This window comes from Populus nigra, chromosome 6, assembly GCF_951802175.1.
Source record: "Populus nigra chromosome 6, ddPopNigr1.1, whole genome shotgun sequence".
NCBI classification, from domain to species: domain Eukaryota; kingdom Viridiplantae; phylum Streptophyta; class Magnoliopsida; order Malpighiales; family Salicaceae; genus Populus; species Populus nigra.
In genome coordinates, this window is record NC_084857.1 from 22,286,119 (window position 1) to 22,413,035 (window position 126,917).

General features: G+C 33.8%; 13 protein-coding genes across 25 annotated transcripts; 7 read left to right on the forward strand and 6 right to left on the reverse strand.

The window, feature by feature from the left end:
• Positions 1-16,867: 16,867 nt before the first annotated feature.
• LOC133696003 (chromatin structure-remodeling complex protein BSH) lies at positions 16,868-19,705 on the forward strand. Its single transcript, XM_062117999.1, has 9 exons — positions 16,868-17,052; positions 17,139-17,322; positions 17,444-17,518; positions 17,624-17,671; positions 17,795-17,878; positions 17,973-18,011; positions 18,117-18,199; positions 18,343-18,405; positions 19,167-19,705. Exons 1-9 carry the CDS (start codon positions 17,003-17,005, stop codon positions 19,273-19,275), a joined length of 735 nt encoding a protein of 244 aa, XP_061973983.1. The 5' UTR covers positions 16,868-17,002; the 3' UTR covers positions 19,276-19,705.
• Positions 19,706-22,792: 3,087 nt separating this feature from the next.
• LOC133696185 (uncharacterized) lies at positions 22,793-23,945 on the reverse strand. Its single transcript, XM_062118290.1, has 2 exons — positions 23,546-23,945; positions 22,793-23,213 (listed from the first exon to the last, which is right to left on the reverse strand). The coding sequence occupies exons 1-2, from the start codon at positions 23,643-23,645 to the stop codon at positions 23,089-23,091; spliced, it is 225 nt and encodes a 74-aa protein (XP_061974274.1). The 5' UTR covers positions 23,646-23,945; the 3' UTR covers positions 22,793-23,088.
• Positions 23,946-46,207: 22,262 nt separating this feature from the next.
• LOC133696051 (1,4-dihydroxy-2-naphthoyl-CoA thioesterase 1-like) lies at positions 46,208-47,256 on the forward strand. The gene is made up of 3 exons (XM_062118072.1): positions 46,208-46,500; positions 46,651-46,842; positions 46,921-47,256. The coding sequence occupies exons 1-3, from the start codon at positions 46,354-46,356 to the stop codon at positions 47,077-47,079; spliced, it is 498 nt and encodes a 165-aa protein (XP_061974056.1). The 5' UTR covers positions 46,208-46,353; the 3' UTR covers positions 47,080-47,256.
• Positions 47,257-47,577: 321 nt separating this feature from the next.
• On the reverse strand, positions 47,578-48,880 carry LOC133696050 (uncharacterized). 4 transcript variants are annotated; one of them, XM_062118068.1, is made up of 4 exons: positions 48,408-48,877; positions 48,263-48,313; positions 48,014-48,147; positions 47,578-47,896 (listed from the first exon to the last, which is right to left on the reverse strand). In XM_062118068.1, the coding sequence occupies exons 1-4, from the start codon at positions 48,717-48,719 to the stop codon at positions 47,839-47,841; spliced, it is 555 nt and encodes a 184-aa protein (XP_061974052.1). In that variant the 5' UTR covers positions 48,720-48,877; the 3' UTR covers positions 47,578-47,838. The 4 variants fall into 4 exon arrangements, with proteins under 4 accessions (XP_061974052.1, XP_061974054.1, XP_061974053.1 ...); XM_062118070.1 differs by having other exon boundaries at positions 47,578-47,921; positions 48,408-48,876; XM_062118069.1 differs by having other exon boundaries at positions 47,578-47,914; positions 48,408-48,875.
• Positions 48,881-60,073: 11,193 nt separating this feature from the next.
• Positions 60,074-61,027, forward strand: LOC133696615 (1,4-dihydroxy-2-naphthoyl-CoA thioesterase 1-like). Its single transcript, XM_062118845.1, has 3 exons — positions 60,074-60,304; positions 60,468-60,659; positions 60,732-61,027. The coding sequence occupies exons 1-3, from the start codon at positions 60,158-60,160 to the stop codon at positions 60,888-60,890; spliced, it is 498 nt and encodes a 165-aa protein (XP_061974829.1). The 5' UTR covers positions 60,074-60,157; the 3' UTR covers positions 60,891-61,027.
• Positions 61,028-62,666: 1,639 nt separating this feature from the next.
• On the forward strand, positions 62,667-64,785 carry LOC133697829 (guanosine deaminase-like). Its single transcript, XM_062120636.1, has 5 exons — positions 62,667-62,920; positions 63,074-63,133; positions 63,213-63,403; positions 64,253-64,357; positions 64,452-64,785. The coding sequence occupies exons 1-5, from the start codon at positions 62,905-62,907 to the stop codon at positions 64,638-64,640; spliced, it is 561 nt and encodes a 186-aa protein (XP_061976620.1). The 5' UTR covers positions 62,667-62,904; the 3' UTR covers positions 64,641-64,785.
• Positions 64,786-64,940: 155 nt separating this feature from the next.
• LOC133697828 (aspartic proteinase-like) lies at positions 64,941-68,224 on the reverse strand. Its single transcript, XM_062120635.1, has 12 exons — positions 67,435-68,224; positions 67,269-67,329; positions 67,071-67,165; positions 66,874-66,986; positions 66,533-66,701; positions 66,397-66,436; positions 66,162-66,226; positions 65,965-66,078; positions 65,645-65,857; positions 65,452-65,571; positions 65,264-65,352; positions 64,941-65,178 (listed from the first exon to the last, which is right to left on the reverse strand). Exons 1-12 carry the CDS (start codon positions 67,756-67,758, stop codon positions 65,094-65,096), a joined length of 1,488 nt encoding a protein of 495 aa, XP_061976619.1. The 5' UTR covers positions 67,759-68,224; the 3' UTR covers positions 64,941-65,093.
• A 249-nt stretch (positions 68,225-68,473) lies between these two features.
• On the forward strand, positions 68,474-78,811 carry LOC133696369 (uncharacterized). Of its 3 annotated transcripts, none has more exons than XM_062118543.1 (24): positions 68,474-69,050; positions 69,251-69,308; positions 69,521-69,609; positions 69,710-69,765; positions 69,895-69,970; positions 70,225-70,291; positions 70,663-70,729; positions 70,971-71,037; positions 71,608-71,691; positions 71,771-71,812; positions 72,022-72,174; positions 72,847-72,924; positions 73,514-73,594; positions 73,689-73,754; positions 73,843-73,971; positions 74,906-74,962; positions 75,104-75,193; positions 75,451-75,516; positions 76,140-76,208; positions 76,280-76,384; positions 76,658-76,783; positions 78,043-78,101; positions 78,217-78,253; positions 78,386-78,811. In XM_062118543.1, exons 1-24 carry the CDS (start codon positions 68,850-68,852, stop codon positions 78,536-78,538), a joined length of 2,076 nt encoding a protein of 691 aa, XP_061974527.1. In that variant the 5' UTR covers positions 68,474-68,849; the 3' UTR covers positions 78,539-78,811. The 3 variants fall into 3 exon arrangements, with proteins under 3 accessions (XP_061974527.1, XP_061974528.1, XP_061974529.1); XM_062118544.1 differs by having other exon boundaries at positions 73,526-73,594; XM_062118545.1 differs by lacking the exon at positions 76,140-76,208.
• Positions 78,812-79,082: 271 nt separating this feature from the next.
• LOC133696371 (diacylglycerol O-acyltransferase 3) lies at positions 79,083-80,821 on the reverse strand. Its single transcript, XM_062118546.1, has 2 exons — positions 80,428-80,821; positions 79,083-79,982 (listed from the first exon to the last, which is right to left on the reverse strand). Exons 1-2 carry the CDS (start codon positions 80,749-80,751, stop codon positions 79,251-79,253), a joined length of 1,056 nt encoding a protein of 351 aa, XP_061974530.1. The 5' UTR covers positions 80,752-80,821; the 3' UTR covers positions 79,083-79,250.
• Positions 80,822-82,511: 1,690 nt separating this feature from the next.
• On the reverse strand, positions 82,512-90,178 carry LOC133695709 (INCREASED PETAL GROWTH ANISOTROPY 1-like protein 1). Of its 3 annotated transcripts, XM_062117635.1 has the most exons (9): positions 89,945-90,178; positions 89,715-89,755; positions 84,993-85,614; positions 84,392-84,820; positions 84,151-84,282; positions 83,668-83,849; positions 83,461-83,572; positions 83,103-83,246; positions 82,512-83,021 (listed from the first exon to the last, which is right to left on the reverse strand). In XM_062117635.1, the coding sequence occupies exons 3-9, from the start codon at positions 85,524-85,526 to the stop codon at positions 82,908-82,910; spliced, it is 1,647 nt and encodes a 548-aa protein (XP_061973619.1). In that variant the 5' UTR covers positions 85,527-85,614; positions 89,715-89,755; positions 89,945-90,178; the 3' UTR covers positions 82,512-82,907. The 3 variants fall into 3 exon arrangements, with proteins under 3 accessions (XP_061973619.1, XP_061973622.1, XP_061973621.1); XM_062117638.1 differs by lacking the exons at positions 89,715-89,755; positions 89,945-90,178 and adding an exon at positions 85,997-86,124; XM_062117637.1 differs by lacking the exons at positions 89,715-89,755; positions 89,945-90,178 and having other exon boundaries at positions 84,993-86,105.
• A 2,571-nt stretch (positions 90,179-92,749) lies between these two features.
• LOC133697639 (ABC transporter B family member 4-like) lies at positions 92,750-99,859 on the reverse strand. 4 transcript variants are annotated; one of them, XM_062120339.1, is made up of 13 exons: positions 99,397-99,859; positions 98,264-98,681; positions 97,834-97,888; positions 97,553-97,728; positions 97,253-97,474; positions 96,935-97,173; positions 96,297-96,822; positions 95,839-96,112; positions 94,746-95,632; positions 94,400-94,666; positions 94,013-94,276; positions 93,580-93,873; positions 92,750-93,440 (listed from the first exon to the last, which is right to left on the reverse strand). In XM_062120339.1, the coding sequence occupies exons 2-13, from the start codon at positions 98,609-98,611 to the stop codon at positions 93,084-93,086; spliced, it is 3,909 nt and encodes a 1,302-aa protein (XP_061976323.1). In that variant the 5' UTR covers positions 98,612-98,681; positions 99,397-99,859; the 3' UTR covers positions 92,750-93,083. The 4 variants fall into 4 exon arrangements, with proteins under 4 accessions (XP_061976323.1, XP_061976321.1, XP_061976322.1 ...); XM_062120337.1 differs by having other exon boundaries at positions 99,468-99,858; XM_062120338.1 differs by lacking the exon at positions 99,397-99,859 and adding an exon at positions 98,988-99,162.
• Positions 99,860-104,201: 4,342 nt separating this feature from the next.
• Positions 104,202-110,624, forward strand: LOC133697993 (uncharacterized). 3 transcript variants are annotated; one of them, XM_062120842.1, is made up of 17 exons: positions 104,202-104,340; positions 104,459-104,796; positions 104,939-105,036; positions 105,367-105,486; positions 105,639-105,844; positions 106,193-106,292; positions 107,271-107,342; positions 107,431-107,478; positions 107,564-107,641; positions 107,724-107,843; positions 108,190-108,295; positions 108,737-108,900; positions 109,136-109,270; positions 109,719-109,849; positions 110,067-110,129; positions 110,238-110,316; positions 110,408-110,624. In XM_062120842.1, exons 2-17 carry the CDS (start codon positions 104,529-104,531, stop codon positions 110,477-110,479), a joined length of 1,860 nt encoding a protein of 619 aa, XP_061976826.1. In that variant the 5' UTR covers positions 104,202-104,340; positions 104,459-104,528; the 3' UTR covers positions 110,480-110,624. The 3 variants fall into 3 exon arrangements, 2 of the variants coding, with proteins under 2 accessions (XP_061976826.1, XP_061976827.1); XM_062120843.1 differs by lacking the exons at positions 104,202-104,340; positions 105,367-105,486 and having other exon boundaries at positions 104,354-104,796; XR_009842972.1 differs by lacking the exons at positions 104,202-104,340; positions 110,238-110,316; positions 110,408-110,624 and having other exon boundaries at positions 104,353-104,796; positions 109,719-109,937; positions 110,067-110,122.
• A 2,107-nt stretch (positions 110,625-112,731) lies between these two features.
• Positions 112,732-115,437, forward strand: LOC133695919 (protein TRIGALACTOSYLDIACYLGLYCEROL 4, chloroplastic-like). The gene is made up of 5 exons (XM_062117896.1): positions 112,732-113,109; positions 113,228-113,471; positions 113,561-113,915; positions 114,297-114,634; positions 114,986-115,437. The coding sequence occupies exons 1-5, from the start codon at positions 112,850-112,852 to the stop codon at positions 115,181-115,183; spliced, it is 1,395 nt and encodes a 464-aa protein (XP_061973880.1). The 5' UTR covers positions 112,732-112,849; the 3' UTR covers positions 115,184-115,437.
• Positions 115,438-126,917: the final 11,480 nt, after the last annotated feature.

Here is a 126,917-nt window from a genome sequence, read left to right on the forward strand (position 1 = left end):
AAAGCAGGCGCCGTCTCCAGCTCCTCCCCCACGCACGGCTGCACCTGCAGCTCCGGCCTCCAGCGCTCCTTCCTCAGCCGCCAGGTCTGCCATCTGAAGAAGGACATAACAGAAAACTAAAGGGGAAAAAGAAGACCGGGAGCAGATTCGAGAAGGAGAAAATGAAATAAAAATCATTGCATGTTGTGTTTTCTTGGCTTTGCAGGTGGCGTTACTTCCCACAGCCGGTGTAGAAGGGGAGAGGAGGAGAAAACTACTCAGATCCACCATCTCTGAGGCTGTTGTGCCCGCGGCGGCGCGTGGACCCACGCGCCGCTACTGTTCCTGCACACCATTCCTGCATTTTCAGGGGTTCCCTTGCAATTTCTGGAGTTTTGAGGACTGTTTTGTAAAATTATAAATTATTTGATGTAATTTTTTATTTAATTTTGAATTTTATAATTTGTATTGTGGATGTAAAAAAGGGAGAAAAAGAAAAAAGAAGAAAAAGAAGAAGAAAAAAAACAACAACAAAAAAAGAAAAGAAAAAAATATAGTAAAAAATGTGTGTGTGTGTTTGAATATTTTTTTTATGGATATATTTTTTTAAGATAAAATTGCAAGGAATAAAGAAGGATTTAATATTTTGATTGGATCACGGTGTAGAAGTACAAACTTGTACGGAAGTTGTATTTCTAAATTCCGATGAAAAGACAAAATTTTTAAAACCTCTTTAACACATCACATCCACGAAGTAGCTTATCTCAGGTAGGGTGCGTTAGGGGTGCTAATACCTTCCCTAACCACAATCAGTCCCTTACCCGCAAATCTCTGACAAGACCAGTCAACTTGGGTTTCCTAGTAACCCTCAATTAAATACTAGGTGGCGACTCCCAAAAAAATCAATTTCAATAACAGAGAGAAAAACCGCCATCGTCAGGCCGGGGGCCGATGCCGCGTGGATTTTGACGTGCGACAGAATGGCGACTCCACTGGGGAGGTACTGTTTCTAACAATATTGGACTAAGCTTTGTGCATTTGATGTGTTTAAGTTTTTGCATTTTTGTCTTGTTTTATCCATGTATTTTTTAGAATTGCTTCATGCATCACTTGTATTTATTTTTAAAAAGCACACACAAACCTCTAAGTTAGGTGGGAAGTAGCGGTCTGCCTCATGACTTTCAGTCGGGGTTCAGATTTGTGAAACATCCAACTATGAGCTGAGTGTTTACTCGGTAATGGCGGTCACAGGGTGCCCCAACCATTCCTTGTAAACCCCTATACTGCCTTCACGAGAGGTGGTCACTAGGCAGTTCGTAGACCCTTTTGAGACCAGGTAGAAAACCTACCCATGTTCACATAATCAATAGAACCTGTCCTTAGGTTGTATGTGCTATCATTTATCTGCATTGGGGCGAACCCTTCTTAAAACATCTTGAATTCAAGACTTGTGGGTGACAGAATGATCGTCACTCCGAAAATTTTCATTGTAGAGTTTGGGCAAGAATCAAGATTCTTGTTTCATCATACAAAAGTGACGATCATATGTCACCCCTCGAAGGGCAAGTTCCATCATATAGATTGCATGTTCATACATTTTTTCATGCATGCACCAGAATAAAAAGTGGGTCCCCTACGAGTCTGCAACACCTAATTTTGAGCGAAAAACATTAGAGATGAAGAACGTGCTTGCCGCAGCACCCATTTTCAAAAAGAGCTGGAGTCTCTGAACAAAAGCTTGACTTACCTCTAGCTTACTCGAGCAAATATCAAAAAATATCTCTAGGGAAATTCCTTCCAGTCGACCTATCATCTTTGTTCAAACCCCAACAACAACTCAACCCAAAAAAAACTAGGGGGGGCAAACATGGTCAGAAGCCTCAACACAATCCGAAGGGGAATTGCACCGCATAATGGAGCTAGTTCTTGTTCTGCTAAAAAAAAAAAGCTACCCCTGCTTGATCATGCTTGCAAAAAAAAACTCCTTGATTTTTGTTTTAACCTATTCCAGTTTTTATCGATAATTTGGCTCAAAATTCCACAAGACTTTCCCTGTTCACTAAGCCTTTCTTGTTAATAAGATCAGGTGTTTTCCTGTGTTCATGACATGCCTTCATTTTTTGTTGTTTCGTGCAAATAACACCTTGAACATACCATTTAAACATGAAACCATTGCGCCAAGAATCTTTGGGCGTGTTTCCCTTTTTTTCCAAAACAACAAGCATAACCCCATGTTTTCACAACGATTTTTGGGAAATCAAAGTTTAGTACAAAAAACAGAAATCATGTTGGTGTTTGTTCAAACAAACAAGTTTTGGAAATTCAGGTGATTCCTTAGAGAGGTAACCATACACCTAAAAAACCCAAAAAAAAACACATTGAAGTGACTCTAAAGCTGAGTTTTGGTTGCATGAATAATGAGAAATCACTTTGCATATTTGCATGAAAGCAAGGCTTACCGATCCTAAATGCATGCATTTGAGATGAAGAAAGGCCATCTTTGATAACCTTTTCACAAGGCTGAAATATATCCTTTGCAGTCCCCTTTTGAGCCTAATGCATTTTTCTTGAAATAACCTTGGCTAGGATCACACCCTACACTGGGGGGCAAGTGCCAAAAAAATCCTTAATGATTGAAAGTGCCCAAATAACTCTTGGGGGCATGAAAAACCTCAACGATTGAAAGTGCTCGAACAATACTGGGGGGCATAAAAGAAAATTCTCAATCAATCGAAGGTGCCCGTACAAAGTTGGGGGGCCTAAAGAAAAATCCAAAGGATCCAAAAATTTTGAGCAAAAAAAAAAGCCAATGCAATGATGCTCAAAATCAAATGAAGAAAACAAAAACAAAGAGAAAGAGGCCAAACCCAACACTGGGGGGCACCGTGGACCATTTTACAAATCAAATCCAAGGTCCAGAAATCTATGAACAAAAGAGTTTGGGATATAAGCACTAGTGATCCTTAGTCTTAGAGTCCCTTAAACACCTTTTGAGCCTACAAATATCCTTTTCTTCATAGCCAAGAGCCCAAGCCTACATTACGTGCCTAATCAAGCCCTTTCTGATCAAAAGCAAGCAATCTGGATCGGTAGGCAGTGTTTTCTCATGCGAACTGAATCATTATTCATGCAAATAAAATGAATGCTTTGAAAAATGGTTCTCAATAACCCTTAAATTGAAATTTCAACCTTTTGTGACCAACCAAATGTCACTTCATATTTTTCATCAAAATAAAAACAAAAGGTTTCCATCATTTCTGAAAGCCTCTCCATAGGAATCACTTGAATTTTGTCAGAATGAGTTCTGTTTTGAATCGATGTCAAAATGATTTCTGTATCTGGAATAGCTTTGAAATTCCAAAAATTCATCATGGAAACAATTCCTTGTAAATAACCAGACCTTCCTTCACCTAGCCTCATCCTCAAACCTGATTTGAATACTTGAGGGCATGATCAAGCTAGGGGCAATAAAAAACATCTGGCAGAGCTAGCTCCACGATTTCCTTTCTAAGAAACTATTGGGCAAAATTGGCAACCCTCAAGATAAAGGGGTGGTGGACAAAGAAGTATGATGACATCAAGTCTTTTCTAGGGGTCAAGATCACAAGATATGACTCGAGTAAGCAAGAGCGAGAGGAGCCATCAAAGCTTACTATCAGAGACTCAAACTTTTGAGAAAATCAGAACTCCATGAAGAAAAGAGGACACCATGAAGAAAAGGGGACCTACATTTCTCAGGTAAGTATACATGCATATTGATCATGATGCATAACCTTCATCTTGACAGATTAGTGTCTCACAATCGCCTCCATTTTCGAGTGGGCCTTCGAGCCCTCACCTCTTAGGTAGTGTGTTCTCTAACCCTACCTCCTCTTTTGAGTGGGCTTTCGAGCCCTCAACCCTTGTGTAGTGTGTTTTCTAACCCTACTTCCTTTTTCGACTGGGCTTTCGAGCCCTCACATCTTAGGTAGTGTGCTTTCTAGCCCTATCCACCTCTTTTTGAGTGGGCTTTCGAGCCCTCACCTCTTAGGTAGTGTGGTCTCTAACCCTACCTCCTCTTTTAAGTGGGCTTTCGAGCCCTACTTCCTTTTTTGAATGGGCTTTTGAGCCCTCACCTCTTAGGTAGTGTGTTCTCTAACCCTACCTCCTCTTTTGAGTGGGCTTTCGAGCCCTCACCCTTTAGGTAGTGTTTTTTCTAACCCTACCTCCTTTTTCAAATAGGCCTTCGAGCCTTCACATCTTAGGTAGTGTGTTTTCTAACCCTGCCTCCATTTTTGAGTGGGCTTTCGAGCCCTCACCTCTTAGGTAGTGTGTTCTCTAACCCTACCTCCTCTTTTGAGTGGGCTTTCGAGCCCTCACACCTTAGGTAGTGTTTTTTCTAACCCTGCCTCCATTTTTAAGTGGGCCTTCGTGCCCTCACACCTTAGGTAGTGTGTTTTCTAACCCTGCCTCCATTTTTGAGTGGGCTTTCTAGCCCTTACATCTTAGATAGTGTGTTTTCAAACCATACCTCCTTTAGTGCGCCTTAGAGCCACCAACCACTTTAAGTAGTGTGTTTTCTAACCATACCTCCTTTTGAGTGCGCCTTAGGGCCATCCACCACCTTGGGTAGTGTGTTTTCCAACCATACCTCCTTTTTAATGCGCCTTAGGTCCATCAACCATCTTAGGTAGTGTGTTTTCCAACCCTGCCTCTTCTTTAGTGCGCCTTAGAGCCACCAACCATTTTAGGTAGTGTGTTTTCTAACCATACCTCCTTTTGAGTGCGCCTTAGGGCCATCCACCACCTTGGGTAGTGTGTTTTCCAACCATACCTCCTTTTTAATGCGCCTTAGGGCCATCAACCATCTTAGGTAGTGTGTTTTCCAACCCTGCCTCTTCTTTAGTGCGCCTTAGAGCCACCAACCACTTTAAGTAGTGTGTTTTCTAACCATACCTCCTTTTGAGTGCGCCTTAGAGCCTTCAACCACCTTAGGTAGTGTGTTTTCCAACCATACCTCTTTTTTAATGCACCTTAGGGTCAACAACCATCTTAGGTAGTGTGTTTTCCAACCCTGCCTCTTCTTTAGTGCGCCTTAGAGCCACCAACCACTTTAGGTAGTGTGTTTTCTAACCATACCTCCTTTTTAATGCACCTTAGAGCCTTTAACCACCTTAGGTAGTGTGTTTTCTAACCATACCTCCTTTTTAGTGCACCTTAGAGCCCTTACCTCTTAGGTAGTGTGTTTTCCAACCATGCCTCTTTTTTTTAGTGCGCCTTAGAGCCCTTACCTCTTAGGTAGTGTGTTTTCCAACCCTACCTCCCTTTGAATGCGCCTTAGAGCCATCAACCATCTTAGGTAGTGCGTTGTCCAACCCTGCCTCTTTTTAAAAGCTCCCTCGAGTCCTAACCTTTTAAGTAGTGTGTTTTTTCTAACCCTACCTCCTTTCGAGTGCGCTTTCTAACCCTCAAGAGGATTCATCATTCCTCAACAAGATGAGTCAATCATATCTCATCCTTTTTTTTCTTCTTTACAACGCTTACTATTTAAAGTCTCTTACGAGACTTTCTACCATAAGCATTGTAAAGAGGGGGGCAACTGTCATCACCCAATTTTGGGTGATTCCCCAAAATTCATTTTTTTCCAAAAAAATCAAAAAATAAAAATAAAAAAAATAAAAAAAATAAAATAAAAGGCTGGCAATGCGAAGAAAGCCGACCAAGAAAGGCTGCAAAAATAGGTGAAAATCAAGCTGCAATTTTCGGAAGAATTTCAAGGCCCAAGTGTACGCTGTTATGCCCAAAAATAGAAAAATGCAAATTCAAAGGTCAAATTAAATGATTATTGGACGAATTTGCATAAAAATTAAGTCCAATGACATAATTAAATTTTTAATGGGCCAATTTGATTTAATCATGGGTCAAATTAAATTTTAATTATGTTTAAGAATTAATTTAGGTCCAATTGAAGGAGTTAATTAAGTGCAAGGACTTAATTATACTTTAAGCGGGTCAAATTAATTTGAGGGCTTAATTGGCGAAAAATTAAGTTTGGGAGCTTAATTTGGACTTAATTGAAAAGATTGAAATCTTAAGAGACCAAATTCAATTTTTACCAAGTTAATTGATTGAAATTAGGGGGCAAACATAAAAATTAAGGGACCAATTTTGAGGACCGAAAAAATACTCTGCCTATAAATAGCAACCTACAACTCAGAACAAAGGGGGGCAATTTTGACAACATCAGAAAAAAATACAAAAAAACCCTAAACCAAAAAAAACCTAAACCCATCACTTAATCTTCTTCTTCCTGCAGCCGCCGCCCCCCGGTTGAGAATTTTCTGCCCCCTTCACAGCAGCTGCACACAAACCAGCCTCTCCCTCTCAGCCGGTTTCACAACTCCCCTTTCCTTAGCCAAGCATAGCCTCGAACCCTTCCTTGTTGGTTCCCCTCTTCAGCCTTCCACAGGTCTTCTCTCCCTTCACCAGAAAACTAAGCCACAACAGCGTCTCCCTTCACTGCCTCCACACCTCACCCTCTCGCTCTCAGCCAACAAGCCGCTGCCCTCTGCCAAACAGATGAAAACCAAGCTCTCTCTCGCGCTTCCTTGGCCGAGAGCCAGCTCCTTCCCTCATCTTCCCTTCCCCAGCGTCTTCAACCTTCAACGAACGGAGCCCACCACAGGAGCAGCCGATCTCCTTCTCCCTTTGAAACCAAAAGCCAGCACCCACCGAACAGCAGCAGCGGCGTCCCTCTCCATCCCAGCTGTTCCCTTCCATCGGCCATCTCACAGATCTTTAACCAGCCGGCCAGCAGCAGCGTCTCCTTCCCCATCAGCAGCCTTTGTTCTCACTTTCGGTCTCAGCTGTAGCGACCAAAGCAGGCGCCGTCTCCAGCTCCTCCCCCACGCACGGCTGCACCTGCAGCTCCGGCCTCCAGCGCTCCTTCCTCAGCCGCAAGGTCTGCCATCTGAAGAAGGACATAACAGAAAACTAAAGGGGAAAAAGAAGACCGGGAGCAGATCCGAGAAGGAGAAAATGAAATAAAAATCATTGCATGTTGTGTTTTCTTGGCTTTGCAGGTGGCGTTACTTCCCACAGCCGGTGTAGAAGGGGAGAGGAGGAGAAAACTACTCAGATCCACCATCTCTGAGGCTGTTGTGCCCGCGGCGGCGCGTGGACCCACGCGCCGCTACTGTTCCTGCACACCATTCCTGCATTTTCAGGGGTTCCCTTGCAATTTCTGGAGTTTTGAGGACTGTTTTGTAAAATTATAAATTATTTGATGTAATTTTTTATTTAATTTTGAATTTTATAATTTGTATTGTGGATGTAAAAAAGGGAGAAAAAGAAAAAAGAAGAAAAATCAAAAAAAAGGAAAAAGAAGAAGAAAAAAAAACAACAAGAAAAAAAGAAAAGAAAAAAATATAGTAAAAAATATGTGTGTGTGTTTGAATATTTTTTTATGGATATATTTTTTTAAGATAAAATTGCAAGGAATAAAGAAGGATTTAATATTTTGATTGGATCACGGTGTAGAAGTACAAACTTGTACGGAAGTTGTATTTCTAAATTCCAATGAAAAGACAAAATTTTTAAAACCTCTTTAACACATCACATCCACGAAGCAGCTTATCTCAGGTAGGGTGCGTTAGGGGTGCTAATACCTTCCCTAACCACAATCAGTCCCTTACCCGCAAATCTCTGACAAGACCAGTCAACTTGGGTTTCCTAGTAACCCTCAATTAAATACTAGGTGGCGACTCCCAACAAAATCAATTTCAATAACAGAGAGAAAAACCGCCATCGCCAGGCCGGGGGCCGATGCCGCGCGGATTTTGACGTGCGACATATATTATTCTTTAATAGATACATATATTACCGACAAGCTCACGGAAAGAGAAAAATCATTAGAAAAACTCTCGTTAGTAATTTATGGTCCGTTGAAAATAAATTTACTGATGGATTTACAAACAGACAAAAAAATTACCCGTTTCATTTCGTTGGTATCTCATCATTAAATTTAACTTATCACCGACAAGTAAATCATATGTAATGCCATCAATGTCTGAGCAAACTAGCCATTATATCCTTGATATTACGCACATCCTCTCGAATGTAATGCACCTTACCCTCAATATGCTCTAGTCAACCTTCCATCATTGATTGCTAAAAGCTTGTACCAACATCTTTAGAGGAGGAAGTTGTAGGTGGTGTCGCAAATACATTAACAAACTCATCATCACCGCTAATATGTTTTTCCTCTTCCTCATCATGAGCTTCAACTTGGTCTTTGAGAGCCCAAACACCTTCCTCATTTCATACAAGTTTCATCTTAGTTAGGGTTTGATGATCTATCTCTAAATGTTTAAAATACAATGTTCTATCTGTATTTGTTAACTCAATATCAAAAGGTTCAAAGATTGTAGATGTTGACCATAAAGTAATGACTTTTGTTTTTGGTTGTTTGTCACAATAAGTTTTTCATCATTATGTATGGAAAATTAATATGCATTTTCCTAAGCATATAATCAATAAGGCACAAATCCATAAATGTAATCTCATCAAAATACCCCTTTTGGGGCAAGATATTATGTGTTATGATCCTATGTAGCAATCTAGATCTTCGCAGCAAGTCTTGACTTTTAATTTTTACACTTGGTCAAAATCATGTCTATTAGTATGCATTATCACAGCATCATCATACACAAATCCCTCAATGGCAGGGATAATCTTCATTTCAAAGACATGAGATCCTTTATTTCTAATACCCAAAATATTTGCTAACATAACATAATTAAACTTTATTGGTTTATTTTAAAGGCTACCTATGATTCTAGGCTCTATGGTTTTTCTTATATTAGCAAAGAACATCCTAATAAGAGTAGGACATATGGGATTTTTCATGTTATAAATGTCACTCTAGCCCATTTCATCAAACAATGTATCTATCCCAAAAACATTTATATCATCTCTTATTCCTCTTTCAATTACAATAACTCTATTTGAGAAATTGTTCATATACCTTTTAATGTTACTTGGAATAAATTGAAGGTCATTGACCCTATTGCTCTTTGATTCACTTGTTCTAGTACACTTCTTAGGTGCCATTGAGCTTTAAACTTAAGGAAATGTACTTGAGAATGTTGGATTTTGATGGGAATTGAGAGATTTTTAGAAAGGGTTCCGAGATAGGATTTTAAAAATTGATTTGGGGGTTTTTCTTCTTTGCTGGAAAAAGACAGTAGTATATATATCATCAAACAACTGATCAATCGATTGCCTAGAATTAGTTAAACCGGTAGATCGGTTTAACTCAACCTTAAAATTTTCCAAATTTCTCTTTTGATCCTTCTTATACACTTAAAAGGGGTCCTTTTGATATAAAAATATTATCCAAAATGCAAAGAAATAAGGGGGTCAAAATCTAAAAATTTAGGCATTAGCAAAACTATTTGTCCTGATGTCCTAACCGGTTGGCTAGTTATTTCAGATGTATAAACCAGTTGACCGATTCATATGAAAACCATATTTTTCCAGTTTTGATCAAATTGGATGTTTTATGAGACTAAGTATTATTTTATCCAACTTATTGTCTCAAAATCTAAACTTAATTAAAACTTTAAAAAGTTATTGTTCATCTAGTAATTAACCATTTATTTCTTTGATTCTACCGGTTGGTCAAATGAATTGGTATGACGAACTGGTTGACTGATTCGTCCTCGATTTGTCAGATTTTTCACACAAATGGGGTATACATTTCATCACATAAACATGTTCAACTTATTTTCAATAATGTATACACATAAAGATAAGCCTTAAATGTCATTAGCATGAATAAACATAAATTCCTTTGTATTTTGTAAAAAAGATCCTTACCTAAAGGCTTTGTAAAAATACCTGCAAGTTGATGTTCAGTGCTAACAAATTCAAGTGCAATGTGTCCTTTCAACATGTGATCTTTTATAAATTGATATCTTACTTTAATATGTTTTGTATATGAGTGTTGTACAGGATTTTTAGATAGATTTATAGCACTTGTGTTATCACGTATAATAGGAACATGATTAAAATTTAGTCCAGAGTTTTTTTAGGTTTGTTTCATCCATAAAATCAAAGCACAACAACTATCCACTACAATATATTCTACTTTAGTTTTCTTCATAGATGTGTCAGCTTTCTTGACTTATTCCATCACAAATCTCTTTAGTAGATCCTTGAAGTACTTGCTTTGGTTGATAAAATATCATTTCTAGTTTGCTTGATTTGCAACCCAAGGAAGAAATTCAATTTTCTCATCATACTCATTTCGAATTCATCATGCATGCACTTTGTAGATTCCATAAAAAGAGATTTGTTATTAGCACCAAATATAATATCATCAACATATATTTATACAAGTAAGATATCTTTACCTTTTCTCTTTGTGAAGAGGGTGGTGTTAAGTTTGCTAATGTTGAAATCATTTTCAAAGAGAAAAGCCTTTAATTTATCATACCAAGCTCTAAGTGCTTGTTTTAAACCATATAAAACCTTTTTAAGTTTGAAAACATGATCAAGTAAATGAAAGTTTTCAAAACCTTAAGGCTGCTCAACATACACATTTTTCATTATAAAAAACCATTTAAAAGTGCACTTTTAACATCCATTTGAAAAGGTTTAAAGTTAGTATGACATACAAGATCTAAAAGCATTCTAATTGATTCTAATCTAATCACTGGTGCAAAGGTTTCTTCATAATCAATACCTTTTTCTTGATTATAACCTTTGACAACTAATCTAGCTTTATTTCTAATTATGGTCTAATACTCATCAACTTTGTTTCAAAAACCCATTTTGTTCCTATAATGGATTGATTTTTAGGTGTAGAGACTAGTTTCCAAACATCATTCCTTTCTAATTAGTTTAGCTCGTCTTGCATGGTTAAGATCCAATTTGCATCCTTTTCGGCTACTAGGAAGGATTTGGGCTCTATATGCAAAACAAATACACAATGCTCCTTAATGTTTCTTAGAGATATTTTAGTCTTAGTTCCTTCAAATAGATTACCAATGATTAAATCGGGAAAATGAGAGCTTACATACCTTAGCTCTTTTGGTGGCACAAATGAGTTACTTATCATCTCTTTTTTATTACTTGTGCTTGGTTATTCTTTATTCATTTCTTCATTGTTAGTCTCTATAAGAGTCTTATCAGTAAGACTTAAATGTTGAACACTTTCATTAATATCATCTAGAATCTCAACAATTTTATTGTTTTAGGTTTCCTCAAATATGACATGCATAGATTCCTCAAAATAAAGAGTTATATTATTATATACTTTATAAGCCTTGTTAAAGGAGGAATAACCTTGAAAGATACCAATATCGAATTTTGAATCAAACTTATCCAAATTATCTTTAGAGTTAAGAATAAAAAATTTTGAATAAAAAATTTTGAAATATGAGATGTTCGGTTTCCTACCTCTCATAAGGAGTCTTTTTTAACTCTAATTTTAAGATAACATGATTTAAAACATAGCAAAATGTGTTTACGACTTCTACCCCAAAGCATTTAGGAATATCAAATTCATTTAACATTGTTCTTGCCATTTATTGAAGAGACCGATTTTTCCTTTCTACAACCCCATTTTATTGGAGAGTTCTAAGTGTTGAAAAGTTATGGTGATATCATTTTTTTTCACAAAACTTTTCAAATAAATCACTTATAAATTCACCATCATAATTGCTCTTTATGTTTATAATTAAAAAAACCTTTTTTTTCATTTTGAACTTTTTTTGAAAACTTTACAAATTTATAAATAGTTTTATCTTTTGATTTTAAAAACAAAACTCATGTATATCTTGTAAAGTCATCCACAGTCACAAACACATTTTTATTACCACTTATGCTTCTAGCTCTAGTTGGTCCAAATAGATCTATGAGTAACAATTCTAAAGGTCTTTTGGTAAAAATGTGATTCTTGCTCTTAAAAGATGTTTTTACTTGTTCATCCATTTGGCAAATATCACATAACTTTTTCTTTTTGAAATCAATATGGAGTCCTTTAACAAGTTCATTTTTGACAAGTTTAAAAAGAATATTTATGCATATATGAACTACTTTTCTATACTAAAGAAAATTATCATTAATGCTAGCAATAAGATAACTTTCTATCCTCATGCATGCATCAATATTAATTTTATAAACATTTTCTTTTCTATTACCAATAAATAGAACTTTATCATTTTCAAGGATTAAGCAACATGCATGGTCAAACATAATCTTGTAGCTTTTATCACACAATTAACTAATACTTAGCAAATTATGTTTTAGACTATTTATAAGAAACATTTTTTTTTTATTGAGAGAGAAGACTTACCTTCAATACGCCAACTCCAATGATCTTTTTGTTTGAGTTGTCTTCAAAGGTAACTTTCCACCAATGATGGTGGTAATGCTTGAGAACAATGAATCATCCCCGGTTATGTGTCTTGAGCAAGCACTATCTAAGAATCACTCCTTATATTTCCTTGATTCCTACATACAGAAAATAAAGATGAGGTTTTTAGTACTCATACCTTCTTAGGTCTTTTGTGGTTAGTGGTGATTTCTTTCGGAACCCAAGTCATATTGCTAAGTTTTTCCTTCTTTATACTACATGCATATAAATCAAGTGACCAATGCTTCTATAAGAATTACATGTTTGGTTTGGGTCATGTGATTATTTGGCTTTAACGAAGTAATTTTTTAAATATTTTTTTATTCTTCTTAGGTTAATAGCGTAAACCTTTTTTTGTTGAAAACACGTCTTTGACTAAAAAGTATGGTTTCTAAGATCTTAGAACCTTGAGTGAATTTAGCTAGTGTAGAGTTCAACTTATCAACCTTTTCTTTTAAAACCTTGTTTCCCTTTTCAAATTGGTTCATCTTATTGCAATCATTAATTACAATGCATGCTTTCTTTCCTAAAGTATTTTTCTTAACAAGTAAACACGCATGGTTTTTTTTAATAAGTTATACTTAAAACCTAAATTCTTGTATTCATTATAGAATATCTCAAATACATCACACAATTCATTATAAGAGAGATCAAATTCATTATCCAAAAACATTACCTCATTATCACTTTTAATTTTCATGAAACACATGTTTGTAACATGCTCTTTATCATCACTTGAGCTAGAGTATAAGTCATCATTTCATATTGCTTTCATTGCTTGTTTGTGATGATGGTTCTTCTTTTTTTTTTAAAGAAGGGGGAAACCAACCTTTATGTATCCTGTCTTATTACACTTGTAACCTTTAAGTCTTTTATTGCTATATTCTTTCTTATTTCCATCATTCTTGAAGTTTGAAAACTTTTTGTTCTCTTGCTTCTTTCTTAGGAAATTTTAAAATTATCTTGTGATAAGTGCAATATTCTCCTTCACTTCATCATCATCATCATCACTATTAATATGGTGTACAGTTTTGAATACCAAATTCTTCTTTGGCTTCTCTTCTAGTTTTTTATTTTCCATAGTGATTTCAAGAGTCATAAGTGATCCAATGAGTTCTTCCAATGAAAGTTTGGTGAGATCTTTAATTTCTCGGATTGCCATCACCTTTGCTTCCTAAATCTTTGGTAAGGACCTAAGAATTTTGCTCATGGTATCGGCATTAGTATAAGTCCTACCAAAGAACATCTAAATTATTAGTGATAGTTGTCAATATAGTAAGCATACTAGTTATGGATTTATTTGGAAGCATTTTAAGTAACTCATATTAATGTACTAACATGTTAATTTTTTATTCTTTTACTTGATTCATTTTTTCATGTGTTATTGCTAATGCATTTCATCTATCTTTAGCATTTCTGCATGATATGACCCTATTGGATTCACTTCTACTAAATGCACAATATAAAGTATTCATAGCTTTAGCATCCATAGATAACAACTTCCTATCACCATCGCTATACTTGCTTCTAGGTTTAGGAACCGTTATATCATTTTTAATTTTAGTAGGCTTGTGAGGTCTATTTTCAATAGATAGCCATAAATCATAATCAATAGATTGAAGATATATAATAATCATATCTTTTCAATAGGCATAGTCATTATAATCAAATAAAGGTGGACTAGAGGTTGATAATCCTTCATTTTGAACATTAAAACTAGTAATTTTCATTCTACTCAAAGTCTGAGAAGACTTATACAAATGAGAACTTAGCTCTAATACGAATTATTGTTTTAGGATTAAGACAACAATAACACCTAAGGATGGTGGATTAGGTATTTCACTAATAATAAATATTGCAATTAACTTAATTAAACACAATTAACCAATAATATAATTAAAGTGCTTAAGGTAAAGAGTATAGTGATAGAAATTGAAAACTTGGTTTTTAACGTGGTCTAGCAAGCATACATTCACACCTTAAGCACCAAACTGATCTTGAGTATCGTATTCTTTACTAATCCAAGGCAAAGATTACAATGCCCTTGATGAATCCTCACCAGGCCCTTTTTTCATCATTTGAAGAAATACTTTCTTCAAGATTTTTCATCTTGATGATATACCTCACCACATTACCAAGAGTTTTTCAATTAAACTCTTGAAGGATTAAAATTTTGTTTGAAATATAACACACTATCTCAAATAGTAGATAATACAATGGAAGGTTATATCTTTATAGCTCACTCAATAGCACTTAGAATATATGAAAGTGTTTAAGTGTAGTGAATGTGAGGATTTATACTCTTATGCAAGAATATGAAGGTTTTAATGCACAAGTATGAGTATGATTTAGGATTGATAATTTGAAGTTGTTTTTTCTCTTAATATATATATATATATATATATATATATATATATATATATATATATATATATATATATATATTCTGCAATTAGACAAGCTATATATATGTTTCTAGTAAAAACTAGTCGTTCTATAGCCATTATTGTTCCTCTGACAGATGAAACGGTCAATCAGTTCGGATTGGTCATGTCAATCGATTGACTGGTTCCATTAAATTCCCAGGTAATCATCTCTGATGAACACGCAATCGATCAGTTCACTTGGTATGGCTAAATGGTCGATTCATTGAACTTAAAACCCAGTTTTTATAGTTTTAAGCCTAGTAAATCTTGAACCGATTAAATACATATCAATCCTTTAATACATGCAATGTGAAGTGTGTGAATTCACTTTAATTTATGCTATAAAGTTAGATATAAGGATTTACATAATTTGCACTAAATTAAATCCTTAAGAACTAAGTCTTCACTTGCTTTGTATCTTGAACTTGTTGATTAATTTCTTCATTTAATTCTTGATGCTTATTGATGATCTTCATATAAACTTGTTTAAACTTATTCTCAACCAAGCAAATTATTAATCAATTTTTATTTAATTGTTATCATCAAAATATATAAAGTATTCATGTGACCCAAAGGTCAACATGTCCATTGGAAGGCGCCATATGCACGGGCACGTCTTCCGCACGTGCCAACAACTTTTTAGAATTAACTATTAATTTATCAAGCAAAAAAAACTAAAATGCCCTTAATGGTTTTGGAATTTAAAAAAAAAAACATGAAGGAACTAAGACACCCCTAGGCATATGGCCAAATGTTTTATGATTTTAAGAAATGAAATGAAATGATAAAAGAAACGCCTTTGGTCAACCATTGTATTTTTTTAAAAAAAAAATTGGCTTTTAAGATAAATTAGTCATTTAAATATTCTAAAAAAAATTAAAAGAATTTGTATCTCTAGATAATTTTTCAATGACTAATGAACTACTGAGAAAGATCGAATTACCTTCAGGCTAAAAGCATCAATTTTTTTCAATGAAAGATAAAAAAAATAGCTTCATTGTTAATTAACTTTATGAAATTTATCAGGACGAATTTATCTTCTTTCTTTCTTTTCTCTATCATTATATTCATATCCAATTCTTTATAGTTTCACATTTTACTCTCTTTTTTTCACCATTATTGTAATTTTATTTCTTAATTTTATGGGATTTTTTTAAATAAAGATTTGATAATTACATTGAAAAAATACTTTATGGTTTTTCATCATTGAAAAAAAAATAAGGTGGCACTATAGAGAAGGCCTCTCCTCCACCCTTGATTCGGGCTTTACTCGAGGGCCTATCAAATAATGAATTAAAATGTAGTTATACTAAAAAGCTAAACAATGATATAGAGGTAGTGAAAAGATAAAAAAAATAATTATTATTATAGTTTATTAAAAGTTAATATAATATTGTAATTATTTTTTTCATGACCAATAACATAAAAAAAAATAGTTGGAAACATATAATAAAATACATAAGCATGACTTGTGGTTTTTAAAAAATCCTAAAAAAAGAGAGAGGAGAAATAGACTATTGTATTAATAGAAAATAAATATATGATGAGTTTAAAAAACCTGTTTAAAAAACAAAGGGAGTTTTTGCTACTTAAAAATATAAAAAGATGGAAAAGTGTGTTTTCTATAGAAAACATGGAAAAAAAATAATGGGAGAAACTTGAAATACATGAAAAATATTTTCCGAAAGAGAATTGGAAAGCTGTTTTTGAATTATTTTTTTCTTACTCATTTTCTAATTATTTGAATGGAAAAAATTAATTATTTAACACAAAACCCTATTTTTAATTTTCTGTGGAGATACTTTTCTAAAAATCAGAGTTATTTTCTACGTCTGGAAATTTTCAATTAAGTACTTACATCCCTTTTCAAGGCATTTCATCCATATTTTAATCTAAATTATATTTTTTTTATATAAGAAGAAATGTTATTTTATAATAAATCTATAGTTTTTTCTATTAAAAGATTATAACGAGAGTTCTAATTGATTCGAGGGTAAAATTGAAAATAAATATAGTGATACTCCTCAAATAGTTCTAGAGCTATATTTGAGGTTGGCCCAAGTTATTATTAAATGTAACATAAACAGGACGGGAGTAGTTTCTGTCTTGTTGATCTGGGAGTTTACAGTACAGCTTACAAGGGTGTTTTGCTTTGTCGCTTTGATTGCGGACTTCAAACTCAAACTGTAGAAGAAAGATGAAAGCGCTGCCTTCATCGTCTTCAAAAGGGCCTGTCAAGTTCAGGATGTAAGTTTTTTCTTTTCCCTTTTCTTTTTCTTTAGGGTTTCTTTCAAGATTTCTTGATATAACTAGAAACTGAGAGGAAGAAGCAGGCCAACAAGGGAGAACTTGGTGCCAATTCGTCTGGACATAGAATTAGAGGAGCAGCGTTACAAAGATGCCTTTACATGGAATCCCACGGATCCAGACTCTGAGATTACCATCTTCGCTAAAAGAACTGTCAAAGACTTGAAGCTTCCTCCTCCTTTTATTATGCACATTGTTCAATCCATACAGGTCCTGCCCAGCTCCTCTTCACCTTTTTTTTCTTTCCCTGTTAATTGATAAGAGCATAAGCATGCATTTAAGATTACCCTTAATTTATCTCTATTGTTATTGTTATTATTATTTGGATCAGACACAATTGGCCGAGTTTCGATCCTATGAAGGTCAAGATATGCTGTACACTGGAGACAAGATTGTGCCTATTAAGGTTTTTCTTTCTTGCACCGAGTATTGTTCGCTGTCTTACTGTTCTATTTGATTTCGGTTGCTTGCTATAATATGGAAGGATTTTGCTTTGTTTCTTCAATCTCAGCTTGATCTTCGCGTGAATAACACTCTTATAAAGGATCAGTTTTTGTGGGTAAGATAGCACTTGCTAATAATTAACCTTCATTTCACTCGTATTCGTTCATATGCTCTATATTCTTCCACCAGTTTTTATGGATCTGTTTCTTTTAATGCTTTTATTGATTGTCAATTTCAGGACATGAACAACTTTGACAGTGATCCCGAAGACTTTGCTAAAACCTTTTGCGACGATTTGGGCATTCAAGACCCTGAAGTTGGAGTAAGCAAGGCTACTACTCTATTCAGTACTTCCCCTCTATCTCATTCGTCTAAATGTTGATTCCTCAAGACCAACATTACCTTATTCTTTGCAGCCTGCAGTTGCCTTTGCTATTAGGGAACAGCTTTATGAGGTGACAACCTTTACTGCATTCTTAACGTTTTTGCTTCATTTTTTTTTTTTGTTAGAGTTGGATGCATTTCGATTTACCATATCTATATGCTACTTGTTGTGCCAGACTGCAGTTCAAAGTGTAGCTGCTGCAAGAGAAATCAGAATGAGTAAAAAGGGACGTCGTGGTGCCGAATATGTTCCTGCAAGGTTTCTTTCACAAGTCTTATCTTATTCTTGTTACTAAACATTTGTTTCATTGTGGAAGAGGGTGTATGTTGAGATGATTTTAATGTGAAACATTGTCAGAACTTGAATCTCACTGACTCCCTCTCTCTCTTTATCGCTCATAGTAAAGCAGGTGGTACTTCATTGGATTTGATGAAGTTGTTCAACAACAAATACAGTGTGGTTCGGTATGTGGTTTCTATTTCTGCCAAGTTTAATAAACTATAAGTTTGCTGAGACTTGAAGAATATACATATTGTATTGTAACGTTAATTTGCAGTAATTGTAATGCTTCAAGGCAAGGGAACAAGTTCTTAATAACTGTAGTTTCCTACTCTGCATCATTATAATGATCAATGCATGTTTTGTCTTAAATTAAATGTAGCATATACCTTGTATCTCCTTTCTCATACCCCTAATAGAACACCTTTTGTAACTTCGTTATTCCTCTTTCTTTTCTTTGAAACTGAATTTCGCATAAGCTTCCCCCAGTAGTTCTTGAGAGTAACTTGCTGATATTGCCCCAAGAATGGTAAAGAGAAGGAAAGGAGAAAAAATGGATTCAGTTATTGTTAAGAACTGGAGGACTCCGTTCCATCATTTCTTGATACCAGTAATCTAAAATCAAGTTGTGATGTGGGGAGGGATATTTAAGAAAACGAGTGTCACCCTTATTTTCTTTCATCATTATATATTCTACCCCCTGGCCACTCAAGTGCACATTTCCCTGTCTAAAGTTTACGCAGACATCTCCAGCTGCGTGTTGTTCTATCCATAAATCTTTCTTTGAATTATGCAGCATATATTTTTCTTTGCAATGCGCCATCTTTGAAATGTTATATTTTCATTCATTGTTTTTCATGTCCGGTATGCATTGAAGATTCCATTATCATGAAATTTTATTGGCAGGAAGCTTACGAGTGTTTTTTTATTTTCTCGTACGCCTTAGGAAAAGAAAGGATTGGGATGTGTATGGGCCTATGGTTGATCTCTTATCAAATGAGGAAGTAGATGCCCTTGAAGCGCGGGAAGAGAGGAATGCTCGATCTATGATTTGACAATATCAGCTGGGAGCATATGTATTGATTGCCAAGAGAATTGGGAACCCAGTTCTACGAGATAGGCTATGTTGCTGCCACCTGCTTCTTGTTTCAAATGCCAGGAGCTTCAGCTGTATGCGAATGACACTTGCCATTATTAAGCACCAGTGAAAATAGGAGTATTCAAGCCAGTAAATCCTGGAGGGGCAACACAAGGGAACGCGGCTCTTTGCCTTTTCTATGTATTTGAATTAATCAAAAACTCTCAAACAGATGGCTTGGAAGTGGAGAGGCATGTGCTTGTCAAGAGTCAAGTATCTCATGCGATGCTTAAAGATTTCCTTGTAAGAATTCTTTGGCATTATGATGGGCATGTAACAAATAATACTGCTATTAGAGACTGGGATATCAATTCTCTCAACAAGCTGTGTATATTATTACATTTCAACTTGAGCTCTGTGAGGGACTGCTGCATTAGTTTCCATCATCGGCAGCCTTTGGAGCTCGAAGAACTTCAAACGCTAAAGGTAACGGGTTGGTAATCATGAGTTTGAGAATGGACTATGCTTACGGCCCGCATTCGAACGCACAAGACCCAGCTCCATTTTGGACTTGTCTTTCCAATAATCCCTATGATTTACGCATGGCAAATCTAAAAATAAAAAGCCCTATATAAGCAGCATCAATTTTAATTTCTTAATAAATATTTGAATCAATTCTCTCCTAATTGTATTTTTTTTCTCAAGAAAACAACATTTTATTCCTATCTAGAAATAAAAGCTATTAAGTATGGTTATAAAACTCGAATCGATGACCTGGGTTTTTGATCGGAATTGATTTTACGGCCATGTTTGTTTTTCAGAAAGTAGTTTTCAAGAAATTATTTTCCAAACTTTCTGTGTTTGTTTGCCATTAGAAAAGGTGGTCAACGGAAAATATTTTTCAGTCAACAGAAAACACTTTCCAATCAAAGAAAAATACTTTCCGGTCAACGGAAAATTTTACTTGGTTTTCAAGAAAGTGTATTGCCTTTTGGCTGTGTTTGTTTTTTGAAAAGTGGTTTTCGGGAAAACACTTTCCAAACTTTCATGTGTTTGTTTACCATTAGAAAAGTTGGTTAACGGAAAACACTTTCCAATCAAAGAAAAATTTGGCTTGGTTTTCATAAAAGTGTTTTCTTGAAAAATTTGGGTGGATAACACTTTTCAAAAGTTATAAAAAATTTTAAAATGTCATTATTTGCTGATTATATCAAATTTGATCCTCAAATTTTTTATTGTTATAAATATTTTGTTTTGAATATTTATTTTTTAATTTCATCTTTTAAAATTTAATTTTTATATTAACTATGGTCCTTATTTTTATAATTGTTATTTGCTTTTTCCTTATTATTTTTTTATTGAAATTTTTTATCTATCAAATTTGGTCCTCATTCTTTTGATTGTTACTTATTTTATTTGAAATAATTTATGAAATGTTTATTATTATTATTTTAATTTCTTCATCTTTTAATTTTTTAATTTTTTATTTGATCTCTATTATTTTGATTATTATTTATTTTATCTGAGATAATTTATAAAATTATATTTTTTTCAATTTCATTCCCATTCAACTTTTTAATTTGTAAGATTTGTTTCTCATTATTTTAATAAACTTAAAAAAAATAAAAACATTAATAAGTTATTTTCCAGTTCATTTCCATAACATAACTAAACAATGAAAAGTGTTTTCCAACTTATTTTCTATTATACTACCAAACATCGAAAAATATTTTTCTGGAATTCACTTTTCCGGAATTCACTTTTTTCAAAATTCACTTTTCAAAAAAAAACTACTTTTCAGCTGTTAAAATTTTATATTTATAATATCATGAATTTAATTTTAAATGGAAATTGGTTCTAAGTAACGTGTTAAAAAAATTTATTAATTGTTTTTAATGACTCATTATTTGAATTTAAAAAATAATAAAATAATATTTTTTTCTTAACCACAAAAACAATATATTGAGAGGCCGTTTGTTTGCGTGGTTGTTTCTGCGTTTGAAGCAACCACAGCAAACATAATGTTTGGTAATGTCAAAAACGCTAAAAATGACTGGTGGGACCCATGCCAATTCACGTTTTGAACGCGACATTGGCGAAGCAGCTCCAGGCTGCTTTTTTAAATTTTGTATTCGCGTGCACAGTGCAATTCACTTGCACTGTTCGGGTGAATTTTTTTTTTTTTAGTGTGTATAGTTTTTGTATATTTTTTTTAAAAAAAAACTAGTTTTACATTCTCATGTAAACAATATTTTTTTTCCTGAAAAACTAGTATAGAGCGAATTAAATTCACTCGCACTGTAATATCAAATTAATTTTATTCCTGATAATATTTTATCTAATTTTATTGCACGCTCAAAAAATTATAGAAACTGTAGTTCTTGTCGAATGAATTTTGTACGTAATGGAATTGTAGATGGTTTAATGGTATAATAAAAAATATTTTATATAAAGTATTATTTATTTCATGAAGTAATAGTAATAATTAAATTTACAATATTTAAATTAAAAATCATCAATTTTAATATATATTTTTAAAAATTATTTTATAACTTTAATTTCAAAAGCATTTTTAACCAAACACATTAAACTACTTTTTATTCAACCACAGTTTTAACCAAACACCTATTTTTTCAAACCAACCTCAATTAAAAATACTTTTTATAAAACAATTTTTTTCAAACCAAAACCACAACAGCTACAACAAAACCAGACACACTCTGAATACACACTCTGAATTATATCTTATTAATTATGATGTTGAATTCGTTGACATTTCGAAGCTGATTTGAACTTGGATCTTTAGACCCTAATTATAACTCAAGAAACAGGACGATAAGATTATTTCGTGATTAAATGACATTTAATTACTATTTTAGGAAGTGAATTGCTCCACCTTTTGTAAAGAGATTGTTTTACTTTCTATTTTTGTTTACCCTAAAACAATCGTCGTCTTGTTAAGATATATATTAAGCTCTGCATTTTACTAAAATACTCCCAATTAAATCTCATTTAATAAAACACCGACATTTAAGAAGCCATATTTTATAATAAATGTAAGGTTTAAAAATTGTGACTATCATTTCAAGCAATCAGAACATGTTTGAAATTATAATTATAGTTGTTTTTTAACATATTTTTCATATTAAAATATATTTAAAGATGTTATTTTTTTTTATCAAAGCATCTAAAATATATATATATATATATATATATATATATATATATATATATATTTGCAGCTTTTTATTTTTTCAAAACACAATAACGGTAAAATAGATGGACAAAATTTATGGGGGAAAACAACGTCCGAAATCAAGAAGTGGGGCATGGCGTAATCTGTTCTTCCAATAGGAAGAGCATATCCATATCGAAATCCAACGACAGATAAGGCTCATTGCTCCTTGGCATGGAGCCACTTAAGATGTCATATGCATGCGCATGCATGCGTCTATCATGTGTTATATTATATATCCAAGAACAAAATACGAAAATAAAATAAAAATAAAGCGATCTAAATTGATTTCCATTAAATCTCACCGTGATTTCCAATGATCACAGGGATTCCCTATTACATACTGAGATCTCCCACCACCTCCAGCATCACCGATTCCTAATCCAACAATGGGCATTCTAAAAATCTGCCTACTCCCAATTCCCTATCATGATGAGACAATATCTACAGACATGTATGCATGCATGTATACCACATCCATGCATATGCACACACCATGACATTATCCTGGGCTGGTACATGCATGAACATGTACTATGATGTATAGCTAGGGGATCAAGAGGTGGTCATGTCGCAGGTGGCGGATTTGGACTTGTCAAGAATCGACCACATCACTTGAACATCTTCATAACCACATGCCATGACTTCACCATGAAGGTCCAGCCCCCTTTTCTCCTCCCCTGCAATCGATGCTAAATATCAATAACAAGTAATTACTGGATAATTAAGCTAAATATCAATAGGTTGTGTTTGGCAACGCATTTGCGCCATGTTTGAGCTACAAATTGATGCTAAGTATCTAAAACATATTTCCAACCTAAAAGCAATTACCAAACAAGCAAACACTTAGCCCTTTTGATTATGCTGTGAATATTACGGTTCGGGTTAAGAAAAGAGACGTGAAAATTAAATGTTTTTTTTCCTTAATTTGATGAATCGTAGTTTAAAACGCAGCAAATCGGAAAGGCAATATTAGAGGACTTGGGGAAATGAAAAATGCCAGGAACTGTACCTGGCTGGGACTTCTTGTCCCTGCTGACGGGTTGCTGCTGGTTGAAGAAAGTACAAGCTTTCCTGAAAGGGGATGTAATGGTTTTTTTCCAAGAAGCCATTAACCGATACCTGGTCCTTGCGTGCGTAGAGTAGAGGTGTGTGTCGTCGTCGGAGGAGGAGGAGGTGGAGGTCTCTTTGTTTTGATGCGTCAACGGAGGAACCAGTACTCTCTTCTCTTGTTTATTCTATAGGCGCCCTTGTCTGTGCGTGTATATATAGAGCAAGTACTAGAGGATAAAATAAGAGGAGGAGGAGGATCAGAGGAGAGGAGAGGAGTGGAGAGGCAAGATCCGTGAGATGAGCATAGAAGGGGAAGCAAGCATCCTTCTTCTCTCTTTCTCTCTCTTATCTATCATAAATTAATTAAATTAAATAAAAATAAATAAAATAAAAAACTTTGTAAGAGGCCGACTGTACCTCAGCACATGGATCGTGCTCCCATACAGACCTGTACACGTGAATGCCTTTACTTTTCTCTCTTTTTTTCCTTGGATGTGACTGAGCTTCGTCAACCCTTACAAAATTAATTAATTACAAAAAACTCAAAATTTCCCACCTATCAATTATCACCACACATTCACCGACCACGCTAGGATCTAAAAAAAAAAATATCTGCTCAAGGCTCTGGTACAGTAACTCAGCCTCAAAAAATATCTGAAGATTAATATAGTTTTAACACAAATTACACAAGGTTAAGAGATGGGATTTAAGACGAAACAAAAAGGGATAAACGATGTGACAGGCGATAGAAATAAAAATAAAAGTAAAAGTAAAAGAATGAATGTATCATAAAAAAACATATCATACCACACTATTCTAACTATACCTTAAAAAAAAATCAAAAAAAATTATATGTAATTTTAAATTAACCCTAGACAGAACCCATAACAAATTACAATTATATTAGATGATTTTTTAAGATGTGAATAGAATTATTTAATCGAATGTTTTCTAATGAGATTAGATGTGTCGAAAATAGAGCTTCAGTGCATCCCTCCTAACTCATTCTTTTCTTTTCTAACCATTGGATTTTAAATTTTATTTACTCTCCATTAGATGATTTTCATGCTTTTTTAACATGTTATTCTCCCAAAACTTTTATCACATTGTATTATAAATCCAAAATACCCTCTGCTCTACCATAATATATATGATCATCATCATCAAATCAAACAATCCTCTGTGTTTTTGTTTTAAACAAGGGAAGGCGGGTCTGAATGAAAGTTGAAACACATACAAACAGCACTGTGTCCTGCTCAGTTGTGTTGATTATTGCACGTAGACAAAATGGATGGAGCATGTGTTCTTCACATGCGCTAATGTGAAAGGGAACACTCCATGTCCATGTGGGGACTTCGTGTTTTTTAATTAATATATAATCATCATCATTGAATATTGATCCTGCCATTTAACGTTAAACTAATTTTCCCTCGATTAAAAAAAATAAAAAATCAATGATTTTGGACCTTAGATTTTATGATCCTTTTGAATCTACTCCTAGATAATTGAATTGACAGAAAATCTCATAAAAATCTTCCTAATTTACTCCAAGCAACTCCGCAAAAGAAGAAGAAAAAATCTCCATCATCTCTTTTCAACCTTTGAATATTCTAAGCTTGTATGCCATAATTAATTTAAAAAAAATCAAAGAAAGTCCCATGAAATTCTAAAAATGCCTAATTTGGAAATTCTAATTAAATCTATCTTTAAAAACCCTTCATTGAAAAATATTTCTTCTTCTTATTTGATTTTGTGTTTTGAATGATGATGTGGGCTTTTATTTTTAAAAAAATATAGTTTGATTTTTTATTTTGTTTGAATGGTTCTAGGTGGTTGATGTTGATGATTATATTTAAATAAAATAAGAGATTTCATATAAACATACACATGCGTGGGCAAGTATATATTCATCACAAGAGAAAGGGAGGAATTAAAAGGATATTATAGACTTTTTTCATTATTTTCTTAATAAAATCCTAACAAACTAAGTAAGTTCTACGATTATATAATTTTGGATAAAAATTAAAAATGAAAACATTAATTAGATAAATACTTTATAATTTAGCCTAAGGTTAGTAATCTAAGCCATCTCATGGGTTAAAAATGTGTTTTTCTTTCATTTTTCAAGTTTAAATCTTGAAATTATCATAAATTTATTTGGACATAGAGTGTATTCATAGAATCAATGGAAGAGAAAAAATAATCTCAATTCATACAAGTTCATATATTAAAAGAAATAATAATAATTAATGAGACACATCGTTCGAAAAAAAACCCTACAATGATGATGACAATGTCGTCGACTCTAATCATGGGGTTGACATCCTTGGAAGAAGTGACATATGCTCTGCATTAATCCTCCTAATCCTAATCCTAATCCTAATCCTAACCCTAATTATAATTAATTTTAGCTTCTCGGTACAATACCAAACGCTTGTTTAATCCTCATTTTCTATCACATTACAAAACAAATTTGCAGTCAAGGCACTGCCTTCCTCGAACTCCTAAAAAATTCAGTACTGTGTGTTCATACCATTCATATTCAATGTAAAACCTAATCCGGGCTTGATACGGGGTTGGATGGATTACGGATCTGAAAAACTGATTTTTTAATTTTTTTTAGAAGATGATAATATTTTTTAAAAAATAGATAGATTTAGAGTTAAGTTTTGATCTGGTCAGATCCGAATCGATCGAATTGGCAGAATTTTACTTCTTATTTTATTTTATTTTTTTAAATTTAGACCGGTCTAGATTTAAAATTAAAAGGGTCTTGGATCAATATATCGGCCTGATTTGAAAAGACAAAGTTATTTTAAAAAAAATCAATAGATTGAGGGTTGGATTTCGAGCTGGTCAGACCCGAGGCAATCAAGTTGGCCGAGTTTTTCTTCTTCTTCTAATTGTTTTTTAAAATTTGAATGAGCCTAGGTTTAAAATTGAAAGGGTTTTAGATGCATACTCTGGTCTATCCAGGTTTTACAACAATAATTAAATAAACGAGGAATATCTTACACTTTGGGTGATTGAGTATTCATCTCGTATGATCAGTGCAGTTTTGCTCCGAAGATAAGTTTGTCTAATTATGTCAGACGAGCAGTGATGAAGGAATACATCCCCCCACCCTGCCTGCTAGTGTAGATATCCTTAACCAGTGCAGTCGAAACCTTCATTTCTGCCGAGGAGTAGCAGCCCTCTTCTGTTTTGTTTATTACAGCAGGTCACATGCTGCCCGAGAAACCAGACAACGGTAGTGGCTTTCACATGTACGCACGCAGGTTTATTATTGATTGATTAGGGACAGGATATATATTGGGGAAATCAAGTTTTAGAGCTTATCTTATAATTACTTCATCATTGTCAACTGAGGCTTTAAACTTTTGATCTTATCACTTTTGTCCTGTGAGTAATGATCTCCCATGTCCCTCCACCAAAGCTACGTCGATTTACCCGGGTCGAACCGGTTAATACTTTGGATCAATCGAGTCTCGAATTGTATCACCGAGCCAATTGGTCTTGTGGGCTGTGATTAGTTAAGAGGTAAAAAGTTATGTTGATTAATAATAATAATAATAATAATAATAATAAATTAAAAATATAACAGGCACTCCTCTCTCCGTGGATAACCGATGATGGTCGGTTTGACTTGTTAGTTTCGAACCAGTGCAATTTTTCTCTTAATACTCTTTTTTCTTCTTTCGAGTTGACTGCTCTGCCCAATGAAATCTCCTCCAGTATTAAAAATAAATAAATAAATAGAATAAAAGAATAGAGGTAGCAGCCACTTGCTAGATAATTATTTTTTGTTTTCAATTTTCAAGAAAGGCTGCTTCCTTTTCTTCCTCTGTTGAACTTTTATGCTTGGCTACAGTGCACAGTCCACAGACATGCAGAAAATGTTGTTATTATAAGCATGTATATCCTCAATTATTTTGATTATTATAATTTCCATTACAAGAGACCGCTTGCTACCATTTTCTGTTTTTAGAAAATTAAAAAAATACTTTATGTTTATTGATTTTTTGTTCTTTTAACAAATATTTTTAAATAAAAAAAATTGGCATGATTTAAAAATATAATAATACATTATTAATTAAAAATATATGTAAAATAAATAATATTACATAATTTAATCATTATAATTAGATGGTATTACCGTGGCAACAACATACATGATGGTGGTCGTTGTAATCATAACAACAACATGATAATAGCTAATTAAGAAGTACTCTAAAAGACATAAGTAAAACGTTGTCCATCTCGTCACTATTTATCAAGAAACAAATCATTAAGGATTGTTACAATGATTTTTTTTTGTCCCTCTTTTTTTATTGATAACATCCTTATAGTTCCAAATTGATGGCCAATTAAAGCACATTTATCAAGGAAGAAAAATATTAAAAGATAGGGGACTAAAATGAAAAACATGATGAAAAGAGATGGTTTTTTCTAAACTTGACGTTAAACATACAATTTGGTCATTTAAATTTTCAAATTATAAACTTTCAGTCCCTCACAATTTATGAAATTCCATTCTGGTTCCAAACTTCATTTTTCTTATTTTTTGATCCCTGGCTTGAGAGATAAAAAAACAAGTGATGGAATTCTAATGGTAGAGAGAGAAAGTATCAGTTGAGACCAATTCCAACCACGGAAACGAGTGATTTTAATGTCAATAGGTTTCTTTTGATGGGAAAAGTTTATACAATGTGTTTTTTTACTCATGAAACTTGTCTAAAATGGTAGATCTAAACCCAAAAAGAATTTTAGTTTTGGGTTGATTGTGAGTTTTGGAGCTAATTTAAGAGCTTTTAGGAGTTATAAATATGTTTTACAAGGTGTTTGGGTTTTTTTTTGTTTTTTTGAGTCGAAATACGGTTGGAAATGAGTTTTTCTTGGTGTAAAACAGATTAGCCTGATTTTTAGTTTTCAAAGCTCTATGGGAACCTTCTAATGAATTTTGGACTTTCACAACTGATAATAGACTTGAATGCTTCTCTTATGTACTTGTAAAACAAAGTCCTCTCTTTATGATTCAGGGACCTTTTAATGGCTAAGGTTTTTTTTTTTTGTTCAAGGATAAGAAGGTAAAAGAAAATAAAAGTTGCGATCTTTCTTGTGTGGTGCTCTGCTCTATGTTATCTCCTAATGGAATTCTTATAAAAAAAACTAGTTAGTTTTCCTAGGAAAAAGTTATAGAGAGTTGGCAATCATCTTCGTAGCTCATTCTTAAAGTGGTGGCTATATAATGAAAAGATTTTTGCCTTGACAAAAAAAAAAAAAAAAGTTTAAAATGTGTTTTTTTTTACCAGCTTCTGCTTTTAAAATGGACCATAAAAACAAATTGTTCAGTTAATATTAAACCATAGTTTTGTGAATATGGGACCCATTAAAAGTGGCAATTCAACCATAGGTTCAAAAGAAGCAAATGTAAGTTGCTTTTGCTAAGTTTCAACCTTAATTTTTTCTCTATTGGCAACTTGTATCCCTAGAGAAAAGAATCGTTGTTCTTACATTGACCACAATACCCCCATCATCTTCTTCGTATTTTTCCTCTATATAACCTTTACCCGTCTTTGATCCTTCTCATCGATAATTGTTTTGAACTGAAACTACTTAAAATCCTCTTTTTAGAGTAACAAACTGAAGGAAAATTTGATACTTCAAAACTTTTAGTATTGGAATTAGTTTTTCCCAAACAATTATCAAGATTTTTCAACATTTTAGTTCTCTTATGGCATTCAAATGTCATAAAGTGAATAACTAACCTAATAAAAAACACAAGAGAGCTAACTAACTAAAGACCTTGATTCCAAAACCTAAAATAACCAAAACTTAGATACAATTTCAATCTAAAATTCAAAAATTAACAAGAATTCATTGGCAACCCAACAAAAACTTGAAACCAAACCCTAAAAGTCCAAACAGAATTTAGCAACAAACACACGAAACTAAAGAAAAATAATGATAACTCAAATTTCCAACATATCAGAACTTGATGAATGTAAATAAATAATAATAAAAGGAAATCAAATTTTATGATCTCAAATAATTCAAAAGTTAAATGCTTAATAAATAAAGATAAAGTCTTTAACAATACCTATTTAAAAAGATATTAAAGAGAATATCTTTGAAGCAAAAAACTATAAATAGTTTTGTTGGGATGGAGAATTTCTTGTCAAATATGATCATATCAAAAATCTACAATAAGAGAAAAATGAGATGTTTTGTGGCTTTTTCATGACGAGATTGAAGGTTTATATATATATAATTTTACTTATCATCGTTCAGTTGCTAAGGATTTGGATGATGGAGGTTAAAAGATTGAGTGTTGTATGATTATAAAAACCACAAGATGTTAAGTGTTGTCAGGATAAAATATTCAATTGTATTCATTATTTAATACGTTGTATAATAGAACACATGTTTGGAGAGTATAAAAAATTGTAGAGAATTTTACAGCACATGCATGTGTTTCTTTACAAAATATAAGTTCATATTATTATCGCATCCATGACACTATATAATTATATAAGAAGGAAGTTTCAACAAGATATTATATTTACTGAGTTTGATCGGCATCCTAATTTTATTCATGAGGATATATTAACCGATGTCGTTCCATGTTCACAAACACATTCATCTTAGTGGCCTTCACATATAGATTACGTATGTAATGATATTGCAGCAAATTTAATAGGGCAATAAAATCAATGTCTTTCTTTTCTATTGTTGTTATTCCAATGTATTAAAAACACAGTACAAAATAAGTATTTACTTTGTGTCTTTTTTTGTCATTTCATTTATAATGTCAATTTGAACCACAGTTTTAACCAAACACTTTTTAACATGTTTTTGGTTGAACAACAATTTCAACCATAATTTTAACCAAATACTTATTTAAATCAAACTAACCAGAACTTAAAGTGATTTTTCTAAACCTATTTTTTTTCAAACCTCAACCACAAAAACACACACACTCTAAGCATTGGTGAAGAAAATGGTGTCTTATTGACCGTGTTACGTACAATAAAAAATATGAGTATAAATACTTGAAAAAAATAATATAACAAAGTACATGAAAAGATTGGGGTGTCTCTCAAGCTGGCTTGGGTTATGCCAAAGGCGCGCCTAGCTTGCCTGGGTTCGTCTCAAGCAAGTTGGTGCTTTTGCTCCCTTGGGCTTGGCATGAGCTGGGCCTTTCAGTCCAAGAGTTTTTATTTATTTATTTAATATGTGGGATTATACATGTTTTTTTTTTGTAGAATACATGGACAAGAAGTTTGTACCATGCTACTTCCAACAAGGTATTATAATATAAAATAGTTTTTAAATTTTCTTTGATATTGCAGTAATGATTGTTTTTCAAAATATTTTTTACTTCTAAATACATTGAAATAATATATATTTAAAATTTTATTTTTGATATCGGTACATTAAAACAATTTGAAAACAAAACAAATAATTTGAAAAAAAAATTCAATTTTGTTTTTAAATACTTTTGAAGGGATCTTAATCCAGCTAAGTACTGTGAATCGTTCGTTATTATTGATAAATATCATATTCTTTTATTTTACGTAAGCAAGAGATTCTCTAAAAAAATAATGATAACTCAAATTTCCAACATATCAGAACTTGATGAATGTAAATAAAAAATAATAAAAGGAAATCAAATTTTATGATCTCAAATAATTCAAAAGCTAAATGCTTAATAAATAAAGATAGAGTCTTTAACAGTACCTATTTAAAAAGATATTAAAGAGAATATCTTTGAAGCATAAACTATAAATAGTTTTGTTGGGATGGAGAATTTCTTATCAAATATGATCATATTAAAAATCTACAATAAGAGAAAAATGAGATATTTTGTGGCTTTTTCATGGCGAGATTGAAGGTTTATATATATATATATATATATATATATATATATATATATATATATATTCAGTTGCTAAGGATTTGAATGATGGAGATTAAAAGATTGAGTGTCGTAGGATTATAAGAACCATAAGATGTTAAGTGTTGTCAAGATAAAATATTCAATTGTGTTCATTATTTAATACGTTGTATAATAGAACACATGTTTGGAGAGTATAAAAAATTATAGAGAATTTTACAGCACATGCATGTGTTTTCTTACAAAATATAAGTTCATATTATTATCACATCCTGACACTATATAATTATATAAGAAGGAAGTTTCAACAAGATATGGTATTTACTGAGTTTGATCGACATTTTAATTTTGTTCATGAGGATATATTAACCGATGTCGTTTCATGTTCACAAACACATTCATCTTAATGGCCTTCACGTATAGATTACGTATGTAATGACATTGCAGCAAGTTTAATGGGGCAATAAAATCAATGTCTTTCTTTTCTATTGTTGTTATTCCAATGTATTAAAAATGCAGTACAAAATAAGTATTTATTTTGTGTCCTTTTTTGTCATTTCATTTACAATGTCAATTTGAACCACAGTTTTAACCAAACATTTTTTAACATGTTTTTGGTTGAACAACAATTTCAACTATAATTTTAACCAAATACTTATTTAAATCAAACTAACCAGAACTTAAAGTGATTTTTCTAAACTTATTTTTTTCCAAACCCCAACCACAAAAACAAACACACTCTAAGCATTGGTGAAGAAAATGGTGTCTTATTGATCGTGTTATGTACAATAAAAAAATATGAGTATAAATACTTGAAAAAAATAATATAACAAAGTACATGAAAAGACTGGGTTGTCTCTCAAGCTGGCTCGGGTTATGCCAAAGGCACGCCCAGCTCGCCTGGATTCGTCCCAAGCAAGTTGGTGCTTTTGCTCACCTGGGCTTGGCATGAGTTAGGCCTTTCAGCCCGAAAGTTTTTATTTATTTATTTAATATGTGGGATTATACGTGTTTTTTATTTTTTTTTGCAGAATACATGGACAAGAAGTTTGTACCATGCTACTTCCAACAAAGTATTATAATATAAAATATTTCTTAAATTTTTTTTGATATTACAGTAATGATTGCTTTTTAAAGTGTTTTTTACTTCTAAATATATTGAAATAATATATATTTAAAATTTTATTTTTGATATCGACACATTAAAACAATTTAAAAACATAAAAAAATAATTTTAAAAAAAATCATTTTTGTTTTTAAATACTTTTGAAGGGATCTTAATCCAGCTAAGCAGTGTGAATCGTTCGTTATTATTGATAAATATCATATTTTTTTATTTTACGTAAGCAAGAGATTCTCTAAAAAAAAATATATAAAAAAATTCTATTTCTATATAATAAAATATACTAAGCTTTTGTATATATTAAATAATTGCGAGAAGAGAGGCACAAGTAATATATAGTAGCGAATCAAGTTGAGCTGGGTCGTGGGCCCCCACTTCCTTCAGTTCCAATATCATCGCTTCGCTTTCTTCATCTTTTTTTAATCATTATTTTGATGGCCATTGGTGCTGTAGCACTCTAACATTTCCCTCTTGGCGTGAGAGATTATTAGCCCTCCATTTTCACTTTAATCCAATTCCAAGCAACCACATTAAAATAAAAGCCGTAGCTATAAAACTTGATCGGGTTTAAAGTATTAGATGGGTAAATCTGAATTAATTTAAAATATTAAATTGGGCTTCTAACTTGAGGCTTACATGGACCGGCCGGAATTAAATGTTATGAGCCACCTGATACTAAATGGGCCTATGGAGCTTCCATGGCCGCAGTGATCGGTTATCATCTTAGGATAAAGAAAACAGAGTGAATTAAGATGGAGGAGATGTGCCCTTTAAGAAAACAGTGATCGTCAAAAAAAGAAGGAAAAGAAGTCTCGCGGAGGAGTGGTTACTCCAGAGCACCGTAACATGGGTGGTGGACCCTTTTTAACCAGGATTCCCGGCCATGTTATCGTCAGATTGTGGCCAATATTGAATAGGCGGCGAGGCTATCATCAAAGGGAGGAGGAGATGTTTTTCCTCCTCCACTCTCTTTCTGTGGTTTCTATTTGTCATGGCCATCACGTGACATGTTGAATCTATTCCAAAGAGAAGTAGTTTTCATATGACATATTATTGAACCAAACATAAGTAATTTTCATATATTTTCTTATGAAAAAACTCATATCTGGCCAGCCACATCTAACATATGGCAGGCAAAGTATTTAATAAAAACTAATTTAGTGTGAATTATCACTTTTACCCTCCTTGCAAGGTAGTGTTTATTAGAACAATATTTTTTCTTAAAAAAATTTAAATTTAATGTTTAATTACTGAATTTATTGAAAACTAAACTTTGTGGTTTACTTTGATTTACTTTCTATGAAGTTATTTTAGTCTCATGATTTAGGTTACGAGTATTACAGGTTAATCCGAACCACTCAAGTTAACTTGAGTTCTTTTTGTAATTGATTTTTTTTCGATTTCATCTCTTAACATTTGAGTTGATTGAGAATTAAATTTCATAATTTATTTTCAATTTACTTTCTATAAGGTTATCACATTCTCATAACTCGAGTTAAGGGTTGAACGAGTTAATCTGAGTTGACTCGAGTCTTTTTTTCTTGTCATTTTTTAACTGATTTTTCTTTTAATCTCATCATTCAACACTGGATTGATTGAGAATTGAACTTCATAATTTGTTTTGATTTGCTTTCTATTAAATTATTATGGTCTCATGATTCAGGTTTAGTAAGTTAACCCGGATTGACTCATGTTTTTTATTTTTCAACTTTATTCTTCAACATTTGGTTGATTAAGTATTGAGATTCAATATGTTTTTTTATTTGCTTTCCTATAATATTATCATGGTTTCATGACTTGAATCATAAATTATACATATTAACCTAGGGTAATCTAGGTCTATTCAATATATTATCACCTCAATATTAAAAAAAAAAACAACGTTTTGAAAATCTTAAAGTCAAACTATGTTTTATTCCAGTTGCCTAGGTTATATTTGGATTTGCAAAGTTGATGACAAAGTCACTTCAACCTAATCCCTTCATGGTTTTTTTTTTAAAAAAAAAATTAACAATGCTTAGATATTTTTTTAAAAAATTGATCCCAACCAACAACGTGGAGCTAGCGGGTTAATGATTCAATCTAAAATATATAAGAAAAAAAATAAAAAAGTATATTTAATTAATTTATATTAATTAAAAAATTAGTCATTTTAAGTGATAACTATTTTCCTATTTTATATTAGAATTTTCTATAAACACTTTTTAATATTATCGAATATTTTTAAATCACCTTGCACATTAACTAAGATTAAATTAATTCCCGAATGATATTAAGGGCCCATCCTTTCTTCCACATAAACAGTGTTTGAGAGTGAGTGTTTGATAATGAGGTAGGAATTGTTTTTTTAAGGAGTTTTTAGCTTAAAAATACATCAAAATAATATTTTATTTTTATTTTTAAAAAATTATTTTTGATATGAACACATCAAAATAATCTGAAAATACAAAAAAAATATTAATTTAAAACAAAGAAAAATTTTAAAAAAATTAATCTTTTTCAAAAACACTTTTAAAGTAATTTAAATATATTTAATGGGCTCCAAAATTCGAATTCAAGAGATGAACAAGGGAATAAACCTCCTAAACCATGACGTCAACTCCTTGAAAGAACACACATGAAATTGTTTTGGTCACGGAGTGCAGAGCTGAATCCTATATAAAATAAAATATGAGTAGGGGGAGGTAAAGATGGAGTCTGGTGCGCACAAATGAGTCCAAGATGCCCTGCGTTTCCAGATTAAAAAAAGAGTATCATTCATTTGGATGGTAAGTTGCTCAAGGTTCTTGGTCAGAACACTTGACCAGATTCTTATCAGCGCTGAAAACCCTTTAATTTGGTGTGAGGTGAAGAATCTTCCTCTATAAAATATACAAAGCCAAGCTAGCTAGCTTCACCATGCAGGGCTCCTCTCCTTGAATTATTATTATTATTATTATTATTTTCATGTTGCAGAGCACTGAAAAAGCCGAGTTTTATGACCTCAGATAAATGGTCATTATTGATTCTTTGACCTCGAGTAGTAAAACTAAGTAGACTGAAGGGATTGAAGACCAATAACAATGCTTGAATAGATGGTTGATTAGTTTTTACTAATAAAAATACCCAAATCAAAATCTTATAAAATACAAAAAATTAAATCAAAATCAATTCCAACCGACTGGTTTTAATTAGTTCGGTTATTTTATATTAAAAATCAAAACCTAACCCATCGATTTCGGTTTGATTCAGATTCAGTTTTAGTTTGGTTATTTTATATTAAAAACCAAAACATGTATTATTTTTTGGGTTTTTTTTAACTTTCTAATGGGTGTTATGATGGGCTTGGTCTCGGTTTTGTTTGGTTTTTTAAGTTCGGTTATTTTATATTTTTTTAACTAAATCGGTATGGTTCGGTTAATATTTTTCAATTTCAAGTTTATAAAACTGAAATTAAACTGAATTAAATATTTTTAATCAATTTTTCAGTTTATTTATTCTCGTCGATCACCTTTAATTTATCATCCTCACTGTCTTATTATCTTAATGCACATAAAAATATCTTACATCCAACTTTAAAAATCAGTTTACTTTTTAAGAACGTTTTATCTTATTACGTTTGGTTTTACAAAGTAATTTATTAATGATATCACCTACCATATATAGTAAACATCACCGTCACCTTTAATTTATCATCCTCACCGTCTTATTATCACCGCCACCACTGCCACTCTCGCCTCCTCCTCCAACGCCACTGTCATTACATACTATCATAATCATCATTTCACAAGCACGATACATTATCATTATTTTCAGTGGCGGAGGCAGGGCTGACAAAACTCATTAATTAATATTACGCACACATGAAAGAAATATTTTAAATCTTAGAGACAAATTAAACTATTAAAATTTAAGTTCTTTCACGTGGAAGATTTTTTCTAATCTTGCCCCCAAAGAAATTTCTCTGGCTCCGCCCTGAATATTATTCTATCATCATCATATATAATCTTTATATTATATGAAGCACTGTAAAGTGTTTTACAAACATTTAAATAATTCCCATTAATTAATTGTTTTAATTTTCACTTTATACAAAACAAACACTCCCTTAGATATAGAATATAATCTAGCTCCACAAAGAGAGAGCGTGCACGCCTAGGCTAACCCATTCATTTCTTTTGAGTAAAGGGGATCGAAGCTTAGCTAGCTACCTAAGAAATATCGTGGATCATAACTCGTTGCGAAATACTGGAAAGGAAGGGAGGAAATTTAGACCATCACTCGATCGTGTACGATCGAGGCAGCACATGCAAGAGCTATGTATATATAAAAAGAAGTCTGTAAATTAAAAGGAGGTCGAAGGGTGGATGGCCCTCCTTCCATGCAGCTGCCAAAGGAGAAGCAGAATCTCAGGGAGAGGGTAACTTTTAGCCTGGCATGCACCTGCGGTGGAAAGTCCATTGTGTTTAATCCGGACGAATGTAATATAATTAGTTACATCTTGAATTTTTTTTTTAAATTACTAATTTAAGTATTATAAATATTAAGTTTATTAAAGATTTACATGAAAGCTTAACAAATTAGTTAAAATATATATAAACTAATCCACACAACCATGGTTTGAGAAGAAAAAAAAAGTGCTCGCTGCTGTCTCACTTGACTCAAAATTATTTCATCGAAGGGCATATATTCATTTGAGGCATGCTTCCATAATAGACTGCCAAGGGCCACTTTTTTTTAAAAAGGTGGTGGCTTTTCTTTGAGCTCCATCGGCATGAGTTGGATGCCGGAGGCATTGGGTTCTGATTTTGCCATTTTAAACGTTGGCAGAAGAAAGAATAATTAACCCCAAAGGATTTTGACTCAACACTATTAATAGAATCTGAATAGGAAATTAATTATTTTGAAATTAAAAAGACAAGAAAATGAAATTGATCCACTCTTTTAAAAAGATGAGAAACAAAGGATTTCTTGGAGCAATCTCTCGGAGCCACCTTTTCCATATTTGTAATTGTATGAGTATGCCACGTAAGTGCATATATATAGGTAAATAATTGGCTCGGAATTAATATATATGTTCAAGTTGTAACTATCAATATTTATATAAAAAAATATAAACATAAAAATAAGAAGAAGAAAAAAGATTTTTTTTAGATTAGATGTAATTTTTTCTCCAACACATTTCTATCTTCTCTTTATATCTATTTCTATTCTTTTTATATCTATTTCTCTACTAATATTGTAAATATTAAAAGTTTTTCTATGTCAAATATTAGCAAGGATATTATAATTCCATAGATTACTAGCTAGCGGGAGAGCATGTAAAATGCCAAATCTTTTGATGTTTACTAATTCAAAGTAACGGATTTTTTATAATTAACATTTTCTAATGATGAAAAAATAAAAGAAAAATACACTAATAAATTGTACGTGTGCTCAACTAATATCAAAATTTGTATAAATTAATATCTTTTTGTTTATAATAATAAAAAATGTCAATCATTCAAAATGATATGTTGATAAAACCCCCGCATTGCAGTCCAATCGTATTTTTGAATTTACCTAATATAATAATCATATTAATTACCTCTGACTTGAGAAGACTCAATCCTCCATGAATGGATGGTATGAGAATTGAGAACATGCATGAGCACTGCACGTCTGAATGTATATAGAGTGAATAAAAACTAAAGACGACAATGCTATATAGATTTTTGAAATTATTAATTGTTCTTAATCATTATTTGTAACTTACAGCACAGTACCGCAGGACGCAGGCTGGAAGTGATGAGATTAATACAAATTAAGAGAAGCTGCAGGAAATTGAGAGGTGACAAAACAATACACTAATGGAAGCTTAAATGGTCAGCTGATGATGCAATAATATTCCTGATGGATGGATGGAGCCATGATCCTCAGAGAGCAAGAGTTTGGCGTTCTGGGTCTGAAACCCTAGTTGCATAGAACCTTGCTATGAAGGCTGAGGCCTTCCCATCAATCCCTGGTTCTCCTACCCACCGTCTTCCATCTTCATCACTTGGACATGCTCTCCTTACATAATACCCATCTTCACTCATGTCATCGCTGCCACTTGAGTAACAGCAAGACTTGAATATGCTGAATATAGAGAATAAGCACGATGAAGATTTCCTCTGCCTGCTGTACCCTCCCATGATTAATTATATACCTGTCCTAATTACTTAACTTGTAGTAATTAAGCTTACTGTGTACTAGCTAGCTAGCTAGCTAGCTCGCTCGTTTTCTAAACAGCAAGCAACAGCAATGGTGGAGGTGGCTGTTTTGTGCTTGCACGATCGGTTTGATCTGAAGAACTAAAAGATGATGCAATGGCAGCAAACCTCCCCCCTGCATTTATAGTACTAATTAACAGGAGGATGGGGACTCCACCCTGTTTTTGTGTAGTTAACTGGACGGTCTAGATTCGTTGAAAAGAGAGGCTAAAGCGTGCTCTAATTGGTTGTTTAACTAAGATAAAGCATAAGTGTTAGTGTCCTCTGCTTTTGATTTGACCCAACATGCAGCAGTAGGTCTGCATGCACTACTACCCACTCTTTCTTTTGTGCCTAATCTCTCGCTTTACCTTCCTTTCTTTTGCCTTCGAAATATCCCGTCTTAATTAATTAATTAATAACTCATCTTTAAATTAAAATATTAATGCCTGCGGGCCAAGTCGGCTTCTGCTCCTAATTGCTGTTCTTTACGGTGATCGTTCGATGGACAGGATGGGTAATAAACACGCAAAAATAAAATAAATTGTGAATTATTTACTTAGTAACAACCATCGGTGAAGTTCTCTTAACTATTTTATAAATCAGAATTAATAATTATATAAATTTATAATAATTTTAAAATTTATAAAACTTGAATTAGTAATTTTTAAAAAACAAATCTAAAATCTAACTAATTAAATTATATCTTTTAGAATTAACAATATTGTTTTACTTGAAAACAAGGGTTGTGCAAATCATTTCCAAGCCAGTCCTAAAAACTAGAGGATATAAATTTCTTTTTCTCAAAGTTATTAAATTCCAGCCACCAAGGATAATAGTTTAATTAGAGCAATTAGCTGATCATGTAACATGCTTACAATTACACTAATTAAGAGCATTTCGCTCACCATTTTTTTTCCATCAAATTAATTAATGTACCGTCTTTTTAATGCTATATTATTATTATTAATGCTATATATTCTGGATATATTCGCTCATATCCAGCTCAAGCTGCTCACATTCCTTTTTGTATCTGGTATATATGGAGATGCTGTGGGTGTACTGATATGCTTGCTATATATAACTAGTAATTAATTAAACGCAAACAGCTCAATGTAAACTCACATTCGATCCTTCTGATCTCAGGACAGCTTTTGGCTTTTGCTTTTATTAATTTCTCCATGGGAATGATTAAACAACATTACAAAGAGAGAGATTATGTACGTATTATTACATAATCAAGTATTCAATACACTACGGGCCGGAATGATTAAACAAGGAGATTTAGGCTAAGATTCTTGAGATTTGGTTGCTGTGTGTACACATGTACGTATATATATATATCTTTGATTAGGAAGTATAAAGTTGCACCGCGTACGTTGTACTTGACAAGTCTCTTTAAAAAGAAAAGGGCCATTACAGGATTTGTGGGGTTAGGGCAACGTTTTTTTATTATTATTATTTATGGGATTTTTTTTATTTATAGATTCTGTCATTTTACAAGAGGTTTCCTTAATTAGGAATTTTCACCCTTTTATAATTTAGTCATGTTATATTGGATCTCTCATGTCAATTAAAACTCTACACATCAAGGTATAAGAAAATTAATTGACAGTGAAGATTTAATAAATGGACAAAAAGATAGAGAAAAATCCCAAATTTGAACATCATAGAAATTAAATTCGATTCGAATAATTAATTAATAGGAGTAACTGAATCTACATACCATTTATTTGATATTAATACGATTTATAATATGATCAAAAGCAAGCTTTATAGCTCTCTAGTCTAGGTGCATGGTAATGAAGTGGTCTTAATTCGTAATGCTTTTGGAGAAAGCAATGGCTGTGACGGGCCATTCTGATCAGAAAGTCGCCATAGATGCTGCTGTGCTGCCCTTCCCCTGCTGCTGATCTCTCCCATCTTGCAGTGCATTCAAGCTGTCTACCTTTTAGGCTACTAAGAATATCTGTTCTGTACTGTACACCGCGCATCTCCTCTTTAATTTAAACCACCACAATTCTCATCGTTAATTAATATTTGCAATTGCATCCTTTCTGCTCTTTTTTGTTGGATCGCATAGAAAAGGAGAGATACTGCAGCTAGATCAACCCCTATATATAGAATTATATTTTAAGAGCCAAACTTTGACACGTGTCGGCCTATATACACATATAATGCAATGAACGGTTTGGTAAGCTGCCACGAACCTAGCTTAATTGTGAGGCTTTGCATCAATCAATAATTATAGCTAGCTGTATTCCTTCCTTCCATCGTAAGGTAGCAAATACAGAAGTCCGTTTCACACTGGGTTTAGCTTTTATGGGCCTGTCAGGTTTCTGTGTACGTCAGATCTTACGTAGACTACCGGACACTTGTTAAGTACAAACAAAAATGGAGATAACATTTTTCTGTCTGTTTTTTATTATAACATTTAGTGACATTCAATCACTATTTTGATGTATATGGAGAGAATTATAATTAAAAAATAAAAAATTAAATAATACAATGACATGTAATTTTTATAGATGACATTACCAACAGAATTAACCAGACAGTAAATTACATCCATAAATATGTTGAAGAAAAAATTCCTTCGGTATACATCAAGGGAATTACAGATAATATTACAGTGGGATTCAAAGAAAGCAAATTGTACAATGACGTGATATTTTTACCGACAGGATGACTGACAGAGTTACTAGCAGAATGTGTCCGTTGGTATATTCCAGTGACTATGACAATTGTTCCCTTTCTTTCTAGCATTGTTTATAGTGTTCATTATATATGGATATAGCAATGAAATGTGTCAATCGGTATATTCTAGTGACTATGAGAACTCTGCACTTCTCAATGCGTGGATAATTAACATTCTTTTTACCGTTTATTTTTTCCCAACAACATCACAGATGAAATGAAAAGTCATCAGTAATATTTAGAGGGCTTTCTAAAAATTTTCGTGCAAGTTAAAAATTTTCATTTAACTTTACAAACGGAATCATCAAAGAACGATAATTTCATTAGTAAAACTAAATTAAATGACTAGAATAAGAACAAACAAGCTTCATCTTCTTCTTCTTTTTTTCTCTTCTCTCTTCTTCTCTCACGTAGCTTTTTCTCTTCTCTCTCTCATTCTCAACCGAAATCAAGCATTCTCTTATCTTCTCTTCCCATCCCCAGGGATTTTTTTTCTTCATTTTTCTTTTTATTTTATTTTTTTGGTTTATTAACAAACTCTTTTCTTTTATTTTATTTTTCTTTTTTTAATTATCAGCTGAAATTAAACACGCCATTAAGGTAAGAATTTTCCATTCTTTTTTCTTCATTTTTTTTGTCATTATTTTTCTTCAATTCTGTGTTCTTTATAATTTTATGAATTAATAAACGTGTGATAAATGAAAATAAAAAAATATGTTTGAGGTTTTAATATCTCACATGTAGAACTTAAGAAACAATCGATATGGATATAGGCTATAAAAAATAAATGTGAGACATGAAGTGTAGTATAGTTATCACACATCGAAAAGTTAATAAACAATTCATATGGATATATGTTATATATAGTTGTAAATTTAGAAAAAAAAATTATAAATTTAGGATTAAAAATATTATCACGTAGAAAATTTTCATTTGATTTGTTACATATATGTTGTTTATTTATAGGTTTAAAAACTTTTGGTAATCTTTCATATAGGGGAGGTGTTGCCGAATTTTTTTAAAGAGTAAGAATAATTTAATTTGTGTAGATACTTGGGGAAAAGCTATTGCACATCGCGAGGACATGATCGTTGTTAGTTCTTATAACAGCGATGCTAACGACCACAAGTCATTAGGTGTCGACCAAGAACAGACATTTGAGGCACATGCATTTACTTACAATGCGGGCTTGTCAAGCGTGATGCCACAACATTGATTGAGTTTTGCTTTTTCATGGTTAAACTTGATTGAGTTAGCAAAGGGTTTGAAATTGTAGCATGCTGAATTTTTTTCTAGCCAATTTAGGTTTTGAACAGGGTGGTCGAGTTGTGATTGGGCTCCCTTTTCAAATGGCACACATTGAGCCAACTCTAACACAATTAGATTTAGAACTCAGGCTATCTAAGGGCCTATGACATAGGTCAACATTAGACAAATAAAAAGCAAATGAACTATATTAGCAAATTATTTTGTTCTCGAATCAAATTTTATATTTTGCTCGCAAAACAAAATAACAAATAATTAAATAAATATTATGAATAACATGTCATGTCATGAGATTGTATTTCCTTATCAATCCATCACTTGATGTTTCAATTCAATTTTTATATGTTATTAACGACTCCTTTTAGCATTTTATGTACATATAATTTTCAATTAGTTTTATTTAACATATTGATCAAGCTTTCAATATGTATTTTAGATTTTTTATCATCAACTTAAAATTTAATATCATCCACATTTTTTTATGATTGAACCAACTTTTGATTCAACCCATAGCATTGCACGGGCACCTAGACTATTAGTTTCTATTGCATGTTAAATTAGACAATCTATTTACCCCTAAACCTCCACCATTACTATAAAAGAAGCCCTGTGGTTGCTCATATGATGGCCACTGGAGACTTACATGGTCGTTAACTTTAGGGTCCGTGGGATTAGTCGAGGTGCGCACAAGCTGGCCCGAACACCTACGTTAAACTATATATATATAAAAAAGAAGCTCACATGCCAGCTATTATTGGGCCATGAAGATTTGGTACATAAGTGGACTTTAATATTTACACAATCCTTATTATAGTGTGGGTATAGTTATTAAACCTAGCCCAGATGTTAACCTGACCAAGGAGCCGAGTCTCGGGTCAACCCGAGAAAATAAAAAAAATGTGTTTGAGGTTTTAACATCTCACAAGCAGAACTTATGAAACAATCGACATGGTTATAAGCTATAAAAAATAAATGTGAGACATGAAGTGTAGTATATTTATCACACATCAAAAAGTTAACAAACAATTCATGTGGATGTATGTTATATATAGTTGTTCCACATCAAAAAGTTAAGAAACAATCAATGTGGATATAAGTTATAAAAAAAAGATATGTAAGGCTAAGTATTCATAAATTAATTTTATATTTTTTGGGTTTATTAAAAAATATAAGAAAATAAAAAGTTAGGTCTCACCCGGGTTACGCTGGGTCACTCAGGTTTGACCCTACTATTTGCACCTTTGGTTTTTGTTGTTTGAGACCCAACCAAAACCCGAAAGTCGCCTTGGTCCTTGGTCAACCCACTGGTCGAGGTCAAGTTTTATAACTATGAGTATGGGTCCAATTGGGACACAAAGAGGGCTTTGTTTGGCCTTACATGTGAAAGACATGATGAAGATATGGTTTCAACTACATCATTATCCAGCGCTACGTTTCAGTTTTAATTAATTTTTTCTTTAATGTAAAAAAATATTATATATTCAAGCATTGCTAATGTATTTTTTAGTGGAAAAAAAATTAAATCATGTGAAGGTTGACCCGATGTAACCTGGTCGACTTGGCAAGTCCAAAAGCAACTTAGATTAAAAGTAAAAACATAGTTTAACTTAAAAAAAAACATTTCAAAACAATATTTTTTTTTAAAAAAATTATTAAGATTACACCATATTGGATTGACATGAGCTAACTTATTAAATTTGCTATTTAGATCATAAGACCATAATAACTCCATAAAAAGCATTTTAAAATAAATCATGAAGTCCAATTTTTAAACAATTCAATGTTAAAAGTTAAAATTAAAAAAAGAATCAAAGTCAACTAGGATTAACTTGCCTAACCCGTAACTTTGATCATGAGATGAGATAACCTCATATAAAACAAATAAAATAAAATGATGAAACTCAATTCTCAATTAATCTAATGTTGAAGAATGAAATTGAAAAAAAAATTAATTTAAAAAATGATGCAAAAGAGGATCAAAGTTTACTAATCAAACTTACAACCTAATCATGAAATTGGGATAATCTCACAAAACACAAATCAAAATAAATCATAAGACTATGATAATCTTGTAAAATACAAATTAAAACAAACTATGATACTCAAATTTTAGTAATTTTAATATTAAAAGATAAATAATTTTTAAAAAATAAATTTAGAAAAATATTTTTATTGTTTTGATAAACAGTATTTTTACGAAGAGGAGAATAATGAATTCAACTTTTGTTTTTAAGTTTTTGTTAATATAGAATAATTGAAAAATATACATACTGGCACGTGTAAAGAAAGTCCCGAGAGCAATGAAAGTGGGTTAGTTGGGCACCGAAACATAGGGATAGGGGTCCAAGATGGGAGTGTCGCTGTCTTTTATTTTCAGGGCCCCACCAACCAAAGAATACATAGCCACGAGGGGAAAAAAAGTACCCTTCGGTATCTATAAAAACAGAACACCCAATTAGTTACGACAAAGGATACCTGCCCGTCGGATTTTTTAATATTTTTTTTATTTATTATAAAAAAAATTATATACCAATAAGCTATTCATCAAGATTTATCTATTATTATTTATTAATTAATAAATAATAAAATAATTAATATATATTTAAAATATGCATATGTATAAATAAAATGATATATATATATATATATATATATATATATTAAATGAGGTTGAAGCAGACTTCAAATTATATTTAAGAATATACCGAATCTACTAATTATTAATATTTTTAATATAATCACCCAACACAGCAGTTCTTACCTACCCAAAACCATCTATCCATCTGCCCTTCTCCTCATTCTATTTGCATTGCTTCAAGTAAGTTCTTTTGTAAACATGGTCGTGGTTATATTTTAAATAATTTTTTATATTAAAATATATTAAAATAATATTTTTTATTTTTAAAAAATTATTTTTAAAATCAATATATTAAAACAATTTAAAATATATAAAAAAATTACCTTTTAAAAAAAATTAAATTTTATGGGTTCCAAACAAGTGCTATGATGTCTTTAATGTTTCATTAAAAACATTATATCTTTTTAATATTTAAAATAATTTATTAATTTTTATAAAATAAAACTAAGCATAAATAGCTAAAATAACTAAAATAATTCATTTTTTTAGTTATTATATATTTAGGGTGTGTCTGGTAGTATGGTTGAACCGTGCTACTAAATTTTTTTAATTTTTTTATATATTTGAATTATTTTGATGTTCTAATATAAAAATTAAATTTTAAAAAATTAAAAATATATATTATTTTAATATATTTCTAAAAATATATATTTTAAAACACAATATTTTCAAAACAGTTAATTACTCGTATCATCGTGAGGTGAAATTTAATTCTATTAAAATAATAATAAAAAAAAAAACTAAAAATACATCGCATCACAGCAGAAGAGGAAAATCTACCTTTGAGAACAAAAACGTCACATAAGTCAAAATCAGCAGTGAGCAGAGTGGTCTGTCTACTCCATCCTCCCACTATCCTAATTCCTCCATCCTTTTTATCTTCCGGTCTCAAAAGCGACGGGCAAGTGTATTTGCTTTTGTACTGTTATAGATTTTGATGGAGCAATCTTCATCTTCCTCTTCCTCCTCCTCCTCCAAAAAAGAAAGTCTTGACGTTCCCCTGCATTCCTTTGGGTTCCAAATTGAAGAATTGTCCCCTCAAAAGGTCACTGGTCGCCTGCTTGTTACTCCCAAGTGCGTTCAGGTCCGTCCCTCTCTCCCTCTCTCCCTCTCTCTCTCTCTCTTTATAATACATTTATAAGAGGAATTTTATTTGATTTCAATATATTAAAATTGCTCGAATGGAGGGCTCATAATTTTCTTCTTGGAAATGGGCTGGCCGGCCATCGAGCAGCCGTTCAAGGTATTACACGGCGGAGTATCGGCGTTGATTTCGGAAGCGATGGCTAGCATGGGGGCCCACATGGCATCGGGATTGCAAAGAGTGGCTGGGATTCACCTGAGCATCAATCATGTGAAAAGCGCCCGCCTTGGAGACCTTGTCCTCGCCGAAGCCACTCCCTTCAGTATAGGCAAAACCATTCAGGTACATAATCCCCCCTCCCTTCCCTTCACTTCCTTCAGCGTTAGCAAGGGAAAACCATTAAGATACGCACTGATACAGGTGTGGGAGGTGCGAATCTGGAAATTAGCGGATCCTTCAAACGCAGAGTCCTCCAAATCATTGGTATCATCGTCAAGGGTTACTCTCATGTGCAACTTGCCTGTGCCTGCCCATGCTAAAGAAGCCACGGAAAATCTCAGAAGCCATGCTAAATTATGAACGCTCTTTTATTGCCTGCCTACCACCACGACTTGGTCGTACGTAGTCATTACTCCTGATATTTTAGATAATAATAATACAATTGTACTACTGTAATTCAGTGACTTCAAGTTCTTGCTGTATGATTCTCAAATTTCAGTCCGAAGAGTATGAATAAATTCATCTAATTTACTCCCAGTTAGTTGATGATTGCTTCCCAATTGATGGTACTGTTAATCGTTCAAAAACTAAAAAAGAAGAATTTTACTCAGCTTAGCAGACAGTCAACGCTGTTCTTAGACACCAACCTCGTGTTTTTTAGCCGTAACTACCAAACCTACTACTTCAATTCCATGGCGTCACATCCAAACTCGTCATTTTGTTTGTGTTTGATAATGCGGTAATAGGAAATTGATAGTCGAATTAAGCTGTTAAGTATGATTGTAAGAGATAAACGCAATCTTCAGGGATACAATTAGAGCATGGAGATCAAGAGTTAGATATCGGTACAAATGAAGGTAACTGAAGAGGAATGAGAGCTAGAGTCTTAATTATGAAATAATGGGTGCTGGGCTTACATAATTTATCACGTTTTGTGGTACTACAGAGTAAACAGCAGCTTTTCCCATATATTTTATATTTATGACGTTCTATATGTGTGATTTACAAGTTAGATCCAAGTAATATATATAAAATACAAGACAAAGCAATCCATCGGATTCTGCACAAGGCCAGTTGCAGCCGCTTCCAAAAGAAGTGGGCTAGCTCATGGCTTTTTATTTATTGATTTAGGCTTTGTTTCCACTTACCATGCTGATCAGTTGCAGAGATCTTTTGCCTTCAAAAATGTAAAATCCTGTTAACTACTAAAGTGCATAAGCAAGCAAGTGGGATTCTCAGATGGAAACGTGGAGAATTGAGCAGGAGAGCTAGGAAAGTAAAATGTATAGCTAACCTGAGATTGGTAAGTTGTCGAGTGAGTTCATTAATCTCACGGGCAGAGAGCTTGAGAGAAGACAAGGTTCCTGGCACCTCTTCAGAGACGACTTGGGACAATTTGTGGACAGAAGCTCCCAATCTTCTAAAAGCCTGCATCATTTGTTCTTATCATTGCATAGGATCCTATACGCTTAATTAAGAATGCAGAGCACCAGTGGGATTGTTATATTAATTATCCAGGAAGAATAAATTATCAAGAGCTTACAGCTATGGTTGGAAGGCAAATGACAGCCAAAGAGAAAATTGCTCCAATAGCCTGCGAGGAGGACGAGTACACTTGTATGTTACTTACTCGGAGAAAACTGGACAGTAGCAAGGAAGAAAAAGAAAGAAGAGGTCGAAAAACTAACCATAGAAAGAAGAAACAAGAGAGAGAGGAGGGCCAACTGAGGAGGGGAGGGCTTGAACCCTAGAGATTTGAGATGGCTGGGAGTGAAAGGCAATCGAGTAGAAGAGAGGAGCTTGGATTGCGGAGCATCAGCAACGTTACTGGAAACTCGATTTATGAGAAGAGCTGCAGTACCTGATGTTGTCCCTCTTGTCCCGCCGAGCATCGATGTGTAAGGAGGAACAGAACAACAAGAACAAGGTTGGAGTCTCCCCACAGACATGGAAGGGTACAGACACAATGGGGTCGGTCCAAGAAGAAGAAGGAGATGCATGCTACTATCACCTCAGAGCTGAAAGAGAGAGTTGCTGGACAATCTTCTGGAGGAGGAGCAGCCCTTGCTGTCCGTTTCGTGACACTTGCAAGGATAATGGTTTTCTTCAGCCTCCATGTCCATCGGGCTTTCCTTTTTATCTTCTAATAATACTTGGGCTCAAACATGGCCTCTGCTTTCCTTTCCTTCGCATTCAGGATATAAAAATGCAAGGCGAAATCTTCTTTGAATGGCTTTAAATTTTATTTTTTAGCCTCCATTAGAATAATAATTGATAAATCAATGTACTGCTCTTACAGTTTGTTATTCATTGGGACTCCATTACTGCTCTTACAGTTTGTTATTCATTAGGACTCCATTACTGCAACATGTATTCCTAAAGGATTAGTCTTCTTGCAACGTAGAGAACCCTGTTAGGTTTGTATTTATATAAATGTCGTCTATTAATAATATAACAAGCAGTTCTCTTCCAAAAGCTTCAGCTCTATTCTGATCCTTTATTTTATTTTTATTTTTTTCTTCTCTTTTTCTTTTCATTCCTCTTCGGTTCTGTTTCTTCCTTCTTCCCATCACCATGTCAACTTCCATTCCTTAAAACACCGAAAACCATCTTATCACCATAAACACAGTTGCTCAAGCCCCTCTCAAACTCACCTCTTCCAACTATGCTTCTTGGAAAATTCAATTTGAAACACTATTTATTGGCTACGATCTCCTTGGTTACATCGATAGCTCCAAGCCGTGTCCCTCACCAACCCTTATAACAGATGATATCACTGTTCCTAATCCTACCTATAGTTTCTGGGTAAGGCAAGATCAACTTCTCTTGAATGCCATTGTTGGCAGCCTTTCTCCTTCGCTTATTTTCTTTGTAGCCCGCACCACTTCTTCTCATGATGCTTGGCATGTTCTTGCCACAACATATGCCAAACCATCACGTGAACGTATTCGCCAGGTGAAAAACCAGTTAAAGAATCTCACAAAAGGTTCTCTGAGTATCACAGATTTTGTCTACTTCATTAAAGCAAAATCTGACGAACTTGTTGTTCTTGGTGCTCCTATGGATACTGATGATCTTACTGAACAGATCCTTGATGGTTTAGATGAAGATTACACAGAACTTGTTCGGGCTGTCCAAGCTCGTGAAGCTGCTATCTCCTTTGATGAACTCCATGAGAAACTTCTCTTGTTTGAAGCATCACTTCACACACGGTCACAATCCTCTCGTCTTGGTCCTATTACTGCCAACTCTTTCACCAAGAACTCAAGCAACAATAATTGGCGACCCTCAAGAACCAACTGGTGACCATTTTCTTCTCCTATTGGGAACAATCTTCGTTCCACATCCACTGCCTATTTTCGCCCTGTTATGTTTCCCAATTAGGTTCACAATAATCGTTCGCCTGCACGTCCTTATTTGGGCCATTGCCAGATGTGTGGCACTCAAGGGCACACCGCTAAACGCTGTCCTTCTTTTCAATTAGTTCCTGTTCATGGTTTTAACTCTGCCAGCTCCTCTAATGGTATGCCATCCCCCTGGAATCCTCAAGCCAATTTTTCTTATTCATCACCATCCCCCGCTGCGTCATGGTTACTGGATAGTGGTGCTTCCCATCATGTTACTGCCGACCTCAATAATCTTTCCCTCCATACACCGTATATTGGTCATGATGATGTTATGCTAGGCGATGGTACCAACCTTCCCATAAGTCACACTAGTTCAGTATCCCTTCCCACATCTAAATCTTCTTTCCACTTACAAGATGTTTTGTGTGTTCCAAAAATGCAAAAAAATTTAATATCTATTGCATTATTTTGTATCACCAACAATATGTCGATTTACGGGGGACATTCTTCTGCAGGGCGGCACTAAGGATGGTATTTATGAATGGCCAGTTGCGACTTCTTCTACTCCTCCCATTCTAGCCTTCTCTGCTGTCAAAACAACAATGTCCATTTGGCACCAGCGCCTTGGTCATCCAGCCTCCACAATTCTTAAACATATCATGTTCGTCTATCATTTAAATTTTTCTTCTCAAAAGAATTTTTGCTGTGATGCTTGCTTAAGTAATAAAAGTCACAAACAACCATTTTCTGTGTCTACTTTGCACACTACACGTCCTCTTCAAGTTGTATTTTCAGATGTTTGGACTTCTCCTATTATTTCACACGATGGTTATAAATACTATGTTATTTTTGTTGATCATTTTACAAAATACATTTGGTTTTATCCATTAAAACGCAAATCTGATGTCCAAATAGTGTTTCGACGCTACAAAGCAATTGTTGAAAAATATTTTCAACAAACCATTATTTCTCTTTATTCTGATAATGGTGGTGAATACATTGCTCTCAAACCATTTTTTTCCGAACAAGGAATTAGTCATCTCACGTCCCCACCACGTACACCTGAACATAATGGTTATTCTGAACGGCGACATCTTCACATTGTCGAAACTGGACTTGCCCTTCTTTCTCATGCCTCAATCCCTACTACTTTTTGGACTTATGCCTTCACCACTGCTGTTTACCTAATTAACAGGATGCCTACTCCCACATTAAACATGTCTTCACCATATGAGTCAATTTTTCACAAGAGTCCTAATTTTTCTAAACTTAAAGTGTTTGACTGTTTATGTTATCCTTTGTTGGGTCCATATGCATCTCATAAACTTGAGTCGAAATCTAAACCCTGTGTTTTTCTTGGATACTCCCTTTCTCAAAGTGCATATCTATGCCTTGACAAATCCAATAACAAACTACATGTTTCACGGCATGTACAATTTGTTGAGTCAGTTTTTCCTTATAAATCTTCTCCTACTGCACCTTCAAATCTTCCTTCCCCCGTTTCTGACTGGATGCCTCCCCCTATTTCTGTCTCATCTCAAACCCCACAGCAACTGGCTCTTTCTGCTCCTTCCTCACAATGCCACGCAGATGCATCTCCTCCAATGGTCTCTTCATCAAGTCCTTCAACACATGCCAGAGCAATCCCTTCCATCATATCTACTTCACAAGTAACTGCTTCATCCTCTCACCATAATCCTTCACTTCAAGATCCATCTCTACCTGTTCCACCACCACCACAACACCCCATGATCACTTGGTCCCGGAATAATATCCACAAACCAATCCAGAAACTTAGTCTTCACACTACTAAACCGGTCATCTCTCCAACAGAACCTTCCACCTTTTCTCAGGCACTTAAAGATCCAAACTGGCGAGCTGCCATGTCTAAGGAATATGATGCTTTAGTCTGCAATGGCACATGGAAACTTGTTCCTCCTGATGGTATCACTAACGTTGTTGGTTGCAGATGGGTTTACCGCATTAAAAGACTTTCTGATGGATCCATAAACAGATTTAAAGCACGGCTTGTTGCAAAAGGTTTCCAACAGCGTCCCGGTGTAGACTATCATGAGACTTTCAGCCCCGTTGTGAAGCCAACCACTGTCCGCTTGGTACTCAGTCTTGCTGTCAGCAGCGGATGGTCACTTAAACAGCTGGATATCAACAATGCTTTCCTTCAAGGTCATCTCTTTGAAACCGTTTACATGGTGCAACCTCCTAGATTTGTTGATTGTGACAAACCGTCATTTATCTGCAAACTTCACAAGGCCATTTATGGACTCAAACAGGCACCCCGGGCTTGGTATCATGAATTGCGCACATTTCTGTTGGCTTCTGGTTTCTGCAATTCCCACTCTGATCCTTCTTTGTTCACATTTCACAGTGCTCAGCATGTTCTGTTTTTGCTAGTTTACGTGGATGACATTATTGTCACAGGCAGCAGTGACACAATTCTATCAGTTTTTGTTTCCAGCCTTGCCAAACGTTTTTCTCTTAAGGATCTTGGCAATTTGTCCTACTTCTTGGGTGTTGAAGTTCTTACTCACAAACATGGTATTCTACTCTCTCAACGCAGGTACATTACTGACCTGCTAACTCGTCTCAATATGTTGGACGCAAAACCAGTGCTCACTCCGATTCCAAGCTCTGCCTCTGCTATTTCATTGCTGTCTGGTTCACCGTTATAGAATCCCACAATTTATCTTGAAGTGGTAGGGTGTCTTCAGTATCTTTCCCTTCAAGACCAGATGTGTCCTTTGCTGTGAACAAACTGTCTCAATTCATGCACAACCCAACCGATGATCACTGGATACTTGTTAAACGAATTCTGCGATACCTTATTGGTACACTAAACAAAGGCCTTCTTCTGCACCATGACTCGCCCTCCAATCTTCATGCCTTCACCGATCAACTTCATGCCTTTTCAGATGCCGATTGGGCTGGCAATAAAGATGATTATTCATCCACTAGTGCTTATCTAGTTTATCTTGGAAGTAATTTAATTTCTTGGAGTTCAAATAAACAAAAGACCATTGCCAGGTCTTCAACAGAGGCTGAGTATCGCTCCGTTGCTGCCACTGCTGCTGAACTCTGTTGGGTACAATCTCTACTTCATGAACTTGGTGTTGCTCTGTCTTCCTCACCTGTGATATACTGTGATAACATAGGAGCAACTCAATTAAGTTCCAATCCTATTTTTCATTCTCGCATGAAACATGTTGCAGTCGACTACCATTTCATTCGTGATCAAGTTCAATCTGGTCAGTTACGTGTAACTCACGTTTCATCTGCTGATCAACTTGCGAACCTTCTGACCAAACCCCTTTCAACGTCTACATTTCAATTGTTTCGTGACAAGATTGGCCTCTCCGATCGTGGTCCATCTTGAGGGGGCATGATAAATCAATGTATAGCTCTTACAGTTTGTTATTCATTAGGACTCCATTACTGCTCTTACAGTTTGTTATTCATTAGGACTCCATTACTGCAACAACTTGTATTCCTAAAGGATTAGTCTTCCTGCAACGTAGAGAACTCTGTTAGGTTTGTATCTATATAAATGCCGTCTATTAATAATATAATAAGCAGTTCTCTTCCAAAAGCTTCAGCTCTATCAATAATAATATAAAGAGCAAATCTTAAGAACATCATCCGAATAATTTTAATTTTACCGCTAAATAGTTTTTATATCAATTTTATCTTTAAATTCTTTAAAATCCTCAATTAAAGACTTCTAAGGCTTTCCATCCATGTTTTCATTCAAATTATACCTTTTTTTATATAAAAAAAACATTATTTTATTGAGAATTTAATGCACGAAAATTCTAATTGAGATATCGAAATAATTTGATTGCAAAATTGATACTATTATATTTGATATTTGTACATATTATATCTCTCTCTCACACGCATATCTCACAAAAAAAGTCTAGTGTTTTTCTTTCTTTTATTTTTTATTTTAATTTTATAAATAAAATCCCAACCAAACTTTCCATTGCATTCAAGCTTATATTGAAACTTGTATATGGTTACTTTTTAAAATGGTTTTTTTACTTAGAAATACATTAAAATAATATTTTTTTTATTTTTTAAAAATTATTTTTGATATCAGTATATTAAAATGATATAAAAACAAAACAAAAAATATTAAATTAAAGTAAAGAAAAAATAAAAAAATTTTAATTTTTTTTAAAATATTTTTAAAATATAAAAACAAATACTACAACAATTATACAGAAAAAAAACCAATAATGGCATATGCTTTCTCTTTTTTTTTTCTCTCTCTTAATTCATCGACCTACTTGGTAGATTCTATCATGGAGAACCTCTCTCATTATTCTTTCTTCGTTTTAGATTTCTGATTTTCTATTTATTGATTGAAGTTCTTGACGTGATTTTATGCAATTTACATCCCGAGAGAGAGCTCTACAAAGTGGACTAGTAAGTGTGTGTGTATATATATATATATATATATATATATATATATATATATATATAGTTGTGGAAATATATTCATGGAATTCAAGTAGGAAAACACATATTTATAAGAAAAGAGGTAAGATGAATACCAAATAAAGTTTTCATAGACTTGTAAGAATTAAAAATATTAATTTTCTCTAGAAAATGTTTTTTTTAATGTCAAAGGAAAAAAGAATAATATTCTTTGAAAAATATAAAATTCAAGAATTCCCAGCAATAAAATTTCTTTACAATAATCAATCAATCATTAATTTTTTTAAAAAAATATATTCAAGAAAAAGATTAATTTCTTAAGAAAAATAAACTTTTTAAAATGTTTAAGAGGTTAAAATAAATCTAACTTTTAAGAAAATATTGGACATAGTCATCCATCAAAGTATTCGAATTTAAAAAATATATAAAGATTTCAAAAACAATCTCATGAGACATTTTAATGACTATTTCCAAAAGTTTAATTGATAGTAATCTTATAATATTGTTTTGTTATGCAATTTGGTCTATTTGGGTTGATAAGACTAAATTTTACAAACACAGTAAATTTTAATCAAATTTTCTTCACAAAAAGCTTATTTACCGAATTGATATATAAATAAAAGGGTAGTTACGGGGGAATTTTCTAATTTTATTTTCTCTAACAAAATTTGTAAGCTTTCAACCATAGATTTTCACTAAATATATGCAATATTCAATATCAAATTATTATATTATTTGTTATCATATTCATACTTTAATGTACAATTATATTTATTTTATTATTGAGAGAGTGTGAAGAATAACAAAATTTGTTATAAGTCAAAAGTTTCAAAGATAAAAAATACAATAATTATATAAAGATTATAAAAATATTTAATTTTATTTATTCATGTTTTATTTGTTAAAAGACTATTATAAGCCTATAGAAGAAACTAGAAAACATTATTAGTACTAAATAGAAAAACTATTATCTTTAAATAGAAAAAATGAATTAGAAAAAAAATCTAAACTAAAAAGAAAGAAAGAAAAATATTTGTTTTGCAAAAAAACTCATGCATCACTTTTCTTGGATTAGAAGGAACTCATCTTCGAGTTCAAATTATTCTTTGCGCAGAACTTTCTTAGTTAGAAACTGTCATCCACCATGCAAACATCTAGCATAACCTACATCATCCTATCGTGGATTTCATCACCAAAATTCTCAATAACAATACATAACAACTAACTATTAAGAATCGTTGAGCTCTAATATATGTTCTATATGACCTCTAACCATGATAATTCAACATTACACAACAAAATCATTAAGAATTGTTGGACTTTGATACTAATTAATATAGCTAGGAGCAAAGGATAAAAAAGCTTGTTACAATTTTTACAAGTCAGAATCCATGAAGACCAAGAACACCATAACTATATGAAGACTTTCAAAATATTTAATTATATTCATTCATGTCTTAATTTTCAAAATGTTATTACAATCCTTTATATAGAAAAAACTGGAAAACCTGAGTAATAATGAATAAAATAGAAACAATTCCTTTCAAATAGAAAAACCTAGAAAAGCATAATGATACAAAATAGAAAAATAAAATAAAATAAAATTTCTAAAATAAAAAGAAAGAAATACAAATAATAAAAGAAAACATTTATTACCCTAAAAAGCTTTTGCATTGATCTTCTTGGGTTGTAAGGAACTCATTTTCAAATACAAATTGTTTGTTGGAGTTAAACCTCCTTAGTTGGAAATTGCCATTCATCATGAAAATGTCCAACATAATATTATTTAAGCAAAACCTTCTTAGATAATAAATAAATAAATAAATGATTTTTTTGTGTGTGACCTGCCCTATCACGGGTCCTTAATACATGTGCCTAGATCATTCCATCGTGGATTTTATCATAAAGATTTTCAATAATAGTACAAAACAACTTACCACTAATAATTATTAGGCTTTGATGTATGTTCTCTATGACCTTTAAACTTGGTAACATCTTACAACAAAATCATAAAGAATCGTTGGATTCTGATACCAACTGACATAATTGCTAGATTGTGATACCAGCTGACACAATTGAGAGTGAAGGATAACATGATTTATTACAAATCAAAATCTTTAAAGATCATGAACATCATATATTATACTTAATTTTATTCTATGACATTATGACACCGAATCCAAGAGCCTTGGGCTAAGCAGAGTTACAAGATCCAAGAGCCTTAAGTGTGGTTGCAACGTCGGACCCATGAACTTGAGGTCTAATTGCTCCGCCTAACCTGGGTGTCTAGGGTATGACAATCATGTCTAACCCTAGTGTCAGGTGTTTGACAGTCATGTTATGCCCTAGCGCTTGGGGTGTGATAACCTTACTATACCCTAACAAAACCTGAACTGACCATTTTATCCCCAATTATTCTTTTAATGTAGAATGCATCTCATGAAAAAGATAGTCTTAACAAGTTTTTTTTTTGGTAAAGATAATTTTATTATTACACTGATCCAATCTATAGTAATATGTGTTTAGTTAAACCGTGAAAACAACACCAAGTTCTTTTAGGATATTATATAATAGTAGAACAAGATAAAAAAGAAAAGAAAAGACAAGAAAAAAAGGCAGGCACCAAGATATTTGTATAATATATCCATGCATGGGTTTTGACTTAGTAAACATAGCAAGGCAAGGCGACAACTTGTATAGCTTAATGAATTAGATCCTGTTTATTTTTGTGTTTTAAAAGTATTTTTGAAAAAATTTAAAATTTTTTTATATTTTTTTACTTCAAATTAATATTTTTAAATTATTTTAATATTAAAAAATGAATTTTTCAAATAAACATTTAATAGGGGATGGCATTCTTTGGTAGAATCTTCAACTCTTTTAAGAATACGTGACAAGACTTTATTTAGCTATAACTTACCTAACAAAAACCAAACCATGATTAATAATACGTGGGATGTGCGAATCTGGAAATTAGCGGATCTCCGTTTATGAGTTGTTGAAGTGGGACACCTTTCTTCTCCATCATCACCATCTTCTTCTTCTTCTTCTTCTTCTTCTTCTTCTTCTTCTTCCAACAGGGAACGTCTTGATGTAGCTTTGCATTCATTTGGCTTCGAATTTGGAGAGATGTCACCTCAAAGGGTAACATGTATATCTACAAAAGGAATGAATCTGATTTGATTTCATTAAGTTAAAATTGCCTGCCTTATCGAATACTTGTTCTTGTTTTGAAATAATGAATGGAAATAGGCTGGCGATCTATCAGCCGTTCTAGGTCTTCGAATATGTTTGGGAACGCAGTGCAAACCGTGTTCTTAAAAAATTTTAAATGATGTTAAAAATGATTTAAAAAAATAAAAAAAATATTATTGGTATGCATTTCAGTACAAAAAGTTATTTGAAAAGCAACCGCTACTACACTGTCAAGCACCCTCTTACACGGTGGAATATGTGCGCTGGGTTTGGCTGTAATATCAATCCAAAAATAATATTTATAATATTAATTATAATATTTATAATATAAATAATAATATTTTTATTAATAATAATAATATTAAATTTATTTAACACAAGTTTTCTTATTTTTTATCTATTAAAATCAAATTTATAATTTTTTTAATAATAATAATTTTTTTAAAAAATATTTAATAATAATAATAATAATAATCTTAGATTTGACAATCCGACTAGACCCACATTACCTAGATTTGACACCCCAACCAGACCTAATAATAATAACAACAACAACAACAACAACAACAATAATAAATGATTTTATTTTTCAAATCAAATCTATTTTTTTATATAGTAATAATAATTATTTTCAAATTTAATAATATTAATGAATATAATAATAATATTAAACTTATCTGATCCAAATTTTTATGGTTTTTAATCTCTTTAAATAAAATTTATGGTTTTTCTTCGATAATGATAATATTTTTTTCAAATATAATAATAATAATAATAATAATAATAATAATAATAATATTTAAACCAAGTTCTTATAGTTTTTAATCCCTTTAAATTAAATTTATGGTTTTTCTTCAATAGTAATAATATTTTTTTTCAAATTTATTAATGATGATGATGATAATAATAATAATTTTTAATTTTACCCTTCAAACAAAACATATAGTTGCTTTTCAATATTAATAATATTTTTTAGAATTTATTATAATATTTTTAATATTAATAATAATATTAAACTTGTCTGACCCAAGTTCAAGTGGGTCTATCTGCAACGCCAAACCCAAGAGCTTTGGGCTCGCCAAATCTAAGAGCCTTGGGCTCGCCAAATCCAAGAGCTTTGGGTTTGGATACAATGTTGGACTCAAGATTCTTAGGTCTGGACGTCAAACCCTAGAGATTTGGGTTGTAACTTTAGGGCTGTAAGACCCAGGAGCTTTGAACCAGACGAGGCTGCAAGATCCAATTGACTGGGTCTCGCGCCGTTGTCAGACCCAAGCAACTTGGATCTTGTGCCCCTTTCCAGCCTCAAGTTACCTGGGTCTGGAAGGGCATGCCAAACTCAAGTTAATAACAATAACAACAACAATTAATTTTACCCTTCAAATCAAATCTATATTTTCTTTTCTATTGTAATAATATGTATTTGAAATTTAATAATATTAATGAATTTAATTATATTAATAATAATATTAAACTTGTCTAGCCCAAGTTTTTATGTTTTCTTCAAATAAAATTTATGATTTTTCTTTGATAGTAATAATATTTTTTAAAAACTTTACTAATGATGATGATGATGATGATATTATTATTATTAACAATATTAAACTTGCTTGATCTAACTTGAAGTGAATTTAACTGCAACGTCAGACACAAGAGCTTTAGACCCATCTTAAACGTAAGAACCAAGAAATAAGAACCTTGGGTCTGGATGCCCGACTCAAGAGCTGTGAGTTTGGACACCAAACTCTAGAGTCTTGAATCCTGACGCTGGATTCAAGAGCCTTTTGTCACGCGAGGCTACAAGACCCAAGAGCCGTGAGTTTAACTGCAACATTGGACCTAAGAGCCTAAGATTTAGCTACTCTGGGTGCCTAAAGTATAACAACCATGCCTAACCTCAGTGTTAGGTGTCTGGCAGGGATATCATGCCCCAATGCTTAGGGCTTGATAGCCCTATCATACCCTAACAAAAATAGAATTGATTATTTTGTTTCTAATTATTTTTTCAGTAGCAAATACATTCCATAAAAAAGACAATCTCATCCCAACTACATGCTTAGTAATTTTTTTTTAGGAAGAATAACTCAGTTATTATATGCTCCAATTCACAATAATATATATTTAGGTAACTGAGCCCTTTTAATATATTTTAAAATAGTAGCAGAACAAGAAAAAGAAAGAAAGAAAGAGAGGCAGGCATCAAGATATTTGTATAATATATCCATGCATGGGTTTTGACTCGGTAAACATAGCAAGCAAGGCGACACCGTGTAAAGCTCAAAGAATTACTGGGGATGGCTTTCTTTGGTCGAATCTTCAACTCTTCTCTAATAAATACGTAACAAGACATTTATTTAATTATACCTAATTATATACCTAACAAAAACCAAACCATTATTAATTGATTGATTCCATTCCATCTTCCAAACAATTCTTTCTTCATGGATCGATCATCATCATCTTCTTCTTCTTCTTCTTCCAACAAGGAAGTTGTTGATGCAGCTTTGCATTCATTTGGCTTCGAATTTGGAGAGATGTCACCTCAAAGGGTAACTGGCCGCCTTCTTGTGAACCCCATGTGCGTTCAGGTCTCTCTCTCTCTCTCTCTCTCTCTCTCTCTCATGTACAAAACATGTATATCTACAAAAGGAATGCATCTGATTTGATTTCATTAAGTTAAAATTGCCTGCCTTATCGAATACTTGTTCTTGTTTTGAAATAATGAATGGAAATGGGCCGGCGATCGATCAGCCGTTCAAGGTCTTACACGGTGGAATATCGGCGCTGATTTCGGAATCGATGGCTAGCCTGGGAGCTCACTTGGCATCGGGGCTGCAAAGAGTGGCCGGGATTCAGCTGAGCATCAATCATGTGAAAAGCGCCCACCTTGGAGACCTCATCCTCGCCGAAGCCACTCCCTCCAGTATTGGAAAAACCATTCAGGTACTTCCCCTACACCTCGTTTCTCTGATCCAACGTAGAAATAAACGACGAAATTATTGATGGCTGATGCAGGTGTGGGATGTGCGAATCTGGAAATTATCGGATCCTTCAAACACAGAGTCCTCCAAATCATTGGTGTCATCGTCAAGGGTTACTCTCATGTGCAACTTGCCTGTGCCTGACCATGCCAAAGAAGCCGTGGAAAATCTCAGACGCCAGGCTAAATTATGAACCCTTTTCAGCTTTCTTTTCTTTTGCGACCCACAGCCTGTGTAATTGTACTAATTTCATTCTGTTATTCTCAATTTCGTACTGTATGGTTCGCAAGTTTTAATTAATACGAAGAAGATAAATAACTTCAATAATCATCAGCTGTTTTTGGACATCAACCTTCACTCTTTAGCCCTAGCTACCTACCTCCTCCCACCTACTTCTGTGGCATAGCTATCTCGAAAGGTTCGTTTTATATGCTCTATGCTATGCCAAGTCGTGGCGATCTATACCGATGTCCGAGAACAATGAGTTAATTGTCGTTTTTTAAAGTATTTTTTTTAATATATAAAAATAATATTTTTTATTTTTTAAAATTTATTTCCAACCTAACCCATCAAAATAATATAAAAATATAAAAAAATTAATTATAATAAAAAAATTGAAATTTTAACAAATCACCGTTTAGTCAGTAGTAACAACACAGAAGGGCTTAGTCTTCAAAATTACAAATCACCGTGAAGTGGGCCAACTTTCTGTAGTACTACTTGTAATTGGTTCCACAAAATCAGAGTAACAGCAGCAAGCGAGACAATTTCTTTTTTTTCTTTTTTAATATATATATATATATATATATATATATATTAAAAAAAAGATTTTAAACACTTTTAAAACATAGACGACACACAATCATGTGCATAGTAATTCAGCCAGTCTGGCTCGGTATAAGATCCAGGTCGATCGGGTCTCAAATTAACTCGCAAGCTCGGTTTAATAACAGTGGGCATTGAAGGATGTCCATGAGCTATGTTAAACTTTAAGGATGATGGTTTTCAGCCATTTGGTGAATTCTGATGTGAGGTGCATCCCAAAGTATTAGCACTGTGTCAATGCAGCCTCCTTTTCCCTTGGAATCATGCTTGGTCAGTTGGCCTTATTGTTTAAAAGATCTTTAATTCAAATGTTTTTTAAATAAACAGAAAACAATATTCACCATTTTTTTTTTAATAAGTTAAATTATTATAAATAAATATTAATAATACAACTATTTATCTTCCGATAAATACCATGGATTTCTTAGCAATGAACCATTTATATTAATAAAAACAGGTTGGAAATTTGAAAGAGATAAGTATACGTATTTCCCCGTCATCATTCTCATCTCATCCATATTATTCTTTGCCAACTAAATTATATTGTAATTATATTGACAAACTAAATTAAAAAAATAAAAATGATAAACAACCACAAGTTGAATTACTTGTTATCATAATCATCTTTATATAGTTAAGAAAATCAAATAAAAAAAAATAAATATTAAAAATTATAGCTGTAAAACCTGAAACGACAATACATACAATAACCTTATCAAAACCTGACTTTCAATTAATTAATTTTATTTTTATTAAGACAATGTTATTTTATGTTTTTGTATATTTTTTTAAAATCAATATAAATTAATCTAAATTGACTTTTTTGATCCATAAACCAATTCTTGTGATAGATCGGGTTTTGAGCATGTTTGTTTTCGAGTTTTAAAAATGTTTATTTTAATTATTTATTATTTTTTTAATTAATATTTTTTTATGTTTATAGATTATTTTAATATGGTAATATGAAAATGAACTTTTTAAAAATAAAATTTTTTTTAATATATTTTTAAATAAAAAATACTTTAACAAATAATAATTAATTTACATTGAGGTGTCAGTTTGATAACGTGGTGTTAGGAAATAAATTAAAAATTAAAAATTAAAAATTAAAATAAATGCTAGTGGATGAGATGGATTTCTCTCCACCCCCACATCTCTCACACTTTTTTTTTTTTTTTTCACATCACATCGCATCGCATCGCGCAAAAGAATTGACGAAGAGAGTCAGTCCTGTCTTTCTATCTTCTCCCCCCTTTATTTTATTTTATAAATACATAAGAATTGCTACCAAATCTACCCATTTCCATTCCATTCAAGCTTAATTTGGAAGATTTATTAGAAAAAAAATCATCTTCAATCACATCAATATCAGCCCATCAAACATGGAGGAAGCCGATGGTATATCTATTCTCTTTTCCCTTTCTCTTTAGGCTCAGTACTGATCTGCTTGCTTGCCATGTTCTATTCTTGAGGATCTCTCTCTCCCTCTTTTGTGAATTTTTTTTTTTAATTTTCTTTGTTTTGGATGCATTGGATTGGATTGGATTGCAGTGGTTGAAACTAAGAAGGGAACAATCTCAGTGGCTTCTGCATTTCCTGTTCATCAGGAAGGTATGGTATCGCTTGATTTTTGTTATAACTACTGCTTGTTCTGGTAATTGAATTATTGTTTTGGATGGCTCTTGATCAGCTGTACAGGACAGAGATCACAAGTTCCTAACAAAAGCAGTTGAAGAAGCTTATAAAGGGGTTGAAAGTGGAGATGGAGGTCCTTTCGGTGCTGTTGTTGTCCTCAACGATGAGGTTGTTGTCGCTTGTCATAACATGGTCTTAAAACATACTGATCCTACTGCCCATGCCGAGGTCACTGCCATTAGAGAGGTTTCTTTCTTCTTCTTCTGCTCTTTCTACATTTAACTTCGCCTTAGATTATTATATTGCATACCTTCATGGAATGAACGGATCTGTTTGGGTGCACACCCTTTTGTAAGGGCCAGCTTGAAAACTGCGTTACAAGCCATAAGGCATAGAAAATTGATGTTTTCTGGCTTGAAACGCAGCAAACCGTGTAGAAAAACAGGCTCCCAACGTGTTTGAGAGTTGTTTTTGAAAGTGTTTTTTTAATTTTTTAAAATTTGTTCAATCTCAATGACAAACACCCCTAACAGGTCCATGTGCATTTAGTACTGTGTAACATATACTGTTCAGAAGTGTTTTTTTATTTTAAAATGTATTAAAATGATTTGTTTTAGATTTTTTTTATTTTTAATATTAACCCATTAAAACCATCTAAAAATACTAAATAAAATAAAATTATTTTAATATATTTTCAATTAAAATATATTTTTAAAATGCACCCGAAACACAAAAACAAATAGCTAGAATATGTGGCCCCTAAAAGAAGGTTTAAACGTTACAAGTTGCTAAGCTATTACCAAGTCATTGAAAAGTTCGATGCCCTATTAGGGACTTAACCGGGTTCCAGCATGACTCAGCTGGGCTGTGAGCAGACACAATGGCAATTTGAGACCTTAAATATCTGCTCATATAAATAAAATCCATGAGAGTAGGCTCTTTTGCACTTCTTTTATTTATTTTTTAACCAAAAAGATTATTATGACCTTTTATTTTCCTTGAGATGGAATGGATGGTGTTATGTTCATCGAAACTCAAATATAAAGGCTTAGAAAGTTGCTTCCCCTCATCTCTTAATGACCTTGTTTTTACCAGGCATGTAAAAAGCTCAATCAGATTGAGCTTTCTGACTGTGAAATATATGCTTCTTGTGAGCCCTGCCCCATGTGCTTTGGCGCGATCCACCTTTCACGAATTAAGGTATTTTCTGCTCCCTACACTGTCTCAATTCTTTCCTGTCCCTGTGGTTCAGGGTGTATGACATATAATGGATCTTGTGGTGTGTTGATGTCAGAGGTTGGTTTATGGAGCCAAGGCTGAAGCAGCTATTGCTATTGGCTTTGATGATTTTATTGCTGATGCATTGCGGGGGACTAGCTTCTATCAGAAGTCCCAGCTGGAGATCAAGAGGGCAGATGGCACCCAGGCCATCATTGCAGAACAAGTCTTTGAGAAAACAAAGGAGAAGTTTCAGATGTATTAAGCGTTTTCATTTGTTCGTTATGCTAGTTGGGACTGGCTTTACTTCTATTCTGAACGATAAGCTTCGCCTTCAATGCAATTGTTCAATAATGACTTCCATTCAATGGAGCTTGAAATGCTGATATGCTTTATCATGTTGAACTTCAGATTTACTGTGTTGAATCGTGCTAGCATCTACCCCAGCATTTTAATCTTTGATGTTGCACCCTATGTGATACCTTTATCAACCTTTCATTTCAATGCTAGAATCCTGCCTTGGATTTTCTCCCTCTTCAAAGTATGGAAACAGAACCGCCGAGAGTGAGACGGAAAAGGAGCCAATTCAGATTATTGTTTATATTCTACATGACAGTGTCCTAAAATGCTTTAAAAGTACGCCCTATAGCTGCTAGTAAAGATAAAATGCACACCCGATCCAGAAATGCATTTTAGCTTACATACTATACAGTGGAGACTAAGCAGCTTTTGCAAATCCTATCCGGTGATTACCAAAATCAAACACCGTGTGGTATGCTCCCAAAAACACATCTCCAAGAATCCTGCATTACATTAGACATCAATCAATGTTACATTTATGGATCTGTATGTTCATTACATTAAAAAAATGAGGGAGTAATGACATACCAGAGGGGACCTTGTGGTTGAGGCATGTCTAAAGCTGCAAATCCACTCAAGCAAATTGTAGCATAGCTTTCTTCAACTCTAACAATATACTAAACCAATTGCAAAACAAATTAAAAAAAAAAAAACAACTCCCACTATTATATGAACCATCAATGTTCAAGAAATCACTTGAAAGTTAAAACCCACACCTGCTCTGGAGACAGAGGAAAGGATCTGTTTCCTATGGTGAAGGAAACATATGGCATTGCTGTGATTTCATCGCAGTTGATAAATGATTTTCCTAGAGGATTGGGGAGCCTCTCGCAGAGCTTTAACATAAAGATACATTTTAAGTGTAATTCCACAGAAAAAGAATAGGGATGAGCTCGAAAAAGTGATCACCTCATCAACATAATGAAATATCTTTTCCTTTGCTTTCTTCTCTTTAAGCTGTACTTGAATCCAGAAAACAATCATCTCGCAGAAAGTACATAAAGCACCACCCTCATCCACTGATAATCTATCTGTAGCTTCACCATCGACCACAGTCTCAATAACAGTGTTGTTGTTGTATAGACATAGTCCAACATCAACGCATATAATTTCAGGCCTTAACTGCAGACATGGGGGGTAGTTTGTAAGGAAGAATGCCCTAGATACTTTTCTTGAGAGTAATCCATTGTGCAATAAAAAGAAGGTTAGAAGTATAAAAAGTGACTGACTCCAGATATTATCGAATCCCATATTGAATTCCAGTACTTGGACACAACTTCTTTACATTCCAAACTCACAATGCCTCTAGCTCCAATGGCATGGTTAATTTGTGCCACTATACGCTGTAAATGAGAACTGGTAAGAGTAGCATTTTGATAACTAAGAGTAGCTTAAGAATAAGAATCAATGAGACATGAACAGTTACAGTTGGACCGGCAAGAAATGATGTCCCTGAGTCCACAATGGCAGTACAGCCACCAGCACACAATCCTGAAAATCTCAAACATTGATTTAGAGATGGTTTGCCTATATATCTAGGGATAAGATTAGAACAATCATTTTCCAATAACCAAATGTAAGTGTTCATTGAAAAAAAACCCGTCAAGATAGCACTGCAGCACCGCTTGAACATCATGTATGTGTTAATGTTATTGGATTACCTGTTGAATTGTTTGCAATAAAAATATCCCCCACCTGAATCTGTAATGAAGAATCGAGTTAAGAAGATAAACATCAGTAATTTTGATGGGAGGAAGAAGCTAAAAGAGATTCTCCATATTATTAACTTCATCAGACCTGCCAGTAACCTCTTCCAGTGACTGGGACATATGTATGGTCACCTTTGAAGTGCCTCCAATCTAGACCTCCAAAGACAATTTCCCCTCCCAATTCTGACGATGGATTGCGATTTAGCCAGAGAGAGAAAACTTTCTGGCTTACATGACCTTGTTCAGCCATATTATACCTGTACACAGATCACCAATCTACGAGTTAGATGCATCATGATCTAAGACAAAAAAATGAAACAAACACATAAGCATGCATTAAAATTTCCTCTCCTTTATCCCTTATGAAGAGAAGACAGACACTTTCCGTTTCCGATCATTTAAGATTGAGCTAGAAGCCTAGAACTATACCATACTGGTGTAGCTTTTCCAACGGCAATATCCTGAAATGCAAGTCCAAGGATGCCATCGAACTGCACACCCAAGAGTGCTAAAAGTCCTTCTCTTGTTACCTCAGCAAACTCCTAAATGACGGGAAATTAAGGTCATTATTGCTTCAGAAACATAAACAAGTCTCAAGCATAAGACTTTGATGAAGCAGAACTCACTTGATCTATAATGATATCATCCCCAACTTTGACATGATCTTGGCTTAAGAACCCAGAAACAGACCCAGAACCATATTGAATTTTGCATGGTATACCTGAATAAGAATCCAACAAACCTGTTACCTGTAAGGCTCAGTAGACATGTATAATTCTGGAAATTAATGAAAACATATAGGGTTAGATCAAAGGTTAATTTACCGATCTTAGTATAAGTTCTGGATAGCCTTGCAATGAATTTGGAATGGAAATAGCAAGTAATCTGCATGGTAGTGGTGTTTAGCAACATATAACCCTATTGAATGGTAGAAGACCAGAAAAGTAGCTAATTACTTGACTGATACTCAACTATAAATCCACTACTTACTGATAAAAGGCATTTTGAAGATGGAACCCAAAGATTGGAGCTGCCAGTATCAAACACAACAGTGAAAATTTGTGGGGGTGATCCAATGCCAATCTCTCCATAATATTGGGTATCAAGATAATTCTTTAAGTATACTATTTCTGCATTTGAAGTTACTCTGGCAAAGGAAGAAGCCTGAGGTCTGGTGATCCTGGCTGCATGTATGCTGTTAAGGTCTAAATTCCTTTTCTTTAGACCAACTCTCGCTAACCCATCAGAAGACAAGGAACCACCCAACCAAGCTCCCATGCAGATTGAAATTAGAAGAAATCTGATCGACTCCATGCTCGATCACAAAAGTTTCTTTCAAGTTTCAATATTTGCGGTAAATCAAAACAAATGGTAAGGCAAGCACTTTATAGAATGCTAAAAATGGGAATGGGAAGAGATTTCGAACCAACTAGTCCTGATCATAAAGCAGGGGCTTGTTTTGTCCACAACTCTGGAGACGCCTCCGTACTCTCATAATCTCATCAATGGAAACCACCGCGTAATTTCCTGATCATCTGTATGGCCGATGGCCTGAATTACATGGCTTCACAAATACATAAATGGAGATCATTGGTAGGAGGGAAGGGATACAGTCTCTTACTTAAGTTGCTGTTGTTGATATACATATATGTACATATACATGTCTTCTCCAGTACAAAATACTGTTCCTCAGTTCATCAAACCCATCTTCAAATCCAATTTTTTTGATCATATCCTAGCCATGTAGATAACCTATGGAACCATGTGATGTCAAGAAAAGGAACACATTAATTTGAATGAGCCTTTGTCTATTTTGCTAATGGTGAAATGCCACAAAGTAACTGACAACTATGTTCTGCTAATAGTATATCAATCAAATTAACATATGTCTACGTCAAGATGAGAACCAATTAATCTTTAAACTTTGAACTTAAGAAATCGCTTCCTGCAGTAAAATCAAGAGAATTATATATATATATATATATATATATATATATATATATATATATATATATATATATATACTGGTAATATCCCATTTTCCTTTCTTGTTTTTCTCTAGCTAGGGTGTCACATTCTTGAGAATGCTACATTGTATCTGCCCTAAGCCCCTAGATGAATCCCAAGTTGCTAAAGCTTGAAGAGGATGCCCATATTATGATGGCATGACAGTATATATACAAGTGGCTATTTTTTTCAGGGAAGAAAAGGGAAGGAGAGGGTTTTGTTATTTTGGTTTCTTGATTCTAAAAAGAGCGGGCTCAAACTTGAACTAAAAAGACTCTCAAATCCTTTTTTTTTTTTTTAAAAGAAAGAAAGAGAAAAACCCTCTTCTCTTGTTGTCAAAATATCAAAATCATCAGCTCTTGAGTCTTAGAATTTGAAAACAAAAAAGAGAAAAGAAAATGGAATTGGATGACGACGACTGGGGTTTAAGCGCTGAAGAATTTGATTCCCTTGAAAGAGACGCTCTCCTGAAGATAGCATCTCAACAACAGCAACAGCAACCGCAACCGCAACCTTCTGCTTCTTCTTCTTTTAATCAACAACAAAGCCAGCAATTACATTTTAGCAACAAACCCATCTTTAATTCTCCTTCAAAAAAGGTAAAGTCCTCGCCTTTTTTCTCCTTTCTTCACAAATTTTGTACCTCTTTACCTTTCCTTACTTTACTACTCACCAGTATTTCAACAACCCATTTCATGGTTTCTCCTTTAATTCAAATTTTCCTGGAATTCTAAGGGTTTTCTGTTTCTTCATTGTATAAAGATTTAACCTTTTTTTAAAAAAAATAATCGTAATTCAGGTTGATCCTTTGCCTGATGGCTTGCCCAAATCATCGCCGGTATCAAAACCAAAGCCTGGTCTGTTCTTGATTCTCTGCTCTGATTAATTATCTGCTTTTTACTGGTTTCTTTAATTATGGTTTAGGGTTGCTGTTTCTATATTCAACTTTATTTCAAATTATGGATTAAAATGTTGTAAGTTTAAATTTTTATGTTATATACTATACTACGTGGCTGATCAGTTTGCTACTATCCTATCTGCATACAATGTGGTGGTTGTGCTCAAAAAGTTGAAAGTTCCAAGGCATTACCAAAGCTCTCTGTCAAGTTTATTCTTCACGCTACTGGAAACATTGCCGCTAAATTTTTATACGACCCTGTAATGATTTCCCACATGCCTTTGTACTATTTTCCCCCCATTTTGATTGCTTGTGAAAGTCCGTTCTTTTTCTCACACATTATGCTTTATATCATGCCAGGTACTAGTGGGGGCTCTCCGCAAGGTCCCCAAAGCCAATTGGAATGCAAAAGAAAGGTCTCTCTTTTTACATATATGTATATGCATACATGTGTGTTTGTCATTATTCAAAGTACTCTAGACCAGCATGAGCGTGTTGTGGAATTTTTCTTAAGTGCAGCCTTATCTTGGTCATTGAACCTGCAGGTTGTGGATTTTCCCAGTATCTTCTTTGTTGTCAGCAGAAAAAGTTCTTAGTGAAATATCTGGCTTTAATGTTGAGGTGATTATTGATCCTTCTTGTTCCTCTTCATGATTTTGAATTTGATTGTTAGAGTGGTGGTTAGTTGAACCATCACTGGTTCCTTTTCATGTTTCACTTCACACATTGCATGATGAGCTCTGTTCTTTTTGCAGCACAGTTCCTAGCTAATCTTAAAATCATGCTTAGTGCTTATTAATTGACCATGCATGTGTTTACACTTTTGTTGTTTAATTGTTATATGACTTCACTCCGTGATATCATAATGTTTCAAGGTAGAAAAGTTAGACACCTTGGTGCAACGTGCTATTGCTGCTGCTTCTGTTGCTCCAGATCTTCGAGGTAAAGTCTAGATTTGCAAATACAAATCTATCTTATATTGATAAATGCATTTATAAGTTGCCTTTCCATTGATGATTTTCTTTTTTAACTTCATCATAACAGTAAATCTCTTGTTTTAGAACATTGAATTGGTGTAAACTGTAAAGTTCTTATGGTAATATAAATTTTGGGATGTGATAATCAAAGGTGCTCTGAATTTTTCTTGTGATCCTATAAATTGCATTTTAAATACAGAGAAAGAAGAGAACTTTGGGGACTTTGTATGGTTTTACTGGATTCTGGTTTTTGCTTTCTCCTAGAGTAACTTTGTTTATATCTTCAGCTTTCTTTTGTTTTTCTTCACTCTGCTGAGTTTTTCTTCCCTTTATAAGACTGGTATGACAGGATACCAGACCATATTGAATCAAAGCTTATGCCTTTTCAGCGGGATGGTGTTAGGTATGGGATGTTTCCACGTTTTTCATTTTTACTTGTTCTGCGTGGCAAGTTCCCCACATTATTCATTTTTACTTGATCTGCGTGGCGAGTTCCCCACATTATTCATTTTTACTTGATCTATTATCTCTTTCAAATGACTAAATTAAGTTCTGTTCCTTGTTTATTTTGTAATATATGAGATAGTACACAGTTTAATTATGACTCTTTTGCATTTCTCTTATCTCTTTCTTTTCCTCTTTAGGTTTGTTTTACAACATGGTGGGCGTGCACTCCTAGCAGATGAAATGGGACTGGGAAAGACTTTACAGGCAATTTATCTACTCATTTCTATTTCTATCCTTTCAATATCGTTATGAAAGCTACATGCTGCTTCCATAAGAGTATGTTACTGTGGTAATGCTCTTGGTAATAGCTTCACAGAAGTAGCTGCTTACCTGTCGTGCAAGCATTGTATGAGTTATATGAGGGTATATAGGCTGTGTATCTAGCCGAACCTAGGTTCTAATTATTAATCCCTGTTTGTTGTGATATCTTGCCATTGTATCAAATTAACTTTCTGCAATGCCCATTGTCCACTACATGATGATATCCATGTTTTTCTATGCTCTATAACTGTAATATGCACTGATTTTTCTATTTGATTCTTATTATAGTGAAGCTAACTGGAGGATGTTAGTTTTAATTTATTTTTTGAAGATTTATCTACCCTCCTTTTGTTCTTGCAGTTGGATAATGAGTTTCAAGCAGCTTATGTTCAGTAGATACCTTGATCGTTTTTTTTTAGCATTTGATATTAGAATGGAAAAGCAATACAACAACCAAGCAATACAAATTCTAATTACTATCATGCAAAATGGAATTTATCGTGTTTTTTCCAGGCTATTGCTGTAGCAGCATGTGTTCGTAATTCCTGGCCTGTTCTAATACTTGCACCCTCTTCCTTGCGTTTGCATTGGGCTTCAGTAAGTGTGTAACTATATGCTTGTTGCAGTTTCTAACAAGGCATTTTCCCAGTTGCCTAATACATATGCTATATTGCAGACGATTCACCAATGGCTTGATATTCCTTCATCAGATATACTTGTATGTTTTTATTTAGTCCTTTTTGAAATTTTGTGGTTACTTTTCCTTTTTCCATAGTCAGAGCTATAACTCTGAGCATATTCTCATTGCTCTTCTGCCTCTGTTTCTTTCCCTTTTCATTTCCTTCTCAACACCTGGAAACTTGATTCTCATTTTATTTTGTTCTGTACAGTTGTTTTCTTTTTTCCTTAACAACTGAATTTTAATAGGTTGTTTTATCGCAATCGAGTGGATCTAACAGAGCTGGATTCAATATTGTATCAAGTTCTAGGAGCACTATTCGCCTTGATGGCTTATTTAACATCATCTCTTATGATGCAGTCCCTAAGTTGCAGAACAAATTAATGACATCAGAGTTTAAGGTAAGTCCAATAAGTCGTTTATTGAGTTGGGCTATACATTCACCTTCATTAGACTAGTCCAATTTTCTTAGATCAATTATCTGTAAGGTGAAATTATGAAGTGTTTATCAGGATGAAGAGGAAAGTTAATGTTATTGGAAATGGGGACATTGAGCATGATACAAGAAAATGCTGGAACATTCTTTTGCTTTTTGTTAATAATTTTCAGCAAAATGTGTTTGAAAATTCACAATGCAAGGATGAATTTGATAGTATTATTAGCTTAAGATTAAATTTACTTCTTGAATAGACGGTGTTACTACTCAAATGTGAGCTCAAAATAACTATTGTTTGACTATCCTAATCTCATCTATGTACATCTTTACTTAAGGCAATAAATCAAACATTGAACAATGTTTTCTTTTCATTTTCTCCCTGCAAAATTTAGTAAATAGCATGGCAAGGATGGTGCTCTGTATCAGTGTAGTGTAGATAACTAAATTTCTTAAAGGTCTTTGATGTATTGTGCCAAAAAAATTGAACTTGATTAATTAATGAGAAAATCTAGATGTCTATATCTGTGTTTATTCACTTACAGGTGTCCGTTAATTATAGAGCTTAACAAACTTGTATTCTGTATATTTATGACTTTGCTACATTTGGTCCTTGTATCAAATTTTTTTTTTGGTTCAGGTTGTGATTGCAGACGAGTCACACTTCCTGAAAAATGCTCAAGCGAAGAGGACAACTGCCTCGCTTCCAGTTATAAAGGTTGTCCTCTTTGGACAAATGAATACATGCTTGCATCTCTTAGTTAGGTTATTGGATTGCAAAATGCAAGAATATGTGCTGCTGTGCAGCTCACCCAAAGTCATTCTCCGTAATTGCTTACAATAAGTTTTGCAATCATATTGTATATGAACTCACTTCTCCAAAATATTTATAGTTCTCCCAGCTTTCTCTTGTATTACAGAAGCAGGCATGCATAGCATGTGCTGCACGCACTGACACACTTATGTATTTATGAACAAGTTCTCAACAAAGGATGAGTTGTCATAGTCACTGAAGTGATATGCTATGATTTTGTACTAAGCTGAAACATACATATTGAACCATGAGCATGGAGGTTTAAAGCAATTAGCAAATAAGAATATGATTTAACATCGTTGTCGATGTCAAAGAATTGACTGGTCATAAGAAATTGTATTTGAACATAGAAAGCATTCAATTATTTACTAATATTATTTGAAATACTTTCTGGTTAGCTACGTCAGTCACCAGCATCTCTCTCCTCTCTTTCTCTCTTTCTCTCTCACACACACACAAACACAAAAATCTCGGTGACTGAAATTAACAACAGTTTCAATTTCAGAAAGCTCAATATGCAATATTGCTCAGTGGAACCCCTGCTTTATCCAGACCAATAGAGCTTTTTAAGCAGGTACTTTGAATGATGCTTGGATAGCCTGTTGCATTTAAGATTTTCAGGATTTTTTTTTATATTGATTTTGTATGAAATTAACCACACTTTGTAGTTGGAAGCCTTGTATCCTGATGTATACAAGAATGTTCATGAATATGGTAACCGGTATTGCAAGGGGGTAAGTAAATATTTCATGGTTTTCAAGGTTTATTATATTGTTAAGCCTTTTGATAATCAACAGTTGTTGCTTTGTATTATTCTTCTAGGGAATATTCGGAGTTTACCAAGGTGCAAGTAACCATGAAGAATTGCACAACTTAATGAAGGCAACAGTGATGATACGCAGGCTTAAAAAGGATGTCCTTTCTGAGCTTCCTGTGAAACGACGGCAACAGGTATGTTGTTTGTTCATTTTTCCTTTGCTTCTGATATGACTCATAACCTTTTGCTAGGGAAGTTTGCACCGGTTTTTGCTCCATGCAAAAAATATATGTTTTGATTGTTTTATATTCCATGATTGTAATGGCTTGGAAGCATTAGGCATTAACTAAGATTTTTTAATGCAAGAAAAATGGTTTTTAAGTCCAATTTAGCTCTTAACCTGTTGCTAGGAGAATTTGCACCAGTTTTTGCTCCTAGCAAAAAATCTATTTTTTGATTGATTCTTGTTCCATGATCAAAATATCTTGGAAGCATTAGCATCAATTAAGATTTTTTAATGCAAGAAAAATGGTTTTTAAGTCCAATTAAGCTTCTAACCTGTTGCTAGGAGAATTTAAACCTGTTTTTGCTCCTTGCAAAAAATCTCTTTTTTGATTGGTTTTTATTCCATGATCGAAACGGCTTGGAAGTATTAGCATCGATTAAGATTTTTTAACGCAAGAATTTTTTTTAAAGTCCAACAAAGCAAAGGATTTTCATCTGGTTTGAGAGTTTTGGTCAGTGGCTTGTTGAAACTTTTTGGGATTAAAAAGCTATACTGTGGGAGAAATTCTTATCAGTGATGGAAATTAAACATTGTTTGACTTTTACTCTTGGGAGTTTGTTGGACTTTTGCTACGTTAGATTGCATTATTGTTAATTATTATCACTAAATTGACATTGAATTAATACATTCACACTTGTCCACGACTCTCCAATTTAATTATCAGTATCAATTTGATGCAGAAGAAATGCCATATTATGCTTGTCCGTGGCTCTCTCAGCCTTTCATGTTTGTTCCTCTGCTTGCTTGTCCATGGACACATTGTTTAACTATTTGTATCAGATGAATATGTAGAATATGGTTTTTTATGTGGTTCCTTCACAAATTTTGCAACTGATTTACAGGTATTCCTTGATTTGCCTGAAAAGGACATGAAACAAATCAATGCTTTATTCCGTGAGGTAATTCAACTCACTGGTGGTTGTCTCTTGTGCTTGCTCTATAAAGTCAATTGAGTATCTTGGAGTTGGAGGCACAGTTTCTATCCAAAAGTGGAAAGGAAAGGAAAAAAAATATAATGGTATTGTTGTTCTGTTTTGTAGTTGGAGGTGGTAAAAGGAAAAATTAAGGCTTGTGCATCAGATGAGGAGGTTGAATCACTGAAATTCACAGAGAAGAATCTTATTAACAAGGTATCTACTTAGAAATGGTATGCATGATATGATTGCATGGTCATCATTGCCTACTTCATCTTCATCATTTAAGTGTAATATGTGCACGTTCCCTGTTTGTACATGTACTATCAAATCAGAATGACATATCTCTGTTCTTGTTCTTTTTTTTTTTTTCACTTCATTAAATACCAAGGACATAATTTTTTTGCCACAAATGTCCTCGTTACCCATCTTGCACAACTTCATTATCCTGTCACTACTTTATTGAATTGCAGATATATACTGATTCTGCTGAAGCCAAGATATCTGGAGTTCTAGATTATCTGGGAACTGTCATTGAGGTGATTTCATTCTCTTTATCTTTCTTTAATGCATGCTTCTTTACTCTCCAGGGGTGTTCTTCTATTGCTTATGAGCAAGAGAAGGTAGGTTTATGGTCCTACCTCGTGCTTTCATCTTGATGATAATCATGCTGAAGTCAGATTCACTATAATGTCTGCTTCTTTGTAATGCTAGTTTCTGTTGCTAAAAGCTTAAATATTCTAGGTGTCAAATCTCGTTGTAATTTGTTACAATTCTAGGACCTTTATTAGATTCTGGAGCATGTGTGAAAGATCTATAACCTGTATGGAGTACACTTAAATTCTATTTCCTATTGAAGCCCATCCAAGTAGCAGCCTTGGCTTTGGTAGTGTGAGTTGATTAATCAATTGTTTTGTCCTTATGAAATACTAACTAAAAGCAGATTTCTGATCCATGGTGCAATCTTATGTGAAAGTAAAAGCAGATCGGCTCAATTTACACCACACCCCTTATCTTTACTCCAAGTGAGCTTGGATGTAGTTATAATTACTGTTTTCAATATTTTTCCATCTGCCCTGAGGTTTATTTACCTTTTGAAATTGCTTTCCACTTTGTCCACTTTTTAATGGTTAAATCACTGTTCTTGCTTTGTTCCTTGCAGGCAGGATGCAAGTTTCTGATTTTTGCTCACCATCAATCCATGATTGATTCAATACATGAGTTTCTTCTTGTAATACAACTTTCATATGACTGAAATTTTCCTTGCATCGATTTATTCTTATGAGATCTTCCAAATTCCAGAAAAAGAAAGTGGGTTGCATCCGAATTGATGGCAAAACTGCTGCAGCTTCAAGGCAAGCATTGGTTACTGATTTTCAGGAAAAGGATGCTATCAAGGCAGCAGTGGTATGCCAATTTGTTTCATTTATTTACTTGCCTTTTATTTTTGTACCTTAATATTGATGCTATATTGTGATGCTATTCTTCCCAAAATCACTTCCCATAAAATTTCAACCATTGGATTAATGGGATCCATTCCCTTCAATGCATTAGATTTTTTCGGAAGAGTATTGGGTAAGATTAGCATTACTCTTGATACTATGTTTCAAATTTACTGAATTTTGGTGCAAGTTGTGCGTTGAGTCGTTATGGTTTATTTGTGAAAATGTATTTGTGAAGCTATCTATTAGAGCTGGAGGTGTTGGGTTAACTTTAACAGCTGCAAGCACTGTTATTTTTGCGGAATTGTCTTGGACACCAGGTGACCTAATTCAAGCGGAAGACCGTGCTCACAGGATTGGTCAGGTAAACTACAGTCAACCATGAATGTTATTTCTAGATTTATATAAAACCATTAATATAAATTGTTATCAATTCTGTTAAGGGTATAATTTGGTGCTGGTTCACTTTGCAATAGGCTGATTTGTTTGATTAAGAATCAGAACACTGCATTTAGTATGGTGAGATTTTGTTTGGCCTGGTAGTCAATCATAAAACAATTGGAAGCCTTGTATTAGCTTGCTTAGGCTTTAACCTAATACTAGGGATTGGATGTATGATTTTCCAATTTACTGTAATTCCACATTAGTTTTCTTACTGAGCTCTCTCAAAATATGCTGCTTAGTGTTCTGTGCTAAATGGTGGTAACGAGTAAGAGCTTGCACATGCATTACATTGCTGTAGATAGTTGCTTGTGCAACTGAATTAGTTGTGGAGGCACATTGATAAGTTTTCTGATTTGGAACTTTTCAAAGGCATGGTGGTGGAATTTTTGGATTGTAGGTGGTGCCCTTAGCATCGGTAGATGAATAAATGAAAGAGTACTGGTTATGTGTATGATCTGCAGGCAATCTAGAATTCTGAAATTTATACAATCTCCCTCTGGAAAGATGATTTTGATTTTCTGCTGCACTAATGATTTGGGGTTGGTGTAGTTTCCTTTAGATGGTTCATTAAATCTTTCATGGTCTGATGCTTTTGATGACATGTTAGTAATGATCATGAATGTTTTGGTCCAAATGATTCAGGAACCAATAAGCTTGAGTTCCATTCTCTGAATACGTGCACTATGCCAGGACTTGATCCCAAGACCCTCCTATATGCTTACAGTGCAACCAGAGCAATAGAGCTAGTCTCTTCCAGCATTTTTATTTGGTGAATCAATTCATTGGAGTTCCATTAGGATGCCTCTTTGTAAAGTTAAATGCACTCACACACACCCTTCAGAACTGCAATCTGCTTTTCCTGTTTTACTAGGGCACCCGTGTTTGCCTATATGTGTCACAACTTACTAGATAGATGAAACTGCAGTAAATATCTAGATAACCCTTGCTTGAGTTTTTTTTTTTATAATGGATTTCACATGTATCTTTTAATCCTAGCATGTTTGAGTATTGTATGAGATCATAGTTCGAGAGGTAATCGAGTTCTGAGAAATGAAGTTATGTTATGGGGCTTACTTTCTCTGGAGTTTCTCATTTACTCAAATTTTGTTTAAAGTTTTTACAGGCAACTACCTGTATGCGCGCCCAATGTTTTGACATGATTTGGTTCTTGCTTTCTAGGTTTCTTCAGTCAATATATACTACTTGCTAGCAAATGACACAGTTGATGACATCATTTGGTATGTTCACTTCGGTCACACTTGGCACGAGACTTAACTAAACTCAGATGTTTGAGCATTGCTTATGATCTCGCTCTATCAATGCTTGTTAGTTTGACATGATATTTTTCTTCAGGGATGTTGTTCAAAGCAAATTGGAAAATTTGGGACAGGTGATTTTACAAGCGCTGGGCATTTCTTTAGTGTTAGTTTGTAGCAGGGTATCTGTAGTGATTTAGTGCAGTGGGGTATCCGTAGTGATTTAGTGCCTTCATGCAATTGAATTCTATTTATTGATCAATTAGATGCTCGATGGGCAAGAGAAAACCTTGGAAGTTTCAGCCAGCCAGCAGAGAAGCAGCCCTGCGAAGCAGAGAACACTAGACACTTATATGAAGCGATGTAGCAATTTGGATGACTCTGAACATCAGCCTAAGCTCAAATACCCCAGGCATTGAATGACTTGCAATGCAGAATGGAAGTGTATTTATACATGCACATGCGTTGTTTGCCGTGTGCAATGGTGTTGCTATCATATTGCTGGTTGTTTCCCCAGTCCTCTCTGCGCCAGTGGGATTATTAGTCAATTGGTGCATGTCAGCACTCATACGAGAACGACCCTTGAATTAAAACAATCAAATTGCAGACTGCTACACTGATATAGGCTTGTAAATGGTTGTGTAATGATATTCATTTGTATAGCAGCCACTGCTGGAAATCGCTGTTTTTTTTACCAGTTTTTGGAAGAGATGATGCATCAACTGTAGCATGTGAAAACAGTCTAACAGGCCTTGAACTGTACATCAGGAATTGTTAAAATAGCATTCTGCAAAAATATATGGTGGTGTTACAGTAAAATCTTAAATGGAAAACATTGAGGTAAGTGTGCTAAGACAGTTAAAACTCTTTCTAACATAAGCTTCCAAGTTTTGCCATAAGCTATTTGAATATGACGGCAGTATGTCTCTTAGACTACTTGTGGATTACCAGAGAAGGGCGACCTTCAGAAAAACGATGACTTTGCCATTAAAATATTTATATTTACATAGTCAAAAGAGAGTTTCATCTGGCCATGCCAATAACAATGCAAGCCATAAGCAGGAAAAACACCATTTCAAGCCACAAGTGATGCAAAAAGCTACGTTGGATATCAGCAGTGAGGTGATGATGCTAAGTTGCAAGAGCAACACTCAACTCTTTCCCAAAGAAATTCGCGACGATAACATCTACATCCTCTAAACCAACCCCAATGCAGAGAGGATTAGCAGCCGGAATCCTTACAGAATCATTCACTCCCTCATTACCAGATTTCAAAATCCTCACATTAGGACCATCCCTGCACTTCCCCATACACTTGCATCCAACAACAGTACCCCCTATACCAACAGCCCTCTCAAATTCTTCCAACAACGCTACACCTCCAGACTTCTTGCACTTGTTACCCATACAAACCTCAATTCTTTTATCAGATGTTCCTGACATCATTGAGGAACTTGTGGGATTACAACTAACCCTAATAGCATTGCTACAACTGGTGCTTTGAGCACCGCCGCATTCTTCTCCATGAATTCCCAAACCATGATCATGATACCCATTAATCTCTGTAACGCTCGATTCTTGAGTCAGCAATGCCGGGAGGATTGAAGTTGGTTCTTCTTGAGCAACTGATTGCAATTCCTCAATAATTGGCTCTGCAACTGCTTCATTCCTCAAACGCTTCATATCAATCACCTCCCCACATTCGCTGTCGCTCGATTCAGACGATGAGGATGATTCACAGTCAAGCATGGTTTTCATCCTTGCAGCTTTCAGCTTCGCCTTCTCTTCTTTCTTCTTCCTCTTTAACTCCTTCTCCTCAGCTCTTAACTGTTCCAACTGTTTCATCAGTAATTGTGTTGCTTCCTGCATACAGAGTTCGATAACGAAAAACACTCAGAAACAGATTTGTTCTGATCTAAATGCACAGGCTATTCAGCATTCATCACCAACATCTTCCCAGATAAAAACGGGAAATAAATAAATAAAAAAAAGGCAAATCCTGATTGAATTTTGATTAATCCCAATAAAATCTTGATTAATCCCCATCTAAACTACTAATCAAACAATCAATATTGGTTTTCAGATCATGCTAAATCACTATCTCCATAAATTCCAATAAGCAGACAGCTTCAATTCGACCTTTTGATAACTTAAGCAAACAAAAGTTGTCAACTTTCAGCTTCTTGAAGATCAAACACCACCACCAAGCAACTAATCAGAAGCACAACTTATGACACAAACTTAATCTTGGAATTAGTAAATCTCAGACATGCATCTAAAAGACAAAACAAGAAAAGGAAAAACATACAGCGATAAGGTTGGCCTGAACATCATCGACAGAACCATTATGAGGAACCACTGACAATTCTTTTAACAATTTCAACTTCTTCTTTGTTGATGTTTCCTTGTCTTTCTTTTTCCCTCCACATCTCACAACTAATCCTTCTGATCCATAGTAGTACTTCAAATGCCCTTTATCTCTAAACCCAGTATGAACCTTGCTTACAACTCCAAATCCATTCACAATTCTTCTGGATCTCGAAAAAGCTTCACAACGAGTCTGATGATTGCCAAATCCACTGCCGCTAGAGAAACAGGGTGGCTGACGGGAAATAAGACGTGAGACCTCCATAACTTCTGGCAAGGTTAGCTAGATTGGATTAACTTTATTTCTCAATACTTTCTGTTTGGCTTCCTTATGCAAGCAGGGGAGGGGTGGAAGAGGTGGCTGGGTTTCCACCGTTTCTTTCCACGTGGAAGCAAATGATTGGACATAGATGACGTGGCGTTTGGTTTTGGCGGGCTCGTGACCGTTTTCGGTTGCCACGCTTTGTCTTTCTTCAGACACGATTATGAGTTCTGTATCAGCTGTTGGATTATTTTGTTGGAGATCGTACGGCCTCAATTGAAGACAAGCATGACACGTGTATTGCCACGTAGAGACACAATCGACACATGTGTTCGATTTAAGACACTCATGACCACGTGTATTGCCACGTTGAAACAAAATTAACACGTGGGAATTCGAGGTCAGCTTTTTTACATATAAATATATGAAATCCCAGAATTAACCTTGAGTGCATTGTTATTTCTCCTGTGAGTGTGTTCAATCCATGTGTGAAATGACGTGTTATCCTGTTGATAATCTCCTAATCTAAGCTCTTGCATTTATTTATTTTGAAAAAAACTTTACACACCTTCATTGCAACATTAAATGTATAATAAATCCTTTTGATCAAGTTTTTTGCAACTATTAATATTTAGATTGTTAGATCGACAAAAAATAAAAAAGAATTCAATCTACTTTGATTTTAAATTGGAATCCTTGAAGATAAGAGTAAGAATAAAAGATAAAGTGTATTCTATTATTATTATTATTATTATGTAAAAGGGGTTTTAACCATAGTTTTCAGACCCAACCCGGTATAAGGTTTGGGTTCAGGTTTTGACCGGGTTATTGAATTGTTCAGGTTAATTTTTTTTTAAATCAAAACGATGTTATTTTAATGAAAAAAATCAAAAGTCAATGTGTTCCAACCAAGTTTTTAACCGACTCTTGCCTAGTCAATCGGGTCACCGAATCAACTCGCTGGGTCAATCGAGTCACATTAAGTGTTTTGGCCGGGTCCAGGGTTTACCTGCCGAGTCAGGCCGGGTTTTATGGTTTTAACTTAAATATTTTGAAAAAAGAGAGAGATTAATATGAGTTTGAACTAATTTAATAAGCTTCACTGGTCATTAGTATATTATAATAGAAGATATATTTAAGATGAAGACAAGTCAATGTCTAAGTGAAAGATCGAGTGACTTGACCAAGAACAATCAATTTTTTTAAAAATAAAAAAAAATAAAAAACTCTAAATAATGTGTTAAAAAAAAATAAAAAATTTCAAGTTAGATTCCCCATCCACCGCCAATCTAGGTTTTGGAACAAGGTTCAAAAGTCTAAATATATGGTCAAAGAATGGAGTCCATTAATTCTTCAAACAAACGCTTCACACCGAATTTGACCAAAATAGAAATCATCCTTCATTCATTCAATAGCATCTTGGATTATATTATATTTAGCTAACATACCTAATTAACCAATTTGACAAGAGAAGAGTTTTTTCAATAGATTGTATAGTTTTAAAACTCCATACAAGATTATAATATAGTAGAATTTGAGTCGTAGTTTAAAAAGATATTAACATAAAAATAATAATTTTTTTAAATTAAAACTACTTTAAACAATTTTTCTTTTGAAAAAATTGATATGTTGATAGCTAAATTTTAATCGGATCAAATCCAGATCAATAAAATATTAACCGAGTTTTTTTTTTAAATTTCAAAACGGATTAATTTAGATTTGAAAACAAAGATAAATAGGTGAAAATAAAGCAACAAAATAGATAAATTCCAAATAAAAAGTATCATTCAATGGCACCTTACTAACAATATATCCTTTCTCAGTGAATTATTACATGAAAACTCACTCTGGTTGGAAAACAACTAGTTAATATTATACACTAATTTATTTCTTGTTGCTTGTGTGCTCATCCACCATATCTGTTCCAAATATCTGCCTAATATAAGGTACAATTTCTTCTCAATTTAAAGTTCATAACACAAGTTCCGTATAAGCGTAATCTTCATCTCTTTATCCTACCAGATGATCAGGGTTTTACTTCCAGCTGCTAAAGATATTTTGATAAACATAGCATAGGGAAGAAAGAAGACAAATGCTCGAGCTCAACCATTGATTCTTACAAAAACCTAAGCTGGCTTCAAAAGGTGTTGTCTATCTTCTCATGATGATGGTATGGCAGCTAGTAATTCTCGAGATCCTCCTAGGTGTCCCGGAACCCGCTGTCTTATCTCTTCAAAAGCACACATTGTTTCTGAATCAAGACATCCAGCAAACTGCAGGTATACACAGCAGAAAACATGAAAATTGCCCACAACAAGGATTAAAACCGCAGGAGTAGCTGGCTCGAGAATTACCTGGTGAGCCCTATATGCAAAATGCAAACCTTGAAGCAGGAGAGCTTCTTGATTGCATTCTCTCTCAGAATTACGGGCCAATTCAAGTTCTGTTATCACTCTCTTCATGTACATCTTTGCCAGCCTCATAGAAGCCTGCTTTATCTGCAATGATATTACAACTTTACAGTTCACGGGAAACGTAAAACAGATCCATGCACTGACAAATCAGCAGCAGTTATTTGAGCACATGCAGACAAGTCCTCATCATTTACCAACACAAGTATATTGGCTGGCATAGCATGAGAAAAAGTTTCACCTCTGTAATACTCTGCATGTAAAAGTAAACAAGAAAGAAGATACAGAAAGAAAGGCATACCTTGCTTACAATTCCCGAATCAAGCATCCAATCAGTTGGAATCTTCCAAGCCTGATAAGAGTTCATAACGGAGTTTCTAAGTTTAATCAGCTTTTGAATGCTTCGCTCTGACCTGCGTAACCGGGAAACACACCAGTTGGTGAATAATAATATTACACTTCAAATGGCATAATTTTAGTTAGGCAACCAAAAACATATAATCCTTACTTGTCATGTAAGACAGCCATCTTTTTCAAGGCAGTTCCACATGGATTATTAGAGTCATCCTTAAAGGAAGATATCTCACTTTCTAATAGTTTAAGGCCACGATATTCTATAGCCGCTTCTCTGATTGCATCTGCTTTCTTCTCCGGCCACTTGAAATGCTTTAACACAGCTCGTTCATCAGCCTGTACAAGACAGGGTACAGGCAGAAAGATTAGAAATAAATGCGAAGATGAATGCAGTAGAGGAAACTGATCTAAGTTTTGTAGAGACACCAATCTCATTGATGATTTCAGGTTTCCTAATAATACACAGATTGCCTGTTTCTACCTTCTCTCATTTGTCGTTGGGTGACTATTCATGTCCGCAACATATATACAGCAGCAGCAGTAAATTATAGAACAACTAATGACAACTCTAAACATCTACCGAGTAACTCAGCCACGTACTGGCTAATGAATGACTTTCAAAGGCTTTGAAACTCACCAAAGATGAGAGTTCACCGTCAAGCCAATCCACGAATTTTAAGACATCCTCAATATCTGTATAAGCTGCAGCTAGCACTTTCTGAATAAGACCATTGATGAAATCACCCTTTGTTTCAATGTCCGCTTTTATCTACAAAAATTCAGCAGTTGACAATTGCTCAAACAAAAATATGGGGCAGAACCAACAGCAACAAAACAAGCAGTTACAGGTTGAAAACTCAAAATCTCAAAATGCTTACAGCTAATAGATGTGTGGAGCGATTTTGGATCTCTCCAACTATGCTGCTGTGTGCACTAGTTTTCTCTGGTTTATACTGACTCCGCAGTCCTGGAGAATCTCTCTTACCCTCTTGCTTTCTTATTGAATTATAGAATTCTACAATTGCTGGAGTTTTAGGAGCAGTAGTTGCTCTTGCTAGAGGCCGCATTGGGGGTAGGGGTGGTGGAGGTGGAGGTGGCATCAAGGATGGACAAGTTGGAGCCTTCCTTTCTGCAACATCAGCTTTGGATATGAAACGTGGTACTGGTGGTGGTGGTGGTGACTGTGGGGTTTTAACTTTATTTGGCCCATTGATTGCTTCCTTCTTAACTGGTGAGTTTTCCAATTTGATGGCAATAAGTTTCTGAATGTCCTTAAATCTTGGCCTCTGGTGCTCTCCAACAGACTCCTTCGATTGAAAATTAAATAGTAACAATTCAAAAAAAGATCATATCAATGAGCATAAGAATGTTTCCTAAAACTGCTGCTCTTTTGTAAAAGCAACTCAATCAAATACATTTGTTCTCCCCTGCAACACAATCAAGTCATCAAAGAAGGGGAAAATAAGTTTATATCCTCACCTGGTGACGAGTGTTAAGAGCTGAAACCTTAGCTTCAGCAGCAGCAAGATCCTCAGTGAGCTTCTTGTTCTGCAACTCGAGCTCTTGGTTCAAGCCATTCGCTTTATCCAATTCTACCTTTAAAGCCAAAACCTCAGACTGCAAATCGTTAATCAAAGTCTCAGACAATTCAAGTTTCTCGTGCAACCCCTTTTTATAGCTCTCTTCTTCATTTCTTCTACTAGCATTAATAGGATCCAACACGGGCCTTTGCCTCCTTGGCCTAGCAAATTGCTCGCTACCTGGTCGGTTCACGGAGCGACCCACCACTGTTACATCCTGAGATCCCACAACCAGCTCTCCAGATTTTGGCTTGTTGTTCCCCACCAGCGACTTCCTTACCTTGGTGTCTTTCTTCACATCTGGAGGCACGGATTTTGCTCTTGTTTTGTTGGCTGGTGATGGTACCGGTGACCCATTATTAGCAACCTCGGCTGGTTTTGGTGTCTTAAAATTGACTCTGTGTCGAGATGGGGTTGTGGAATGTTGTGACATGGCTGGCCCCTTTTGTGAGTTTTGCAAGAATCTTGACTACGAAATGTTTGCTAAGGATAACAAGGGGTGCCAAATAAACAGTGCTACACTGAAACAAGAAGAAGAAAAACACAACTCAGTACAAAAATGAAAAGGGACAGAGATGGGAAACTTGGCATGTCTTGTGCTAGGGTTGCTTTGGAGGAAAAAGGTTGTGAAGGGGGAACCCTGTGAGCCGGAGGTCAATGTTTCTGGGGCAGTGAATTGATGCATTGACCACCAACTATTTCAAGAACACAACATGATAAAAAAGAATCCCACAAAAGACTCAAACTTTATGGTTGTTCTTATACTGCCAATCAGTCAAAAGAAGCTGCATGCGACTCAGCACTCACTGCTCTCATCACTGATCTTTAATTACTAGTTATGAGAGATATTTAGGTGGAAATGGAATGTTTAGGAGTAACTGAAACTTCTCTGGATTGATTTACCTTGAACAATCGATTAGATTATTTGAACGTAAAGATGCAAGTAGAGAATAGTGAAAAGTCCAGCTCTTTCAGTTTCAGACAAGGAAGCGTCCGGCAGCGGTTAGAAAGTGCATTAATAACTAATTAATCACTACCATCTTCTTTTCAGTTACGTTTCGTGTCTCATTGGTACGGGGGGGCCCTGTTTGTGGATTTTTATGTTTTTAAAGTTTTTTTTAAAATTAGAAAATTTTTTTATTTTAAATAATTTTTTATATATTTTTAAATTATTTTGATATGGTAATATTAAAAATATATTATAAAAAGCTATTATTTTAATATTTTTTAACCTCAGATACAAACAAAATGGACGAGTCAGAGATTCACTTTCAAGCAGTGGTGGGACGGCTCGAGAGATGGGTCCTTGATGTAAACGGGAGAAGCACACGTTTTGGAATATGAGGAATAACAAGGAAGGACACCCTCCCTCCCTCCCTCCCTTGGTGGAGAATCTTAAAATTGATACGCGTGGATGATTGAAAGGGATACCTTAAAGCTTACAATTTAATCATCGGCCAAATATACATTTAATTTGTCGCTAGTACCTAAGCTCAATTAGACCACTCCCCTAATTTGTAAGGTCATTTTGTAGCCGTCTAGGGTTGGTCCACAACTAAAACCTACAATTTCGTTGAAGTAGAAGATCCATGCTTAACATTAGGGATGGTACGATATCGTTTCAGTTTTTTGTTTCTAGGAATCAAATTTGAAAACAGAAACCACATACAACCCTCGATTATTTAAGTTGGAATTAGCATAAGAATAAGGCTAATTATAGAGAAAATGGAAGTAAGTTGTGGGTTGAAATTAGGGAAAAAAAATTAAAAATAAAAACATATTTGATTGAAGAGACAGAAATTTCTAGAAAAATTTTAAAGTAAATTTTTATACTCTTAAAATAAAATATATAAAAAGACATGTTCTTTCCATTCTCATTGTCTCCATCTTTTATTTTCTAAGATGATAATCAAACTAAACACTAACTTAATAAAAATATATTTGATTAAAAAGATAAAGATAAAATTTTTATAACAATACTTTTAAAAATAAATTTTTATATTTTTAAAACACAGAATATATAAAAATATATTTTCATTATTTTTATTGTCCCGAGACATTAATCAAACCAAATATTATCTTAATGATAACACGAGAAATAAGAAATAACCTAAAACACCATTACTACTACTCTATCTTTTGATGCAACGTCTCAACTAACAAAGAGAAATTAAACGATAACCCTTGTCGTATTTCATTTTCAAATCAACAAGAAGCTAGCTAGTGTTACTTGAATTAAAGGAAATCTCTCCACCTTTGATCCTCATGCTAAATAAAGAAAAGTATTTGATTGAGTTGCTTTGAAGTAATTAATACTAGCAAAGAACTTAAGAGAACAGAATTATATTTATAAACAGGTGAAATACTTTAATTAATGTAGTTGTCAATAATGTTTAGGAAATAGTTTTGGGTTTTTTTTTATTATTATATATAGGAAATCTTAAATAATGTTTAAATTGTTTTGGGTTTTTATCATTTTTATATATTCATAGTTTTTTCTTAAATTTAGAAAGGAAACGTGAATAATTAATGTACGTAGGAGTGGTGATGGCTGGCTGTGCCACCATTACATGGAAACATTAACAAGGAGGAAAGCAAGCACAAGGATAAAGAAAGGATGTGGTTGCTGATGATCCATGCCGTTCGTATTAACACTAATTAATCACCGTTTTAATTAATAATTAAAGCACCCAACAATCTAAGTAATTAATCAATACTTCATGAGCAATTAATCTAAATGTCAGATTATTAATCAAGTTTGATAATGGATTTAACATATACTTTGTCGTATAGCTTAAGGGAATATAAGCAATTAAGCTTGATAGTGGTTTGCATAATTTGGAATGATAATCAGAGATTAGCAAAGCATTAGTAAACAAAAGCAAATGAGCAAAATATTCCTTATCATAGCTCTGAAATAATGGATGATTTTCGGTTATGGGATTCTGTCGTCATACCAAACATTTTGACAAAAATTTATTGGGTTTGTTAAGTGACGTGACAATTATTCTAATAGTAATTAATTATATCAAATTAAATTGTGGACAACGTTTTCCCTGTCGTGTTCTTACAGTCAATGAGTAGTAAATTCATGATATTAATAAACTATGCAATATTTAATGACACTATTATTAAACATGGCCAGACTTTACGCGTTCATCCGAGATCTAGATTCAGGTTTTACAAAAATTATGGGAGTTGAACTGTTATTATCTTATTAAAAATCTAAATTAACTTATAATTGAATAAAAAATATATGATTTTTTTATTTTAAAAGGGTTTATTTTTTTCAAAAGCAAGATTATTTTGTTTTTTTTTAAAAAAAAATTATTGTAAACCTGTCCAACCCCTAAACCTGGAACTTGTAACAGGTTAACCTTAAACCATGTTTAATAACTATGGAGTAGGACAAACAAATTGAGGTTTAATAATTAGAAGAAACTAAATTAATTAAGGGATTCAATGTAAATTAAAACTGAAAAATTAGTAAAAGTTAATTATATTCCCTTTCTGGCTTTGGTGGGGTTAGGCTCCATCAAAGCAAAAGGCGACCATTATTTTTCAGTCATTTTCTCGAAATTTCATATATATATATATATATATATATATATATATATATATATATATATATATATATATATATATATATATATATATATAGCATGTGATCACCAACTATAATATTTTGCTGGTGGTATGTATCTGCAAATAACTGGTGAAAAATATTGGTTATGATCTGTCGTTGTAATCATAATAAGACACCGTTTTATTAGGGGAAAAAAAAAAAACTTTGGTGGCTGAAACGCACGGCTCTCTATTTTGTATTTCGTTCTGTCATGGGCCAATTCATCATCTGTAGTGTATAGGAAGGACTGATTTGAGATGGATAAAAAAGATACTGTACTTGTTTAGGAATAAATATTGTAATTAATTAGCAATTTCTAATAGTTAAGATTCAATTAATGGATATCTATTAATTAAATTAATTACTAAACCAGCTCTAAAGAGGTAATCGAAGGCATTAATTAATGGGATGTTCTGGATCCAACTTAAATGAAGTGATAATGATCATCACTTTAATATAGAGCGTAATATTGTTTTTTATTTGATAGTAATAATATTTTCTCACTTATTTATATAAATTAATTAAGACTGAATTTCAAAGAAATAATAAATAATAAAAGAATTACTCCTAATTAATTGTTTTATGCAAATTGCCATACCTAAAGGCTTTCCCTCATCGAAAATATCATTTTATTCAAGAAATATTTGAAAGCGGATATAAAGAATATTATTGATGCAATTAACCCTCAACATTTTCTATGAACATAAACCTGCTCTTAATTATTGAAAGATTTCAAACTTGAAACCATTTTTGAAGGAAAAAAAACTTCAATCATTAATTATATTTATGGAATCCACTTATTCAACATATTATATATATTTTCCGTAAATTAATATTATTAATTACTGTATTTTCATCCATAAGAAAGACCGTGGATGGTTCAATTTTCTTCACGAATGGACCGATTTTATGACAAGGGAAAAAGGAAAAGAAAAGAAAAAAGAAGGGAACTGGTAAACAAAGAAAGAAAGAAAGAAAGAAGATTGGAGGGCGTACCTGATGAACACTGAGAATCCAAATTGTTACTAGTACTACTCCTGATGATAACGAGTATTAAGTATCAATTAATTACTTCAAAGTATTTGCAATATATATGGAATTAATATATATTAACAGAGAGAAGTAATTAAAGATCTGTAGTAATTGTACTTGCAGGGATGGATCGATATATATGCATGCATGGAGGTACTGATGATCGAGAAATTAAATGGTATACACAAATATACCTTGAGTTAAAGCATTTCTTGGAGCTAGGAATTGTTCTCGAGATTTATGACCACGACGACAGCCTTGTGTGCCTGTGCTAGCTAGCTAAGGAGAGCTGTTGAACAAATGATCAATAATATTCAGCAAGATCAGAGAGGAAAGGTAGAAGATTTCCTTTGAAGTAACACTAGCTTCTTGGTGATTTGAAAATGAAATATGAGAAGCTGGGTAAACGTTTCTGTTTGTTTGTTGCACCTTCGCATCAAATGACAAGAGAGTAGAAGCAAGTGTCTCCGCACACACAAATATATAAGTGCCGTTGTGGTTGTGATTTAGTGCTTGTGTGTGAACACGGAGTGATTGCGGTATTACCTGTATTTTCAATGTTAGAGAATAATATAAATTATATTTTGAGAATCTTATTTAATAGTTAAAGTTGTTTTTGGTTGAGATGATTCTTTTACATGGTATCAAAGCCTTGATAACCATGCGGTCACGAGTTCGAATCTCACCATCCTTATTTATTTGATAAAAATTAAGCAACATAGACTTGTGCAAATTTCAAGCTTAAAAAAATTTTACTTAAACAGATGCGTTAGAAAATAATATAAACCATATCTTAAAATCTTGTTTTAATTAAGTTTTTGAGTTAAAATAATTTTTTAACATTCAAATCAAAAGCATAATAGATGCAACTAGAGCCGCACTCACGTTTTTAAACAAAGTCTTAGGGTTATTTCCTCTTTCATAATTAATCTCTCCCTGCACTAATTTTAAGATAATGTTTTGTTATTGTCTTTAGATAGAATAAATAAATAAAATTAATGAAATGACATGTCTCGATGAACAACAAAATTGTCTTAGAGATTTTGTTGGTAATGTCTTTTTAACTAAAATTGGAATTGGAAGTTTTTTAAGAATTCAATATTTGTTTTTTTTTAAAATAGTATATTGAATTAACTCTTTCGAGCTAGCTAGCTAGCTCGCAGATTGAATAAAAAAGAGTAATTATAATCTTGAGTAAGCTAGCTGCTATAATAAAATCGGTATACTCGCTAGGTGTTGTTGGGTCGAAATTAATTGTGGGAATTATTCTAGTACTGATTTTCTTAATTACCTATTTTGAGCTTCTCTTCTGTTAATTAATTAATTAATGGACGGGATCATCGATCGATCATCAAGTGAGAATCGTGTTGTCCCTTCACAATTAGGCAACACAATTGTAGTCATGATCCTTTATGATGGCATTATTTAATTAATTAGGAGTGAAATCCAGTCAAGATCATCACTTCCTAAATATTAATTAATGACATTAACAAACAAACACAAATCTTAATTATGGTCAGATTCCATGAACAACAAATCCAAAATAAGTAGTAGTGGTTGGGAGGTCGGGGAAAGGAGAGCAAATGAATTATCCATTTTCTGTCACTCCAAAGACGTGTCCAAGGCTATGATATATATATCATTAATTAGTTCTTGTTCTTGGACATTAATTTCGCCTTACATGCATTTTGTAAGTTAGTTAGTTAATTAATTTCCTTTTTTAACTTACGTTTAGAGAGTTTGTGAGTACAATTAACCTACTAGCTGAAAGCTGCTTCATTGCTGAAGACTTTAAGCTCTCCCCTTGTTTCTTTTTTTTTTTTCCTTTCAATTTTATTTTTAAAAATTTTTAATTTTTTATTTGGGTTGTTTTTATACAGATAAAATCAACTGGATCGTATCAAAACAATCCTTATATAATTTAATTTTATACTCGTTATAGATAAGGAATTGAGTTGAGAGTTTTTTCTTCTTTTAACATCGTCACTTTTTTCTTGATTTTAATTATAGATTTTTTAACTAGTTATCTAGGTTTTTTTTTTATCGATGAAATCAACTAAATTATATCAATAATCATCCGAGAACCTGTATGTATTTTTATTTTATTATATTTAGAAGATTTTTTATATCCGAGCCGCAAATTAACACATGACTCTATCATGCCTTCAAAACTGAAGTTGGGATTTTGAAATTACCACAGAGATGATATGGGCGTGTAAAACTCGTGTCTTTGGTCACTTTACAAGAAAACTCATGTACTTGATGATCACTCGTATCTTGTAAGGTTTTTGCCCTCTGTTGTCGTCTCCCTTTGACAAAGATACGCAAAATATATGTGAAGTACAAAAAACAGCGGTTGTTGAAACGGTATTTTCAGATGTTAATGTGCCATCTTTAATTGATTTGCTTGTTATTATATAATATTCCGATTTTATATATAATAATAATAATAATAATAATAAAGGACGACATGCTTGATTATGAATAGAAGCAACACATTTTGCAAACTTCATAAATGGGATTGAGTGAAATATTGAATGAATTTTCAAACTTCATATTTTTAACAAAAATAGACATTATTTTCTTGTCTATTTTAGACAATCATTATCTTTTTAAGGGTTATTTGATTATCTTATAACAATTTGACCAAAAATCAACTCAGTTTCTACTAATCAACTAATATTTTTAATGAATGGTTAAAAGTGCAATCACAAAAAAAAAAAAAGAAAAAAAAAAGAGTTGAGAAGTGCAACGTTTACAAAAGTATACTCACACTCAAAATAGAGGGTGGCAAAGGTAAATTAACCCTATAAAAAAACTAAAAACTCACAAAGGTAAAAGAAAAAAAAAACAAAAAGACTTGTTATCACTTACTAGAGCTAATAGAACTATGAAGTCTTCGCTTCATAACCTCATAAAAATCTTGAGGGAAAAAACTCAGTGGGTATGATAAAGAACATGGGAGAGAGATTGAAGAAGAAAGAAAGGAAAGAAAGGGATTGAAACATGAAAAGGCAATATAAACTTAATTAAAAAGTGTTTCATTAAGACAATATTTTAGGTAGAATTCTTCTCTTTCTTCTACCTTCGCCACTACCTTGTCATATATACATCAATCGGTGACCTCGTGACTTGAAGAAATCAATGGATATTAATCGCAGCAACACACAGAATTACTCTTTAATTTATGGTGAAAAGATAATATTTATACGTAGATCGAATCCTCTACTCTCATCATACCCTGCAGAAAATAGTACTACTTCCAAACCATCAACCATGCACGCATATATATATATATATATATATGATCAACATAGGCCTCCAATGTTTGATTCAGGACGATGAAGCACTTGTATGTAATGATACCAAGGAAGCGTAGACACCATCCTTGATATTCATCAAAGTGTCATGCTTTCCCTTCTCTGCAATCACACCATTCTTAACCACTGCTATAACATCAGCATTCTTGATCGTGGATAACCGATGGGCCACTATCACAGTGGTTCTATTCACCATAACTTTTTCCAATGCATCTTGAACTACTCGTTCAGATTCTGCATCCAGAGCACTGGTTGCTTCATCTAGCAGTAATATTTTCGGAGCCTTTATGATCGCACGTGCTATTGCCACTCGTTGCTTCTGTCCACCTGATAATTGGATGCCTCGGTCACCTACAACTGTGTCGTAACCCTGCGCAATATTTTCTGAAAACAATCACTCCCGCAAGCATTTATGATCATGATTGTTATTATTCCAGTTGTTATCATATAGTAAGTAATTTGTTATCATATGCTGACAAAAGCTTATTATGACAGGTCTTCTTACGAACCTGTTGTAAGCTACTGATGAACTTGTGGGCATTTGCCAATTCTGACGCAGCTAAAATCTCTGCCTCCGTTGCGATTCCTTCCTTTCCATATGCAATGTTGGCTCGGATAGTGTCGTTAAATAACAAAGGCTCCTGGCTGACTAGGCCCATTTGCTGTCTTAACCACTTGATTTGTAGCTTCTGGATTTCAACTCCGTCTAATGTTATGTAACCTGAATCAGGATCATAAAATCTCTGCAGCAATGAGATCACTGTTGATTTCCCACTGCCACTTTCTCCAACTAGAGCAACTGTCTGAAAAATGAAATTTATACAATTAAATACAGAAGAGATTATGGTACCATGTGTAGTTCTGGTTCTAGTCTTAACCGCGCACGCTTGGTCTAGAAATGATTGCACTAAAAAACATTGAAGGAAACTGACATAGAGTTACCTTGCCAGAACGAATTTTTAAGCATAGATCTCTGAAAATTTGGACATCAGGTCTTGTGGGGTATATGAAACTGACATGTTGAAACTCAATATCTCCTTTAAAATTTTCTATTGCTGTCCCAGAATCATCAGTAGAGTCTATTTTTGAGTTTCGGTCAAGAATTGCAAATACAGAAGCTGCAGCAGACTTTGCTTTCATGATATCAGGACCGAGGGAACTTGTTTGAGAAATCCCAAATGATGCCATAGTGAGAGCAAAAAATACCTGCAAACCAACAATAGTTTATAATTGGTAACCTTAAGGAATCATTTTACTTCTCATGTGCTCAGTTAGTGAATGTTGCAAATGGAAACTTGTAAATCCTGTTAAGGCAGAGAAGAGACTTACGCGAAAAACCTCAGAAAATGTTGTGACGCCAGCATTGACAAGACGGGATCCAGCATAGAAACAGGCAGCATAGACTGCGTAGAGCAAGAAGAAAGATAGTCCAAATCCTATCCCACTTACCAACCCTTGCCTCATACCTGTCTTCAAGGGACCTTTACAAGCCTGTTGGTAAAGTCCGGTCACTTTCGCTTCCGAACAGAAAGATGCAACCGTTCTAATGTTCCGTACTGCATCATTTGCAACTTGACTTGCTTCCTCATACATTTTCTGTAAGCATCTAAACTTAATTACTGATATTGCGTGTCTATTTGCATGATATGTAGAATAATCTTACAGATTGACTAACCTTTGCATCTGCGCTGAAACCTTTCATGAATTTTTGTTGAATAAATCCATTAACTCCTAGAAGAGGTAGCAAGGCAAGCATGATGAAAGCCAGTTGCCAACATGCTTGAAAGGCGATAAACAAAGCAACAACTGCAGTTCCAAGATTTTGAACTAGCATACCAAGTGCGTCTCCAACCAGACCTTTCACCATAGCTGCATCTGCGGAAAGTCTTGCACCAATTGCACCACTTGAATGTTCAGGTTGATCAAACCAGCCTACTTCCATATAAATCACTTTCTCAAAGCACATTGATCGAATCCTTTTTATCAATTTACAACCAGCCACTGCAAAAAGAGAGTGCTTTACGGGCTGAATAAATAAAGATATCGCGCCGATACCAACGAACATTAATGCCCAAAATGCTGAATCCTTTTTGAGTTTATTTGGTGGCTCAAAAAATGTTTTGATCATAGAAGAGACCAGTATTCCGAAAACAGGTAATATTGCACCAGCCACTATTGCAGCCAATGCAGCTAGCACTAACACTGGGATCTCTGGTTTGTTAAGATAGGCTAGGCGAAAAAGTGGGACTTCTGGAAGTGGTTCGGATGGCTCTGAATCAAGAATATAGGGCTCTGCTGTTGCTGTATCTGGAAGATCAATTCCAGTGGGCACACCAAATGCAGCTGAGAATGAGTGACGACTACTGTGTCCAAGGGATGAGCCTCGACTTATTGATCGTCGGAAAGATGAGCGTTTACTTAAATGTCTATCAGAATCTGCTAAGCTTTCTGGCCCATCTGGATTATTTAGAACATCATTGTTTTTTGCTGTCCTCATTTCCTGCAATCTTATAAGCTGATAATATGCTCCCTCAGGATCTTTGGTCAGCTCCTTGTGGGAACCTGGTCAGTTAATGTGAATCAGGATGCAGTAATCTATGAGTGTGAGAGACAGAGAGGGAGGGAAACACTTTTTTGTCATTCTAAAATAAGGAATACTTATTAATCAACAAAGTGAAATAATCAAGAACAATTTGTTTTCCACTACATTATACATTAATCAAATTTGGTAACCAATTAAGAGAGAGGAATGTGAGCAAAAGCAGTACCTTTTTCAACAATTTTCCCATGGTGAAGAACGGCAATTGCATCAGCATTCCTTACTGTACTCAAGCGATGAGCTACAACAACTGTGGTTCGGTTGATCATAATCCTGTCTAATGCGTCTTGCACAATTCTTTCAGATTCTGTATCAAGAGCACTTGTGGCTTCATCTAGAAGGAGTATTCTTGGATCTTTTAGAATTGCTCTAGCAATAGCAATTCTCTGTTTTTGGCCGCCAGATAGCTGAGTGCCATTCTCCCCAACCATCGTGTCAAGTCCCTGAAAGCATCTACTCTTGTTAGTTAACAATGATAAATCACCCAAGCACCCAGGTTTGTTGTCTTATTAAGTCTGAAAGCCACACACACAATGGCTCTACTGATATTATATTAACTTAAAAGCTTTCTTGGAATAAAAATTCCAAATAAAAGAAAACAAATTTTAATTGCATCTCTATTTAAACCTGAGGAAGTTTATCTATGAACTTGGCAGCATTGGCAAGTTCAGCAGCAGTTTTGATTTCTTCACTAGTTGCACCATCCTTCCCATAGGCAATATTATCTTTAATGCTACAAGCAAACAACACAGGTTCTTGGCTGACCAGGCCAATTTTCTGTCTAATCCATTTGAGCTGGAACTCTTTGAGGTTAACGCCGTCTATTAGAACTTCGCCGGCGTGCGGGTCGTAAAACCTCTCAATCAAACCAATAATTGTAGATTTCCCACTTCCACTCTTTCCAACCAAAGCTGCAGTTGTACCGGGAGGTATTGCGAGAGAGAAGCCATTGAATATTTGCTCATCGGGTCTTGCTGGATAACTGAAATGAATATCCTTCAGTTCTATATCTCCCTGAATATCATCTAGTGTCCGTCCGTTGCTGTTGTAAGAATCTATTTGTGACTTTCTATCAATTACCTCGAACAACTTAAACGCTGCAGCTCTCCCAGCAGAAAATGCACTTAAGCAAGAAGATGACTGTCCTAGAGACCTGACAAACAAATAAATCAAAATGATTTAAGAAATAAAGTAAAATGTTCTTAACACAACTCAAGAGAGATTGATCTTTCAGAAAAATGAAAAAGAGGCAGACTGCAACTTACATGGAGCCGGTCAACACTGCAAAATTTACATTTACAACATCTCCTCCATTATATCCATCATTCAGAATCATTTTAGCACCAAACCATACAGCCAAAGCGTAAGTGGAGAATACAATAAGTGCAACCACACCAAAACCGACTCCTATAGCCAAGCCCTCTTGCACCCCAGTTTTGACAGCTTCGGTCAAAGACTTGTTGTATTGAACCACAGCTTGCTTCTCCCCTGTAAATGATACAACCTGCGTTGGAAATGGCCATCATGATCATGATTCTGAAATGAAGTGGCAAAGAAACTATTTCTTATCCAATTGCGCATACCGTTCTGATGGAACCAATTGACTGGTCCACGATATTTGCTGCATGTGAATAAGCAGTTTGCCCACGGGATGCCATCTTTGACACAGTAATGGCCATGACGGCACCAGATAGGACGAGAAGGGGAATGGAAGATGCCATGACAAGAGTAAGTTTCCATCCCTTAATAAAGGCTATGACAAAACCTGCAGTGAATGTTGTAAATAGCTGCAAGAACTTTCCCACCTGCAACAAAAATTAACAAGTAAGATGATACAGCAGATTCTATTTACTAGCATTTTCTAAGAAAATATATGTCAATACCTTCTCACCCATGGCATCTTGAATTAGAATAGTGTCACCCGACATCCTCCCAATAATTTCTCCTGTGTGAGTTTCGTTATCGAAAAAGCCGATTTCTTGCCTGAGAATGGCTCCCAAGTACAAATTTCTTATTCGCGCAGCCTGCCTCTCCCCGGTGACCATCCAACAAGATACCTCTGGTACAAATCAAACTCAGGTATTTCAGTTCTCAATTTAGCTCTAAGCCTCTAACAATTTTTTAAGGATTAAGCCATGACTGGTGAATAATAATGTGGACTTACGAAGGAATGCTGCAACCATGGCACCCAGTCCCAAGTAAACAAACTTCAGAGCTACCTGAGGATATGGAAAATATGGATGAGTTACAACTAATAATGGGTTCCATAACAGGATAGGATTACATAGCGATCATCTTCCTTGAGGAGATTACCAGGCGGGTAAAGTTGGGTAGTATTACCAGGCAACAGGTAAATGCAGATAGTATTAGCAAGAGCAAGTTCCTTGAAAATCCAACCAATCCAAATCACAAGTAGTGGTTAATATACCTTGCAACAAAATTTTCTACACAGAATACTCACCCTCATGTTGCAGAATGTTAGTGTGGAAGTAAGTTCAAGTTAAAGAACTTAAATATATACTGCAATTTCATATGTATCAGATGATGCATCGATATGGATGAGTTGTGTTGTTAGCAGAATATAGTTGCTATACCTGGGAAACTTCATGAGTCACTTCTTCAATGTTCGTACTAGTACTTCCAAATGCATTTACTACTTGCCCAAATAGTATCGTCATGATGGGCATGCAGGTTCCATTTCCAATTGCAGCAATGGTGCCGACAAACATTAATAGATAATCTGTGGGGTCAGCAAAGGAGAAAAGCTTGTAATATGGCACTACATTAGTGCTTTCCTTTTTGTCCTTGCTCTTTTCTGATTCTTGTTGGTTGTCATTCTTTTCTACGGCTTGGATCTCTGACTCCACAATTTCTGAATGGCTCGTTGTTGCTCCAGCCTGCTCAAGCTTTCTATCTCCTTGCAAACCATTTTCATCAGCCATGTTGTCTCCAATGATTCTTTGTTATAGTTGACGCGGGGTGCTTTGGGGAACCTTTATGGTCGGATTACAGCTGCAAGAGAAACAATATCAACTGCCTCAATTGCCAAATTCTTGATAAGAGCTAAAAGATGGATTCATTGCAACAATGCTTTGACAAATCTTTATTTTCTGGAAGCCTATGTCTTCCGAAGCACTATTGAATTTATTGAAAAGAAATGATTTTGATTTGGAAACAAAACGCTGCTGCTTAAATCCTAAAAGTCAGAAAGGGGAATTCCGTGAAGGTTGCCGCTGCTTAAAGCTTAAGCAGACAGGTATTATGAGAGCGGTAAAATAGAATGGAACCAAGCTGATTCTAAATGCCAGAGAACCTCACCTGCCAAAAGATTCAAAGGACAACTTTGAGGAAAGGTTTTCAAACGGAACCAAGAGGCAAACCCAAGTAAGAGAAAAGAAAACAACAGTCAAGACCAGGTCGGGTTGCCACAGTCATGATTGATCGGTACAAATTAGTACAATCGCAATTCAACAAATTAGCTAGAATTCATAACCCATGTTGAAGAAGAGAACCTTATTAAGGACTATAAAATGGCAAGGCTATAAAAACTCCTTGCAGACCTCGAGGCATATATACTGATTCCTGACATGTCAGAAGAACGGAATGAATGACCTCAATTCCCCACTCCCCCCATTAACGACTAGCTAGTAAAGACTAAACTTGGATGCCATACAGCTTGTAGAGAAAACATTAATTCACTAAGAGATGGAACAGAAGAACAACTAACATTGGTGCTAAGGTGTATGAGATCAAAATTGAAAACACGTATCAGAAGTGGAATTTGATGTCATCAATTACCACTTGTTCAACCGATTAAGGAGTGTGAGCTGCGTTGACACTGCATTTGTGCTTGTCCCCTGCCGTTATATGTGTCAACCCCATTAATGTCATCCTTCACTGACTCCACTTTACAAGCAACATGGGCTCTATCAGAATATATATGCCAGGTCTGAGACTACATGGTTAAATTTTAGCCTGCTAGGTTTTCAAGATTGAATGAGTCATTTTCAGTTTTAAGAGTAATATATTCAAAGTGTAATATCAGAATTCGATCACATCCTGTGTCACTAGCCATTCTATTCCAGCTTGCTCCATATTTTTTGTAAATGCTTCCGACTACATTCGAAAAGATGATAGCTAGCTACCTGGGGGACCGCATGATATATATATATGTTGATTGCGATCCTCCTACAACCTCACCCGAAACACTATATTTATCTATCTATATAAAGAAAAAGACTGGTTTGGAAATTGTTCTTATCATTGTCCTACATTGATCATAGCACATGCATATTAGTTGATGCCCTCACTAGTTCAGCCCTATATCCCTACATATTATATATATATATATATATGATCAATGTAGCACTGCACATGCAGGAGCTAGCAAAGATACAAGAGCAAATGATATTAAGAAAAGTATTAATTAGACAAGAAGACATGGTCTGTGAGGGAAGAGATACGGCAGCGATGAGGCCAGCAGATTCGAAACTGGGATTATTCAACGAATTAGCATATTTTTAATGTCTATGCGGCCAATAGCATTGCTGCATCCCATCATCATCAAAAGATACAGCATATATAATGAATTCTTAATTTTAATTACCGTGGAGTTAAGCAATAAATTTGCAATTCAACTCTTTCTCTGTAGCCTCATTAGCAATAATCTAGAAGCCAATTTAGAACCTTGGATTAGGACATTAAAAGAAAAACAGGAAAAAAGAAACACTCATCAGGATTAAACGGCAAACTCTTGATGTCTTCAAGTTAATGAGTAGCACATGGAGAGAGTTGCCGGGTTCTGAAGACATATATATATATATGCGGAGCATGTGCCTGAAGAAGCTCAATGAGTTTTTCAGAAAAGGATAAAGAGAACCTGGCAAAGGTTCAGCCAAAAACATTCCCGCATCGGCATATTTTTGTCTTTTGCGGACAACAGAATTAGAAGAGGAATCTGTTTCTATTGTTTACTGACCGTCCGTCCTTCATTATTATTATTTATTAATATTCTAAAAAGCATGGGAAAGTACTGTACCTTTCTCCACCTTCACATGTTTCTTTTTGTTTTTTTATTTATTTTTATTTTTTTCTATTTGTTCATTTATTTTTCATTTTGTCTTTCTTTTCTTTTCTTTATGTTTTTTTTCTTACATTTTTTTTCGGTTTTTTTCTCTCTTTTTTGGTTTTACATGTTTTTTTCCTTTTTTTTCCCAGATTGTCTTCTTTTTTTATTTTTATGTTTTTTTTAATTATCTTTGTCAATTTTTTTAATATTAAATTGATTGAAAATTTAGTTATGTAGTTTTTTAAAAAAATATTATGAATTACTACAATGTTTCCCTACAAGGTTTTTTTTAAGACTATGATAATCTTATAGAAAGCAAAACAAAACAGATTATGAAACTCAATTCTCAATCAGTCTAGTATCGAAGAATGAAATAAAAAAAAAAATTTAAAAAAAATTAAACTCGTCAACAAGCCTATGGACTTTTTAAAATTTAAAAACATGCTTTTTTCTTAAACTATTTTTTAACTATATGATAAAAAAAATAAACGATCACATAATCAAGTTCAATTAGAAAAAAAAAAGGAGGTTTCCTCCTAAACCTGCGAACCGAGACAACCAGAGTTACCTCGTCAAACTTTCAAATCAAGTCATTGATTACACAAAGTTTAATAACCTAGCTTTTTTTCTAAATCAATTTTTATTTAACTAAATTTAAAAAAAAATTAGACCATACAATGATGCTAAGATATTTTTTTATTATCAACTCGATGTTGAAATATTTTTTTATACTACGATAACTATATAAAAAATAAATTAAAATAAATTATCAATTTTAAATCCCCGTAAAAATATCATATAAGAACTGAATTAAAACAAAAATCAATAAAAAAACAAAAACCACACTGTAAATTGTAATCTACAATGCTGATTGAGAGTGTTTTCCCCCTACTTTGTTTTATAAATTGTCAACTCTAAACACGCAACCACCCAGCCACCTACCTCCATACCCACCCAACCACATATTAGCTTTGTACCTAATACTTAATTAATATACGATTTGGTTACATGGGAAGGTGCATTTTCAATATTATTGAAATAAGCTACAAGTTAAGAAGTCGAATCTTAAGTTTGGATAATCAAGTTAGCTAACTGCCAATTAAATTAATTAATGCCTCTGGCTAATTACCTTAAAAACCCAAGTTGTTCTTTTTCTCTGTTAATTGAATCTTTTATTGCCTAATTTCATGGGATATGGTTTGAAATTGTGAAAGAAATATAGATTGAAAAATAAAGGACCAAATTGTAAAACTTGAAATCTCATGGGCAATCTCAAATTCGCGAAAGAAACGCTTTCTAGTCCATTTATGTTTCTTTCTCATTCATTTCAGCCCTGTATTTTTAGGAATTTTGTTTTCAATCCAAGATTTCATTTTATTTATTTTTCAATTTCTCTATTAAAAAGAAAAGAAAGAAACTTTTGAAAAATAATGAAAGAAAGAGTTGTCGTTTGTCTATCTTCTGGTAAATAAAAATTATTTAAGTTCCATTTTATTTATTTATATAATTATATATATATATAATTATTTTCTCATTTTTTTACTAAATAGTTGACGGTTTTATTTTTCAGACATCCTCAGAACATTTATGGTTTTTGTTTTTATATAAAAGATAATCATCGTTATAAAAAAACAATGATTCTTCACGCAACCTTATGAAAAAATAATGAATAATTCTCAAACATTTTGACAATAGAGGTTTGATATTTAATAATCAATAGATAGATAAGACGTGTAGTTTTAGGAAATTCATGGATAAAAAACACAAGGGATGGCTAAGTGCACCGGTCTAGATTTACAGGCTCACATTATTAGCCTTTTTTTTTTGTTTTATCAAATATAAATATATATAAAAATAAAAATAAAATAAAATAAAAAAAACAAAGCCGGGAAATCTGCCAGTCACATATACAAACATGTAACATCTAAGGGAATATCTTCCCAAGAAAAGTAAATTAAGCCAACATATACAGATTACAATGCAGAGTAGAGAGGGAAACATGATCCCTTTACATAAAAAAATACAGACAAAATTAAATTAGTTGACTATTGAGCCTATAACTAGAGTAGGTGCTGAAGTTAACCAACAAAAGAGCTATGCAGCACCAAAAAATCCAGCCACAATAGCATATCAAGAAGAAAAGAGAGGCCTGGCCATTCCGAACCCACCCGTCAACAAAGACAAAAACCGCAGATTCAGCACTGTATCCTAAGACCAAGCAGAAGCCAGATCAGCCAAGATTAAGACAGTCGCGATCCTTCTCATGAAAGTGAAAAACTGTGAAGAACATCACTTGGAATTTCCGGAAGAGAGATTCCATGGAGATGCAAGAGGATTGGCCTTCTTTTTAACAGGCCAAGCACTTGTGGTGGCTTAACCAGGCCTAAGCGTCTGGCCTTTATGTGTCCCCCCCCCCTATAATCTCAATTAAAGTGGTGCCTAAGCGTCTAGCTTTTTTTTTATTTCCCTATAATTTCAATTAAAATTTATTCAAATAAGTTAATTAAAAATGTATTCAGGTTATATTATATTAAATACAACTCATTTTTTATATAGTGGTTTTCATGTGTATATATATTTATTTTTCTAATCATATAATTAAATAAAAATAAATTATAAAAACAAAGTTATTGAATTCAATTGGATTCATAACTAAATTGCGATTTTAACAGGTTAACCAAGGTTAATCTAAAAGGTTATCGTGTCAATATTTATATAAAAAAACTAATACATTGATTTTTTTTTCCAGTCAAACCAAGTTTAGATCGTGTCGAAGAGGTCATGTTTGAACATATTAAATTGATTGTGTCATATCAGGTTAACTCTCATTTTTTTTAAATTTAGAATCTAAGTTAGGTAAGGGAATAGATCAAAGGGTTTCCAGGTTGACCTTTTAGGATGATTCGAGTTTAATAATATTGTCAAAATATTCCCCACGACAATGCGAGAATAGTGTATTATTCTAATTCCTTTTAAAATACATTCATGTCAAAATGATATTTCTATAATTAAAACTTGTTTTTTCTAATGAACATGATAATATGTTGTCTAAAAAATTAATATTTTATTAAAAAATTTCAAAAAATATGTAGCATATTGATAAGATAAATAGATTTTAATTAAAAAGATATATTTTATTTTTATTTCAAATTGGTCTAAATTTTTTTTTTATATTTTTTTTGCTTGCTTTCAATTTTTATAAAATAAAAAAATAAAACAAAAAAACATATATTTTTTTGTAGATCTAGGGATAATATATATATATATATATATATATATATATATATATATATATAGTTAAAGATAAAAACCGAAGTTTTTCCCTCAAAATTTTAATTTTTAAAGGTATTCCCACCCTAAAAATGTTAATCTATTTTGTAGTTTTCTAGCTTATGTTCTTATTTATTTTCTTTTAACTTGGAATGATGATTTCGATGGAATCTAATGGATATCAATCTAAATGAGTATTGTTCAATGATGATTTCAATGGAATCTAATGGATATCAATCTATATGAGTATTGTTGAATCTAAATTTATAGATAATTTAATTTCAGGTCGGATTCGGATAAAATCTGAGAAGATAAGATTGGCTTTTAGAGAAGGTAATGGATAATGTTCAATGATTCCCATTGCCCTACCAGTTATGCAAAGGGTTTTATATTTTTCATGTCTCAAAAAGTAAATCTACTTGGAGAAATTCATTTTTTACCATATGCATAGGATTTTGAGACCAATCTACTCGGAGTAACAATTGTTAGAGCAAGTGAAGCAACTACTATCTTAGCCTATCATGTCTGTGACGGCGGAGGTTTTGGCCAAATTCTGGTTGGCGCAGCAGAGAGACACTCGTTGTGGTGCTCCATTGTCTAATTCTCCTCTTTTTGTCAGACACATGTTTGCAAATACCACTAAAAGAGCTCGGATGATGGTGGTGTGCCGTTGCAGTGTTGGAGACCAAATCTTCTCTGTCACACCCTCTACTAATTACGAGTTTGATTATTTAGGACAGAGCACTAGAGGGGATTTGAATCTTAACTTTGACCATCTTGACGCTTTTGGTAAATCTCTCTCTTTTGCAAATTCCCATGTAGGAATTGTTGTCCGCAAACGATGTCTGATTGCGTGTTTCTAGTGGTAATTATTTTTTTTTTTTTCGACTTGTTAGTTAAAGTGTCGCACTCTCTTGTTCATTCCATGCAGGAATGGATGGTCCGGCAACTTTACAAGGTCCAATTGAGGAGGTTGCTATGAAGGAGGCAGAGGAAGCTGAGGATTTGCTTAATGACTTGGGCATTTCGGTAACCCTTCTTTCCTTACGCTCTTATATTCTGTTGCTTTTCCAATGAAATGATCATAATTTATCCTCAAGTCTCTCTTTATTACTGTTTTCACATTTTTGTTTGCTGCTTCTTGTGCTCAATCTTCGATTTTGATTTATTTATTTGTATTAACCCCTTCTGCATTACTGAAATGTATTTACATGTGGTTTCTCAATCTAATTGAGAACAGCGCTTTGCGGTTTCAATATGTGAACTTCAATGCGCTTCCATTCCTATCCTTGATGTCTACCAACTTTCGAGTTTCTCTTTTTAAGGTTCATTGTTCTAATATCATCAGATGTTTTTCAGAGTCCCTCTTCAGAAAGGAATTCATCCCGAGGTATATTTTGCAGTCGTACTTTAAATCTTAGGTCAATTAGTGCCATTGGATATGACATGGACTACACTTTGATACATTACAATGTGAAGGTGAAGAGCACTTCTTCTCTCAACATCTATCCATGATTAGAACATCAATGAAATAAAAATCTATCAATTCTACTTGTTTAGTTAGACTCATAATATTATATGGATTTGATCATTTGAGTTCTACTGGTGTGTATTTATTTATACTACTGCAGGCCTGGGAAGGGCGGGCTTATGATTATTGCTTGGGAAATTTACGAAGCATGGGTTTTCCAGTTGATGGGCTTGCATTTGATCCAGACTTGGTGATTAGAGGTCTTGTTATAGACAAAGAGAAAGGCAACCTAGTTAAAGCGGATCGATTTGGTTATGTAAAAAGGGCAATGCATGGCACCAGAATGTTGTCTACTCAAGATGTCAGGTGTGCTTTGAGCTTTAAATCTCTTCATTTTGATTATTGACAATCCTCTTGGTGGCATCCAAGGTGTCTGTTATACTGCAATGATGGATTCTTCCCATTCTTCACCAACAGAGTATAATGTTCTCTTCTAATCACACACCTGCTGCCAACATATAGGACGACGAAATAAGCTTTTTTTGAGTCCCTTTTTATCCTTGTACGTAGTATTTGATGGTGCATATATAGCCTGCATGCAGTCTGCTTAACTTATGATTTAGCTTCTTAAACATTTTTTGTTTGATTTGGTATAACTGGAACACACCGGTGTAATATTTTCCATAGTGGTGCTTAACTTTCTATTTATGGAAGTGAGATGTATGGGAGGGAACTGGTTGATCTGCGGAAGGAGAATCGATGGGTGTTCTTAAACACGCTGTTCTCTGTTTCAGAAGCTGTGGCGTACATGCAGGTGGGCTGTTTCAATCCATAGAAATATTTGCCAAACTATAATTCTTTTCGTTCACTTGCCATTGAGATGTTTTGCGGCAAATAATTTGTTCTTTCTATTCTGATGGATCTTTCTGCCCCCAACTATTTCTGCTGGTTTTTCTTTCTCTTGACTAAGTAAACAATCACATAATTTAGTTGGCAAGGTTTTTCATTCAGCATGTATTCTGACATTTAAAGCAAGCTTGCATGAGTATTGTGCTGAAAGCCATGTGACAATGGTTTCTAATTTTCAACCCACATTTTAAAGAACTGCCAAACTTTTAATAAAAATAGTTGGAAATACATACAGAAAATGAGAAACTTTTTGAACTTTCAGATTTATCTTTGATTAGTAACTTAAACATTGGTGTAAGAGGAAAGGAAACGAAAGGAGGAGAGAGCACAAAACAATTAGCCATCTAAGATGAAGTAGTTAGACCGCAATTTCTTAAATTTTAGTGGTGAGAATTCTTCATGCACAGACATAATGTACTCTGGTGCGTCACACATCCTGTTGTGTTAAAGGAAAGCTGTATGGAATTATGAATTTCCAGCTGACTGACAGAGCTGGTGTTTGACCAGAAATCTTATTGTAGTCCATAAATTTCATCATTAATTGATGCCCCAAAAAAAGAAGCCCCTGAACATAGAGCATACTATAACTAATTTTTACATTTAGCAAACTATATAAACCATGAGACTGTTCGATTAACTTCTTCTTTTGTGATTTTTTATATTTATCATGTCATCACTTCGAGAGCTAGAGCATTATGTCAAGAAAGGCCAAAATGCAGTTTCTCTTTTCGAAGGGGTCCCACTAGTTCTACCTCCGTTATTGTTATTGTCACGTTCATTGTCTTTTATGAACCATCTAATTCACTGTATGCAACATTTCATTTGCTCTTGTGCAAGCGACAGCATGTTAATCTTTAGTAGCCTTGTCTGATTCCACTTCCAGATGGTTGTTAGATATGATGAAGGAGCTATATCAGCCGAAATATGCCCACCTGACTATAGAGGACTTTACAAGGCATGTTTCGTAGATTATCAATTGCAACAACTAAATTGTCATTAGGTATTTGCGTACCTTTTTTTTTTATACTTGACATGATTCTCAGGCTGTTGGAAAGGCTCTATTTCGGGCACATGTAGAGGGTCAGCTTAAGGTAAATATATTAATGGGAATTCATTTTCCAGTGCTTTTGGTAATTTGGTCCACAAACAATGTACTGATTGATGGCATTTATACAGAGTGAGATAATGTCAAAACCTGAATTGTTTGTGGAGCCTGACCCAGAATTACCTTTAGCACTGTTAGATCAAAAGGAGGTATTTCTTTGAACTCGTCATCTTTGATTAAGCACAACATTATTATGATCTTATACTGGGTTCGGAGATTTTCGTGTTACAGGCTGGTAAAAAGCTTCTACTCATTACAAACTCTGATTATCATTACACGGACAAAATGATGAAGCATTCATTCAACAGATTCCTACCAAATGATATGGGCTGGCGAGATCTGTTTGACATAGTGAGTATGCCTTATTTGACAGCCTTACTTCATGGCAAGTGACTGCTCTCTTCTAAGTCTCTTAACAGAAGGCTCCTTAAAGTTTAAGGAGTAACTTGTACTAGACTTTCTTTCTTCCTAATAACATACTATAAGTATCATTGGCATGACCAAAATCGAAAGATTCTCACCACCTTCCTTTCCCTTTTACCATACCAGTCCTAGGCTTAGACTTCTCGAATTGTTTATCACAACATTAAATCGTTGTCTTGTTTGATTTTATGTTCAAGATATTGATCTTCTCGACTTTGATGAAACCTTGGGTCACTTGTTAATTATGATTTCTTGTTATTCTCTACTTATGTAGGTGATAATATCTGCAAGAAAGCCAGAATTCTTTCAAATGTCTCACCCGTTGTATGAGGTGGTGACTGGCGAGGGTTTAATGCGCCCATGCTTCAAAGCTTGTAAAGGTGGTTTATGCTTTGTTCATGTCGTTGTTTTATCACTATCCCAGTGCATTCTGTATGGTAGATTTTTGTTGGATGAACAGATATTCCATAATTGTGTTTGGATCCTGTGGTGTGCACAAACACATATGCTTGTGATTTTGCTGCAAATTCGGCCAAATATTGATTATAAGCAGGATACGGTGCCTATGGATTTTGACAGCTATCATTAATTGATGCCGGACAGCTTAGGAGAAGTCTAGAATTTTTTTGCTGCAAATACATCATTTTTGGACAGGAAGTCTAGAAATTGTCCTGTCCATCATTATTTTTGTAAGAAATAATTGTTCTTGTGCCATGAACTGACAAGTTCTTTTGCCATGAACTGACAACAAGACTTGTATTATTGCACAGTTCAATGGCCCTTAATCAACAATTTTATAAGTTTGTTATTTTCTTCCACAGGTGGATTGTACTCAGGTGGGAGTGCTCAGATGGTGGAAAACTCCTTAGATATCCATGGGGATGAAATATTATATGTAGGTGATCATATTTACACTGATGTGAGTCAATCAAAAGTCCACCAACTATGGCGAACAGCATTGATTTGTCAAGAGCTGGAAGAAGAGGTTGGAGTTTAGATTTTCTTGTACAGAAATTATAGATTGACTAAAAAATGGTATTGAAACTATTTTTAAAAGCAGTAAGAGCAGCTTTTTCCGGGGTTGAGCCACAAGTAATGTATCATGTCATTTGTATAGTTTTTGTTTTAAGAACCGAGAATCTTTGGCATTTCTGATATCCCCGATTGATCCAATACTGATAAGTGTTTCCTTTTTGTTGTATTGAATTCTGGATCTGCAGCATAGTGCTCTGATTCATAGTAGGGGTCATCGGGCTACAATGATTGAGCTAATTAATCAAAAGGAGGTGGTAGGGGATCTCTTTAATCAACTTCGGCTAGCTCTGCAAAGGCGAAATACAGGACGTCCTGCTCAAGTGAGCATGATTCCTTGCTTAAAATATTGCTCTCATACTTTTTTAAGCATGTTTCAGTCTATATGTGCTCCATATAGTTTCTTGTACCTGTAATGCCTTAGTGTTATCTGCACATGACCTTCAGTTCCTTGCAATCCAGTGCAAATGAACTTGTCAAATGCTTGCATGAACGATTATATTGTACGAGGTCGCACCTGCAGAGTACCCTAAATCCCTAATGTATCTGCACATAGCCTTTACTTCCTTGCAATCCAGTGCAAATGAACTTATCAATTGCTTGCATGAACAATTTAGTTTACTAGACCGCACCTGCAGAACACCCTAAATCCCTAATTTAGCTGGTGGCTCTAAGAAGCAATTTTAGTTTGAGTGGAGTTTTTTTGACTGAACAAGTTGAAAGGAACCGCTGATTGGCTGACTTATCTTGCTTCATTTTGTGTACTTTCAGACCCTTGCTGCAACTAACATGGATGATCAAGAACTCACAGAAAGCATGAAAAAGCTATTAATTGTTATGCAAAGACTAGATGAGAAAATTGCTCCAATGTTAGAAGCAGATGGAGAGCTTTTCAATAAAAGGTAAGACTGGCATGGATGGTTAAAATGCTGAACCACTTATCTGCCCACTCACAAGACCATTGGTTAGGTTGCATCTTGGATATCCTTGGTAAGTTTGTCTATCAAGGAGCATCCTACTCCTCCTACTCCTAGGTAGCCATCATATGAAAATTATGAGTCAGTTTTCTTTGATTCCTGTTAAGGCATATTTGAACAAAGAATTCTCATTTTGCAACAGGTGGGGATTTCTTTCACGTGCAGGCCTGTGGGATAAAAGCCACTTAATGAGACAAATTGAGAAGTACACACTTCCACTTCAAAGTCCTCCATATATTTTCTGCATTTGATTGTGTGCTAACTTTTCTCACTTTTCAATGTTGTTGAATGGTCTGCATAATTTTAATTGCAGGTATGCTGATATATATACCTCCAGGGTCTCAAATTTCCTCCACTACACCCCTTTCATGTACTTCCGTTCACAAGAACAGGTATGATGACATTCTTCGTCATGTTTTCCGATGGTGTATTTATTTATTCTGGTTAATGAACTGACCCGCCATATTTCTTTTCCAATCGCAGACGTTAGCTCATGATTCGCATTCATACTACCAGACACAGATTAATGGGTCTGCCGTTGACAACCAGTGCTAATTAAGACTAATAATTTGAATTGAAACTCTGCAGGTCGTGTTGTTAACAGCTACAGTAATGCTGATGATATTATGTATAAATGATGTTCTATACACTGCACTTATTTCAACAACAACAACAACAAAGCCATGATTGTGTTTTGCAATGACTTGTATGTGTGTATAGTTTGGCGGTTGCTATCTATTGACTTCTAAAGTAAGCAGTGGTTATGGTGGTCTTGTTTGAATCTGAAAACCTATATAACATTGTGAGTGATAGATGTTTTTTTTTTTAAAAAAAAATTTGAATTAAAATAATTTTTTTTTAATTATTTTTAATATTAGTATATCAAAACTATCTAAATAAATAATAATAATTTAAAGCAAAATAAATAAATAAATATTTTTTTTAAAAAAAACTTTAAACTGCAAAAATAAATGAGACTTAACTGTAATAGAATTTTCATAGTGAGATGAGGTGCATCTGTCTGTCTAGTCTTTTAGGCCAAACCAGATTTGATTGACCTTATACACACACACATATTAAATAAGCACATATTAAATAATTGGCTTGTACTTTGTTTTAGACCGGGTTAAATTATTTTGTAACCTAAAAAAATGATGTTAAAAAGTTGTTAGCATGTTTTAAAAACAAAAACAAATAAAATTAATGAAAAAAAAATCATTTTGATCTGATCCAAGTTAGCGTTGCAAACTTGTGATCTGAATTGTAAAGCCGTGACATCTTCATAGAAATTATATAGAAAAAAAATACAAATAAAAATCTTAATATTTAATAAATTCAAAGTCAGAGGTAGAAATTAAAAAAGAAATAGGTTTAAGAAAATATTAAAAAAACAAAAGACCAATGTCAACTTGGGCTTGTATCTTATACTTATAACTCGGGTCATGAAACGGGATGATCTCTTTGAGAAAAATAACGAAGTTCAATCATCAACAATCAAATGCTGAAAGCTAAAAATAAAAAAAGAAAATTAATTTTAAAAAATAAAGAAATAAATTGATATAAAAATAATAAAATGATGTAAAAGTCTCTAACAAATCCGAGCTAGTATGACAAATGTATGACCCGAATCGCGAGGCCAAGATATCATCATAAAAAAAAAGATGTTTAATCTTTAATAAACTTGATGTTGAATGATAAAATTAAAAAATAAAATTAATGAAAAAAATATAATAATAAAACATCGATATTGATTCGGGTTCAATTTTCATACTCATTACCTGGATCATAAGATCAAGATCACTACACAAAAAGAAATAGCAAAGCCTAATTCTAAACAAATCAAATATTGAAAAATAAAACAAATAAATAAAAAACTAATTTAAAAAAAAGGAACCAAGGAAGAAAAAGACAATTAAAAAAGGGTCAAATCTTAGATAAAAAATTAAATTAAATCAAATGATAGTGGATGAAATTAAAAATAGATTTTTTTAAAAAAATAATAATAAAAAAAATAAGAATTGAATTTGATATAAATACTAAATAGAACAAAATGTTTAAGGGATGAAATATATAAAAAAATATAAAAATAGGAGTCAAAATAAATAAAGAGTAATAAAAACAACGATGCAATTGAAATAAGAAGAAAATAAAGGGCAATTCTTAAATTTGGATGGGTTAGCTTATTTTCAGCATTGCACGAACTGTCTAAAAGACATAACCTACTCCTACATATTGGTGCGTGCGTCGTATGTCCCCGACAATTTTTTTCTCTCTTTTTTTTTTTTTAAATTTAATTTGTAAAAGACTGAAGTGTCATTAACCCTATATAATATTAACAAAAAAAATCATAATAAAAGGCCTAAAAGCCCCTTAATCTAAGTTATAATTTTTTTTTTCTTCTAAGAGTATTTTAGTAGTTATACTATTATAATAAGGATTAAAAACAAAAAATGCCCCTGCCCTAAAAGTTAAGGAAATTTAACTTTTAGAGTATACACTTTGTAAATAAAATGATCAAAGTTTAGGGTGTGTTTAGGAACACAATACAACTCTCGTTCTTTTAAATTTTAATTTTTTTAAAAAAATAAAATTTATTTTTAAGTTTTTAGATCGTTTTGATATGCTGATATCAAAAATAATATTTTAAAAATAATATTTTTTTATTTTAATATATTTATAAATAAAAAACACTTTAAACCGCTGTTACTACCACAACCTCAAATATACCCTTTAATAACTTTGAAAATGAGTTTTAGCCATGGTATTAAAAACGACATGTCGTCCATGGGAAGACTTGTAGTGGTTAAACAATCACTGTGTTCTTTAAAGATAGAAAAAATCACAAGTTGTAAAAAGAGTTGAAGCAGTGACAGCAGAAACCCCCCAGCTGTGGAAGGCAGTACACACAAAAATCAGAGAAAGGCAATGAACAAGCTAAGATGGGCAATGGATGGAGGGTTTTGGGATCTGGACAGGTCCACACCCAGAACCCTTGAAGGAGAAGGACGGGCAGTGCCAGGAGAACCACTTCCATTGGGTGTTTCAAGAGGTACAAGACTATCAAGACCCAAGCAGATTGACTTCTTTCAGCGTTTTATGTTCGCCCCTTTCATCCCTTCTTATTCTGCTTCCTCCCATGGCTTGTCTCTCCAACGTGTTCTCGCTCTTCCTTTCACTCAAAACTGGTATAATTTTACCACTCCTTTGAGAAAAGATTCCATCTTTTTTTTGTTTTCGTTGATGATTAAAGTAGATGCTTCGTTGTGATGTTCTTAAGGTCAAAACGTTTTAAAAAACATGCAGGTTTGCTACATTACTAGCTCAATTCAATTTGCAGAAGTTTGTCTCTTCTTTTAAAAAGAATGGAGCCTTGCAATCTTCACGCCTAGAGAACATTAGGAAACATCTTGAGGATAAGTCCTTATATGCACTTGGATTTTGTTCAGAGCTCTTGTTAAGTCCTTGTGATACCCTTCTCTTGAGCTTGGATTTTTATGGTGATGATAACAATAAGAAACCTCGTAAGAAAGCAATCTTTCATCATAAGGCATGTGTTTGTTTGTTTGTTTTATTTAATTTTAGCCACTATGCTTTTCAGTTTCTGCAATTTTGAGTGTTATTTTCATGTGTTTGCAGTTCCCAAATCACAATTTAAATGTGGAGGCAGTTTGGCCTGGACTTTACATCGACAAGGCCGGTAATTATTGGGATGTACCTTTCTCCATGGCCATTGATCTGGCGTCTCTTGCTTCTGACTCTGGTGCTAGTTATCATTTCTGTATGCATCATAGTGCCGGTCAGCCTATGCAGCTTGGAGGTGATGAGACCGTTGAGGTTCCTGCTACACTACTTCCTGGTATCTCTTTGAAAAGTGCTTTTTCCTTAAAGAAAAATGTTGAGATTTGGAGAAGCAATGCTCAGAAGTTGAAGATGGTGCAGCCCTATGATATTTTTCTCTCCAATCCTCACATTTCGGCTTCAGGGGTCATTGGTAAATTGCAAGTTCTTAACTTATTTTCTGTATGCTAATTTTGAACCAGACTGGATGAGTGGCATGGGGGCATCCCTATAAATTATAGAGGCTTTCTCATTTTCTCTATTCAAACAATTGTTTCCTTAAATATACATCATGAAAATGACCTACATTTGCATCATTATGAAGTTTAGAGGCTTACTGCAGATGTAAATATGAGTTCTGTACATATCTGGTAATGAAGCTAAAGCCCTATCTTTGGTTGGAGCCTTGGACAAACGTGCTATGGAAGTTGTTGTAGGCTTTTAGCAGTTATTGCTTCATAGTTTCAGCTCCCATCTGCCATTTCAGATGTAAATCATTTATCTGTATCTCTTACTGATGTTTGAACGCATACAGGTGCTGCTGTGATGGCCTGTTTTGGGGATAATTCAGTTCGGCCACAAGTGGTAGATGAATCTCAGCAGTTTGAAGGCTTCTGTCTTCGTGCTCCTGCTGTAAAATCCACCTTATTAGTTGATACATTTTCATCTGTTTCATTTACTGCTCAGCACGGAAACTTCCAAAGACTATTATTAGATCTTACTCGATTTCATGCATGCCTGGATTTCCCTTCTGCTTCCAAATTTCTTTCAGGTGCCACCAGATTAGCACAAGACTTTCGTAATTCTCAACAGCCAACCATGGAAACAGTTCAGGCAATTTGCCCCAAGGCAACCGTTTCTTTTCAGCAGCAGGTAGGTCTTAGCTTCTAGCATGGCTGTCTTTTCCAAAATATGATGGCATATTATTAGCAGATGAAACTAAAGGCAACAAAAGCGAAGTTGTTAAATCAAGTCTATTCTTTGTTATTTCAAGATTTGCTTTAAGGTCACTGTTTTTAATAGGAACTTCTTTTAGTTGTATGTTTCTTGTAGAAGCATTGAACATGTACTACAGTCTAATAAGTTAATATCAGCACTTGCATGCTGCTGGTCAACTGCTTTTTAAATATTAGCAAGAAAATATCTTCTTGTTTCTCATTTTCCTCTTCCTTCATGCACTCCTAACCTCTTTGGTGGAACTATATCTTTCCACATTGGTTGCAGATAGCAGGACCTTTCAGTTTTAGAGTTGATTCTGGAGTTGAGATTGATTGGAAGAACAAAGATTGGCATATGTGTGTGGATGATCCAGTATTTTCCATTGAGTATGCTTTGCATGTCCTTGGTTCAGCAAAGGCTGTTGCTTGGTATTCACCAAAGCATCGGGAATTCATGGTAGAACTTCGCTTTTTTGAAACCTAACTGTCTCTGTACCACCTAAGGATGCTATATTTTCTGCTGGGTGCATGGAAATTCAGTTTTTCTCCTCGCGTTACTTGGTTCATTTAAGAAGGCAGTTCCCATTGTAAACTTTTGCCACCATTTATCAAAGTTATGAAGATGACTTCAATGATTCACGTTTATTGTTGAGTAATCCAACTCAATGAAAATTGTAAATTCTGCTTTTCTATTCAAGACAATACTTTCCAGAATGAATAAAATACTGTTTATGTCTCCTTGGAACCTTCTATGGTCAAGGCTTTAATGGAAGGTCAGTATGTAAGGTCTCTAGGACTTGAACGGATTAGTGGAAGCTCAGCACTTCCTTTCTTCTCTGGCCAAACATGAAACGAATTTCTGTATTTATACAGATAAAACACATGCAGCAAGTATAAATGCTTCACATTAAACTAAAAGATGGTCTGCAAGATTACACTCTCCAGTGAAATAATGATTGTAATGTCCAATGGCTAGAGCATTATGACCTGCGACATGGAGAATCACGCAGCAGTATACCATGGTTTCTCCTCAGGGGCTGGTGACTGGTGTTCCACAGAAGCGAGGATGCATTCTTGAAACCTATTAATGGAGAAATGCACGGTTTCTCATTTGATCTACTGCAGAAATTTACATAATCAGAATACATGCGTGTTTGACAAGATATATAACTGCCTAATGCTCCAGTAAACTGTATGGCAATGGAGAAATTGCACAAGCATAGTTTGTGAAACATTGTTTTGAGATTTAACTTGGAAGCTTGAAACGGGCCTTTTTCAACATCAGAGATAAGCCATGGTTTCAACTCCCATGATGTCCATGGTGCATCAAGTTCTTCAGAACTCAGTAAAATATGGATTAGTCTTAGCTTACATGATGTCTGATTTGCAATACCTAAGTAAACTTTTTTAGAAACAAGCACTTAAAGAGCTGTTTTGAATAACAGAATTAGATGATCAAATGGCTACAAACAGCACAAATCTTCACTAAGTTTTCAACAACAAAGTAGAATTGCATTCAATCTTAAGAATTGAACAATTTTCATTTCCTTCTCTTCCCCCTTGCAGGTGTTTTGGTAACCAACAAGTCTTTAATCTTATGCTGTGGTGCCTACCAAGACTGGTTAAGGTTTTTTGGTAACCAACAAGTCTTTAATCTGGGATCCCAACAAAGAAACCAACCCATCTTCACTGGATTTGCCATCCCATCGTTGCGTGATGAATTGACAGAAGCAGAGAGATCGTGGGTTCCAATAAAATGATTTGCCGCTTCTCTCATTGCAGCAGCATTGAGTTTATGAGTAATATGGTATGCGTACAGACGCTGGGATGATCCATGATTACGAATAAATTTTAGAAATCAAGTATAACCTGCTACCAATAAGTTTTAGAAATAGAATATAATCTACACAAGTAATTACAATCTAGATTTAAAATAAAAATTAATTATATAAATTTTAAATAACTATTTTAAAATAAAATAGATAATATTTTACCATAATTTTGATTAAGTTTTCATACAAATCCTATAATTTTTAACACAATTGTGAAAAATAACATAACTCAAGAGATATATTGCAAAATTAATAAAAACAGATCGGATAATACCATGGCTAACGGTTTGCGATAATCCAATAATTTAATTATGAAAAAAGTTTTTTTTAAAATTAAAAAAATAATTGTTTTTCTTTTACATAATAGAATCTATAAAATACTCATAAAAATTAAAAAAAAATATTGTTTTTACATTGATGATTTCAGTGAAACCTAAACAAATAAGAGCATACATTATAATAAACACAACTGAAATAACCGAAGAGAAAATGAGATAAAGGAAGTGGTAATACTACTGCATTAAGCCCGCCTCCCCCCTCTCATGCCTTGCATGTTAAGCACATTTATGCATACTGTGAGGTTGCATGCATGTATTTAGACGCTTTTAATTGATGATGTGAAATATGTTTTTTTTTATGGTTGGATTATGAGTTAATTATAGATTCTAACAAGATAGTTTATTTTTCATGGTTTATCAATCTTGTAGCTTGTTGTAAAAAGCCTATAACTTGCAAAATAATCTTTTTTTGTGGGATTTGATGACTCTCAAATGATAAAATCATTAACCTTTAAGCAAATGGTTATAATAAATAAGAGAATAAATATTTATTATTAATAACAAGAGTGTTTGTTCTCAATTTTGATGTGATAAATGCTCTGAAATAAAAACAAATATTTTTGTTAAGAATAAAGATTATGAACCCTTTATCTAAGTGGTTTAGGAGTATTCATAACCCCTTAACCTTGTTATTTTGCTAGAGTTGAATGGTTAGAAAGTCATTTCGTCCTTATAGCATTAAAAACAAATATTTTTGTTAAGAATAAAGATTATGAACCCTTTATCTAAGTGGTTTAGGAGTATTCATAACCCTATAAAAACAAATATTTTTGTTAAGAATAAAGATTATGAACCCTTTATCTAAGTGGTTTAGGAGTATTCATAACCCCTTAACCTTGTTATTTTGCTAGAGTTGAATGGTTAGAAAGTCATTTCGTCCTTATAGCATTAATGAGAATAAATATCTCTTACACAACATTAACATGAGACAAATATCCCTTACACAATATTTAATAAAGAACAAATAATCCTTACACGATATTAATGAGATGAGAATATAGTTGGCATTTGAGAGATTTTTATACACCTATAAGTGTAGAAAGATGAATAACTTTGACATTAACATTTTATGGCCCAACACGGGGTATCTAATGATCTCCAGACCTTTAGTCATTCATGTTTGGCACATGACCAAGCCTATGGTCGATAGGCCTGGCAGCGAGCCTAAACCCATGTCCATTTGGGCTTGGCACGTAGCTGAGCCCAAGGGTATTGGGTTGGGTAGTTTGCCAAATCCATGTTTGTTTAGGCTTATCATGTAGCTGAATCCAAGAACATCTAGTTTAGTAGCTCACTAGACCCGTATCTGTTTGGGCTCAACGTATAGCTAAACCCAATAATATTTGGTCTAGAAACTCACTAGACCCGTGTCTATTTGGGTTAACATATGGTTGAACCCAAGAACATTAGGTCTGACAGCTCTCCAGGCTTGTATCCATTTGGATTTAGCACATGGCTGAATCCAAAGATGTTGGGTCTAGCAACTCATTATTACCCACAACTACTTGGGCTCCACACATGGCTAAACCTAAAAACATTAGGTTTGACAACTCGTTATACCCACGTCCACTTAGACTTAGCATGTAGTTGAGCCCAATGACATTGGGTCTGGTAGCTCGCCAGAATTAGGTACTTTTGGTCTTAACATGTACGTGAACCCGGAGATGTTGGGTCTAATAAGCTGCTTACTAGGAAACCAAGCTCATACGATCCTAGACCCATGCCCATTTATGTTTGGCATGTAGTTAAGCTCAAGGGCATTGGGTTGGGTAATTTGTTATATCCATGTCCACCTAGGCTCAACATGTAGTTAAACCCAATGATATTTGGTCTGGTAGCTCACTAGACTCGTGTTTGCTTGGGCTCAGCATATAACTGAATACAATAACATTTGGTCAGGTAACTCACCAAGCCCTTGTCGATTTAGGCTTAGCATAAACCCAAAGACATTGGGCGTGGCAGCTCTCTAGACTAGTGTCCATTTGGGCTTTAACACGTGGTTGAATCTAAGAACATTAGGTCTGCCAACTTGTCAGACTCATAATTGATTGGGCTCCATCAATGTTATCAAAAACACATTTTGACTCGTAAAATCATACAATTTTACGAGTCAAAACATATAAAATGTGTAAAATCAGGTTAAAAACTTGAAAACCAATAAAATCAGTCAAGCCCGATCAAACTCGCGCAAAATCGGTCTAACTTGTTAAAAGCAGACTGATTTCACTGTAAAAATTACAAAAACTGTTGACTGCTGAATCAACACTCCCCATTCCCCATGTGTCCCCACTCCCCCGCCTAACACTCCACCTACCTCTTTTTCCCTTTCCTCTTTTCCCTTTCCTAATGGGTTTTAATTTTGGAAAAAAAAATCTCTTGTATTTGTTGTTATGTTTGTCGTTTTCATGTGTTGCGATGTCGCGGTCGCACAAATTAATTACCCTAGCTTCAAACACAACACACAAGATAGTATAGAGCAAGCAAGGGGTCGATCCCACGAGGAAGATTCAAGTTAGATTTTTATGCTAGATGATATGTAATTTGGGGGGGTTTGGACGTTATCTAGGCTAAAGCAAAAGAAAACAGAAAACTATCAAACTAAATTTAATAAAATCAGAAAATTATCAAGAGAACAAACCTTGGTCATAAGCACACATCCACCTACAGAAATCAGAACTGATCATGGAAACGAAACATCAATTTATATTCTGAATATTTATCTCTTCTTAACATTGGTTAGTTAACGGATCCGCCGTATAACTAGCCCTAACCATCAAACAACCACAGTGTCCGCACTAGTAATTTAATTCAATGGCAGCCTTAAGAACTAGATAAGTTGATTAATCAAGAAAACATAACTGTCCGCAGTCTATGTTTGATTTGATTGAATGTTCTCCCTAAGATTAATAACGTAGATCCGCCACAATTATTAAACTCAGTTGCTTCACAAGTTCATATACCACAACTCCGGTTTTGATATCAAACTTAACAATAGATTGTCTACAATAATAACTTAGAGTCCGCTCTAGCAATTAAAATAAACAATCATAGGAAAAATAAGCATAGGAGAACAAACATATTCATCATATAAACTGAAAAGAAAAGGTAAAATAAATCTCACAGTTCTTGAAATCCGAAGGTTTCCGTGTCCTTGCAACCAAGAAAAAGTGTTTAGTCTTGCATGTTTGTTGAACAACTAATCAAAAAGAAGGAAGAATGCATAATTTAGGGTTTCTTAGAGGAAGGGGGCGTTTTTCTCTCCTTGGCTGGCTGCCCCACTTCTCTTCTCTCATTCTTTTTATATCCTAGGAAACCCTAGGTCTCTATTTTACAAAATAGTCCTCCATTAAGTAGACTGTTTACATTTAAGTACTTCAATAACTATTTTCCTAAAAAAGAAGAAATAGCCTTGCATGAAATCTTCAAGCTTTGACTTAGAGGAGCTAAATTGCTGAAATAAAAACTTGGATATCGGTTTAGATGCTTCGGAACGTAATTTGGACTCGTTTCTTCACGAAACCTGTTTGCTGGCAGAATTCAGATGTCATCTATGAAAAATCATATCTCCCTCATATGACATCGTTTTTGGCTGAAATTTTGAGCGTTTATATAAATTTGAGTCATGAATCTAAAAAAATTGAGTTTGCATCAATTGGACTTCTGTAGCTCCAGATATTCAAGTTGGAATGGCCGAAGGTCAACACTGGCAGATTGCGAGATTTGACTTTGAAGGCTGCGATTTCCATGCTCTTCCTTATTTTATTTTCTTGCCTTAGATGTCCAGAAAGGTATGGATGTTACCTTTTTAATTCCACTAGAATCACTTCATTTCAACCTCTAGAGCTCACGCTCTGCACAAAACATCGACTGAAGGTCAAATCTGCCAATTATCTCAAATTTACTCCTTTTTGCATCTTTCATCCAAAAGTGCCTTCAAAACATAAAACAAAGAATATCAAGGCATTTTATATATAAAACATAGGCCAAACACTAGTTAAATGTGGGTGAAACTATTGAATAATATGGTTGCATCATCATGCATGAGAAATTTTCATTAAACAAAGAGATTATAATTACTTTTATTTTTTGCTTTACTTGATTTTCATAGCACAAAAAGTATTTTAGGCTTAAAGGAAAAAAAAGTTCACTAGTAATAAATTTTTTTCATGTACATCGCTGTGAGAGAGGTGCTTGAATTAAAAAATAACACCTTAATTAAAAGATTTTTACATAAGAATATTATTTAAAAATATTTTGATAAAATATTATATTTTCATCTTATTATGCTTAGTAAATACAACATATAAATATCATTTTTAAAGATAATTATAGAAATTTAATTGATGTCGCCACAGACTTTGAATTGACATCAAAAAAATTAAATGTTTGGCCTAATGACCCAATTTGAGCTTGTTGATGAGTTTTTTTATTCTATTCTTTTTAATTTTTATTTAGGTGAAACATAAATTTATTAAAAAAAAATTATAAGATCCAATTAAGCTATTGACATGAATCACTGATTTAATGATTCACGACATAACATGCAATTTATGATTTTAGTTAAAATATTTTACTTGCAATTTTATGATTTTAGTTAAAATATTTTACTTGCGATTTTATGATTTTATGATTCGAGTTTATATTGTATGTTCTGCGTCGTGTCAAAAAAGCATTTTTGAAAACATTAGGCTCCACACAAGGCTAAACCCAAAAACATTGGGTCTAGAAACTCGTTACGCCTATGTCTACTTGGGCTTAACATGTAGTTGAGCTCAATGATATTGGGTCTGACAGCTCGCGAGAACCACGTCCTCTTGGTCTCAGCATGTAGGTGAACCTAGGGATGTTGAGTTTAGCGAGTTACTTACTAGGAAACCAAACAATTATCCTTCTTTAATGGAGAAAACACATTTGAGGGATTCAACTTCATCTAACATCTTTTCAAAATAAAAAACCTCTTTTAGGTCATTCAAATGTTGTTCAAAAGTCATGCTTTTCGCTAGCATGTCATCCACATAATCTTCTATGATCCTTCTAATTTGGTGCTTCAACACCTTGTTGATCATACACTAATAAGTAACCCCTGTATTTTTCAAGCCAAATAGCACTGCCTTGTAGTAAAAAGTTATTCATTTAGTAATGAAATAAATCTTTTTCTCATCTTGTAGATGCATAAGGGTTTGGTAGTACCCTGTGTCATATGTGAGCACGTAGCATGGAAGGATGTTGAGGTCAGGGAGTCAGCATTTAGTTGTTTGGTTTAGGGTCACTGGGAGACCTGAGTGGATTGATCTTATCAAAAATTCCAAGGTAATGGACTGATTGTGGCTAGAGAATGTATTAGGACCCCCTAACGGACCTTACTTGAGGTAACTTGCATTGTGTGGTCTGAATGTGGTTTAAAGGTGTTGATGGGTTCCTAGCTGGTGATCTGTCTATGACTCTGAACAAAGATTTACGCTCTTGAGCAAAACTGACATCTTGAATTTATTAAAGGCTCGTATGCATAAATAAATATTTATAGAAAGAGTTTATGTAAGTGCTCTAATAGGTTTCACCTATCCTAGAAGGTGAAAGTAAAATGAAGAATACGAAGAACATTCATACCAATTCCAACAACATGACTCTCCAAACAGACCAAATATGATCAAAACAAGGCCACAAACATGTTGTAAATCATGCAAAGATCAATAATTTAGTATCCATTCACTTTGATTATCAAATGAACATCATAATTTGGTCTAAATAAGTTTCAGTTCTAAACCAAAACTCTAGGATTTAAACTCATTAAAAACTTGTTATTAATGCTAATAAACCTCAAATTATTAACTAGTCAAATGTCACAAAGTGTTTAGTGTAAAGAAATTGACCAAAACTAGTCCAAATCATAGAGTTAAGACAATGTTCTTTCCATGAACACGAAGAATATTGCTCAATACCTAGAAAAACCCAGAACATTGTTAAACCTCAGAAATGGCCTCTAGGCCTTTAAACACATTACTTTCGATCCTTACGAACCATATTATCAACACTTAACATAGTCGAATCAAAAGAACTAATAAAAAAACATCAAATCATCAAAATCATGCATTAGATTCCACCTTCATAACTGCAACCCCAATGACAGCCAACAACAACATCAAATTTTAATTCAAAACTAACTTTCTAGAAAACTTGGGATACAAATCAAGCTCGGGAACTAAGAAAATATATTAATAAACTAAAGCAAAAGCATCAGACACCTACTGTCATATTTGATAGAATACAAAAACCATTTTATTTCAACAAAATAAACATCAACACATTTCCTAAACATCCAGTAAATAGTAACAAACAACTAAAATCAAAATTAAGCAAAGAAAAACAACATTTCACAAATTAATAAAAATACAAGATCAATACAATGTATCACTAAAAATAAATTCAAAACACCATTAGAACATGAAATGAAGAGTCAAAGATATGCCTCATTGACATCACCTACTAGATTAGAAGAGTGTTTTTAAACCTTCCAAGCTCTAACAATGGTTGCTTCCTTTTCTTTCCCAAGTTTGCTACTTTATCTGAAAGTTGAGGAAATCTTTGTACTAAGCTCTTAAAACTTCACATTTAGAATTTCTTTATCCTATATTCCTTTATCTTTTTTTCTCTCCTCTTTTTCTACTCTCTTGCCTTGATTTTCTAGGGGTATTTATAGGGTTTCAAGCTAGGATTCAATCAAAGATTAATCATTCTTCATCAAAACTTGTCCCTCTGATCAAAATGAGAGAGTTTTGGGTACACTTTACAACTATAAGCTCTGTACCTATATTGGTTTTAAAATGATGGTTTTGCAACAAACTCGGTTTTAGAGATTTTGGTGGCTTTCCAAAACTTGGAGACTAAGGAGTCTGTTTCTAGCCTTTTGATATGAAGAGAAACATGGCAAACATTTGATAAAAACCCACTGAGAAGGCTTGAAGTGTGAACATAAAAAATATTAGTGGTTTTGCAAAATGGACATCACATCTTTTGATTCCTGAGTTACCTACTTTCGAGGCTTCATTGGAGTAACTACAATGTCATCATCATTGAAGACCACCTGAAGTTGGTAAATGGGGTACACACCTTTTATTTGGATCTAACCTTGCTTAATTTAGAGGCTAGTATCTTTACATCCATTCGCTTAAAAATACCAACTCAATCAATCCAGAATCTGCCAATGCAGTAAGGCTAATTAGGGATAAGATGTCATTGAGATCATTAGAGAAAATAGGATGGAAATGTTGTTCAGATCATCCTATTCTTCCAATTGCTTTTAATTGCACGAGTAATTGCCTCTCAACTCTTAATTTCATGTAATTACATCCCTACCAAACCTAATCATCAACCCCAAAGTTTGGTGTCATTTTCATCTTGGTCAATGGTTTCTGATTTGTGCACTTGAACCTTTAATTGACCATCAAACTTTTTATTTTCTTGAATTTGATTTGGTCAATTTTAGACCCTATAATCACGTGTATTTTTTTAGTTTGATCATTGGTTTTGGATTTCCTCAATCAAGTCCCCAATTGCCCATTAAACTTCAATATTTATACAATTAAGCTCTTGATTTGATGAAATTAACTCTTTAAAATTACAAATTAACCTCTAGACTTTAATTTTTTCCAATTAAAGCCTAAACTGACTTCAAATATCAAAGTTCCTTGCAATTAAGTCCTCAATAAAATTATTTAAGCCTTTTAAAATTCTTTGAGTCCTTACCTTTCCAAATTTATATTTCTTTATCCCAAATAAAATATTTTCACCAAATGGGTCATTTCTCAATTAGAATTGGGTTGTTAATTTTGCCAATTTTATAAATGTTAATCCTCTAAATTTTTCACTCATCATTTTGGTCTTTGATTACCAACTTTGACAATCTTCTAAGCGTTCTTTATATATATCCTCTTATATTTTAGATTTTATTTTTCTATTTTTCTTTTCTTTTCTTGATTTATTATGAGGTTAAAAATGGGTAACAACACCTTGAATTAACATTTAAGGAACTTAAAAATTCAAAGTCGGTTATAGAGTCCACCAATTTATCAATCTTTAGGAAAGTAAAACTATCATTTGGATGTCTTGTTCAGGTTAGTGAAATCCACACACATCCTTCATTTTTAGTGCTATTTTTCACCATGACCATATTAGTCAATCAATTTGGATACATGACCTCATAAATGAACCCAACAACCAACAATTTATCAATTTCTAAATTTATTATATGTTGTCTTTCCCCTCATAAGTTTCTCTTCTTTTGTCGGACAAGAGGAAAATTTGATTGGCTAGAAGTCTATGAGAAACTATTTCTAGGCTGATCTCTAGCATATCTGAAATGCTAAAAGCAAAATTAGCCTTATGAGCAAGGAGAAAATTGTTATTGAGTTGGTTTTCAGATGAAGTATATCTTGGTGATAGCCCCTTTATTTTGCCCTAAAGATACTTCTTTCAACTACTCTATAGCCTCGATTCTAACCATTATCCTTTCCTTCAAAGATCTTTGTTAGTCCCAAAACAAAGACCTTTTGCCTTTCAGACATGCAGAGGCACAATACCTAGAGGCCATTTAGTTTCATCTCACGATAGCTACCCCTTTCTGAGTAGGAAATTTCAAGATCAAATACCATGTGTTTATTACTGCATTGATCTTATGCAAGAGAAGCCTTACTATTATGGCATTGTATGCCAAAGTCATATATATCACTATAAAATTTTATTGAAGGGTAAAACACTTAGGGTAAATGTCAATTGTGACTTGGATCTCTAGGACACCCTTCACTCACACTCATTACCCTTCAATACCAATCAAATAGATCTTTACAGGAGTTATCCTTGAGGGATTTATCCCTATCTAAAACATCACATCTTTGGAAAGGATGTTAATTGAATTCTCATTATCCACCAACGCCTTGTGGACTCAATGATTGGCCAGAATCATGAAAATTACTAGTACATCCTCATAGAGGTAGGTCACCCCTTTTCTATCTTCTAAAGTGAAAATGATAGGCTTGTGTCATGGATTCTGGTGATGATTCATTGTCAAAACATGGTTTCTATACTTCCTCTTTCCATTAAAAGTATCTCCCTTAGTTGAGGTACTCTTTAAAATCACGTTAATCTTAGGCATTACTTGGGTAGGTTGGTTGGGCTTTTCTCTATATTTTTCAATGTGGATATGCCCCTTAACAAATTGCTTCAGATAACTATAAGTTATCAGCCTTCCAATCTTCAGCATGAAGCAATCTTTTGTATCATGCTTTAAATCCTTGTAGAACAAAAAAAATGTTTGGAGGTGCATATGTGTTAAGGCAATACCATAAAGGGTGGATACTAAACAAAATATTTCCCTTTTATAGATATAAAGATTTTTATGAGGGTGGCATTCAACGGAGTTGTATATCTCCTTTCTGGGTCTTACATGCGTTCCTTCACAAGTCTTTTTTGTCATTTCTTGAAATTATTATCTTTATTGAAAGAATGATTTCATTTGAATGGTTTTTTATCCTGAACCTCCTAGTAGAAATAAAAAGGTATATTTCTTAACATACTAGCCTTTTCTATTTGTATGTAATTTCTTATGACTTACTTCACCTTTACGAGCTTATGTATGGTAGGGCATACTAGTCCATCTATAGAGAATGTTTCCTTACTTATCAAAACCTTTAAAGCTACTGGCTCAATCAATTCCTTAACATTGAGCATTTTTTTTGTTGAACCTTTTTCAAATATGCCCTAGTAGGTTCCCCTCCTGATTGAGTAATGCTAAAGAGTTATGTGTAGCTCCTCTTGGCAGGAATACTAGTGCTAAACCATGACATAAGTTTAGCATAGAGGTCACTGAAACCTACAAAGCCTGGCTTTAGGTTGTTATACCAAGCTCATGTTGACCCTCTAAAAGTCGTAAGGAAGATCTTGCACATAGCATTACTGTCTTAGATTACTAACTCAAGGTTGTTATGCATATTTTGAACATGTTCTTATGGATCCGTGTGACCATAGTTGTCTAAAGTCATCTTTGTAAAGATAG

Excerpts from the sequence above, each read along its gene's own strand:
- LOC133697993 (XM_062120842.1), top strand. The coding sequence starts at position 104,529 with ATGTCTGTGACGGCGGAGGTTTTGGCCAAATTCTGGTTGGCGCAGCAG. Across the intron at positions 107,479-107,563 it reads ATGTAGAGGGTCAGCTTAAG|AGTGAGATAATGTCAAAACC; the intron begins GTAAATATATTA and ends GCATTTATACAG. Across the intron at positions 110,317-110,407 it reads ACTTCCGTTCACAAGAACAG|ACGTTAGCTCATGATTCGCA; the intron begins GTATGATGACAT and ends TTCCAATCGCAG.
- LOC133695919 (XM_062117896.1), top strand. The coding sequence starts at position 112,850 with ATGAACAAGCTAAGATGGGCAATGGATGGAGGGTTTTGGGATCTGGAC. Across the intron at positions 113,110-113,227 it reads CTTCCTTTCACTCAAAACTG|GTTTGCTACATTACTAGCTC; the intron begins GTATAATTTTAC and ends AAAAACATGCAG. Across the intron at positions 113,916-114,296 it reads TTCGGCTTCAGGGGTCATTG|GTGCTGCTGTGATGGCCTGT; the intron begins GTAAATTGCAAG and ends GAACGCATACAG.
- LOC133696050 (XM_062118067.1), bottom strand. The coding sequence starts at position 48,719 with ATGCATCTCCTTCTTCTTCTTGGACCGACCCCATTGTGTCTGTACCCT. Across the intron at positions 48,314-48,407 it reads TCTTGTTTCTTCTTTCTATG|GCTATTGGAGCAATTTTCTC; the intron begins GTTAGTTTTTCG and ends TCCTCCTCGCAG. Across the intron at positions 48,148-48,262 it reads TTTGCCTTCCAACCATAGCT|GCTTTTAGAAGATTGGGAGC; the intron begins GTAAGCTCTTGA and ends CAAATGATGCAG.
- LOC133697828 (XM_062120635.1), bottom strand. The coding sequence starts at position 67,758 with ATGGAGTCGATCAGATTTCTTCTAATTTCAATCTGCATGGGAGCTTGG. Across the intron at positions 67,166-67,268 it reads CAGAACTTATACTAAGATCG|GTATACCATGCAAAATTCAA; the intron begins GTAAATTAACCT and ends ATTCTTATTCAG. Across the intron at positions 65,353-65,451 it reads TTCCTCTGTCTCCAGAGCAG|TATATTGTTAGAGTTGAAGA; the intron begins GTGTGGGTTTTA and ends CAATTGGTTTAG.
- LOC133696051 (XM_062118072.1), top strand. The coding sequence starts at position 46,354 with ATGGAGCAATCTTCATCTTCCTCTTCCTCCTCCTCCTCCAAAAAAGAA. Across the intron at positions 46,501-46,650 it reads TTACTCCCAAGTGCGTTCAG|CCGTTCAAGGTATTACACGG; the intron begins GTCCGTCCCTCT and ends GCCATCGAGCAG. Across the intron at positions 46,843-46,920 it reads GTATAGGCAAAACCATTCAG|GTGTGGGAGGTGCGAATCTG; the intron begins GTACATAATCCC and ends GCACTGATACAG.
- LOC133696371 (XM_062118546.1), bottom strand. The coding sequence starts at position 80,751 with ATGGAGGTCTCACGTCTTATTTCCCGTCAGCCACCCTGTTTCTCTAGC. Across the intron at positions 79,983-80,427 it reads TTCAGGCCAACCTTATCGCT|GAAGCAACACAATTACTGAT; the intron begins GTATGTTTTTCC and ends CTCTGTATGCAG.
- LOC133697829 (XM_062120636.1), top strand. Across the intron at positions 63,404-64,252 it reads AGGTCACTGCCATTAGAGAG|GCATGTAAAAAGCTCAATCA; the intron begins GTTTCTTTCTTC and ends TGTTTTTACCAG. Across the intron at positions 64,358-64,451 it reads TCCACCTTTCACGAATTAAG|AGGTTGGTTTATGGAGCCAA; the intron begins GTATTTTCTGCT and ends TGTTGATGTCAG.
- LOC133696185 (XM_062118290.1), bottom strand. The coding sequence starts at position 23,645 with ATGGCTTCTTGGAAAAAAACCATTACATCCCCTTTCAGGAAAGCTTGT. Across the intron at positions 23,214-23,545 it reads GGACAAGAAGTCCCAGCCAG|GGGAGGAGAAAAGGGGGCTG; the intron begins GTACAGTTCCTG and ends CATCGATTGCAG.
- LOC133695709 (XM_062117635.1), bottom strand. The coding sequence starts at position 85,526 with ATGTCACAACATTCCACAACCCCATCTCGACACAGAGTCAATTTTAAG. Across the intron at positions 84,821-84,992 it reads CTCTTAACACTCGTCACCAG|GAGTCTGTTGGAGAGCACCA; the intron begins GTGAGGATATAA and ends TTTCAATCGAAG. Across the intron at positions 83,573-83,667 it reads ATGGCTGTCTTACATGACAA|GTCAGAGCGAAGCATTCAAA; the intron begins GTAAGGATTATA and ends CCGGTTACGCAG.
- LOC133696369 (XM_062118543.1), top strand. The coding sequence starts at position 68,850 with ATGGAATTGGATGACGACGACTGGGGTTTAAGCGCTGAAGAATTTGAT. Across the intron at positions 69,766-69,894 it reads AATTGGAATGCAAAAGAAAG|GTTGTGGATTTTCCCAGTAT; the intron begins GTCTCTCTTTTT and ends TTGAACCTGCAG. Across the intron at positions 74,963-75,103 it reads TCAATGCTTTATTCCGTGAG|TTGGAGGTGGTAAAAGGAAA; the intron begins GTAATTCAACTC and ends TCTGTTTTGTAG.
- LOC133696003 (XM_062117999.1), top strand. The coding sequence starts at position 17,003 with ATGAAAGCGCTGCCTTCATCGTCTTCAAAAGGGCCTGTCAAGTTCAGG. Across the intron at positions 17,053-17,138 it reads GGGCCTGTCAAGTTCAGGAT|GCCAACAAGGGAGAACTTGG; the intron begins GTAAGTTTTTTC and ends AGGAAGAAGCAG. Across the intron at positions 18,200-18,342 it reads GCCGAATATGTTCCTGCAAG|TAAAGCAGGTGGTACTTCAT; the intron begins GTTTCTTTCACA and ends TATCGCTCATAG.
- LOC133697639 (XM_062120339.1), bottom strand. The coding sequence starts at position 98,611 with ATGGCTGATGAAAATGGTTTGCAAGGAGATAGAAAGCTTGAGCAGGCT. Across the intron at positions 96,823-96,934 it reads GCAGTGTTGACCGGCTCCAT|GTCTCTAGGACAGTCATCTT; the intron begins GTAAGTTGCAGT and ends TTTGTTTGTCAG. Across the intron at positions 93,441-93,579 it reads TCATCAGTAGCTTACAACAG|GGTTACGACACAGTTGTAGG; the intron begins GTTCGTAAGAAG and ends AATATTGCGCAG.
- LOC133696615 (XM_062118845.1), top strand. The coding sequence starts at position 60,158 with ATGGATCGATCATCATCATCTTCTTCTTCTTCTTCTTCCAACAAGGAA. Across the intron at positions 60,305-60,467 it reads TGAACCCCATGTGCGTTCAG|CCGTTCAAGGTCTTACACGG; the intron begins GTCTCTCTCTCT and ends GCGATCGATCAG. Across the intron at positions 60,660-60,731 it reads GTATTGGAAAAACCATTCAG|GTGTGGGATGTGCGAATCTG; the intron begins GTACTTCCCCTA and ends TGGCTGATGCAG.